This window comes from Aulostomus chinensis, chromosome 1 (genome assembly GCF_037954235.1).
Source record: "Aulostomus chinensis isolate RoL2024-O1b breed Wild chromosome 1, RoL_Achi_v1.0, whole genome shotgun sequence".
Lineage (NCBI taxonomy): Eukaryota > Metazoa > Chordata > Actinopteri > Syngnathiformes > Aulostomidae > Aulostomus > Aulostomus chinensis.
Window position 1 is genome coordinate 57,709,597 of NC_141320.1, and position 109,195 is coordinate 57,818,791.

At 46.0% G+C, this 109,195-nt stretch overlaps 9 protein-coding genes across 14 annotated transcripts; 5 read left to right on the plus strand and 4 right to left on the minus strand.

Annotated features, from left to right (window-relative positions):
• Nucleotides 1-17,775: 17,775 nt before the first annotated feature.
• Nucleotides 17,776-30,870, plus strand: LOC147272404 (1-phosphatidylinositol 4,5-bisphosphate phosphodiesterase delta-4-like). 2 transcript variants are annotated; one of them, XM_086212157.1, is made up of 16 exons: nucleotides 17,776-18,596; nucleotides 20,627-20,674; nucleotides 21,158-21,316; nucleotides 21,454-21,682; nucleotides 21,988-22,117; nucleotides 22,232-22,463; nucleotides 22,586-22,787; nucleotides 23,913-24,036; nucleotides 24,122-24,301; nucleotides 24,454-24,621; nucleotides 27,305-27,461; nucleotides 27,610-27,726; nucleotides 27,821-27,999; nucleotides 28,081-28,213; nucleotides 28,298-28,447; nucleotides 29,452-30,870. In XM_086212157.1, the coding sequence occupies exons 2-16, from the start codon at nucleotides 20,650-20,652 to the stop codon at nucleotides 29,541-29,543; spliced, it is 2,277 nt and encodes a 758-aa protein (XP_086068283.1). In that variant the 5' UTR covers nucleotides 17,776-18,596; nucleotides 20,627-20,649; the 3' UTR covers nucleotides 29,544-30,870. The 2 variants fall into 2 exon arrangements, with proteins under 2 accessions (XP_086068283.1, XP_086068365.1); XM_086212239.1 differs by having other exon boundaries at nucleotides 17,783-18,596; nucleotides 23,913-24,057; nucleotides 24,149-24,301.
• Nucleotides 30,871-32,474: 1,604 nt separating this feature from the next.
• slx9 (SLX9 ribosome biogenesis factor) lies at nucleotides 32,475-37,906 on the plus strand. The gene is made up of 6 exons (XM_086204138.1): nucleotides 32,475-32,765; nucleotides 32,969-33,083; nucleotides 34,683-34,751; nucleotides 35,254-35,428; nucleotides 37,184-37,249; nucleotides 37,352-37,906. The coding sequence occupies exons 1-6, from the start codon at nucleotides 32,580-32,582 to the stop codon at nucleotides 37,476-37,478; spliced, it is 738 nt and encodes a 245-aa protein (XP_086060264.1). The 5' UTR covers nucleotides 32,475-32,579; the 3' UTR covers nucleotides 37,479-37,906.
• Nucleotides 37,907-44,789: 6,883 nt separating this feature from the next.
• Nucleotides 44,790-59,530, plus strand: LOC147272406 (double-stranded RNA-specific editase 1-like). Of its 2 annotated transcripts, none has more exons than XM_086212352.1 (10): nucleotides 44,790-45,801; nucleotides 53,297-53,340; nucleotides 55,578-56,455; nucleotides 56,611-56,725; nucleotides 57,002-57,170; nucleotides 57,406-57,560; nucleotides 57,664-57,832; nucleotides 57,987-58,168; nucleotides 58,354-58,532; nucleotides 58,643-59,530. In XM_086212352.1, the coding sequence occupies exons 2-10, from the start codon at nucleotides 53,337-53,339 to the stop codon at nucleotides 58,811-58,813; spliced, it is 2,022 nt and encodes a 673-aa protein (XP_086068478.1). In that variant the 5' UTR covers nucleotides 44,790-45,801; nucleotides 53,297-53,336; the 3' UTR covers nucleotides 58,814-59,530. The 2 variants fall into 2 exon arrangements, with proteins under 2 accessions (XP_086068478.1, XP_086068558.1); XM_086212432.1 differs by having other exon boundaries at nucleotides 58,053-58,168.
• Nucleotides 59,531-63,455: 3,925 nt separating this feature from the next.
• arhgap1 (Rho GTPase activating protein 1) lies at nucleotides 63,456-75,097 on the minus strand. 2 transcript variants are annotated; one of them, XM_086212514.1, is made up of 13 exons: nucleotides 74,995-75,097; nucleotides 70,473-70,714; nucleotides 70,224-70,322; nucleotides 69,905-69,992; nucleotides 69,544-69,675; nucleotides 69,328-69,414; nucleotides 68,784-68,882; nucleotides 68,565-68,672; nucleotides 68,325-68,401; nucleotides 68,161-68,238; nucleotides 67,944-68,072; nucleotides 67,702-67,805; nucleotides 63,456-67,576 (listed from the first exon to the last, which is right to left on the minus strand). In XM_086212514.1, exons 2-13 carry the CDS (start codon nucleotides 70,594-70,596, stop codon nucleotides 67,409-67,411), a joined length of 1,293 nt encoding a protein of 430 aa, XP_086068640.1. In that variant the 5' UTR covers nucleotides 70,597-70,714; nucleotides 74,995-75,097; the 3' UTR covers nucleotides 63,456-67,408. The 2 variants fall into 2 exon arrangements, with proteins under 2 accessions (XP_086068640.1, XP_086068708.1); XM_086212582.1 differs by lacking the exon at nucleotides 74,995-75,097 and adding an exon at nucleotides 72,246-72,422.
• A 2,443-nt stretch (nucleotides 75,098-77,540) lies between these two features.
• On the plus strand, nucleotides 77,541-78,819 carry arl6ip6 (ADP-ribosylation factor-like 6 interacting protein 6). Its single transcript, XM_086213246.1, has 4 exons — nucleotides 77,541-77,934; nucleotides 78,261-78,314; nucleotides 78,392-78,515; nucleotides 78,654-78,819. Exons 1-4 carry the CDS (start codon nucleotides 77,748-77,750, stop codon nucleotides 78,739-78,741), a joined length of 453 nt encoding a protein of 150 aa, XP_086069372.1. The 5' UTR covers nucleotides 77,541-77,747; the 3' UTR covers nucleotides 78,742-78,819.
• Nucleotides 78,820-80,102: 1,283 nt separating this feature from the next.
• slc19a2 (solute carrier family 19 member 2) lies at nucleotides 80,103-86,493 on the minus strand. Of its 2 annotated transcripts, none has more exons than XM_086212833.1 (6): nucleotides 86,280-86,493; nucleotides 83,518-84,078; nucleotides 83,042-83,288; nucleotides 82,599-82,791; nucleotides 81,125-81,266; nucleotides 80,103-81,019 (listed from the first exon to the last, which is right to left on the minus strand). In XM_086212833.1, exons 1-6 carry the CDS (start codon nucleotides 86,418-86,420, stop codon nucleotides 80,846-80,848), a joined length of 1,458 nt encoding a protein of 485 aa, XP_086068959.1. In that variant the 5' UTR covers nucleotides 86,421-86,493; the 3' UTR covers nucleotides 80,103-80,845. The 2 variants fall into 2 exon arrangements, with proteins under 2 accessions (XP_086068959.1, XP_086069033.1); XM_086212907.1 differs by lacking the exon at nucleotides 86,280-86,493 and adding an exon at nucleotides 85,778-85,940.
• Nucleotides 86,494-89,155: 2,662 nt separating this feature from the next.
• atg3 (autophagy related 3) lies at nucleotides 89,156-99,545 on the minus strand. Its single transcript, XM_086213023.1, has 12 exons — nucleotides 99,061-99,545; nucleotides 98,728-98,769; nucleotides 98,580-98,629; nucleotides 97,063-97,133; nucleotides 95,666-95,773; nucleotides 95,401-95,453; nucleotides 94,515-94,602; nucleotides 94,379-94,413; nucleotides 94,119-94,271; nucleotides 93,412-93,539; nucleotides 92,008-92,076; nucleotides 89,156-89,364 (listed from the first exon to the last, which is right to left on the minus strand). Exons 1-12 carry the CDS (start codon nucleotides 99,130-99,132, stop codon nucleotides 89,283-89,285), a joined length of 951 nt encoding a protein of 316 aa, XP_086069149.1. The 5' UTR covers nucleotides 99,133-99,545; the 3' UTR covers nucleotides 89,156-89,282.
• cars2 (cysteinyl-tRNA synthetase 2, mitochondrial) lies at nucleotides 99,273-105,185 on the plus strand. 2 transcript variants are annotated; one of them, XM_086212748.1, is made up of 15 exons: nucleotides 99,273-99,663; nucleotides 99,757-99,807; nucleotides 99,907-100,024; nucleotides 100,096-100,167; nucleotides 100,530-100,635; nucleotides 100,723-100,803; nucleotides 102,375-102,504; nucleotides 102,653-102,786; nucleotides 102,921-102,988; nucleotides 103,100-103,166; nucleotides 103,576-103,714; nucleotides 103,833-103,956; nucleotides 104,142-104,243; nucleotides 104,462-104,671; nucleotides 104,749-105,185. In XM_086212748.1, exons 1-15 carry the CDS (start codon nucleotides 99,464-99,466, stop codon nucleotides 104,842-104,844), a joined length of 1,698 nt encoding a protein of 565 aa, XP_086068874.1. In that variant the 5' UTR covers nucleotides 99,273-99,463; the 3' UTR covers nucleotides 104,845-105,185. The 2 variants fall into 2 exon arrangements, with proteins under 2 accessions (XP_086068874.1, XP_086068808.1); XM_086212682.1 differs by having other exon boundaries at nucleotides 99,274-99,663; nucleotides 104,459-104,671.
• Nucleotides 105,186-105,380: 195 nt separating this feature from the next.
• Nucleotides 105,381-108,620, minus strand: ddrgk1 (DDRGK domain containing 1). The gene is made up of 8 exons (XM_086213133.1): nucleotides 108,381-108,620; nucleotides 107,371-107,520; nucleotides 107,131-107,267; nucleotides 106,950-107,051; nucleotides 106,734-106,856; nucleotides 106,618-106,656; nucleotides 106,433-106,538; nucleotides 105,381-105,764 (listed from the first exon to the last, which is right to left on the minus strand). The coding sequence occupies exons 1-8, from the start codon at nucleotides 108,466-108,468 to the stop codon at nucleotides 105,604-105,606; spliced, it is 906 nt and encodes a 301-aa protein (XP_086069259.1). The 5' UTR covers nucleotides 108,469-108,620; the 3' UTR covers nucleotides 105,381-105,603.
• Between the last annotated feature and the right edge of the window lie 575 nt (nucleotides 108,621-109,195).

Below are 109,195 nucleotides of genomic sequence, written 5' to 3' on the forward strand. Positions count from 1 at the left end.
TACTTGTTTTATCAACACGATGATTATAATCGTACAACTCTACACTGGGCTGTTTGCCGTGGGTAGCCAGTCTGTCATGGCTGCCGACAAGTGCTGAGCATGTCAGTTAGCGTAGCTCACATATCGGACAACAAACCGTGTTTAACCACTACTCATATGTTCAAGTGCAGATTTCAACCCGCTTGAGCCATGTAAGGCGTAGCTCGCCACCACACCACCAGCAACGACCAGGTTGCACATGGCCAGGGGAGACCCAGCTAGCGAGGTGAGTTGGTCAGTGCTGCCGTCAAAAACAGCTCCACATCGGTAAACCACAGCTCATGTCTGTAATGCTATCCCATGTTTACCATGAGAAAAGAATAGAGTGCTTTGCTGTGGTTGGAGGTGAGGCAATTTGGCCCAAACCAAGTGGGAGTGCCCTAAGAAATGTGAAGAGTGAGGAGAGTCTTGTCATCTCAGTCTGCTGTCATCTCAGTCTGCTGATGTCATCTCAGTCAGCTGATGTCATCTCAGTCATCTTATGTCATCTCAGTCAGTTTATGTCATCTCAGTCTGCTGATGTCATCTCAGTCAGTTTATGTCATCTCAGTCTGCTGATGTCATCTCAGTCAGCTGATGTCATCTCAGTCTGCTGATGTCATCTCAGTCAGTTTATGTCATCTCAGTCTGCTGATGTCATCTCAGTCTGCTGATGTCATCTCAGTCAGTTTATGTCATCTCAGTCATCTTATGTCATCTCAGTCAGTTTATGTCATCTCAGTCTGCTGATGTCATCTCAGTCAGTTTATGTCATCTCAGTCTGCTGATGTCATCTCAGTCAGCTGATGTCATCTCAGTCAGTTTATGTCATCTCAGTCAGTTTATGTCATCTCAGTCTGCTGATGTCATCTCAGTCTGCTGATGTCATCTCAGTCAGTTTATGTCATCTCAGTCTGCTGATGTCATCTCAGTCTGCTGATGTCATCTCAGTCAGTTTATGTCATCTCAGTCTGCTGATGTCACCTCAGTCATCTTATGTCATCTCAGTCAGTTTATGTCATCTCAGTCTGCTGATGTCATCTCAGTCTGCTGATGTCATCTCAGTCAGTTTATGTCATCTCAGTCTGCTGATGTCATCTCAGTCAGTTTATGTCATCTCAGTCTGCTGATGTCATCTCTGTCAGTTTATGTCATCTCAGTCTGCTGATGTCATCTCAGTCAGTTTATGTCATCTCAGTCTGCTGATGTCATCTCTGTCAGTTTATGTCATCTCAGTCTGCTGATGTCATCTCAGTCTGCTGTCATCTCAGTCTGCTGATGTCATCTCAGTCTGCTGATGTCATCTCAGTCATCTTATGTCATCTCAGTCCGCTAATGTCATCTCAGTCTGCTGATGTCATGTCAGTCAGTTTATGTCATCTCAGTCTGCTGATGTCATCTCAGTCAGCTGATGTCATCTCAGTCAGTTTATGTCATCTCAGTCTGCTGATGTCATCTCAGTCAGTTTATGTCATCTCAGTCTGCTGATGTCATCTCAGTCAGCTTATGTCATCTCAGTCAGTTTATGTCATCTCAGTCTGCTGATGTCATCTCAGTCAGCTGATGTCATCTCAGTCAGTTTATGTCATCTCAGTCTGCTGATGTCATCTCAGTCAGTTTATGTCATCTCAGTCTGCTGATGTCATCTCAGTCAGCTGATGTCATCTCAGTCAGTTTATGTCATCTCAGTCTGATGATGTCATCTCAGTCAGCTGATGTCATCTCAGTCAGTTTATGTCATCTCAGTCAGTTTATGTCATCTCAGTCAGTTTACGTCATCTCAGTCTGCTGATGTCATCTCAGTCTGCTGATGTCATCTCAGTCAGTTTATGTCATCTCAGTCATCTTATGTCATCTCAGTCAGTTTACATCATCTCAGTCTGCTGATGTCATCTCAGTCAGCTTATGTCATCTCAGTCATCTTATGTCATCTCAGTCAGTTTACGTCATCTCAGTCTGCTGATGTCATCTCAGTCATCTTATGTCTTCTCAGTCCGTTAATGTCATCTCAGTCTGCTGATGTCATCTCAGTCTGCTGATGTCAGGTTTCTAAAGCTGTAGCCTAGAGTCCCCAAACACCTACCTTGTCAAATCTCCAAATGTAGTTCTAGAAACAATAATGTGGATTCTTATAGACCTTGGTCCTACCTCAAGGATTTGTTGTTTAAATGAAGGCAGAAGTGGTTTTGCTTTTAGTTTGAGTTGGGGTTTAGTTTTCCTGAGTGGGAGGGACAATTGTATGTTACTGTTGTAATACCACACAGTCACTTTGTTACTGTTAGCTTACATGTAACTGAAAAGCTGCCGTTGCCTACCATGAACGGTAAGCTAGATATCATGCCTGGGGTGGGTCTGAGTATAAATACATTAACACGCCACTTTAAGCCCAAAACTGTATTTCACCTGTCAAGTACTCACTAAGAGGAGACTTGAGCTCACAAGGATGTTTTTCCCACCTGTATTACTTTTTTGTGACTTCAGAATGCAGGAAGAGCCAGCCATGTATATTTAGCTTGAAGCTAATGCCGACTGAAAGCTAACAACAGGTAAACATCTGCTTATAAACTCTTCAGGTCGTTGTCCGGTATAATCTAGACATATGATCAGCTTACCCATAAACATTTTTCCAAATGCAAAGTTCACATTGTCAACATGGAGGTCTTATTGTTACCATGACAACCTGGATCCATTGTTCTTTCCTCTGGTTGACCGAGTGTCTATGGTGTCCAGGTAATCATTTGAGATTTTGTTTACTCATACATTTATCTCAACCTTGCTGTCAGTGCTGCTAGACCATCAATGGTTCTCTTGTATTTGGCAGGAACAGAAACTGTTGTGGAACAATGGAACCCTCCTTCAGAGGAAAAAAATTTGTGCTGATGAATCTGTAATGTTGAACACACAGGTGGAACTTTTTTCCAGAAGGGTGGGTGTTTCCTCCTCAGTGGAGCCAATTTCAGGGGGGCCCAGGGAATCCCAGCTGTAATCTGGACTGGTAGCTGTACAATAACAACAACAACACTTTTATGGACTCCTAAACATAACCACAAACATCGCTCTCAGGAGCGGGCGGGCCAGTGCTGGTTTCCTTGCCCAGAGAAAGGAGAAAACATGACGAGTGGAAACTGTGAAGAAATCCTCTACAGGTTGTTGCTTGAGCCTCCTGCGGAGTTAACGAGATTCCTCTTTTAGCCAGTGGTCCTCTCGCACAGCGTTAACTCTGTCTTTGGCCCGATGAGCCCTCGGTTGAGGTTTTACCTCGGTGATTCACAGATAGTCACCAGACTGACTGACTGAGTCCTTCTTCTGACTGAGTCCTGGTGGTTCACCCTCAACAGGAAGTAGGACAATCTTCGGCTGATCCCTGCTGAGTGCTACAAATAAAAACACACCATGATTAAATAATTGGCTCGGCGTAGTTTTTCGTCTACTTTATCCACCGCAGTGTCTCATGCACCACAGCTACATGACTCCTAATAGAGCAGCTCCAAGCTAGCTGGAGGTTAACAAGGTCCTGCTTTCAGGCACCAGACCAGGTTGCTGGGCAGTAGTCAAGACCTGGGAATGTACACCAGTTTGTCCGTCCATCCATCCAACCATTTCCTACCGGTTTTCCTGTTGAGGGGTGTGGGGGAGGAGCCGGAGTAACCCGAGAGAACCCACGCAGGCATAGGAAGAACATGCAGACTCCACACAGAATAACCTGGTGTTTGAGCCAGGGTCGAACCCAGAACCTTCTTGCTGTGAGGCGACAGTACCGACTGCTGCACCACCGTGGCGCCCAACCAGTTTTCATATCAGTCAAAAAGCGAGCACTCATTCCGATGCTGGAGATGCTATGACTCAACTCAGCTACCATATTATGAATATGAGCGGACCAGGATGTTGTTTCATCATGAGTGACGCCCAACAATTTGGCCTCTTAACCCTGATTAGCAGCTGCACCACACACGACCTGATCATCATCATCTTCATCATCAACCTTTATTTAAATCTCCGGGAATCATTGAAGGCTACCCCTTATTGTTAATGATGTCGAAAGCACAAAAATCACAAAGAAAAAAGCAAACAACAGACGGAACACCTTAAAAAAAGTGACATCAGCACTCATGGTTTTGAAGTGGCCGTAGTAACCGTAGTAACCACTGTGTTAAGTTTGAGTATGCGTGGTTAGATGTTCCAGGAACATGCAGCAGAAAAAAACTGTAAGCAGTTTTTCCACAATTAATGTTGTCCGGGGAAGATCAAGCATTAAGCCATGACTTGAAGGTGTAGAATAAGTATCACAAGAACAGATAGTAAAGTATTAAGATATAATGGTATGTTGAAGAGGGACCAGTGCAGGTCTGGTCTCACAGATGAAGGTGTCCTTCCCACAGTCCAGTGAAGAGAGAGGAGACTGAAGCATGTCAGTGGATAACATCACCAAAGTCTAGAACTGATAAAAAAAGATGTTTCTTTTAGAACAAAGGGATGTTTGTTGATCTGATCAAGTACCATACTTAAGTCTGGTTTATGCTTCTGCATCGCGGCGACGCTGTACCTACGCCGTTGCCGCAGACCCCTACATGGACCCTATGCCATAGCCTGACGTGCACCTCCAAAAAATCCTGACTATGCGTCGCTTTGACGCGTCGTGACGTGAACGTCAAGGACTGGGATTGGTCCACTCAGAGGACGTTGCCGAATGCATGACGAGGTGGAAGAACCTCCGCGACAATTATGTGGGCCTCCGGACGAAAATGGCTACAAGAAGTCATGTTTGTCATGTTCAAAGTTTACAGTTTGATTCATGAAAGCAAACAGTCGTTCAAAGAAAAGCACAGGACTTTATGTTGTAAATAGTTTAGTTTTGGAATCCGACAAGAGCCCCCCGAAACCATACAAAGATACAGCCACACCCCCATAGTGGCTTGGCGGTGAATTGCAGAGCAACGTCTTCCCTCGACACAGAACTTGGAATGCTCAATGACGGCGTAGGGTCTACGCTGTCGCCGCGACACTGAAGCATAAACCCAGCTTTATGGTTTTAGAGATGTTCAACTTTAGTTTCTCTGTTATGATCTGTTCAAAAACCAGCATGAATTCTTGCTGAGGTATTTCATCAGCCTGGTCAGTGCTCATATCAGATACATTAATTTTTGTATCATCTGCATAGACCATCACTGTGTGTTCACACAGGAAGAATTTGCGCATTCACGCAAACAGTTTCCATTCAAAGTCTATGCAAATGTGCGAATGACGCGAATTTTCAGTCTGGCGGCGCGAATGGCGCGAATGACACGAATTCGCGAGGCGAAATATTCGCCATTCGCTCAAGTTGAACATATTGAACTTTGCCGAAAAACTTGCGTCAAGACAGCCAATCAGCGTTGGGATGTCCCGACGTCACGGCTGACTGACTGACTGACTGTGACTGACAAGATGGCGGACAAGTTGATTGTGGTTATGTGTGGAAACCCCGTTCTACATGACACTATGTGTCAAAATTACAAGAACCAGTTGAATAAATTGGTGTCCATTCGTTACATTCTGTCACCGATCCTAGCTAGCAGGTCGTTAAACTGGCCAGTCGTCATCCGCAAATACCACTTGAAGCGGCGGTTATCCAGACGGAGCCCCTGGAGGAGCTCGGTTTACCGAGCGGTTTAATTCACTGAGCTGAGCTCGCCTCTAGATGGTGTTGATAACCCAGATATGACGGCGTTTAGTTTTCCAACATATTTCTGCCTTCCACGGCAGGTACAACGCAACAGTTCTGTGAATATTCATGGTGAAATGGCGGAAGGAAACGTTGCCGGAAAAACTCGCTACTCGGGCAGTTGAGCGAATTTGCGTATTCACGCGAATGACACAAATGGACACTAAAATGATCCAGCATCAAATTCGCGCGAATGACGTGACGCGAAATTTGTGTTCGCGTCCGGTGTGAACACACAGTTTTACCTGCATTTTTTAACACATATGGCATATAATTTACAAAAGCAGAAACGTGGAGAGGACCTAGGCTGCTACCCTGTAGAACACCACACTCAAGTGTTTCAACGTCTGAAAAAAAAAACCACCATTAAACATCAGAAGTCATGTAACTCTTCTTCATTAGGAGCAGTTTTTGGGATTAGAACTTAACGAGTAGCACCTCATGATCTAGTTTGTTGAAGGCTGCTGGGAAGTCCTGAACCACAAAGCCTTCAACTGACTCATGTCGATCCCTCCTCGTCCGTCAGTGGCAAACGATGCCAGAGCGATGCTTGTAGAATACCCTGTTTTAGATGCATGCTGGAGATCCCTTCCAACCTTTAAAACAAGTTCCTCCATTAGTGTACTGAACAATATACTTATACCACTCATCTGTTAAGGGTCAGGTGGGGGTGGAGAGTATCCCAGCTGATTTTGGGCAAAAGGGGTTCACCCTGTGCAGGTCGCCAGTCCTTCGCAAGGCTATCAGGAGCTATTAGGGGCTCAGTATCCTGCTCAAGGACATGTCGACATGGTCACCGGGGGAAGTGAGGATAGAACCAACAACCCTTCTATTGCTAGAGGGCCACTCTACCTCTGAGCCATGCCAAAGTATTTATTAAAACAGTCAGCAATATTGTAAGTTTTGGTGATAAATGCCCAATTCTGTTCTATAAAAGAAGGAGTTTTACCCATTTTACATCCACCCATAGCTTCACTTAGCGTTTTCCATAGTTTTTTACTGTCACCATTACTCAAATCTGAATCCATAAAATTGTTTTCTTTCCTGAAAGTAGTCATGTGTAGGTTTGATCAGGACCAGTGACATAGCAGGGTCTTGCTATCGCATTGTTGCGCTTGTTTTAAGTTTTCAGACAAAAGTCTTTGAATGTTCTTTTGAAGTTTCTGTCTCATGGAGAGACATGTTAGTCAAGTTTACTCACAGTACAGTACATCTGAGTGTTTTCCAAGCGGAAAAAACATTATAACGCTGCCGTGGTTCTATGGAAGTCGCCCATGACCACAGTGGACTCCGGTAAAATGGAGGCATGGGATCACATGTGTGCTTCCGCGTGTCACACCCACCCGTGCACAGTGACATTCCCTCAGCCTCGCTGAGCTCTCCAAAGAGCACGAGAGGACGAGAAGCGAGGTCAGTGACAGCAACTTCTCTAAACATTTGTTATCCTCCCTGACAGAGAAAATTGAATTCATCATTCAGTCGTAACACAGTTAGCAGTTGTTTCATCCATTGAAAACACACACAAATGAGTGTTTGGCGTGGAATTCCCAACACGTGTTTTCCATCATGTCAGTCCATACGTGTGTGTGTGTGTGTGTGTGTGTGTGTGTGTGTGTGTGTGTACGTGCGCTGATGGAATCCCAGTGTTATTGGTGTGGGGTCCTTCAGGCTCCGCATGGACAGCTGAATGGCATTTCCACACTGCTGCAAGGCTCTTGTTAGAGAGGGGAAGCCCCTGTAAACAGATTACACCTCGTAAAACTGGAGGTTTTACTGAGTGTGTGGTGGTGTAGTGGTAGGGGGGCTTTCCGTGTAATCACTCCAAAGCCCCCTCCACATGAAGACACAGCTTCAGGCAACAACTGCATTTGTTATATGTTTTATTGTAGGATGAAGTTTTGCACCAACATCATTTGATTTAACCTTTAAATTTCAGGAGGTGGATGGAACAATGCAACCCTGCCCGAACACTCCAAACAGACTCCATATTCAAATGAATTCTTCTAACTAGCAGTTAGTTAGTTAGTTAGTTAGTTTGTTTGTTTGTTAGCATTCATACTCACTGCAAACAGACAAAAACATAAGATGAAAATGACACCGGAGAATCCGGCTGTATTCAAACGCAGTCGAAGAGCAGCAGAGTGCTCAGAAACGCCCCCCACCCCACCCAATGCTACGTCACGTAAACAACAAGATGGCTGAACTTCTGATGAATGTACTGTTATATGTAAATATGTAGAGAGATGTTAAGAAATAAGGAGAGAAGAAAGGAAAGACATTAACCTCTGAATTGTATAGTTTAGAGCATATCTTGCGGCTCTTAAAAGTAAGTGCTTCTTTAGCCCTTTTTAAACACAGAATGCACCAAATTTGGCCTGGTAGAAGTGGGAATTTGCCACCTTGCCTGTGTGTGATGGAGGCGTAATATTCCTCTTTTCAAAAAAGCCGCCACTTGCGTGGGCGTAAACATGTGACGTGACGCGCAGCACGAAGTTGCGCGTGAACAGTGATGTAAAACATGCGTCGGAAGAATATTTAGCCCCTGACAGTCCGTAAGTTTCAAAAGAATTCGCCGCTCTGACTGCCAGCAGCGTCGGTTTCGACATTCTTGGAAGGTGTTTGATGCGGGAGAACCAGCAAGCAAGTTTGCGTCATCTTCGACACCTTCGCCCACCTCACACTGAGCCGGCACATTGACAGCTTGGATTTACTCTCAGAGGAGGAATATTGCCAGACCAAAATTGAGCCCCAATATGCCGCACCTTGTCTAAAACCTCGGACCGAGCCACAAAAAGTACGGGCAAACTAGTGGATTAGTGGCCAAACCAAACAGCCCAACTTGAACTTAAACCCAGTTTTATGGAAGTGGAGGTTCAAGTAAATGTGTTTTCAACCTGGCCCGACAGCAAAGATCCTCAAATACCGACACACAACAGTATCTCTTTCCCAGTGCACACACCAGCACGTACCTGGGCTTTTCAGACCCAGCAAAACCTGCGATTAAGGGACAATTGATCCAGTTCCCATTGGTCGGACACTGAGAGTTGCCTTCCTCTTTTACTTCCTGGTGCGTCACGCTGAACATCACAAACAAATTCATCGCACTAGTTGTGCACCAGAAAAGTCCCTCCTATCTCCTGATGCTACCCACTTCGGAACGCGACTATAAACATTCCAATCACCTGCTTGTGATTGACATCGACGGAGCCTCAACTTGGGCCTTACAGTAAAGGCCTGGAAGCAAAGACGACTCACCTGTGAGCATTTTAGGCAAATATTGTTGCTGAGGGACACAATTTCACAATGAAACCATTGTGTCATACACCCGTGCGCCACAAGATGCTCACTTTGTATGAGTTTGGAAATCCAGAACAAGAAACGGACAAAGAACAAGGCACATCTCCTAATATGCAGCCATTTCAGATGAAAGTAGAGAGCTGACCCAGGACCCAGAGACCCAAGACCCAAGACGCAGAGACCCAAAGAAAAACCCAAAGCCACATGAGTTGACATCATCAAGGGGGTCGCTTCTTTTAATTCAGGCAAGTAAAATCAGCTGACAACCTCAAAACTGATCAATGTAACCTTTGCAACAACAAAAAAAAATATTCCAAAATATTCCAGTTCCATCCATCGTCATCTTCCGCTTATTCCTACAAATTAAGGGTCGCGGGGGGGCTGGAGCCTATCCCAGCGTCAACGGGCGAGAGGGGGGGTTCACCCTGGACAGGTCACCAGTCCATCACAGGACCAACACATAGAGACAGACAACCATTCACACTCACAGTCATACCTACGGTCAATTTAGAGTATCAATCAGCCTCGTCCCCTCTTGATGTCTTTGGACTGTGGGAGGAAGCCGGAGTACCAGAGAGAACCCACGCAGGAACAGGGAGAACATGGAGACTCCACACAGAAAGATCCCGTGCCCGAGCCGGGACTCGAACCTGGAACCTTCTTGCTGTGAGGCCACAGTGCTGACCACTGCACCACCGTGCAGCCCTATTCCAATTCCAAGTATACAAAATTTCCGAGAGAATCATCCCCATGAACTGGAAATCAAAGGAAAAAATATCAATATCAAATTCAGGAAAAATCTAATGATTATAATGTATCGATGGAAAAATGAACAGCTTTATTGAAAATGAATAGGTTGATTATGACAGTCGTAGAAACCCTAACGTTCGCCCACCACTGCGTACGATTCTGGGGAAAAAACACACTTTTTTTGCAATATTTGCTTGAATCCTTAGAATATTGGCGATTTTGAACCTTTCTGTATAAATGTATATCTCCAGATGGGTTTGTAACATTGTACAATAAAATAAGAACTGTGAATTTGAGATAAATATCTTAATAACTGGTATTTATGACATTTTTTTAAAGTAACGTGTTTTTGGGGTTTTTTTCGAAATGTGCGGCATGAAGAGAATATATGAGATTATTTTATGAACGAGCTATAAATCATAGAGAAATTCAGAGTAATAAATAAAACACACGGACCGACTATTGCTTGGTTGCTGTTAGTGAGGAAAGTATCAAATAGGACATGTCTGAATGATGTTGAAGTAAATGTATGTGGACAATGGATTTCATAGTTTTAAAGTATAAGGGGAACTGCTTAATTATCCAGGTAAAACCTACAGTTACAGTAAAGAGAAGATTTGAAGTGAAAATAGCATAGAAGTCATAGAACTGGAATCTCCTCCAGGTAACTGGGACCAGCACTCTCAGGCTTTAAACTGGTTTCTTGATCCGCTTCTACTGAGTCTACACTGAGTTTAGACTTGTTAACTGTTAATGAACCAAAGGAATCGGACTGGAGAACAGTTAAGCTGAACTTTAACATCATTTAAACTTAGTTTTCACTTTATTCGTGTGCCGCCGTGTGTGCTGCACTTCTCCACCAGCAGGTGGAAGTAAAAGCTTGCATCAACACCAGCCTGCAGCACCCGGCCAGGCACTGGTGTCACTGCAGCCATGGCCGGTGATGTTTGAGTCCATACCACATTTTAGAACATGAACTCAACGTTTATCACAAACTAAAGCACTTATATAATCACAGAGAGCTTTAATGTGTGTTTCTGTGTACGCTTCCAGATGGTTAACTTGTGTGTGTGTGTGTGTGTGTTTGTGTGTGTGTGTGTGTTTGTGTGCGTGTGTGTGTGTAGCTGTTTACTTGTAAATGAAAACTAGTTATTTTGTGTTTTACATGTTACATTTTTGTTCCATTCATCCATTTGCACCCACCCTTCCATCCATCCACTCATCCATCATCATTCCACCCTCCCACCCATCATCCATCTATCCATCCATCAATCATTCCTGCCCACATCTATCATCTGTTTGTCTCTCCATCCATCCATCCACCCCATCTACCATCCATCCACCCACCCCTCCATCATCTGTCTGTCCATCTATCCATCCACTCATCCACCATTCATCCATCCACCCCACCCATCATTCATCATCATCCATCCACCCCCACCCATCATCCATCCAACCACCCATCCATCCATCCACCCTCACCCATCATCCATCCATCCATCCATCCAACCACCCATCCATCAACCCATCCAACCACCCATCCGTCCATCTATTCGTCCACCCATCATCCATCCATCCATCATCCATCCATTCATCCATCCAACCACCCATCCACCCATCCATCCATCCATCCATCTATCTGAATGAAATCGAAATGAAATCTGTCTATATGAAACCTGAATGACTATTAAAACAATAACATTATGAAGTAATTCCCGAGAAGCTTTCTCATGTCATGTCAGAATAAACCAGTCCAATCCAGGATTTCAAAGTTAAAGCCCTTATACATAAATCAGTTATATTCTGTCATAACTCAAGTGCAGCACAACCTAAAAATCCGATATCTGTCAAAATGTGTGGCTTCATCCGCACCACTGAACCCAGGTAAAAAAGTAATACACTTTAATATACTAAAAATGTACTAAATTTTCCAAAAGTACATTTCTAGCACATTTTGACTTTATGTGTTGAAATGAAGTAAACCAAAAATATAGTTTAACAGCACTGTCTTTGTGTGTGCTTGTCTTGTCTTGAAAATTAGCATGTGATGGACAGCAGCCTTGTCCTCTCTTGATGTCTTTGGACTGTGGGAGGAAGCTGGAGTACCAGAGAGAACCCACACAGGAACAGGGAGAACATGGAGACTCCACACAGAAAGATCCCGTGCTGGAGCCGGGACTCGAACCCGGAACCTTCTGGCTGTGAGGCGACAGGGCTGACCACTGCACCACCGTACCGCCCATGACACACTGTATGATAAGAAAAGATAAAAGTAATTAAATTGAACTTTCCATCTATCTATCTATCTAATAAGCTGTTCCGTAGGTGATGGATTCTACAAACATCTACAAAGATTGATATTTACCCGTCTCTTTGCCTTTGCAGTTTCAACATTTTACTTTTTCTGCCCTTTGTTTAAGAAGCCGAAGATGGCAAAGGCTGCAAGAGACAGAATCCTTTCCCAACTGAAATCCTCACTGCTGAGAAGAAATCCAACAACCTCCACCCCCTTGACAAGTGAAGACGATGTTACAGACATAGACACCAATGTGGACTTACTTGACCCACCTCAGGCTTCAGGATCAACTGTAAGTATTGGAAACTGCACATTTACTGGTTTGCGGATGCAAACACCTCCATGATGGTAATTCCTGTTTTGCTTCCAGGTGAGTCCGACTAACATAGCATCGATGACATTTTTATTTCTGCAGGACCTCTGCCAGGGGGCAAGTGAAGAAGAGGAGAGTGTCCTGATGGATCAGTCTAGACCAGGGGTGGGCAACCATGAGCCATGGAGGGCCGTGTGTATGCAGGTTTTCCCTCCAACCAAACACTTCAACAGGTGATTCCACTGATTAACACTCCTCTGTGGCTGAAGGTGTGTTCATCAGTGGAATCACCTGTTGAAGTGTTTGGTTGTAGGGAAAACCTGCATACACACGGCCCTCCATGGCTCATGGTTGCCCACCCCTGGTCTAGATCCAGTGTTAAGATACAACAGGAAGTGATGGATGCTCTGAAAGGTGACACATGGATCAGACTCGATAGGAGTCTTATCTCTCATATCTGTGACTGTTGTGTTTTTTTTCCCTTTAATGCAGAAACACCAGCCTTAGTCACGTGTGTCACAGATCTTATTACAACCATGAAGAGAATGCCACCTCTCATGGACACTGACAGCAAAAGTTCTGGTTCTTCCCCGTCCTACCCCAGAAATGGTATGTTTTTCATTTGTACACGTTTTGTAAATGCTAAAATATGCCTTTTATTACAGGAAACATTTCATCCAAAATTGTTGTAAATTACTTGACTGTTGGCAGTTTTGTCTCTGTAGTCTTGACCCACATCTCGCAGGTACTTTATTTGATAGAAACCATTCCAGCGTGCAGTTGTTCAGAAATGACACTTTAATTCATTGAAGACCACTTGCAGAAATAACAACTTAACCAACATTTGGCGTGCAGTTCGGCTTTGTCTTTTAAGAAATGCATTCCAGCAACGTATTCCTAATGCCATTTCTAAGAATTGACAAACTTTATTTCTTGGACACAGATTTCCCTGGGCAACACAGGGGTGCAGGTGAGCAAAAGCTCTTTCCGAAGACTAAACCGAACAAGAATGTCCCTGTCCACACAGGAAGTAGCTGTGCTCATCTTTGGGCGAGATGTGTTGGCATCCTCGACTCTAACAGGGAAATCAGGGCCTTCTGGAACAGCGAAAGAGCAACTACATCCGGAAAAGCTGAGTGCCCTCATCCGTAAGTACGGTTACGTCTATTTTTCCTTATTGTCATTTTGTTTTTATGCCTCCACCCTTGCCTTGGCCATAGCCGGAAACAACATTTTTCAGGTTGTCCTCATGTATCAGGTCGATTAGCCGATAAACTGGTTTTTCATTTTTTTAGCGAACTTGTTCAGGAGTATTACTAAAAAGAATTCTCTGGGGTCAAATGATCCAAATTTGAATAAAAATGTTACGATGAAGAGAAACTGTTGTTTAGATGTACCAACACGAAACTGTACATTTTTAACTTGTACTTAAGTGGACTTTATTTATGCACATTTTTCCTGTAATGCCATGCATGTTAAAAATAAACTTTTTTTTCCAATTTTTTTTTCTACTTTAAGTATGTTCTAATTTTTTAACGTTTACTTAAAAGTCATTTGAAGTTCAAATTAATCACGAAAAAAATCTATACTTTCTGTGTACTACTGAAGCATATTTTATTGAAGTACCTCTAGTGTACTTCCTGCCCACATAATCAGTGTACTAACAGTGTGCTATTTTCGATGTGCTAACAATATACTTAGTATACTAATGATGTCTCATTAGCGCTACTTAAAATATACTTCAGTACAACTTAGTGTACTTATCTGTACGATTTTGAGACACCATTAAGATGAACTATAATATACTTTAGTACAACTTTTGAACTTTTACTTAATTTTTGTAAATATATTTAAAATGCAATGGCAACACATTCTGATTAAATTAGAAATACATTTCCAGTATATTCTAAATGTATTAACGGTCATCTGATAAGTGGATTAAAGTATACTTTAAGTTGAATTGAAGAACATTTTAAATAAGTACAGTATTAGTAGAGAAAATTGTACTTAAGTATATTTACGTTGATCTTAATGGTGTCTCAAAATATAAAGTCAAGTACACTAAGTTGCATTTTAGTATGTCTTAAAGTAGTATAAATCATTAGCATACTAAGGACGTTGTTAGTACTCGAAAAATAACACACTTTGAGCACAATCATTTTGTGCTTAAGTACACGAAGTGTGCTAAAATTTATGATGCTAAAGTATACTTTTTTCTTGCCTGGGAAGGGTAAATGGTAAAGATCAATGTAAATTATTTGAACGTTCAAATGTTATGTGAAAGGGTTGAACCATTATTCTGTCTTTAATGTCAGAATTCTGTCTTTGATCCCAGAGTTTCTTTAATCTCTGACTCTTAATGCACGCTGATGTCAAAATGTCACATGACAATAAAGCCACATTTAACAATATATGAGCCCATTAAGCTCCATCGATAAAGACATTTCAACCTTATTAGTGCATTAGAGACAGCGATGAAGACAACTTTGTGTCTTTTTTCTAGTCTGCTGAATCAAATGAGGTTTGAAACTGAGAACTGGACTATTTAGAGAATCCATCCATCAATTTTGTACCGCTTATACAGTAAAGGGTCATGGGGGGGGGGGGGGGTTATCCCAGCTGCTTTCAGGCGTGAGGCAGCCTTCACCCTGGACAGGTCGCCAGTCCATCACAGGACCAACACATAGAGACAGACAACCATTCACACTCACAGTCACACCTACAGACAATTTAGAGTATCAATCAGCCTCGTCCCCTCTTGATGTCTTTGGACTGTGGAGGAAGCTGGAGTACCAGAGAGAACCCACACAGGAACAGGGAGAACATGGAGACTCACACATAAAGATCCTGTGCTGGAGCCGGGACTGGAACCTGGAACCTTCTTGCTGTGAGGTGACAGTGCTAACCACTGCACCACTGTGCCGCCCCCTTAGAGAATACATATCAGTAAAATAAAAAGAACAGAAAAAAAGTAAAAACATTTATTGAAGATATATTGTGTCATCTCGCATGCTGGCCCTGGCTTTAATGTTGCTCCTTAATCATGTGCTGGTTTCCTTTTCGTGTCATGTACAACACCAACAGTCTCAGATCAGTGGAAGTCTGGGGAGCAACACAGCTCACTACCTGAAAAGGAAGGTTCCACTGTTCTAACCCTAACACCTCATCAAAAACTCAATGGAGTTCCGGAAAACAACTCAAAACCAACTGAACAAGTTACCATCAGGTGTGTTACATACTCAGGTGATGTACCATCCCTGCTTCTGTTCTGCATTGACCTGACCCCCCTCTGCCAGATCACCACTAAGAGGCCATCTTCCTGATGTAGTCTTGGATTTTGGTTGTCCATTTCTCAGCCTCCCTTGCTCCTCTTAGTGTCCACTCACAGGGTGCTGGACTTGGGGTGGAACCCTCCCTGCGGGGTGAGGAGCTTCCCGATCTTGGTATCATTTGCCTTTATTTCCTCCTTTGGCAGCTGATTAAACCAGCAGGGGGAAGACGCAGGTAAGAAGAGCCTCCATGAAGAACCAGAACCTAGTGGCTGCACAGTGAACAGGAACATCTGCTCTGAGTCTGGGCTTGAGGTCCCAAGGTCAGGATTGAAGACCCTCCTAAAGTGGTGGAGAACAACTCGATCCTGAGGGACTTCCAAATCCAGATTGACCAACTGGTGCTGGCTAACAAAGCAGACCTGGTGCTGATGGACCACCAATAGAAGAAGGTGGTGGCAGCAGCACCCAGAAGAAGGAGCACCAGGACCTGGATAGATACCAGGGACCGGAAAAGGAGCTGGATGAGAAGTGTGGGGGTGAAGGCAGCAGTGGTGTCACTGGGGGCTGGGACCCCCAAACTGGAAAAGTGACCCCAGCAGGTATGAGGTCCATACTTGAGGTCTCAGTCGAGAAGAGCTCAGTCTCAGGACCAGCTGAGATACTGCAGGACCATTAAACTCCCAGGAGCCCAGCTGGAGGAGATGTGGGTTTGAAGGCAACACTGGGGCCACTGGGGGCTGGGACCCCCAAGCTGGATTGCTGTTGAATGTTCAAGTGTTGCTGTGAAAACCTTTGGTCTCTGTGAGCATTTCACCGAACGGAAACACTGTTTGAAAAGGATTTAACACCCTAAAGAGTTCTCTGACGATCACACATCTCCCACGAAACAGACAGAAACCTGAGATGATGCGCATCGTATCCTCTGGGATTCCTGGCTGGTTGAAAACGAGAGAAAGTGCCCCTTAGGCTTCTGCCTCTTGACTTTTGTTATAGTTTTTGCTTCCTTACTCTCACCGCACAACAACACATCATAGGACAAGAGTCCACCTTATTTGCATGCTAACGCCATTTAAAAATAGATTTGCTTTTCTCCCCTTTCTGTATTGTTGTGGACTTCTACCGCAATTATCAGGGAAGCACTGGTGTAAATGACTTGACAGCGGGTCATCTTTTGTAGAGGGAGCCCCTCCATTTGAGTTTTGGCTCAGTCTGTGTAATTTGATCGAGAAAGCTGAGCCGAAGCTGTGGATTATTAATGCTCCAGAACCTGAGTAGGAATGTGAGATGAAGACTACAGAAACAATATTAATACCCAAATTTACAACAGTATGTCTGTGAGCTCTCGGTAATAAGAGATGTGAGTAATGACTCCAAAGGTGAGCCGGGACCAGTTCGTTAATTTGATGGTGAATCTCACCCTGATGTCTTGTCCTCTTAGCCTGCAGCTAAACTGGCCTGATGAATGTTTGATGAGGCCTGATCTTAGTAACATTAGATGAGGAGGAACACTGCTCTGCTGGTCCTCCACCTGGCGCGCTGGAACAGAGGTGGTCCTGGGCCAAATCTGGGGGCCACAAGTCGATTCTGATCTGCTGTCTGTGAGACTCGGGTGACAAATACCAGCCTGTCTGACACGCCTGCTGCTGGACGACCGAACCGCTACTACGACCGAAGCGCTGAAACAGTTCTGAATTGAAACATTTGCGCTTCAAGCTAACGCTCTTCTTCTAATTCTTCTTGTGTTTTGTTGGAGTTGACCTCGGATCTCTCATTCAAGTTGAGATGACAAACGAGACTCAACGACGGATCATCTTACAGCCTCTTGCGGGTTTAATGCACAGATCAACCACCTCACATCTTACATACAGACAGAACCCTCCTTACAACTTGCATTCACATTTTATACCTTTTGTTGACGTCATTACTCATGCGTGTGTACGTGCTTCTCTTCAGCAAGGTGCATCCTGTTTGGCAAGATACTGGGGTACAGTTTTACTGGAACTTTCAGTCCACCCGTCCTCATATGACCTGAACTTAAGACCTTGTACTAACAATACCCTGTTTACTTGGAGACCAGTATATCTTACATAAACTCACGCCCCTACAGTTTCCGGTAAGATTCAAGGACTCACAACAAGTAGATTAAATTAAGAAGTAGCCAAAATCAAAACCCCCCAAAAAAGCTGCAATGTCCTCATGCTTGGGTCCCCCCCAAAAAAAAACACATTTCCCATGATGCAACACTGGCCTTTTGTTAGTCCTCCTTCTTTGTAACTCCTCAGTTATGAAGATGGTTGTAGAAGGACCTAGTAGGGCTAGTCAAATACTGATGACATCACGATTGTTGTCTCAGATATATCGAAACTCCATCAGCCACATGGAAAAATATACCCGTTTCATCGGTTTAGCGCTGAAACTTTACCAAGTTTAGCTATTTTACCAGCCGTCGACCATGAAAATGTTACCGTGTGAGTTCCCAAGTCTTCGATGCTGTAGGAAACCGTCCTCACGACACCTTTACCCTCTGAAGACTTATGTCTTTGTTTCTTTCTTTGTTAATGGACCATTTTGTGGTCATGATGATGTAACACAGAACTTCCTGCTGTGAAATATTGTTCAAATAGTGCTTCATGGAGGGGTACATGATACATCCTCAGCAAAATGTAAGAATCTCTAAAGGTCAATCGTTGTCCTCCTATAGTTTCCAACCCTTTGGGCAGTTTGAGGAATACTAGACGGAGTCAAACAGTTATTAAAGCCACGCAACAAAGAGCATCCCGAGAGAGGAGGAGACGGGGAGGAGGGGCGAGTGAGCTGCAGTCATTGCCGGCTTTCATTCCGCTAGCATGGCACACTGAGGCTCAGCAGCAGCTCTCAGCCCTGATGAGCTCTTCTACTTCTACAACCGCCTGCAACATCGTCAGGGACTCTGGGATGATCCTGCAACAGGTACAGTGGAACTTTTACAGTTCGACAATAGGGCTTTTCTTTTTTTATCTTAATTAAATGCCTGATTAGGTGACATGAGTGTATTTGTTGGTCAACTTTATTGTTCCGTTTGCTTAGACGATGGACTTTATCTCGTGTGACAGATGGACGAACCAGCTGATGTATACTTTCATGTAAAATTCCCTTGGCAGGTGTGTGTGTGTGTGTGTGTGTGTGTGTGTGTGTTGGGGGGGGGGCGGGATTAAGTCATTTCTGGTAATGATGCACTAAAATGTCAGAGTTTTGAATCCAGAAATCCGGACAGGAGTGAAAGGAGACCACCAGGGGGGTGGGGGTGGGGTGGGGGGGATTTGAGGGAGATTAGTTGGCTTAGTGGGCTCAACACAGTGACGGAACAAAAAGTGCAGGACGGGACGGAATGCGGTTACACACGTAACAAAGCAGCCAAAGAGCAACGGATCAGCTTAGCGAGCGGTCTGCCACACCGTCAACAACCAGCTGTGATGGCCAAGTTAAAGAATTCACTCCTGTCTGAGGATATGACACATTTGCAGATGTTTGAAAAATGAAAATGTCTGAACATTTTCCGTAAACCTTTAAGGTGCCATAATGCAACACAGCGAGTTCTGCTTGGTTAGTTCCCACAAAGCCTGATCGGGTTATCATAATCAGATGTTCTATTCAACCACTGGATGGAATGATGGAACTTAAGTTGCTTATCATGCATGTTCTATTTATTATTGTATGATAGAAGAGTATCAGGGAGGTGGTGTAGAGGAGGAACCCAACAAGGGGAGGAGGAGAGAAGGCAGGACTTGATGCGGTGGAGGTTTAACGGCAACAAAAAACTAGAACTTACAAAATAAAACTCCGCAACGGAACAGTGGAAATTCTAGAGGAGAACAAAAAGAGATACCAGGAGGAGCAACAACGAGCCGACCAAGACGCATGTGAGACAATGAACTTAAAAACAAAGTCTACCAATGACGCAACAAGAACCAGGCGGAGAACACTGATAGGTTGAGAAACACAAGGAGCAGGACCGATTACAAAACACGGGCAAGAAACTGACAGACAGGAAGTGAAAAGCACGTAAAGACAGGAGGGAAGAGCTTTCAAAATCAAACAGAAACTGACGGGGAAAACATAAGAAACAAAACTACAAACACTGAGGAAAACTAAGAAACACGTGAGAACTATCAACCTAAAGAGTCCAAAATAAGCCCATAACTTAAAGTCTCTTGACAAGTTGATACCAAACCAGAGCAGTTTGGAAAAAAAAAACCCACCTGAAATGAAGTTCGGGGTTTGGGTCGGTTGTGTCTGCTGGCTAGCTGGTACGTGAGGTGGTACATTCAAGAACTTTTGATGAAAATATAGCAGAGACAAATAAAAAAAAAACAGTCCTGAGAGTTTCACGTCCACAGCTCGTAAGGTTTGGGCTGCAGTGTCACATTTAGCAACTGAAAAAAGAAACAAACGGCCATTTCATTAGGGTTCCCAGCACCAGTGGTACTGGGAACGACGTTGCTTTGCATAGGTTGTTCCCAGTTCCTTCGGGCTTGGAACCTTAATGATGGCTCTGCTGGAATTCCAGCCCATAAAAGCATCCCAAGTCGCTTTTCTCCATTCATTTGTCAGTGAATAACATGAAGAAAAGCAAACAAACTTCTTCCATTGCTTCCAGAATTTACTTTAAGAATCTAACTCATCCCACTGTGGAATTCATTTCCCTCTGTTTTCCCACAACCCTTGCGTGTAGTAACATGAGTCGCCAAAGGCACAATTTGCATTTCTGCACTCCCGTAACACGCACGATGTGGTTGAGGTCACATGTCCATGCGTCAGATGAAAGAAATTAAAGATAGACAAATAAATTCATGAGCGAAACTCAAAGTAACCGCAGAGACTTTTGCAGCGAGCGGCCTCAGTCATTCCGACACGGATAATTCGACAAGAGGTTTTCAGACATGTCTTGAAACTACTTGTTTTGTCCTTGATGGAATTCTGATGTTGATTCTGTTCCGTAGATGCGAGTGTGAAGAGACGAGGAATGGCTTCCATTGGGAGAGGCTTCCGTAAGTGTCCCGTGGTGGCATTAGGGTTTACTTTTGGGTTTACTTTAAGAAATGAAGGAAAATTTTACAGACCTTCACTTGTTCACTTGCATTCTGTCTTTTTCTCTTCTGTGTCTTATTATTTGGGATTTATTCTCAGGGTAAACAAATCTATTCACACTGGGCAAAATAAATGATGGTTTTCCTCTATTCCGCAGTTGTATAATTGTACATTATTTAAGATAAAATAGTTTCAATTCCAATCAGAGACGCTCAGGGCCTAAAAACTCCATAAATATCATAAGTAATAATTCAGATTAAAAGACTACAGACTGCTTCTCTAAAACAGCCAGAAACACTGCCAAAATATTTCCAAAATTCAATATAAAATGAACTTTTCCATGTACAAAATCGCATTGTGGAAGCTAAATTGTAAAATTAACTCTTAACATTTACATTTTCATTGGCGAATCTTAATCTCCACCAACTCCTTGAACTCTGAAGGCATTCAGGGGGACGACAACCTCCAGTCCATGCTGGTGGGGACGGTGATGAGGAAAATCAAGTCTCGTACCTGGAAGAAGCAGCGCTACTTTAAGCTGCAGGATGACTGCATGACGATCTGGTACAAGTCCAAGAAGGCTGGGAACGCCCACTCCACATGTAAGGACGCATGAAATACTGGTCCCACATCTTTGGCCTCATATCCTTTTCTAATTCTACAATTTGAAAACAGCATTTTTGATAATCGTCTTCGACGTTATAATGAGGAACCCTTTCTCTGGTCTTGTGCCGTCCAGTTTCTGTGAGTGACGTGGAGGCTGTGCGCGAGGGCCACCAGTCCGAGGTGCTTCTCAGCATAGCGGACGAGTTCCCAGCCGATCGTTGTTTCACGCTGGTCTTCCGCGGACGCAGGGGGAACCTGGACCTCGTGGCTGAGTCGGCGGACGAGGCGCAGTCGTGGATCAGAGGCATGAGGAAGCTGATTGAGAACCTAGAGAACATGGGCGAGCGAGAGAGGCTCGACCAGTACCCTTTTCTCAGGCATTTGAATCATCATGAACCAAGACAGGATTGATGTGCCATATTTATTCACTGATTACTGAGAACGTAGAACTCAAGATTTCAGCAGTTCATTTAGAATAATCCCTGAACCATGAACATCCACATAGAATTCTTTCTCTGCCTGGAAAACTAGAACCGCAGCACACCGCATGGTTGGCGGTTGGTTCTTAAAACAACATGGTTCCTGTTGTAGTTTTTCACAAAACCTTTAGCTAATAATGCTAATACATTTTTTTGAATGTGAAACTTCCCTTAACCAGCGTAACCAGGTGGATTGGCGACTGGTTTAAGAAGGCGGACAAGAACAATGATGGCAGGATGAACTTCAAGGAAGTGCAAGATTTACTGAAGATGATGAACGTCGATATGAACGAGCACCACGCTCATCGTCTCTTCACCGTGCGAGCATTAGCACCGACCGTTTACCGATAAACTGAGTTTTCTCGTTTTGGTTTAAACAACTTTATAGCCTCCTTATTTATGCAGGACCTGTCGATCCAATTTTCCCCTCAGATGGCCGATAAATCCCAGTCAAGTACGCTGGAGGATGAGGAGTTTGTGCTTTTCTACAAAATGCTAACCCAAAGGGAGGACATGCTGAGGGTTTTCCAGGAGTACTCAGCTGACGGCCAGAAGCTTTCCCAGAGTGTCCTGGAGGACTTCCTGAAAGAAGAGCAGCTGGATGGCAACGATGTCCGGCAGCACGCCAAGCAGCTCATTGAGCGCTATGAGCCGTCAGACGCAGGTGCGCGGACTTCAACAGTATTAGAGGATTTGATCAGATCAGAGACGGTTAGAAAACTTACTCTGTGTCTTGCTGCGTAACATTTTGTCAAAGCTCTATGCCATCTTGCATTTCTTTTCCAGCCAAGCTGTTGAATGCCATGACTTTTGACGGCTTCTTGATGTACCTGGGCTCGGACGAGGGCTCCATCTTCAACCCACAGTGTCGGGGTGTCTACCAGGACATGAGCCAGCCGCTGTGCCATTACTTCATCTCCTCATCCCACAACACTTATCTGATGGAGGACCAGCTCAGGGGACAGAGCAGCATTGAGGGGTACATCAGGTACTTCAGGCCCGCAACACTCATGGATTTGTGCGTAACACATTAAGGAACCTTGCAAGTTTTTAAGTGGTTCCAGTTGCTCTGCTTCTGCTGCCACACAAACGGAGCCATTTCAGTGGAGAGTATCTCAGTTTAAATGCCTGGAGGACCGTGTGGTGACGAGCATGTTCCACACAGCTAGCGTGTACATCGCTACTCTGACGGATTGCATTGATTACTTACTGTTGCTTCGTTCACGCCAAGCCCAGCAGACGGACCCGGTGTTATTGAGGTGTGAGGTGTGAAGACGGATACGGCCTGTTTGGACTAACAACTCCACTACAACTACACAGTGTTCATTCTGTCTGGGTATCGGGTATACAAACCTCACGATGCAGGCTGCTGGAGACTCATGTAGCATCGGAGAGACTAAATAGTCCTCTACATAGTTTAAATTTTTCATTTTTAAGAAGCGGCATTGGAAGCTAGACTGTGACACTCTCTTGATATCTGAAATAAACAGATACTGGTGGAGATCGCCAAGACGATAAATCCAGGGAACAAAACAATCCCCCCCACACACACACACACAACAGGAAGTGAAGTGAAAGTGAAACCTTAACAGAAAATGTCTGCACGGATCCTTTCAGTTTTCATCAGGCGGACTCATGCTAGTGGACAGACTGCTCTTCATGATGATACAATTTTTTTTTTTTTAAATAGGACACAAGGTACAAAACAAACCCATTTCCTATTAATAACTACAATTTTCCCTAAGTGAAACATTTCTTTGTGATTATTCACTGTGTTTCTATCTTCCTTCTGAAGAGGAAAACATTTCTATCTCCATGCTTTTTCCACCACTAAACCTCTCAGGGCGAATAGGATGATATCTACCGTTTATAATCCTCCGACATTCACAATTTAATAATTCAGTAATCAAATGAAAGTCACCTTTGTTAATGAAATGGAAGTTGTGACGTCCAATCACCGATTTGTTTCCATTAGATTGCGTTTATTAATCTGTCAGGTGGATAAAATGTCTCAGTGTGGCCACTTACATTAACAGAAGCCATTAGCTTAGCGTGAACAAAAATAGATGCCGGTGGTGAATCTCCGGAATGAGTGGTTGTGTTTTCTGTGCAGGGCTCTGAACCGCGGCTGCCGCTGTGTGGAGGTGGACTGCTGGGACGGTACCGGTGGAGAACCCATCGTCTACCACGGACACACTTTCACCTCCAAGATACTCTTTAAAGACGTGGTCAACGCGGTGGGCAACTACGCCTTCAAGGTGGCATTGGTTCCTCGTTGGTTTACTTTTGACTGACTAGACTTATTAATCGATATTCTCCCAGGTTTACTCACTCACTCCGCCTCTTCAGGTCTCTGACTACCCAGTCATCCTGTCCATCGAGAACCACTGCAGTGTAGAGCAGCAGAAAGTCATGGCCCAGCACCTCAACCACATCCTCGGGGACAAGCTGCTGAAAGGCACATTGGATGGCAAAGCCCCCATTGGGTTGCCGTCTCCCGAGGTGAGCAGTCATTCAAAACATTGTTGCACTGAGAAACTTCTGCCTGTTCACAGGCAAAGACCGCAAGAAAACAAGGCAAGCGAGTCGCTCAAAGGGAAAATTTGGTTGTTCCGTATGGTGAATTTCACATTTAATTTTTTTGGACTCTTTAGGATCTCAGGGGAAAGATTCTGATAAAAGCTAAGAAGATTGGTGGTCTGGAGGAGAGTTTTAACGGGATTGTGGACGATGCCGTGACCGGGGAGGTCAGCGATGAAGACGAGGCGGCTGAAATGGACGAAGACAACCTTCACCGCGAGAGCCTCCGGCGCAGGATCAAGGTGGGCCGGCTCAGGGTAATTTTAACTCGGTGACGCAAGACTGAGTCAAATCAGGAAGGAAGTGGTTTGGCGAATGGAGCAATCAAGAGATTAAGCTGATTATCTGAATTATCATTATGAAATAATGACACTCCCTTTAATCACACACGACTTCTCAATGACCGTTGGTAGTTACAGATGTTCTTTTCCTTGCCGGTCTCGGAAATGAACTGGAACAGCTGAATAAATGCTGTTTGTGCAAAAGATTCATGCAAATAAACTGTAAAATAGTAATCATAATTCAAAATGTCCTACGTGTTTGTATTTTTCATTATTTTACGTTGATTACAGTGAAAGATGTCAGCGTTATTTTCCTGCAAATTTTCAGCATAACGTGATATATTTGATCCATCGTGTACATTTTGCACCAGGATGACCTCCAGACACAGGAATATTGCAATACTCTTGTAGTTTCTTTGCTTCTGCCATAGCAATGAAATACAGGGCAGCTCCCCTCGGTTATTATCTTTTCCGTCATACTTTATTTCATACGCACAGAGATGCATTGCAACCAGATGATTTTGTAAAGGCAAATATGAACATTTTGGAGACTAAAATAATTGTTTGAATGCCATTTAAGGTAGCCAAGTCTCTAGACAACTATTAGCGGAAATTCAGCTATGAACTTGTTTTTTTTATTTTTTTTTTATGAATTAATCTAAACTGAAAAAAGGAGCAATGAAATACTGAATTGCTCACATTTTCTGTTTTGCATATTTCTAATAGATCGTGAATGCTTTCTGTTGTTCACCACGAATGTGTCATCACTTCAGCGTCTGCACCGCTGCGATTGGTCAATGGTTGGTGTTTTTGCAGTCTGCACTCATCCACACGCAATTCAGAGCCTACCTCTTGCCTGCTGCAGCGCTTGGATTGTCCACGTGCGCGCTCATTTCCACGTCTTTCAGTGTCTAATAATGTGCTTGAGTAGCATCCGTAACCGCTCATAGACAGATGCTTTACTTGCGCCTCATGTCAAAGCTTTGCAACTCGAATCGTCGTTGCTACAAAACCACAACGAAGAATTCGGGCTCATCTTTTCTTTCTCCAAAGCGTGCCTGCGTTGTTCCAGTTGGACTGATTGTCTTGTACGTTGTAACTCAGACATGCAGTCGTCCTTTTATTCAGCGGAAAAGGATTGCATAAACTTCTGTCACCCCTCATGAAAAATACAAAGGACTGAAGGGCAAGGTGAGGACACTGGGTGTTAGATAAGGTGATCTGTTTACAGTGTGATGGCACGTCGAGCCCCAGAGGCGGTCGGGATTGAATGAAAGAGAGACCGAAGCTTCACACGTCCTTCACCCCAGCTGTCATTACTGCAACCAGCATCCCAACACTGAGACTGTGCAACGTGAAGGAACCCAGTTAGCGGCGACATCCGCGAGACATGCTGCAACCTTCATAGAATATCAGTTTCCAGAAACAAAATATGATGGCCTCATCAGTGTAAAGGAACTAAACACCAGTTCTGTTACGTGTAAAGAGTGTAGTGGCGGCTAAAGAGGGTGAAAGAGAGATACAAGGACTACTGAATGGACAGATCTCATAGTTTTTTTTCCGAAGACAATCAGATCTTGTATTCATTTTTAACAGGAGTGTAGGAATTGTAGGGGTCTCTCATCGTCTACTTTGTAAAACGGAACCGTCTCCTTCACTAAATGTCTTGAACACTCGACCATCTACGCTCCCATGTTTGTAGTTTCCACCTCCTGTCAACGCTGCCATTGACGAGGACTGGTGAGGAGCATTAGCGGTGCTAGCTTGAGGTGGTTTGACATCTTGTCCCATTCTGTCTTTTCTTCTTTTGTCACGAACTCAACTTCTCTGTCCACCATGCTTGCTGCCCGTCTGTGACGTAACTCCTCCCACCCTTTGTGCAATTGGAATTTTTTTTTTTAAAAAAAGTAAATTTCTCTCGCCCAATCTCATGTCGCTACTGGCAACATGAGAATCTTCCTTTGGAGATGAAGCTGGTGATTCTGGAAACCAGGAACCAGCTGGACACTGCAAATATGGAGAGGAACTGGGGTACTCAGGGAGATTGGAGCCCTTGGAGATCTTAGCTGGTCTCGAAAACTTCCTGTGAGAAAAAGATTAAGAACCTGAAAACAAACCTGGCAGAAACTGAAGAGAAGATCGCTGATGTTCCAAAAGAACAGCTGAAGCAAATTTAGATTTAACGGTGACAGAAACATGAGGAGAGACTCGAGGTTCCAGGTAGAGTTCCAAAATGGTTTGGCACAGCACCAATATGAATTCCTGAATGAAAAACATCAGTACATTTTTACCATCTCGAGCTCAGAAAAGAACGCCGATTAATGATGGTGCAGCTCTAAAAGTTGAGTCAGCTGGTGATAGAAGATGGGATCATGGAGGGTTTCATTCAGGGTGCCTTCTGACCAAGACGCAGTCCCAAAAACAATCGATAGCATGGGCTTAGGTTGGTAATCTGGCACAAGGCAGAGGAACCTGAGTCTGGCGGGGATTTGAGCTCCACGGCGCCCCCGCTGATGGCTTAAGTTACAACTTGGGAGAGTTGTCAGTGCCACCGCCACGGAAGCTACCCTGGCACTTACCTCTACAACTGTTTCTGAATTGATCTTTTCACAACCGAGTCCTCATTGTCTTCTCATTTCCACAGAGGTCGAAGCAAAGTCTGTCCAAGGAGTTGTCAGACTGTGTAGTTTACTGCAAAAGTGTCCACTTCAACAGCTTCAAACATTCCCGCATCCACTCCAAGTTCTACGAAGTGGCCTCTTTCACTGAGTCCAAAGCGCGCAAACACCTGAAGGAGGCCGGTGAGTCTCTCTTTCAAACAGGGAAGAAGTGACATGGGTTTTTAATGGTGTTCCATTCCAGTTTTCAGTCGCTGTACCAATGTAGGAATCTCGCACAATCAGAGCTTTAGTGTACATCATCAGTTAAATGTCCCTGCGTCTGTTCCAGCCGCTGAGTTTGTTCACCATAACTCGCGGCAGCTGACCAGGGTTTATCCCAGCGGCTTCCGGACCGACTCTTCTAACTTCAGTCCTCAGGAAATGTGGAATGTTGGGTGCCAAATCGGTGACTGATCCATTTATAGTTCAGCAGATGTTTTTTGTTTTTTTTTTCATTTTAGTTGTTTCTCAAAAATGACCTTTTGTTTTCTTTCATTCAGTTGCATTGAATTTCCAGACGGCCGGGGAAGGTATGGATCTCAATGACGGGCTGTTCATGCAGAACGGCCGCTGTGGCTACGTTCTGAAGCCCGGTTTCATGAGGGGAAAGGAGAAAATGTTTGACCCGGAGAGTCCACAAAAATGGGATGGGTACCAGCCCCTCATCCTCACCATACAGGTACAAGAGGCCGGGACTCTGCTTCTGTGGTTATTTTTATTATATTCACCATTATTTCCTAATTGTGCTGGTGTGTTTAAGGTGATCAGCGGCCAGCAGCTGCCTAAGGTCAACATCAAGGAGGACTCTATTGTGGATCCTCTGGTTCGCGTAGAGATCCACGGAGTTCCGATGGACCAGGCCAAGCAAGAGACCCGATACATCGAGAACAATGGTGCTGAGATCTGGCTTGTACCTCTGCAATATAATCTCACCTATGTATCTAATAATGTAGAAATGAGACTTCTTCTTCCCGCAGGTTTCAACCCTGTGTGGTACGACACGCTACGCTTCACCATCCACGCTCCGGAGCTGGCCATGGTGCGCTTCGTAGTGGAGGACTACGACAAGACGTCTAAAAACGACTTTGTGGGGCAGTACACGCTGCCTCTCCGCTGCATGCAGCAAGGTCGGTATGGAGCAGTTCAGGTGCACATCAGCTACATAACAGATCACGTCTAGGTTCATATCCGTCAAATTCTTTTCCATATTTTTAAGTTCTTTGTTCATTCACCATCCATCTATCTTCAATCGCTTCTTCGAAAGCGGGTCACAGGGGGAGAAGCTCCAGCAGGGAACCCCAAACTTCCCTCTCCCCCATCCACCGTGACCACCTCCGACCGGGGGACGTAGTCCGTCTGCCCGGTCCATGTGTTCATTCACATAACAAGATTGCCGTCGTTGTACTACTGAGGTCACAGGATCGATATCCAGACACTGTAGAACGTGAAACGCTGGCGGTTGTTTGAAAAATTAGTCGACGGTCTCAGGGAACACATTTTGGGACATTTTTTGATCCAAATGTCCGAGAATATGGAAATATTAAGGTCCCGCTATGGAAATCTGTCAAGAATTACCATGGATCAAAGAAGAAGGGGGAAGAGGAGGGAAGGATCACTCCCAGACTTGCTGCTGATCCATGTTCGAAGTAGCCCTCGCAAAATCCGCAAGACAGACCCAAATAATACTGTTTGCTTCACAAGTTCGACAATTATGAAGGAAAAAAAAGTGATTTTTTTAAGAAAACGTCTTTTGTTACAGCTCGTCCACCTGGGCCTTAGAAAGGGTCTGTTTCCTTTTTCTTGGCTGCGCTGTGAGCAGTCGCCATTTCCTGAACGAACGAACGAAATAGAAATACTGAAATGCAGTCAGAGGACCGAAGCTCTGCAGACCGTCACACGTGATGACCGAGCCAGATCCGATCCGCTTTAAAGTCTAGATTTTGAGATTCTACGTTTAAAGTAAAGATGCACATAAGATTTGAGATGTTTTAACTCGGAGGAAACTCCTGGTACTGCAGTGAAGAACATTAAAAATGAACCTGCAGATGGAAAACCAGAAATGTGTGCTGGGCAGTAACGGAAGTGTTTGGACTGAGCGAAAGAAATAAATTGATTCCTTTTCTGTTTTCAGGTTATCGTCACATTCACCTTTTGTCCAAAGACGGAACCAGTATTCCTCCTTCCTCCTTATTTGTCCACGTCAGGGTCACAGAAGTGGAATAATCCCAGATTCTTTACTTTCCTAACACTACAAAGGAAGTCATCCTAGAGCATGTAATCAGTTTGATGTAGAAAATACCGATAGTTCCTGAAGTACTCATTAATACGGTTCTCAGCGGAGGTGAAGAAACGCTACGCCAAATATTTAGTGGCTGTTGAGCAACACGCATCTCTTACACGCGCATTTACGTATTTTATCGGCGTTGCAATAACGTGTGAACCTGTTTATTTATGTGACCTGAACTTTGCTGCTCATGTTTGGTGTATGTATGTTTGCTGAGGAACGTGCCACCAGTGTGTGTGTGTGTGTGTGTGTGTGTGTGTGTGTGTGTGTGTGTATTTAGATCAGGATGTATGTGATCGTGACCTATTTACTTGTAAAGCCTGGTTTATGCTTCTGCGTAGACCTTACGCCGTCATTGAGGGAAAGCGTTGCTCTGCAATTCACCTCCAAGCCGCTAGGGGGTGTGGTTGTGTCTTTGTGTGGTTTCGGGGGGCTCTTGTCAGATTCCTTGGTGGTCGTACTTGCGGACCTCCTCGATAACCCTTTTTGCGTGTCGCAAAAACTGCACAGAGACTTTAAAAACGGCGGTGTCGTTGTGCCGAACCAGAAATGACGTTCTGAGCGGACCAATCGCAGTCCTTGACGTTCACGGATTTTTTTGGAGGTGCACGTCAGGCTACAGCGTAGGGTCCGCGTAGGGGTCCTACGCCATCGACGCGACGCGGAAGCATAAACCAGGCTCAACTGTCAGCACTTAACGGACTCAAACGGCTGCAGTCCTGAGAACACAAAGCCTCCTGTTCCACGTACAGTATTTAAAGTTCACTTTTAAACACAGCAAACAATTTGACTTCTTCTTTTTGAATAATTTGAAAACCTCGTGACTGTGTGGGTTAAACTGGAGTCTCCGGATTGTCGGTAGGTGCGTTTCCGACCGTCTCAAACGTGTTTGACTGGTGTCTCAACCAACGACGACTGGGATTTACACCCCCGAGACCCAGTATAGGTAAGCGGCGTACAGTCGATGATGAACGACTGAGGTTACAAGGCACCTTTAAAGACAAAAAAAAAAAAAAAGAAAGTTCAAACTGTAACGATGCCAAATGTTTTCAATGCAGTTCCACAAACCCAGATTTTAATTCCAGGTGTTGAGAAACAAAGAGGTTCAAGCAGCTGAAGCTCCTCCGTCAGTACCAGGAGGTAAATCCCTCTCCTGACAGCCGATATTAACTCATATCCTCATCATTGATTCATACTGGGAGGGGTTTTTTGTTTTGTTTTTCAATGTGTAAGAAATAACCGTGCCAATAAAAAGTTCAAAGGTTGTGAGAATTGTCCGATTTTGTGAGAACCAAAGCTGGCGATACTCAACGAACCCGCCCGGGATTAAGTTAACGATCTAGATTACAACAAAACATGTAAATGAGATCAACTCAGAAGCCGGATTGTACTTTTATTTTGACGTATATCATGACAAAGCACTAGAGTTGTAGTATTTCTGTGTATAAATACTAGATATTCTTATTTTCAGATTTAATATTTTCATCTTTTACCTCTTCGATTTAGTATTTTGCTTCTTTTTTAGAATTATGTTTCATATAAAAAAAAAACACGAAAGTACTATCGTTTAACAAAGTCATAACTGGCAGTAAAATATCCAACTTCACACACCTACACCTACGATATAGTTGTAGTTTATAGTGTCATTTCATAGTAGTAGTACTACAAGGTGGTATGGGGACAGGTACGAATGAAGTTAGTCGAAAATGTGCATGTCTTATGCCGTAAAATGTCTCAATTGTTTTTTTAGGATTGACTTTGAAATGTCATGTATAATTACATTTTTTTTTAAATTTTATTACCAAATGGAATTATTAAAACATACACATATTTATAAAATACGAATAAAGGTCCATCAAAGACAGGAGCTTCAGTCGAACAGCTGGGGGGGGGGGGGGTCAAAGGTCAAACCTTCACGTTCAGATATCCCACCGAGTACTTTTCTGTTCTCCATCAACATTCATTTTTTTCCCACCCGTTTTTACCTCTGACAAAAGTTAAACGTGACTCTCGTCCAGATGTATTGATTTGTTTAGGATCCCAGGCGACGAGCGCGTGTAGTACTTTTATAATCTTGTGTAATCGCGTTTTTGTGGTAAAAGTACGTAACACCCGTTTGCGCAAATGTGTTTTAATATGTTTACACTGAAACGATCGTGTATTCACTGTACAATATGGAACATTATCATGTTTTTGATTGTGTGAGGCCTCGTATTCGTTTGACACGTCGAGCTGCAATAAATCTGATTTGATCATCAAGATTTAATGGATGTGAACTTTTGTATATTTTAAAAAAGTATCAGCTTGCTGCCTACAACTGTTTAGTTGCTGCTTGGAACTATGAGACTACAGAAGACACTGAGATATTTAGAACCAGAAACCAGCAATAAAATCAGTTCACTCACAGTGAACTTGAGCATACCTGAGAAAGTGAAACATATCTTGTGACTAAATGTAGCATAAAAGTCGTGAAAAGTCTCCAGTTTTCTTTTTAATTCCTTCTCTGAGCGTTACCCATGGGTGTCCGCGGGTGCTTTCATTTTACCGACACTGCCAATGTAAAGAAGGGGAGGGGTGTTGGAACACACCTTCTGCCTAGTTTCCACCGAACCACTTTTCTGGGGCACCAGGCACGTTCCTCATATCAACAATCAAGTTGCCCGGAGTGAAACAACCACTTCCTACAGGTACCTTCAAAATAAAACATCCGTGTGCTTTATTCATCACTAATCACAAATAAAACTCGTGAAGTTGTAGAAAATGTCGTGTTCATTGGTTCTAGTTGATGTAATAAGTGCTGCCTCCCCATAATAGTGCTCTAAAAACATAATTAACCATTATTTTTTTACTTTGAAAGACTGAACCGACTCACTTCCTGTGTAAGTGTAACTGCCTTGACCCTCGTCTGCCGCCGTCCACGGAGAGGAGCAGTAACCCGAGACGTAAATACTGTAAGTTTTCCCGGCTACGTTAATATGGTTGGAAAGATTAAACACGTCCGGCAGAAACTCCACCAGGAGGCGGTGAAGCTCAACAGTCCGAGCGGAGTCCCGCAGCCCCCCGCCGCGTCCCCGAGTTTAGAGACGCTTCCTGTCCCTGGACCACTCAAAACAAACCCTCCTCCTCCGCAGAGAGACGACCAAGCCACGAAAGATGCGACGGTACGACGAATGTTCGAGAACATGTGGAGTGTGTTTGTGTGCTGACTAGCTAGCTAGTGACGTGTTAGCGAGCTTCGAACGGCTGGTGGGAGTCAGTTGAATTAAAGTTCTCCTGTTCTGGTGGGGAAAGTGTAGGAGGACACAGACCCGGGGGGTGGGGGGGGGGTGTCTATTGATTCTGAATATGTACGTTCCTTCCACAGACCCGTGCAGCGATCTCCTTCCCCACTGGGATCTTTGCAGGAACCAAAATCACCCCGGAGGCTCTTGTGCAAACGCTGAAACTTGTGGAACCAACAGAAGCACCCACACAGAAAGGTAGAGTTTAGAGATCCCGGTGCGGGCGGACCGGATCACACAGATCCAGTAGACACAGATTTGAGGATCTGTTTGTGTGCTTGGATCGATTCGTTCATCCCTAACTATTTATATTCTCTAGGCAAAAGTGTCTGACATTTTCTGGCCTCTTCTCCGTCAAGACTCACTCGGTGTTCATGTCATCCAACTGAGCTCTCAGGCACATCAGTGTAACAGTTTCTGTTTTTTTGAAATGAATGTAGGCCTTCAGTCTGAATATTCTTGCAGTCTTGGTCAAACATGGTGGCCCTCGTAACCGCAGCTGGGGCCCCTGCAGTTGTTGGCCACCAGGTGGCCTAGTAGACCCATAATTGTCCCCTTAATGTCACAGAGGCACCACATTAAAGTAATTAAGCTCAGTTAATTGAAGTACGGTAGCGACTAGCTTAGCTGACGCAGAGAAAGCAGGAGCTTGTAGTTCATTCTTCTCGCCTCCATCTTGACTGTCTAGACGAAGGCTAACCAGGTGTTTTGCGTCACTTGGCACGCGCCGACTCACTTCCAATCAAAGGTGCCGTTGTTTAAATGTCGCCCGCAACCGGGACAGCGGACGAACGTCTCAAGGTTACGACTGTTTGTGGTGGTGTTTTCGTCCATACAGGCCTCGGAAAGTGTCTCTCTCAATGAAAAGAAAGATTTGTTTGCTCAGACAAGAACCACCAACTTTATCTGAAAAATTGGGGGAAAAAAAACAGTGAAAATACAGAGTTGTTTTTTGTTTTTGTTTTTTTGTGGATGTGCTTAGTTTATTCTGCTCACGGTGTCGCCAAAGACCCAGAAAGTCACGCTAAAATCTGACGCTCTGCCTGGGCCACCTTCATCAAGCACTAATCACCACTATCAATTTCATTGGACGGAGGGAAGACAATCCTCCCAGTGGGCTGAGAGTGGTAACACACCCCCCCCCCCCCCCCCCAATTGATGAGAGATTGTATTTCCCCACGTCTCCCTGCGTGTGTAGTCAGCAGCAGATGCCTATCTTTGCTTGTTCTCTTCCTGCAAACAGCTGCAGAAGCACTTGTGTTGTTTTGCGCTGCGGCGGCAGATAAAGGCCCGCCAGGACCGGGTGTGTCCGGGCAGAACCAACCCCCCCCCCCACACACACACACACACACACACACACACACACACACATATATATATACATACAGTACCCCTGCTGTTAGTCAGATGACGATGAGAACTGCATGTGGCAGTCAACCCAACTGGAAATGCTTTTATTTTGACAATCCAGTAGTTGGATCTGGGTTTTTTTTTGTGTCCCATACTCAGTTGGAGACGGATAACCGTGGTGGAACTGGTATAATGAAAGATGTTAAATCGGGCGAAATGGTCCCAGCCCGCCGGCGGGTGACACGTCACCCTGCTGAGCTGCTCACCGTAGTGTCTGTCGTTTCTGACCTTTGAACTCTCAAGAGCTGACCGGCCAATAGAGAGGAACCAGGGCACTGAAATCAGGCATTTAGTTTACATGGCCTTCACTGATGCTGACAAATCTGTTTTCTGTGTGTGTGCGTGTGTGTGTGTGTGTGTGTGTGTGTGTGTGTGATTGTTTCACAGGCTCAGAAGAAAAGAAAGTCAAGTCAAAGAAAGAAAAGATGAAGGAAAGGAGGGAGAGGTGGCTCAACAGTGAGTATACAAGTGAGATCGGTGGTTTAACATCACCGCGACTGCACAAAACACCTTTGACGAAGCCACCGGGAGGGTTTCTATCGCGCCTCTTTCGGGGTCTACAGTCAGAGCTCCTCACCTCGCCACCATAATTGTAATCAGGCCTGTAACTTTACCCGTGTGCTGAGCCAATCAATTGCTGGGTAACACAACACATTTCCTCTTCAGGAGTATAATTAGGTGCTAATGGCCGGTCCTGAAACCAGAGACCAGCTTGATGGGTCGTAGCTTTGGGAATGCGGTTCTTTTTTGTGTGTCTTTCCACAACTGATAAAGAAGAAGTGGTGCAGTACGTGTGCCTGAGTATGAAAGGCTGAGACGTATGTCGTTTCACTAACGCAGTTTTTTTTGTTAACTTCAACAAACACGCCATTGTTAAGTTTTCTGTGTTATAACAGTTCCATTAATCGCTCACAGCCCGCAAAAGCGACATTTATCGGAAGTTTCCCCTCCTCCTCAGAGATCAGCTCCATCAAGCAGGCCAAGGAGCAGCAAGCGGCGAAAGCCCAGCGGCAGGCCACGCCCGTGGTGGGAGACATGAGGGTTCTGGCCGACGCCCTGCCCGAGCTGTCTGAGCTCATCGCCCCCGCCACCACAGCCCCCACCGCCCGCCGCAAGAGCAGGAAAAGCAAAGCGTGAGTATAAAGCTCGATCCATAAAGGCATTCCTTTCTTTTTTTAAAATCAGTAGCCAGATACATCCTCATGTCATAGCTGATGTCATCACGCTGGCATGGCTACAAGGTGGGAGACGTTGAGAGGCATGATGCCGTGACGTAGCTTCTCCGTCAGCTTCTACTCACGTTCTCTAAAAGTCTTCAAACTATTTTCCAGGTGTCAGTTCTCGTACTCTCATCCAATGTTGAATCCACTCAAATAATTCCAGGACGTTTCGGCCTTTCTGACCCAAAAACATGAAATTACAGCAAAAGAAAATGCAGTTCTTGTAGAGGAAAATATCGGGGACAGACTCCAGTTTGTCTTTAGCTAAATAAATATGGGTTGTTGTCACTTGCAGTTTATCAGTAGATAAACTGCAAGTGACAACAGACAGGAGCAAACCGGCCGCAGCCAGAGAGATGATGAGATCGCACAGATGTGATTAATTATTAATGTTTTTAATGGCAGGGCAACAGCAGCACTAATGAACTCTAAGTGCCCTGTTTAAGTGATTTGTGGCACCAGGCAGTTGGCGTCGGCGCCATGTGTGCTGCATGTGTCAGGGGCGTGCTCGGGTTCGTTTTTGGTACTTTAGGATTTGTTTCCTGATCATTGGTAGGTGTTTCAGCTGTGACATCGCTCAAACCAATCAGAGAGCTTTGTGTCATTGGCCCAAGTTGCCCAGGACCTGGCGGTTGCTAGTTCAGTGACAGAAACGTTTGAGCTCAGGAGAAGAGAGCACTCCTCACCTGGAGACCAAGACCTCCCTCCTCCTGCTCCAGATGAAGAGCGAAATATCTAATGTTTATATACAGGAGCAGCAGGAATCCACTGAAGTGATGGGAGGAGGTGGTGCAGGTCTGGGAGGAGACTGGGCAGGTCTGGAGGAGATGGTGCAGGTCTGGGAGGAGACTGGGCAGGTCTGGAGGAGGTGGTGCAGGTCTGGGAGGAGACTGGGCAGGTCTGGAGGAGGTGGTGCAGGTCTGGGAGGAGACTGGGCAGGTCTGGAGGAGGTGGTGCAGGTCTGGGAGGAGACTGGGCAGGTCTGGAGGAGGTGGTGCAGGTCTGGGAGGAGACTGGGCAGGTCTGGAGGAGGTGGTGCAGGTCTGGGAGGAGATTGGGTAGGTCTGGAGGAGGTGGTGCAGGTCTGGGAGGAGATTGGGTAGGTCTGGAGAAGGTGGTGCAGGTTTGGGAGGAGATTGGGTAGGTCTGGAGGAGGTGGTGCAGGTTTGGGAGGAGATTGGGTAGGTCTGGAGGAGGTGGTGCAGGTTTGGGAGGAGATTGGGCGGGTCTGGAGGAGGTGGTGCAGGTTTGGGAGGAGATTGGGCAGGTCTGGAGGAGGTGGTGCAGGTTTGGGAGGAGATTGGCAGTTCCGGAGGAGGTAGTTTGGGAGGAGATTGGGTAGGTCTGGAGGAGGTGGTGCAGGTTTGGGAGGAGATTGGCAGTTCTGGAGGAGGTAGTTTGGGAGGAGATTGGGCAGGTCTGGAGGAGGTGGTGCAGGTTTGGGAGGAGATTGGCAGTTCTGGAGGAGATTGGGTAGGTCTGGAGGAGGTGGTGCAGGTTTGGGAGGAGATTGGGCGGGTCTGGAGGAGGTGGTGCAGGTTTGGGAGGAGATTGGGCGGGTCTGGAGGAGGTGGCAACAGCCATTCCGGGTCATCACTCTCCAGTGTATCAGCTGCCTGCATCTCATGCTCTGTCCTGATACCAGTGTGTCCTCTGTCGCCCCCCCAGGCCAGTGAAGAGGCCGGAGCCCACAGACTTCAGTCAGATGAAACGGTCACAGAAACGTAAACTCCTGTAAGCAACTCGTCCTCTTGTGTCGCGTCTCCATCATCAACAGCTCAGCAGCGTTGAGCAGCAAGGTCACTCCATCCCTGTCTTCTGCTCTGACTATTTCAGGGAATCGGAGACAAGTCGCTTCAGCGAAGCCGTAAAGACTCTCACAGCCAAAATGAACCCGCTGGCTGATGTGGGGGAGCACCTGAGGAAGAGGATGAGGCAAGAGGAAGAGCAAGGCCCTTGCTAACAGCGGCACTTGTGTGAAACTCAAACAAACCTGTAATCCCAGCCTGCACTCAGCGCTCTCAGGCACCAGGCCTTGGTTGAAGGAGGAGGAGGAGCTGGGGAGGCCACGAGGGACAGAGGACCTGCATATGTAGCTGAAGAGTCAGTGAATCATACCCTTGTTTCAGTGCCCTTGGCAGTAATAAATCAATGTCCCAGTGTTGTGTGTATTTTTGTATATTTTAGAAGTGGATTTGTAATAATTTTCACTTTTGTAGTGACTCTGAATTCAGATATGTTAGGGGGGGGGGCAAGACAAGTAAACAGTGGTACTAGTATGTATGAGGATATATGTACTTGTACTCAACTCTTGTACGGTTACTCTTCTTCGTGTGTGTAGCGCCGCACCTCTAAGCACAGTGCTTGTGTTCACAATTATTTGGTGATGTAGGTTAAATGAATTAAAGCTCATTTCTTCCACCAAAAAAAAAATAAATAAATCCATTTTTAAAAAAATACTTGTTTTTTTTTTTAATTTTCAATTAATATGGACTTGATGCTGAATCGTCACAATTCTGTTTGGACTGTTTTATTTGTTATTTGTATCTTTTCTAACGGGCGGCGTGGCTCAGGGGTAGAGTGGCCGTCCAGCAACCAAAGGGTCGCTGGTTCGATCCTCGACCCCGGTGACCATGTCGAAGTGTCCTTGAGCAAGATACTGAACCCATAATTGCTCCTGAAGAGTAGGTTGGCTGCCTTGCATGGCAGCCTCCACCATCAGTGTGTGAGTGTGTGTGTGAACGGGTGAATGAGACGACACTGTAAAGCGCTTTGAGCGCCGCGAAGGTAGAAAAGCGCTGGATGAAGTTGAGTCCATTTAACGGGCCTGATGTGCCGCGTGTTATTTATCTACCATCCAGCTCTGTCCGCACTGGTGCCTCTTGTCTCCTCACCCAGTGAGCTCCTTTTGCCGCCATCCTGCACCCATCCTTCATGTAATTAGTTCAGTTGCTGTTAAGTTAACCATTCTGATGCTGGCAATCTTTTATTTAGAAAAAGTAGTTGTTCAGTAATTTATCACCAGAATTACATTTTGCCACATATAACCTGCTTGTTCAGGGAAAGCGCACAGTTGTCAGTGTTGACAGGGACACGAAGAACCTGTAAATTAAGAGAAATGAACTAACTGATTCTTTTGGAAGAGTCATGCATGGAAACTTGCCTCACAAAGCTTGACGAAGAAAATTCTATTGATTAACACATCTCTGTCGTATCAAACCACACACTTTGTGTAGTTAATTTCAGCTAAATGTACCATAGTACACTTGGACGTGTTTCTCTGCGTCTTTTTTTTTTATGGGTTAACGGAAAATTTGGTCATTTTCATCAAAAATCATGTAAAATCCATGGAAATTTTTCAGTAAGATGAGTATGAACCCTTCGATGAGATATTTGATAAAATAGTAAAATGGCTAAAATTACAAGAAGTACATCGATATGATTCAGCCTTAAGCGTACAACTAATGCAGTGAAAACTAGAAATTTAAAAAAAAGGCTTGTTTGAAAAGTGTTTGATGTGTGAGTTGTGATAATGCCATAGGCAGAGAAATCATCTTGAATCCTTGGAAGAAAAAAAAAAAAAAAGCCTTGAATTTTATGAGCTCATCAGCACCATGTATGTAACAGTATATGTGTGACAATCTAAAGTCTGAGAAACTTTTGCTATGATTAGATTGGAGGTAAGAAAAACCTAATCAATACAAGGTCCAGCGCCACAGTCGCGAGCCATTAGGGTGCATTAATAATGAATAGTATGGGAAGAGCACAGTGTCAAATTAAAAGTAATCTGAGCTGCTTGTTAGCGGCCCTCAACATATATACAGAGCAGTCAGTTTTTGTTTGCTGTCAGAAAAGAGAATGACCCAAAGTAAACGCATGGCACGTAGGGAGGGAGACCAGGCTAGGACATGAATCGTCCATCTGCTCGTAGGGATCAAAAACGTGGAAGCCAGTGATGAAATAATCAAACCACGTTTCCGCTCAGTCCTGATGGAAATGATGCTGTAAGGTTAATGTGAAGAATGTGAAACTGCAAAAGCAAACCAGCAAATATTAAAAAGCAAACTATAAGTAGTAGAGTACACTTCCATCAACATCTGAACATTTTAGCATCATAAACACAATTATTTACCTCAAATCTATTTGCAATATTACGTTATTAAATGGGGCGGCACGGTGGTGCAGTGGTCGGCACTGTCGCCTCACAGCAAGAAGGTTCCGGGTTCGAGTCCCGGCTCGAGCACGGGGTCTTTCTGTGTGGAGTCTGCATGTTCTCCCCGTGCCTGCGTGGGTTCTCCAACTTCCTGAAGGCTGCTGGGATGGGCTCCACGCTGATGCCACTTAAAGGGATAGTTCACCCAAAAATGAAAATCCAGTTATCATCTCCTCACCCTCGTGCAAATGCAAAGTCACTGGTGGAGTTCCATGTGAAAATGGTGTTGCTGATATCATATATGGCATTCGTCAAAATGTTCTCGCACGTGGTGCGTGTGGTGTTCAATAAACGACACAAGTTAATACTTGAGAGGAACAAGTAAAGGCCATCATTTAGAAGGTGTCAGAAGTGAAAGGGAGGAAGGAGATTAACAATGGCAAAGTTCAATCCCCCCGACGACCTTCTCCTCTGATGAGCACGGCGAGTGGCTAGATTGGACGCCACCAAACCTGACAAGGAAGAGATCCCTGTGGATGGGGGGTAAGGGGGACGATGTCTACGGGTCGTTTGCTTTCACTGGCAATGACATTGAGACGGACAGGCAGTCTGAGGAGCTTTGCAAGTCAGCGTGCAAGGAGAGGGAGCATGGTACATTAAGTATCATGTACCTCTTACCTCTTGAAATTAAAATTGACACAGGGGCAGATGTGGGTATCATTCAGGAGGAGGACTTCCACTAACTCGTCCCCAAAAGCCCTCTGGAGTCTGCTGATATTCCACTGGCCCCAGGAGGAGAGCTGCAATCCATGGGTAAGATCCACAGTACGATCTGTGACATGTAAAGAAAAGACCAAACCACTCAAGGCCTTCATCGTCCAAGGGAAATACCCCTACTAAGCAGGCCGCTATCAGCAAAAATGATGTCATTGCAAGAGTGACACAGCCAGAGGACTGGTGTGCACCCACTGTCCCAGTTTTGAGGAAGAGCACAGGTGAACCCCGCATATGTGTCAACCTTAAGAGGCCGAACATGGCTGAGAGAACAGTACACCCTGTCCACCACTGAGAAAATCACAGCAAAGCTATGTGGGGCCACCATCTTCTTCACTGGACGCTGCCAGTGGCTTCTCTCAAATACCTCTGCAGCCTGACAGCTGTAAAGCTCAACACCATTATGACACCATTTGGCCATTTTCTCTTCAAGGAGCTACCATTCGGTATAACAGGTGCACCACAGATCTTCTGATGGAAGGTGACAGAGACTATCCAGGGGCTGGAAGGTGTCGAGGTCTTCATGGATGACATCCTTGTGTATGGTGCAACTGAGAGGGCCAGATAAGGTTCTTAGGACACCTTATCAACAAATCCAGGAACCAACCTGACCCAGAAAAGTGGAAACTAATTTACATTTAAAATCTGCAGCAGCTGTGCAGGAGCTTATGATAATTCTGGAATCTGGGATTGTGAACCGCCTTAGAAGATTCATCCCCAGTCTATCAATAGTAGGACAGCCCCTGTATGAGTTCCATCCATCCATTGTCTTCCGCTTATTCCTGTTAAGGGTTGCGGGGGGTGGGGTGGAGCCTATCCCAGCAGCCTTTGGTTGAAAGGCGGGGTTCACCCTGGACAGGTCACCAGTCCATCACAGGACCAACACATAGAGACGAACAACCATTCACACTCACAGTCACACCTACAGTCAATTTAGAGTATCAATCAGCCTCGTCCCCTCTTGATGTCTTTGGACTGTGGAGGAAGCTGGAGTACCAGAGAGAACCCACACAGGAACAGGGAGAACATGCAGACTCACCCAGAAAGATCCTGTGATGGAGCCAGGACTCAAACTTGGAACCTTCTTGCTGTGAGGTGACAGTGCTGACCACTGCACCACCGTGCAGCCTGTATGAGTTCCTGAGAAAAACAAAACAAAAAAACAACAACATATGGACATGAAGTCGGGTACAGGCAGCCTTTGAACACGTTAAGGAGCTGTTAACAACCGGGCCAGTACTAGTCTCCTATGACATGAACGAACCAACTGCTGTATCAGCTGACACAAGCAGTCATGGACTGGGGGCTACTTCAACTCCATGGGGAGCAGTGGAAACCTGTCACACATCTCAAACACAGAAAGAAGCTCTGGTGTTCGTATTAGAAAATGACAGATACCTTAATGGACTGGAGCAGCTCAAGTTAGTCAGCGACCACAAGCCTCATGCCCCTCAACAGTTACAGCCTGGACAACATTACTCTATGGTACCAGAGGCTCCTTGTGAGGCTCAAAGTTTCAACCCAGTAGAAGAATATGCTCCTAGATGCCTTGTCATACATGTATGTTCAAGTGAAATCTGAGCTGTCAAACACAAAGGCCTTATCCTAAGAGTAAGCAGGATTGTCATGCCAAGGTCAATGAGAGGGGAAAGCCTGAATAAAAAACATGATGTGCTCCGGGGCCAGAGAGTATGCACAGAGCAAGCGCGTGAGCCTCACTGTAGTGGGCTGGACTCGGTGGAAACATACAAACTCGTGACATCATGTCAGGTGTGCTGTCGATTTAGGAGAACTCAACAAAAGGAACCTCTCATTTCCACACTATTTACAGAATGGCCCTGAAAAATAATCGCAATGGACCTATGTGAGCACAAATGGCAAAATCATCTCAGATTCATATTCCGGATTCATAAAACCATGCTCCTGCCTTCAACAGTAGGTGGACAATTATCTAAAAGCTGAAAGCAGTCCAGAATTCCTGCATAATACACAATTGTATACAACACTGCTGACACTTCTCTTACCTTCTCAATACATAAACCACTTGATCTCCAAGCTCCCCCAGTTATATGCCTCCCCTGATGCTTAACTGAGGCATGGTGGTATTGACTGACCCATGGTGGAAACCCTCTGGAGGCCGACGGCGAAGCAGGAACCCCTCTGGAGGCCGAAAGCGGGGGCAATGTGATGATGAGCTGCAGCGGCGTCGTCCACCCAATAGGAACAGGACTCTTATGAAGTGTTGGCCACAGCGGCTTGGTGTGCCCAGTGGGAACGGGACCAGTCCGAGGAGTTGGCTTTGGCCCGGCCAGAACAGGTACATTGCGTGGGAAGGCTGCACTGGTTTCGTCCACCCAGCCAAAACAGGAACTAGGGTAGGCTACAGCAGTTTCATCTGCCCAGCCAAAGTGGGTACAGTCTCTAGGGAAAACTGCAGCAATTGTGTCTGCTCAGCCAGAACAGGCAGAGTGTCTGGGGAAGGCTGCGGCAGGTTCATTCCGGAACAGGACCAGTCAGTGGTGTTGGCTGCAGCCCAGCCTGTTCCAGCACGGATCAGCTCCTTAGACTAAGCACAAATAGGAACAGATATAAATTCTCTTCTGTTCTATATGTAATCAGCACAATTAACGCCCACAATTCTTGAGGTTCTTTTTTGGCACTGTGAATTCTGAATGACTGCTTTAATGGATGACCATTTCTCACTGACAGACATTTTTTAGAATCAACCTTGAATGGTATTTCCGCTTTTAATCTTCATAAGGATTCCTTCAATCAAGTTCAGTTGTGTTGAGGAAGTCCTTTGTCCCTGGTTTATTGTGGGTTATTGTTTTTTTTTTTAATATACAGCCAACTGCAAATCAAAATTCCCCGAGAGGGACGATGAAAGCCCTGAACTGAACTGCCTCTCTGGGTCAGGTGTTCCGTAATTGTCTTCCACATTTGTCAGAGATGTGTTGGAGCTGGAGGGGAGTGGGTATGGAGAGAAAGGTCACCTTTGTGTGTTTGGCCCTCTGCTGCGAACAGCTCTCGTGACGCGTCTCAAGTATTTTTGTTCTTTCTCTGTGCGTCTATCTGATCTACTCTGCTCCTCTTGAAATCGTCAACACTTTGCTGTGTTGCACTATTTCAGCCGATCTTAACCCGTTTTCCACTGTATATATTTTCCACATCAAGCTTGGTGATTAATTGTTTCATGCAGGTTGACTTCATTGCATCGTGACAGCAGGCGAGTATTTAGATAGAAATTGTAGCTGTAATGATGCTGTTGGCGGTCGGACATCATCATGTGCCTCTTAGCGCAGAGCGCTTGGCAATTGAGCAGTAAATTGGTTGCAAGGCATCGTCTCACTGCTGCCTTCCAACCCCGGCACAAAGTTAGACACCGTGGATCTGACGGTCTAATGAAGAAACTGCCTCATCTTTTCAGATTCACAGATCTTAATGAGATTTTAATATGTAATCTGTATTCTCCTGGATCATTTTCCGCGTTAGATGAACCGATTGTCCATACACATTTCCCAGCCACTGCCATTCGTTGTGCTAAGCTAACGGTCTGTAGCTCCCTATTGCAGCACAGAAGAGGGAAGGGTATCTATCGTCCTGTCCGGCTCGAGGGAGGACAGACGATATACGCGTTTCTTTAAAAGTTGGTAAAACATAAAATATATGATTTTGTAAATTATGAATGAACTAGTGTTACAAAGTGGCATTAATCACAGGAAGAATTTCATTACAGATTACAGATTTGGTAGTGTCTGTCACAGTGCCTGACATCTAGCACACGTCCCTCAGGACTTTGTTTTCCCTACTATCAGGAATTTTCCAGTAATTGTTTGATTTACGGATCCGTCAGTGTATCATAACCTTCTGAATATAACTAATCTCACACTCAACTCTTTTGATTTTGTTGGAGATGATGAACCTAAATCCCTTTTCCAAACTCATTTTTTGAACTGCAGCAGGGTTTAATCCCTCCATAACCCATCTAAAGATCTGATTCATGTTCATTCTTTTTTCCATTGCCCCTTCATAGCTGAACAACCAGTCAGTGAGGTGGAAAGTGAAAATAGAAGGGGATAAAAAGCTTTGGTAGATAATCATGCAATTATCCCATACAGAGAGAAATTAAATCTAATAAAAGAAATTTACTGCAGATTGTTAAAATGTGATTTCCAGGCACAATTACAACTCTTTTGGTGTGAAATGTCTTCTAACTGAGCTCATGAAGATTTATTATTCCGATGATCAATCTTGGGTTTTCATCTCCATGCTAATAGCGGACTCACAGATATTCAAAGGTCAAAGGAGATTAGTGCAGCTCTGATTCGAACGTCCGCCACAGCACAACTGGATCCCTTTGTGTTCCCAAACCATGCTTACATGGAAAGTTTAAGCTATGAATTTGTAATAAGTTTCAAAAATAGGAAGGAATGTTAATAGATGGTAGTGGTTCCGAACGTTAAAGAGAGCTGCTGCTGTTTTGGCTCATATATTTTTAAATGCTCTGAATAGTAATACAGAAACATTAAAATATAAAACATAAAAAAGAAGGAAACATCGGCAAATAATGTTGGGATATGTGCCCGTTACTGCTGGGAGATAAAAAAACAAAAAAAACAAAGTAAAATGAAGAAATAAAGAATATTCACTGTAACTGTCCACAACATGGGGAGGGGAAAGGAGGAATTTAAAGTCCCAGATGTGTGAAACCACAACAGACTTTTTACCAGAAGAAAGACACGCACTCCAAAACCATTATGACCAAAATTTTCAAAAACACAGTAGCATTTTCTCATGGAGAAAACACACACAAGTCATGCAAGAGAATCATCAATCAGGTCATAGAGTTTTTATACTGTTCAGCTAATATGTTTAACAATACAGGACTGCTAACGTGGTTTGTTTGCTTCCATTTTTATGATTTATGTTGGAAAAATTACGATTTTTGAATGAGACGTTTTAATAAATGATAAGGTTCTGATTCGTTTTGGAGAAAGTTTAGGTAAAAAAAAAAAAAAAAAGAGTCAAAACTCATCATTATCATTTGGAAGGAAATATACAGGTACATTATAAAGAATATAGCTAACATAATACTTATGTAATAGAGTATTTCTACTCACACTACTGATTATATCCTGTGTCTGGGAGATTGTTGGGGTCACTCAGGCCTCTGGAGGACTGACTCGGATGGACCCTCCTCCTAGAGGATGATGATGAGTTTAGGTGTCCGGGGTTTTTCCGGCCAGTGATGCCGCGCCGCCTGCACCTCCGGAGCTGAGTGCAAGCTGAGCCCGCCTCACACCTGCTGACCGGACCGGTCTTCAGCGGGGGACGCCGGCACCTCTCCCCGGAGCTCACCGTAAGTCAGCAGCCCATTATTACATATCGTATATAGAAATTCCATTTTCCAGTAATGTTGTCAGATATAACTTTGGTCCTTATTACTGTAAACGCACAATACTAGAACCACAAATATATGAGTACAGCAAAGTGCAGTACCTTTAAAAATAAACTCAAGAAAAGAACCAAACACTGAAACTAATAGACTTTCTGCTGCAGTGTGTCGACAAATTGATGTGTCGGCTCAAATGAGTCAGTGTTTGAATCAATGTATTATTTGTGTGTGTTGCCGGTAATTAAACGTCATTTATGTTTATTCGACGAAGTGTGGCGTCATTGTCTGTTACAAGGACGTTTATACGGTTGAATATAGTTAAACTCACACATTTGTAACATGTATTTGTCACGTAGATGTCTGAATATTAACCTGAAGACAAATACTTTATCTTAAAAACTTGTTTTAATCAAAGCAAACGCTGTTTATGATAGTTTAAATGAAAAGGGTGTAAATTTACAGGGAAAAGTTGAGATTTGCTGTAGAAGAAAGACTGTTTTAATCTGATTTTTTTTTTTTTAAAACAACCTTTTGGAACGTTTTAGCAATAGAAAATTTTAGTTCAATGTAACATCTCCATTAAATAATAAATAAATATAATGCATCAGAAAAACACTTTAATAAAAAGCTACTCATTAAATATGACTGTAAAAGGTAGAAGGATGTAGTTCGAGAAAAACTGTTTTTCTTGTACTTTTTTCAAAAATCCGATTGTATTTTTTAAATTTTTTATTTTTCAAACATCACATTTGACAATTTGCAGACAATCTCACAGCCCCAGTTGGGGTGCGACCGTTAGCTCGTTAGCTGTAACGTTTCGTTCATTTTATCCAAATTCCTTTTTAACCCCATCACGTTGTTGCGCAGAGGTCAAGTTGTGCTGTTTAATTTGATACGACTCACGTCGCAGTGATGAATATTTCAAGAGCACCCGAGTTAGTATTTATTTATTGAGTCGATTATTTCGATGTAGCAGATGGAGCCACAGGTAAATACAGAGACGTGTCCCTGAGCCCACATTGGGCCAAGTTTCCCCCCCCCAAAGGGTAAAGTAAACAATAAAAAGTAGAACTGCAAGTCTTTGTGTAACATCATCAAAAATGTGTTTTCTTAATCTAAACTAGGTCTCATTTCAGGATTTCATGTGTTAAGACGTAGTAATTTTGTTGTTGTCTGTTTGGTTCCTGAACACTGTTCTCAATTAAATATGTAATGAAAAAGCCTGAGACAGCTGCAAAATAAAAATAAGCCATGAGCAGATTTTTAAAATATTTTGTCAAGTTTTTAAAATTCTTGATTTGCTACTAAGCAACACTGTAATGATGGTAGAACTCGTAGCTCTGGTTTCTCCATTTGTGGACGCTAAGTAAGTGTCTGCTAAAGGAGTTTGAACCAATTCCCATCTTTCTCTGCTCCCAGATATCAGACCTCCGCGGAGGAGAGAATTAGCAGCTCAGGCTAATTCCAGTTTTTAGACCAGTTGCTTTTTTCAAATCATTTTCTCTGTTGTGCAGACGGATTCACGAAGACGGGGAGTAAAATAGGGAGGGGATGGATAAATCGTTGCAGATGCTTTACAATACAAAAACTCAATTTGTGCTCTTCTCTTGCTTTGCTTCAGTATTTTAAGGTTGAAAACGTAATCCTGTAATCTCTGCAATTAAATATCGGCCGTCGCCGCTTTAGCAAGCATGCTAGAATCTAGTGTCCCAATTTTATTTAAAAGCAGTTCCACTTTTCTATATTCTTAGCGATGACCTTATTGCAATGTAAGCTTTTTCTGAGCTTTGAGGGAACTGGGACGTTCCACGCAGCTGTCGGTTGCTCCATATAGAGGATGACAACTCCGACTGCTTTTACACCTCAAAACCGGGAAAAATAACCCACAAATACACAGTGGAATCCCAAATGTATCAGGAAGAACAATCCACTTGAGGGAAAAATGAACGTGACGGTCAAAAAAAATATACTGAAATGAACAATAAAGTTAGATTTCTACAACGTGTACGGCAATTTGTACATCATGCTGGGGACTCACAAATGTGTCTTCTAACACTGAAGTATTTGAATACCTGTGAACCTGTAAAAGTACACACATCACAACCTGAATTATTGTTTTATTTTTGTTTTTTTGTTTTTAGTTTTGAGATCTTCTTGGATCTCTGGATTTTCTGGGATTTGTCCTCATGTCTTGTCTGTTAGAACATACACAGTACATTTATCAATGATAGATCATTGAAGGCAAGTAAATATACAGTTTACCCCAAATCACAAAATCCCAGTTGAAAATTATTAATGAAAATTTAAAAAACAAACAAACACGCTCAATGAAGCATTTTAAATGTTGAAAAGGTGAGAAAAGGTTCCAAATGCCATTCAAACTAGAGGGCTACGTCACAAGTTTTGCATTCCCAGAGTTCCATCCAAACCTTGCATAAATGGTACAATTTAGATTAAATATTCAAGTGTTCACAACTATATACTATAAAAAGTAGGTGTGGTGGGTGTTTTCCCTTTTTGTTATGCAGCTCCATTTATGCTGAAAGAGTTTCTGTCCACAATGAGATGGAGAACCACATAACAACTCTTGTATTTTCAGGGAGATAAGTGCGCAGTTATGCAAAGAGATATTCCATGCTGAATATGAGCATTGGGACTCGGCGAGAGCAGTCGCACTCCTCCTCACTCCTCCTCTTCTTTTCTGTCTGACTGTCATTCTTTGTGTCAACTTCTATCCAACGCAGCTGTGAGCTCTCCACCTAAAACTAAACATGGAATTGATCAGCTGGTCTCTCAACGCTAGTGACACCATATTTTCGACAAGGAAATCAGGATCGGAGGAACCTGCCTGTCTGCTTGGAACCGACGCTGCGGGCTACGTCCTCGATTCCTGGGGGAGTTGGCGTGCCGCGTGCTTGACGCCACTCTCCGTGGAGGACGTGGAGGACCTCTACGTATTTGGATTCATGGTTGTGGGGCTTCTCCTCCTCGGACTTGGAGGTGCCCTCACATACCGCAAAATTGGCAAGACAACGGCTGCCACCAGACCTGGATCTCCACAATTGACCGTCATTTACAACGCAATTACTGAGGTTGGCAGAGCGGGGCAACAACAGACTCTTGAACTGAAACGCAAGATGGAAACCATCTCGGAGCAGTTGGCCGCTTTGCGAAGAGGAGAGTGATGTTGAAGACCAGGAAAATTTAACTTTACATTTTGGATTGGACTGAAGAGAGAGAGAGTGTCATGGGAGCAGAACGGGGTCGTGTCTCCAAACACAACTTGACCATCACTGCAGGTTGTCACAGGGTCGTGGCAGCTATACTGTGTTGTGCTTTGAGGAGCGATTTGGTCAAAAATAATAATAATCAGTCATTATGAATATAATTATTGATTATTAAATAAAATTACTAATTAATATTAGATATTGATAAATCGGGGCACCAACCTGATTAGTTCAGGGAAACTAAAATGTTGACCAAATTTGGAAAAATGTAAGTCTCAAACAGAGTTTAGCCACTAAACAGTCAATATTCAGTAATATCAACTTAATAGGGACAACTCTGATCTTGGTAGGGTGAGGTCCAAGCGCTGGCCATTACTTGGACACGTGACCACAGTTTTGTACACAAAGGACAGTGCGACTTCTCTCTTATAATAAAAAGGGTTTATTAAACACAATGCATCAATCAATCAGCAACACGTTGATATAATGGTTCAGTCTAACCAAAGGATACAAAGCGATAACGTGTGTGTGTTAGTGTACCAAAGAGAGAAGGGGGGGAACCTGGTTGCCCAGCAACCAGTCAGCGTTAGCAGCGGAGGCTAACAGCTGAGGCTGGCTAGTTAGCAGCGTAGGGTGTGGAACCAAAACGAAAGTAACAAGATCACAGACAATCAGTGATGCTAATGCCGTGGCGGAAATGCAGATAGTTATTGTCTGGTGTAGCACCAGGAGGAGGGCGTTAGCACAAAGTGAGGCTACAGGCCAATACAATGTACAGTTCTGTAGTCTTAGCACGTGTGCTAGCGGGCGGCGTCTGGGCTAAAACAGAGGGTAATAATGCCCGGGGGTGGTTACTCCCGAGATATAACGCGTGGAGTGGAGTTTCAGTAGTTACAGCATAATGCCGTAGCGTAGCATAGCATCTGCTGTTCATAGGACTTCCGTCTCAAAACAGTACATTTGTAGACACTATATGAACACAAAATAAGCTGTTTCTCTGCCCAGAAAATGCTTAGTTAGGGGAATCCTTACTTGGTCCGGTGGGGCGGTAAGGGATTCAACCTCCGCTGGTCCGGTGTGCGGGTCCAGCTTGGGTCGGAGGGGAGCAGAAACAGCGGCGGGCAGCCTGCATGGATCTGCTGCAGTCGACTGGTGGAGGGGTGAACAAGCTTGGCTGAGCTTTCGTTCACCCAGCATCCAATTCACGCGGGTAGCGTGGCTCAACGGCGTCTTGTCTGGATATGTGTGTGTGTGGGGGGGGGGGGGGGTGTCCGACTGCGGAGTTCTCGCCGTCCAGTACACTGCCAGGCCAAGATGAGAAGACAGCAAGCCTTTCTTGGTCCTGTACCTTTATTTGGTCAGATTGGTGATGTCACTTCCCGTGGGCCGTGCTGGCTCTCAGCCAATGGTGGTGCAGCATGCGAACTTCCGGTCAAGCGGGGCGCGGATTTTGGGCGGTGGGGTCAATGGCCAGAGATGATCCCCCTTTTTACGACCCTTTGTTTGAGATCGTGTGGTGACTCTTACTGCAGGCTTCTGAAAGGCGTGTTGGGCCTCAAAGGCCGAAAGTCCTTTCTTCAGATGCATTAATCGTCAAATCTCTGAATTAATCTCTCCTCCTGGTTGTGTTGGCCCAACAACTGGATGCACGGGAATGGTATTTCACGCCTGCTAAGAAGGAGATTTATCAGGGCTACGTTTTTGGCTGTGGCAAACGGGGAAGGTGTAGCAATGGACTCTTTAGTGACTCAAGACAAGAGACAAGAAGAGGCTGTGGCCCAGAGCAAAGGGTAGAGCCAAGCAGTGCAGATCCGAGACTGTACTCAAGCAAAGGTCTCCCATTCCTTGGGCGCTTCATGATGCAATGCTTGGTACGGACATCAGATACAAACAGACTTTAATTTCACCATTCCACCAAAGTTCTGAGTGAGTCCACTCAGTGAATAACAGCCTCCAAATGCCCTTCATCATGAGCTCAGTGATCAGAACTTGTCAGGATGTTTTTACTGGCCTGTTGGAAATTCTCCCTAATTTTGGCATTGAAGCGCCTACACTACACAATACTGACGCTTTATAAGCTGCTAAAAACCAAGGTTTTCATGCCAGTTGATGTGGGAGATGCCTTCCTTCAGTGCAAATTGTATTAGGAGGAGCCTCATGACAATCTTGGATACCCGTGGCCTGAAAAGATGGTTAAAACTCAATTTTTTCAATGTCAGCTGCCCAGAGTTCTATCAACAGAAAACAACATGAGCTGCTGGAGGGACTTGAGTAGGTGGAGTCTTGAGAAAACAATATTCTGGTCATTGGCTGCGGTGATGCTAAGCTGCTAGCTCTGCTCAATGTCAGGAACCTCTAGTTGAAAGTTATAGCGGTGTGCTTTCATGGCCATGTTCATTTAGCAGGTCTCAAAGGGTGACCCAGAGATGGTTACTGCTGTGTGGGATGTGCCCATGCCTTCAAACACAAGGGTGTTAAGAGGTTCATTGGATTCATTGTGTATCTGGCAACATTTCTGCCACGTTTCTCAGAAGTATGTGACCTCTGGGGAGACTGACCGACAGAGATGCAGTGTGGCACTGGTTGCTGAGGCATGATGTGGCTATTAAAGAGATAAAAGGAGTTACTCACATGTCACCAGTGTTGCGATCTTGTGAAGTGTCAAAGCCCATCAGTGTACAGACTTGACCAGTATGGTATGGGTTCAAATCTGATGCAGGAGGGACAGCCGGTTGCTAAATGGGAATTAACCTCTCCTCTCTTAATGCTAACAGGGGGGGTGGAGTCTTCCATTGGCTTTCAATAGTCTTGCTGCCACGTTTTTAATTAGTTGACTTAAGTTAATGTTACATCTTTTCATAGTAGGGTAACTGGTGTAAGGAAAGCTTGGTCTTCAGGTTAATGCTGGTACAATGTGTGATTCATTTTGTAGAGGTTCTCTGATTTTGGATTCATTTCTATATTTTATTCTGTATCATTTTGGTGGGCAAGTAGGGAATGAGTAATCTCAAGCATGTGTTGCATCACCTTCACTTTATCTTAAATATGATAAGAAAAGGAATTTGGAATTATCACATAGGGGTCTTCAGGAATGGACTGGACCCTTGACTGTAGGTGGACAGGGTCACCTTCTTACTGGACAGGTGCCCCTTGCACCATTTTTCCGCCCCCATAGTCATTGACAGTCTACAATGAAATGACTATCACAATTATGTTCCATCGTCACTCACTCTGAGTGAGATTTGAATAGAAATTGTGTTGTATGGACATACAGAATATGAAATCATGATGATGCTACCTACACTGGTTGCACTGGGAATTTGGAGAGTAGAGGGGAAAGTTCATGTGTGAAAGCATGTGTCTTCCTGTGCAGGATTTAATGTGTGTGTAAAGCTGCCTCCATGAAGACAGACATTTTCCAATACAGTAAGAGACAGCCGGTCAAATGGCCTCAAAATTCAACAACACTCTGGGGACTTGTTCTTTGGACTGACTGTACAGATTAAAGCTCCAAGAATGAAGAAACCAGTAAAGAATGAACCAGAGGAACAGATAATGAGACCTTTATTCTGAAGGACATCAGCTCAACACAGTTAAAGCTTTAACTGTACAATGAACACTATTCAAATATTCATCCATCCATCCATCCATTTTCTTCTGCTTACCCTGTTAAGGGTCGCGGGGGGGACTGAAGCCTATCCCAGGGGCTTTCGGGCAAGAGGGTTCACCCTGGACAAGTCGCCAGTCCAACGCAGGGCCACTGTTCAATTTATTAATATAAAAATAACATGCAATACAAACAATGTTTTTCTGAGTGTGCCAGCAATGTCTAAGTCACAATTAAAATTATGCAATTTCTATAGCAATTTTTAAATGATGGAACGATTCATGATAATTATTATTACAATAATGAGTCCATTTACTTCAAAATGTAAATTTTAGTTTAGACTAGCCCATCAGCAGCACTTGCGGGACATACACTTATGTTCAGATACACGCCACCCCTAAATTTGTTCTTCTCCTACAAAAACTACAAAATGGTCTTTACAGTTTTCCAGCTTTACAATCTATTAATGAATTGCAATACTTGTGATTTGAGTCACTAATGGAAATTCAGACTATAAGTCATAACAAAGATTCAAAAATGAACACAGTTGGCAAGGGAACTTAATGATAATGATCGTGTAAAACTTACCGGCAGTTATGATGTCATATTTGGGTGTTTCCTCCAGGTCCAGTGGGAACTGGGAGCCTTCTGACGGATCTTCAAGCATGAGTAAGTCCATTTATATATTACAGGTTGCTTATTGGTCCAATCAGGTTGAAGTCAGCATGGGATTGACTGCAGTCCAGTGGGAATTTATTTTTAAAAGAGCTCTTTGTTTGTAATTGTAGCCAGAGAAAAGACAAAAATTATATAGAAAATAAAAATAAAGAATTATTTTAAAATAATCACACTTTACCATATTGAATCATGTTTCCTTTGGAAATTCCATAAAATCTGAAACTGCTGAATAATAAGTTGTTCATAGTTTATCCCTCCACTGAGACGTTAATTCCAACTCTCTCAGTTTCTGTATCAACCATATTGACGCTGGACCAACATCATAGCTGGACCTTCAACTGATTTGCCCCAAAGCCAAATTATATGAAGTTACATCAGCTTTGTTAACAGGACCTGTTGATTTGTGTTCCCAAAAGACAGAAGTTCCTCCTGGAGACATATTTAACAGACGATCTGTCTCGTGTTATACACTGGTATCGATCTAATTATAACTGACGCTCAAAAAATGATCAAACTAGGCAACTGGGCTCAACCTCTTGCAAGTGAAGATATTTTGCCTCTCATCCAAGAAGCTTCTTCAGTTCTAAAATTCTGGTGGGAAGTATCAGGTATATAACCACCCAAGGGGGTGGTGGCAAAGAAAAAAACAAGTGGACGTCAGGCCAGAACAACAGGCTCATTAGGTGGTGATGTGAGTCGTTGGCCTCAGTTTCTTGCGCCATGCGTTTGTGCAGTTGTGGTTTTGTCTCCCCTGTACAGGTTCGAGCACTCCTCGTTACACTGGACTGCATAAACAACATTACTCTGTTTATGCCTTGGACCCTTGTCTTTAGGATGGACAAGTTCTTGCCTCAGGGCATTGCTGGGCTTAAAGTGCACGGGGATCTGATGTGTGTTAAAGATCCTTCTGAGTTTCTCTGAAACTCCTGCCACATATGGGATGACAATGCTCCTCTTCTTCTGGGCTTCATCTTTCTTATCCTTCCTGGGCTTCTTGGCAGTTTTAATGAAAGTCCAGTTCAGATAACCACAATTTTGGAGAGCTGAGTGGATGTGGTTGTGTTCCCTTCATCTGTTTTGGAAGGGATTTTTGTGCTCTGTGTTTGAGAGTTCGGATGACCCCTAATTTGATACTGATCCGTTTGGGTGGGTTTCCTGTAGACCCCAATGTTAAGTTCCCCATTGTTTTCAACGTGTACCGCACAGTCTAGAAAACCCAAACAGTTGTCTTTGACATTGTCCCTCGTGAATGTGATGTTCTTGTCCACTGAGTTAAGGTGTTCAGTGAAAGGCTCCACTTCACTTTTCCTGATAGTGACCCAGGTGTCGTCTGTTAAACCCAGCAACACCCTGAGCCAAGAACTTGTCCATCCTAAAGACAAGGGTCCAAGGCATAAACAGAGTAATGTTGTTTATGCAGTCCAGTGTAATGAGAAGTCCTCGGACCTGTACATAGGGGAGACAAAACAACAACTGCACAAACGCATGGCGCAACACAGGAGGGCCACAACCACAGGCCAACACTCAGCAGTCCACCTCCACCTCAAGGAGAAGGGGCACTCCTTTGAAGACCACAAGGTACGCGTTCTAGCCAGAGAGGACAGATAACCATCATCTCTGAAAGAGGGGTGAAAGAAGCCATTCATGTCAAACTAGAACGTCCATCTTTGAACAGAGGAGAGGGCCTCAGACACCACTTGTCACCCACCTACAATGCCGTCCTTAGATCCCTCCCCAGGAGGTGCAGCCAGCTTTCACGCCTTCATTCAGGTGACCTGAATGACCCTCCTAAGAGGGCTGGGAGGGGTAACGACCCGAAATTCAGGCCAAGGACTCACATCACCACCTAATGAGCCTGTTGTTCTGGCCTGACGACCACTTGTTTTTTTCTCTGCCACCACCCCCTTGGGTGGTTATATACCTGATACTTCCCACCAGAATTTTAGAACTGAAGAAGCTTCTTGGATGAGAGGCAAAACATCTTCACTTAAAAGAGGTTGAGCCCAGTTGCCTAGTTTGATCATTTTTTGAGGATTACGATGACCTGGAAAACTGAGAATATTCACAAATACATTATAACTGACTGCCACTGTTCTAATTCCAGTCTCACCTTATAAGAGAATGATTAAGAAACACACATCAGTTGCAAAGACATAAAGAGTCTACATGTTACATTTACCAGATCCTGCAGCGAACACATTGCAAGTTACTCTTTCTGGGCACTGCAGGTTCTTCCAGCACAGATGTCAAGGAAAATCGGAACTGGTACAACCTTGTCTCCAAAAAGAGGAGTGCAACTGAGGATGCTCCACTACCAAAGAGGGTTGCTGGGGGTCGGAGGAAACGTACCTTAGAGGAGGGCCATAAACATTCTGTTTACAGGCCTAAAAAGCATAAGAAAGAGTCTGGACCTAAGAATGCCCTGATGCAGCTGAACGAGATCAAGCCGGGACTGCAGTACACACTGCTCTCTCAAACCGGGCCGGTCCATGCACCTGTCTTTGAGATGACTGTGGAGGTCAACGGGCAGCTCTTCAAGGGCTCAGGTCCGACCAAGAAGAAGGCCAAGCTGGACACAGCAGAGAAAGCTCTACATGCCTTCCTCCAGTTCCCCAACACATCTGAAGCCCACATGTCCACGGGTCGCACTCTGTCCATTCACACTGATTTCACCTCAGATCTGATGGATTTGCCCAACATGCTGTTTGCCTTTGAGACTCCTCCCCCGGGAGGGATTGCTCCTAACAGTAATTGTTCCTTCAGCCCACTTGGAACAGAACATCCATTTCTACCCTCCCCAGTCCCACACCTCTTCCAGGCCCCTTTACCTCCAGCAAGTGGAAAGAACCCTGTCATGATCCTCAATGAATTGCGTATGGGTCTCAAGTATGACTTTGTGTCCGAGAGTGGCGAGAACCATGCTAAGAACTTTGTAGTATCAGTGACTGTGGATGGTCAGAATTTCCAGGGTTCTGGACGGAATAAGAGGTTGGCCAAAGCCCGGGCAGCCCAAGCTGCTCTATGCTCTCTTTATAACATGCAGCTGGAACAGGCACCGTCCCAACAGCCTATACCCAGAGAGGGTCTGCAGCTGCACCTGCCACAGGTAAGGAAGATACTTACCTTACTTTGTCCTTTACTTTAAACCTATTTCTTTTAATTGTTGATGCAGCTGTTTAAATTGCTCCCACAGGTGAATAGAAGACATGTCCCAGCTCCGGAAAATGCTTCTGTCTCATTGCGATTCTTTTGCCTCATCAGCTCCTGGCCGATACTGTCGCTCGTCTGATAGTTGACAAGTTCGGACAACTGACAGAAAACTTCACGTCCCCACACGCTCGAAGGAAAGTTTTGGCAGGTGTTGTCATGACAACGGGTATTGCTGCCTTTTTTTGTCATCACAATTAACAATGAATAGCTGAGCTTCTTCTTATTATCTTGATTGTGAGCACTAAGCTGGTCTAGTCTAGTATACCGTATGGATGAGGCTGAGGCATAAGGCCCTGGCTAATTAAATGAGATACTCCAGTAGTACATTTATTTTCTTTGCATGTGTATGGAGAGGGAACAGATTTAAGAAATAAAGCCTGACCCTATTTTTCAGTTAGCTTGGAAACAGGAGGACAATCTCCATCACTGTCATATGTTTCAGGAGAAGAGGTGAAAGAGGCTCAGGTCATCTGCGTGTCCACCGGGACCAAGTGCATCAATGGTGAATACATGAGTGACAGGGGTCTGGCCCTCAATGACTGCCATGCTGAGATTGTGGCTCGGCGGTCCCTCATCAGGTACCTGTACTCCCAGCTGGAGCATTTGCTCAGGTGAGTCACTGCAGCAGCCGTGAAAATACATCTTGTGTCTTTTACCTGAAGAACCTGATTATGGCAACATTTGTTAGCTCCAGGAATTAGGCACCAGTCACTCTACACATTTGTAACATATTTCTTATTTGAGGAACATATCGCGCACATTTGTGAGTCTTAGTCTGTTGTCCAGAGTGGAGACTAAATGTGCTTACTGACTTAGATTGATGATGTCTTGCCACTTGTCCTCTAGTAACAACGACGAGGAGCACCAACAATCCATCTTCAGCAGGTGTGATGACCAACAAGGCTTCAGGCTGAAGGAAAAGATCCAGTTTCACTTGTACATAAGCACCTCTCCCTGTGGGGACGCTCGCATCTTTTCACCTCATGAGGCTGGCGTTGAGGGTGAGCCTACGGCGCCGTAGGTCTGACTACTACATTGAAAAGTATTTAAACATGAATCTTTAGTACGTTTGTGTGTAGGTCCTTAAGAATATTTTCTCATCAGATCAGGGGGACAGACATCCAAACAGAAAGGCCCGCGGGCAACTCCGGACTAAAATCGAGTCTGGGGAAGGAACCATCCCAGTGAACTCCAGTGAAGCTGTTCAGACCTGGGACGGGGTTCTCCAGGGTGAGAGGCTGCTCACCATGTCCTGCAGTGACAAGATCGCCAGGTTTGGGTTCCTTTCTCTGGCTGCAGAACGCAGAACAGAATTCCTAAAGTTCTAATCCCACCCATTCATGTAAGCGCTGACAGTACGAGTTCATGAACTGACATTACCCAGAATCTGGTTTGAGTACATGGCTCAGAGTCTGTGTTCTGTGCAGGTGGAACGTGGTGGGATTTCAGGGTTCTTTAATGAGCTACTTCACCCAGCCCATCTACTTCTCTAGCATCATCCTGGGCAGCCTCTACCATGCTGACCACCTCTCCAGAGCCATGTACCAGAGGATTACTGACATGGAGAACCTGCCTCCCTCTTTCACCTTGAACCGACCCCTGCTCAGCGGTGAGTACACCATGATGCAGAGTGGTGCTCAGCTTCAGCGTAGACTTGATTCGATTATAAAAACACTTACTTGAAGTCTCGTATGTGATGCTGCTTGAACCCCTGCTGATCATTATTCTCTATATTAGCAGTATATGATGTATATATACAAGCATCTCAATCGCAGGTTTATCTGCGAACTGCAGGAATAAGTAATGCTGAAGCTCGTCAGCCAGGAAAAGCTCCCAACTTCAGCGTGAACTGGATGGTGGGAGACCAAAGCCTGGAGGTGATCAATGCCACCACAGGGAAGGATGATATGGGTAGGCCATCCCGTCTCTGCAAACACGCACTCTACAGCCGCTGGATACGCCTGCACAGCCAGGTAACATGCTGCCACGCTGAGAAAAATAGAACCGCTGCCCCAAATAAAATGAAAATATTGACTATTTTCCTTAATGTTTGTGAACAAGCCTTCCTCTCCATGTCCCGTAGCTCTCGTCCAGTTTGCGGATCAGAACCATCAGACCCATCAGTTACCAAGCAGCCAAGCAGGGTGCGGGGGAGTATCACAGCGCTAAGCAGGCCCTGCTGAGAGCCTTCTACAGAGCAGGGTTGGGCGCTTGGGTGAAGAAACCTGCTGAACACGACCAGTTCACTTTATAGCTCGCGCATGCAACTCCCTCCCATTTCAAATTATAAACACCAGTTTATTAAGTCAGTAATGGAAGATTATGAAAAAGACAAATGAAACAGAGAAACTTTGGGAAAAGAAAATTGTCATTTAATTTTCTAGCTGAATTTTACAACTGTGATTGTTGTTGTCTCTGTTCCCAAAGCTTCATTTATATGCATTTATAAATTTATTATTTTGTCTTCATCCATACTAGCGATGAGTTTTGTCCCTGATCCGTTGCAGGTGTGCCCCGTGCATATTCTCACAAAATATTTTCTAGTTTTAAGGTCATAAAACATCTTTGAATTTATTTATTTTTTTAATACAGCTGAGTGGAACTGAATTGTGTTTGGGAGTAAGTGAGCAATTTTATTTGTATCGCCCGTTTTCACAAACAGTTTGTCTCAAAGGGCTTAAGTAAAGGATGTACAGTAACACCAACAACCTCAACATTGCTAAGAAGTGCAATCCTTGAGCTTCAAAACAAACATTTCCGTTAACCACAGACAGAAGTGTAAAATTATTATTCTAAAATTCACAGAAAGAGAAAAAAGTTAGCTGCTTATAAACCAGCAACCTGTTTCCTGTCGCTGTCCATGTTGACGCTTCACTGTTCAAAGGTGTTTGTGGAGTACGTTTTTGTCTCATCTTTATCTTCTTCTGCAGCACATAAATCACCCTAAACTGACTTGTATCCATCATTTGAATATCCCTTATGTAAAATTGTAATTTCTGTAAATTCTACCTTTCAAATACATTTTTAGTTGTCTTGATTCTTTTGCAAATTTGTCTGGATTTAACCAGTCTCCGGGGGAGAAGTTGCCGAGGTAGTGAAAACAACTTTGCGGTGGCAGAGCTCCAGGGGTGGATGAGATCTGCTCTGGGTGTCTCAAGGCTCTGGATGTTGTGGGGCTGTCTTGATAGATATATCTCTGCAACATTACGTGGACATCAGGGGCAGTGCCTTTGGAGTGGCAGACCGGGGTGGTGGTCCCCATCTTTAAGAAAAGGGACCACCCACCACTCCTCAGCCTCCCTGGAAAGGTCTACTCCAGGGTACTGGAGAGGGGGGGGGGGTCAGGATGATAGTCAAACCTCAGATCGAGGAGGAGCAATGTGGTTTTTCATTCCGGCCGTGGATCGGCTCTTCACCCTCGCAAGGGTGCTGGAGGGGGCAGGGGAGTTTGCCCAACCAGTCCACATGTGTTTGTGGATTTGGAGAAAGCTTATGACCGTGTTCCCAGGAGCACCCTGTGGGGGGCACTCCAGGAGTATGGGGTGGATGGCCCCTTACAAAGGGCCGTTAAGTCTTTCTACTCAAGGAGTGAGAGTCTGGTCTGTGTTGCTGGTAGTAAGTCGGACTTGTTCCCAGTGAGGGTTGGACTCAGCCAAGGCTGCCCTTTGTCACCCGTTCTGTTCATAACCTTTATGGACAGAATTTCTAGGTGCAGCCAGGTGGTGGAGGGGGTCGAGTTTGATGGTGGGAGGGTGTCATCTCTGCTTTTTTCGGATGATGGGGTCCTCTTAGTTCCATCTAGGCACGACCTCCGACACTTGCTGGGACAGTTCACAGCTGAATGTGAAGTGGCTGGGATGAGAATCAGCACCTCCAAGTCTGAGGCTGTGGTCCTCAGCTGGAAAAGGGTGGCCTGCCCACTCCAGGTCAGGGGGGAGGTCCTGCCTCAGGTAAAGGAGTTTAAGTATCGCGGGATCTCATTCACAAGTGAGGGTAGGATGGAGCGGGAGATTGACAGGTGGATTGGGGCAGCATACATAGTGATACGGGTGCTAAACCGGTCCGTTGTGGTAAAGAGGGAGCTTAGCCAAAAGGCGAGGCTCTCAATTTACCAATCAATCTAGGTCTCAACCCTCACCTGTGGTCATGAGCTCTGGGTAATGACCAAAAGAACAAGATTGCGAATACAAGCGGCCGAAATGAGTTTCCTCCACAGGGTGGCTGGGCTCTCCCTCAGAGACAGGGTGAGAAGCTCAGTCCTTCAGGAGAGACTCAGAGTAGAGCCGCTGCTCCTCCATGTAGAGGAGTCAGTTGAGGTGGTTTGGGCATCTGGTGAGGACGCCTCCCTCAGGAGGTGTTCCAGGCATGCCCAACTGGGAGGAGGCCGACCCAGGCTAGCTGGAGGGATTATATCTCTCAGCTGGCCTGGGAATGTCTCGGGATTCCCCCAGAAGAGCTGGCGGAAGTGTCTGGGGAGAGGGCAGCCCTTGCACAGTCCTTGCTGAGGCTGCTGCCCCGACCCGGACCAACCGGATTAGCGGAAGATGACGATGACGACGACTCATAGTTGCTTTTAAATGCGCCATGTTTTATCATTTGTTCTCTGACTTTTTTTTTTTTTTTTTAGGGGTTTCAAGCCCCTGAACCTGAAGGGACGGGGGAAAAAAAGGGAATTTTTCAAGTAAAATATTCACATAAAGTACAAGATGCAGTACAAAGAGGAGTTTCCTATATTTCCAGTCTGGTACTAATATCTGATAATGATCCTATAAAATATAGAAGACAGTATGACAAGAAATTTCCAACTGTTTGGGTAGATTAAGGCTCCTGAGGTCACATAACTTTAATATTACTAAGAAAAAGTACAAAATGTTTTTCCTGTGTATGACAAAAACAATGAATTTTTCTTTAAAATATTTATGTAGAATAAAGCGGCGTGTCCTACATTTCCAGTCTGATATTTATACCTGCTCCTTGTTTGGAGTTCCTGGTTATGTTACTTGGAAGTGATAAAACAAAGAAACCGAATTTTTGCTTGACCTAAAAGAAAAGAATTTTGAACCAGAATATTGACATAAATTTTTAGACGCACCAAACCGAAAATATACATTTCTTATATTTCTTGTCTAATAAAAATAACTGATACTTCCCTGGAGTCTCTGCCATGCAACGAGGAAGCTCTTGAAAAAAGAAAAATGTTATTTTTGCTCTTTACTTTTGCATGAACACGTTTATGTACAACTTCGGACACGCTAAATGAACAGTGACAGTTCTAAGAGGTGGAGTCAGTGTTTTTGGTACGAAGGTAAATCTATGGGAATGAAAACACCTTTTTGTCTTCACGGTGAATCTTTCATCAGTGCTCCTTTTCCTTGAAGGACTGAAGACACTCAGGTTTGTACCGGTGTGTCTAATGCTTCTGTTATTGCTTTTGTTGCACAGTAGAACACAATATAATTTTTTAGAGGCGCAACCCTTTACAGGTGACATCAGATGACCTTCATCCCCCAAAGAAGGCAGTTCTGGAGATTTGCCTTATATTGGAGTTAAAGGACAAATCCTGGTCAAAGAGAACTTCCAGGGTCCTTACGGTAGTGCTGGAGGCCAGGGTCATGCTGGAGGTCAAGGTCATGCCATCGAGGGTACCTTTTTCATTTGGATGTGTTTTGGGACCAGCACAATAACTTAAATTTTGTCAGAATTCAATGTCTGTACATGGAGCCTCACTGAATTGAGGAACAGACCAGCAGAAAGGCTTCATTGCCCTCTTGTGGTGACATCTGTCATTGCAGTCAGAAATGGCTGCTCTGTGTGTGATGTACCAGCAGCTGCTTGTGAGCCCGTTACAGGGAGGATGACAAGGATGAGGATGGAAATGTGCTGTGATCGTTTGACCCACCTGATGAAGTGAGGTGCTGTGCTGCCTGCTGAGGGCTCCGAGACGTTCAGAAGGTAGAACTCTGAGCCAGCATGCGGGTCACTGACCTTCTGTTTTGAGTCTCATATCAAATGTCATAGATTATTACAATGGGCAAGGACTTGTTTAAAAGTGCGTGTCCAATCTCTGACAACAGATTCCTGATTGGATCACCAAGAGATCTGGTGCAGTAGGATCTTCTGTACAGGCCCCTGGTGGAGGGTGGGCCTGACAGATTCCAGCAAAGATCAGAAGACTATCTCTATTATTGAGATTTGAATTATTAAGTGTAATAAAGAGCTTGAGGTATAAAATTCAGAATAAACATCCAGGAACCCAAACAACAATCCAGATAAGAGTCAAACCCAAATCCAGCCAATCAAGTTGCACTCTTCAGAAGGAGAGCAAGTTTCTTTTCTTTACTTTTGTTTTGAATCAAACACCCCTAAATTTCCTAACTTTTAACTGCTCACCCGCTGCCGCCTCTCAGACCCGTTTCAGAAAGCAGATTTAGTGAAAACCCTGAAATGGGTTTTCTGGCTCGGAAGGGGGAGTTTACACAAACCAGGAAGAGGAGCGGCTCCAGCGCATTTCAGAGGAAAGTTAAGCTTTTGAGTATGTCGCTATGGTAACTGAGTCCGACCAGAAAAAAAAAAAAAATGTAATCATTCTTTTGATTTTAAGGAAAAATTAAAATTATTAAAATTCAACCAAATTTCTCGTTTTTCGTTCTCACCGCCAAAACTAATTTTCCAACGTTTCTACCACTTTCCTCTCAGAGATAAATTGCGCCGAATACATGCCAAATGAAGAAAGGGGTTTAGAAACACAGCTTTTGCTCATATAATTTTAAATTGACATTCAAACAAAGACAATTGCTTATAGCAATGATTTTTTTTTTTTTTTACAGTGGGCTCAATTTTTATTAAAATTTGACGCAGCCCGTGTGGCGACGTTCACGAGCGACGAAACCCAAGAATTCATTCTCCATTTGTTTATTTTCACACACCGATGTTACATTACATTACCATGATATCATACGCATCAGACGAAGATCCACAACATGTCAAAAGTAACAGATGGGGAAAAAAAAAACAAAACAAGTTAAGAAAATAAGATCACTAAGTATCAATAAATCAGCCTTGAAACTACAGAATTTCTCCTACAGAGAAACATAGATCACTGTCACCATGACAACAGTTACAGTACGAAGATCCATAGATTACACAGGGCTGTGATTGATCAGCAGAGTTGAGGGTGGAAAAAAAATACTGTAAAAGTGAAAGGGTTATTAAGAGTGTGAGGTGACAAATGCTGTATGTTGAAATGGAAAACAAATCCTGCTAAATGTAAATGAGCCACGTGTGTACGAGCATGGAGGGTATAAGGACCTTCTGATGTCGCAAAATAAAATATACATAGGAGGAAAAAGGCTACATTGAAATAATTAAAAAAAAAATTATAAAAGAAAAAAGATAGGGTAATTTTGACTTCAACCACGGAGGTTAAACGTCTCAAGCCTGCGATCATCCGTTACAGCTGAGCTGGGTTCAACCAGCTGAGGAGTCAGACGGGGCGGGGCGGTGGGGGGCGGGGCGGGGGCGGTGGGGGGCGGGGCGTCCCTTTAGTCTCCCGTCTGACACAGCGGTAGCTGGGTTGAATGCGCCTCCTTGTGTTTTAATTTATGGCAGAAACGGGCACACTGGCACTTTGATGGCTAATCACATGACCACTTGGGGTAAACAAATAAGGCACGAGCATGCATGCACGCATACAAAAACACACACGCACACACACACACATATTGCTGTTGTCGAACCCAGTACCTGCATCTCAAAGGTGTCCTTTTTTATTTTTTTTGGGGGGGGGGGGGGGGGGGGGGCCGAAGGGCATTGATGTATCGAAGCATCTTATTTTCGCATTTTTCCCGGTGGGGTTTTGAATGGGTTTTGGAGGTTCCTCAAACTTGAGCGATCATCTCGTCAGGTTGTACAAAAAAAAAAAACAACAACACAAAAACAAAAAATCAAAATAAATCACCGAAACGAATCACCTCACAACAACAACAACAACAACAACAACAACAACAGCAACAACAGCAACAGCGACAACACTTCTTAAAACACACACCTCAAATGACAGGACTATTTTTAAATGTCCGACCTATGTTATCTACATGTTTAGACCCACATATACACTGGATATCTAGAACCATGGCAGTGACGTGACTGGGAGTTACAACAGGCTCTTTGTCTTTTTTTCTTTTTTTCGACGTTTCAATCTTGGTTTTTTTTTTTCCTCCAGTCCTCTTTAGTCAACCCGAGACGTTTTGGTGCTTTTCGTCATGTTAGTAGAAGTGCCATTCCACGGTTATCGACCTACTGCGAAACATTTTTGGCCATCGACACGATAAGCGGCGCCCGATTGGCCGGGAAACGCGGCGCACGCGGCCGTTCCCGGCCAATCGGCCGTCTGGAGTCCGACAGATATTTAAGGTCACAAACACACCGAGCTGCTCACTAAAAATAATTAGCTGACGTGACGCAAAGCTTCGCGCAAGTTGAGTTTGTGTGGAGGTTTGGCAAAAATATTTCTTTCCTTCTTCTTCTTCTTCTTTTTTTATATATTAAGGCTTCGGAAACTGAATGTTAACGTAAAGCTTCGCCACAAATGAGAGGGGTGTTGTTTGGGGGGGTGGGTGGGGGTGGTGATGGGTGGTGCTGCTGCTCCACCGGGTGTGACAGCGCCAACTCCGAACGCTAAATCCACTGTGATGTTCAATAACTTAGCGACAGAGGTCAGGGAGGCCCGATCGGATCACGTGTGAAGGATCCACAGGTTTGAAGTGACAGGCATCGAAGTCTAGCTGGACTTTGGAGTCTTTCCTAGATCTGAAGTCCAGTCTAAGTCGGCGGGGGGGGGGGGATTGATCTCTGCTGTCATTAACGGCAGACCGAACCCACCGAGTCTGATCCTGCATCTACACGCGACTCTCCTAGAACAGCGGCTGGTGACCAGCATGCCGCCGGTTCAGGGCCTGTTGGCGGAGTTTATTGTTCTGTAACCACAGGGTTCATCTAAGACCCCCCCCCTTCCCTCAGAGGCTTCCCGGGAACCCTTGGAGCTTCAGATTCGGATCGACTCCGCTAGTGGCACACAAACAAAACGAAGATATAGATACAACGAACACGAGGCGAGCGAGGAAACCACGGAATAACAAGCTGAGACTCCGCCCTTGAAAGAAGACTCGAACATCAGTTCCCTGAAATCGTGAAGAAGCCGCGCCGCCACTTCACCACCCTTCTCTTTCCAATCGTCGGATCTGGGATCAGATCGGTGGGGACAAATGAAAAGCTAGATCACCCTGAAAGTGCTCATGCTTGCTCCTGTCAATCATTGTAGCTGTAACCCTGAACGCCGTCGTCTACCTGAGTGACAACAATGTTTTAGATGAATCATTTTTGACGTGGTCCCCCCCCCGCTGACGATCAGAGAGCCTTTCAGCTGGGCTTCCTTCACTCGGCGTCTGAGGGGTCCAATTGGAGAATTTGTACAGGCACTTTTAAGGCACCTAAATCAAAATGGTCACGTTGCCTTTACCGTCACATCTAGAGTGCTCCTGTAGGTTACCCCCCCTTTTTTTTTTTTTTTTTTGGAATATAGAATTGCCAATTTGTTAGTAGCTGCTCACGTTAAGTTTTGATTGTACGTTTGATTCCAAGAGACACGCACACGCACACGCACTTACGCGAGGGACCGTTGAGGTTCTAATAATCTGATCAGGAGAGACTTCTCTGTTTTAGGCGTCCAAACGCCAGGCTTTCTGGAGAAGAGAACCTAAATAAGGAGGTGTCCACCATCGCGGGTGTGTAGACACCCTGATCACCTGGTTGTGTGTGTGTGTGTGTGTGTGTCATCTGTTGGTGTCCGAGTCCTTCCTGTGACCAGCTGCTTTGATTCCAGCATTTCTGGGATTGTCACAAACGTTTGGTACCAAGTTCTACATTTAAATTAACCTGAGACGTTCACAGAGACACAAACATGCCACCATCTTCTTCTCTTTCCTACATGGGGGGGGGGGGGTGGTAACTGGAGTGCTTCACCTCTGACAGGGAGATGGAGGCCAGTTCTTATTTTTTTTGGCACTACATTAAAAACAGTAGCAGCACAGCACAGACGTACAGAGAAGCATTAACACGCCAGCTGAGAGAGGAGGAGCCAGACTGGGTGACACGCATGCAAGGGGGGGGGGGGGGGGGTCTCAACACATTAGTCCAGGTAGGGGGAGGAGCCTGGGGTCAGAGGTGTGCTCTGCTACAAGCCAGCACCCAGCGATTGTGTGAGACGAGCCCTGAGGACACACTGGGACGGGCGCCTCCAGGAGTGTCCTACGAGTCCATTTCTGTCCTATGACGTGAAACTCCCTGGCGACGTGTCAGCGGGTTCTGTGTTCTAGACGGGTTCTACCTCTGATCCATGCTGTAACAACAGAGCGTCAGCTCGGAGGAAAACTCTGGTTCTTACTTTCACTGAATATGGTCTTGTGTTTTTTAGGGTTCTGCTACATGAGGCAACACCCAAGCAGCATTAAGAATGTGTTGATGGGGGGGGGGTCCAGATCGTGGGCAGATTTGTGGTCAAATTACAGGGCAGCGGTGTGGTGGCCTGCGTCCATCTCCAGCTCCTGGTGTTGCAGCAGGAGCTGGGAGTGGGAGGACCACGCCATCTGGTACTGGTGGAACTGGACTGCTGACAGGCTCAGTCCAGCTGGTCAGAACTTCTAGGTGGACGGCGTTTTGGCGGGGAGGCCGTTGGCTGAGGTACCGTGACCATGAGTACCGTGACGGAGACGGGTTTACCTAAATGCTAAATGGAGCGGGGTCTCAGCCGTAGTTCCGACTGGACCGGAATGTGGGGCGGTGGTACGGGGATTTAGGGGAAAACCAGATGCTGCTGATCCAGCAGGGTTCTGGTGAAGTTGTTGATTGGTCCGATGGCGCTGAGGGACATGGCGTTGTCCCGCCCCCACAGCAGGTTAGGACCGAACACCACAGCCAGGTTACTGTTGGTCATCTTATTTACTTCACTGTTGGCCGACACCTACACACACACACACACACACACACACACACACACACACACACACACACACACACACACACACACACACACTAAGACTCACTGACACCAGAAGGTGGCAGTCATGTGTGATGGACGAGCGTTACCTGCGCCAGGAACGTGATGAGGTATCTCAGTGATGCGTAGTTCTCCTCTGGCAGTGACTCCACCAGCGTCTTCATGAATGTCACCTGCCTGTCACTGGACACGGCTACAAACACACACACGCACACGCCACCAGAGAGAATCAGAGCTCATTGCTATGACGATGTGGGGGGCTGGAATGGTGCTAGCTAGCAGGCAGCGGCTGCGTCAATCCTGGCGAGAACCAGGCTGGTGAGAACCTTACAGGTGAAGTTGACGATGTCGTTGTAGAGCTGGTAGGTCAGCAGGGGCTCGGGCAGCTCCCTCAGGAAGGTCTTCAGGATCACGGCGGCCAGGTGGACGTCCTCCATCTCTCGGAAGTTCACCGCCGTGCCTGCCAACAGGTCAGCACGTTGAGATGGAGAAGCGGAACACACACACACACACACACGTACGCACGAACACACACACAACCCTGCTACCTGAATTGTATCTGAGCTGGACCTCCTTCACCAGAGTCACGTTGGCGGACCGTCTGAAGATCCCTTCAATCTCCAAACCTGACAACACAAGTCAGCAGGATGTTCATGGAGGCGGTGCTCCCGCAGCTTGCTGAGGAGCGTCTGTGTTGCTAGGTAACGCTCACCTTGCTCTGACAGGAAACTAATGGTGTCTCTCATCACCAGCGGAACGGGATCGTTGTCTGGACTCCTCTGTCTTAGCCTGACGCCCACGAAAACACACACACACACACACACACACACACACGTAAATTTCAACATGTTTTTTTTCCAGCTGGGACTGGTCCTAGCGGTGGTGAAAGAGAGGCCGCTGCGTGTTAGTCAGGAGTCACGTCTCTGAACAAACCATCGAGCAGGTGACTCACAATGCAAGCGTCACGCCGAACACCTGGTCGGGGAGGGGGGGGCTGCGAGGAGGGGACATGGGAGGCTGGGTGGTGGGTTTCAGAGATGCCCTCAGCTTGTTGTCGTACCTGGACACAGATGTTTCAGAGTTAGACAAAGTGCGACGCACACGGCCGCAGGAGGAATCAGATGCGTCACGTCGCGGTTCAGGAAATCTGGAATGAGGCTTCAGTTCTTACTCTTTGACCCGCGCCGGGATCAGCAGCTGCTCGCACTTGACCACGTCCTCCAGCTCGCTCAGGTAACTCACGTAGTTGATCTTCCTGCCAAATTTGAAACTGGACAGGAAACGCCAACGTCGGGTTATTGGGGAATTCACACCTTGTGGAGATGAGGTTGTAGTCTACAACATCGCCACCAGAGGGCACAAGACACCCAACATGACGGTAGATGGAATAATAACCTGAAATTGCTTTGACAGATGTGTGTGTGTGTGTGTGTGTGTGTGTGTGTGTTTTGAATCAAAATTTGGTCTGACCCTTTAATCTGGGTCAGATTTCATGAACTCAACTGTGATAGACTGACCAGACGCCTCACGTGTCGCTCAGAACCCAGAAGCAGGTTGGAAAGGTCGTGTTCCAAACCTGCCACCAGGCGTCACTGTTTCTGTCTGACAGGAAAAGCTTCCCTCCAGCCTGGCCAGCCTCTCCCAGGCCAGTCAACTGATAAACTCCCCCAGAATGACTGAGGCCACTGATAACGAAGGAGAGGAATCAAAAGAACCTGATGATGGGTTTGAAGAGGATCAGCAGCGTCTTGATGAACATGGTGGGATGGACGATGTACAGGGCTTTGATGTTCTTCTTGTACCTGAAAACACATGGGTGGGGAAGCATTTGTACGTGTAGCAACTGCACAGGTGTGGCGCTCCTTGATAAACACCGACGGCTGAGCTTCAACAGCCATCCCTCTTAAATCCGGACATATTTGGGGTCTCACTTTCTGTCGAACTCTCGGTACGCGTCTCGCAGCCAGCTGAGAGAGGGTTTGTTCTCACTGGTCAGCCCGTGGTGGAAATAAATCAGCGTGTAGTCACTCTCTACGTACTGGTCCAGCGTTCCCTTCAGGTACCTGCGACAAAGACGGCCAACTTAACGCAGCAGAGGTGCACAGCCATCATAGAAACAGCGACATTTGAAAGGGTTTATGTGATAAACTCAGGCCAGCGGGGCGCTGTAGGGTCTGCGCTAGAGTTTGGATCCTCCGGGGAACAATCAACAGACTCCATGAAGCCACTTCTGGTCACATGGTTAGAAACCCAAAGGTTTGGGAGTGGTGGCCGGGTCGCGTGAGGGCTTACATCAGCAGCTTCCGGTGGTCTAGCTGGTGCTGCGGGGGCATCCTGCAGGCGTTGAACACGATCACCTTCCTGCCGAAGTTATCGTCGCCTGCACAGAGAGACACACCAGGACTGGAGAGTTACGCTCAGTCAATACGACTTCAACACGCCTGAGGGTCGCTACGCTGGCTGACATTTTTGCCGCTGTTAGCGGTCTGCATCCATTAGCTTCAAGCTAATCGTCTGTGGCTGGCTCTTGCGGCATTCTTGAGTCAGACAGAAGTGCTGCATCTTTGCGAGGTCAAAAGCGCTGGAGGAAGTAGAGCGCAAGAGGACTCACCTGCCACCTCGATGATCTGATGCCTGGCAATGTCATAGAAGGGGTGGTCCCAGGGCAGGTGGGGAGAGCCAGCGTCAAACTGCTGGGAGAGGTCCGTCTCTGAAGGACAGGTACACAGACACATGAACACGCTGACGCAGAAGTGACACAAGCTCACAAACCCCTGCTGTACCCGCGACGTAGCCTGAGCTTGACCATCGAGTGTTTTAAATGACTGACACGTCAGGTGCGCGTGTTCGAGTCCCTCACCCGACTTGCTGAGCGTAGATTCATCGGTGGGCCACTGCTGGTCCTCTATTGTGGCCAGCTTCAGGTGTCCTAGCTGAGCCGTTGCAGGGTCCTCCCCCAGATCAACCAGCAGCTCCGAAGACATCACACACACACACGCTGTGGAACGGTGCTACGCGCGCACACACACACACACACACACACACGCGCGCGCGCACGCACAACACACAGCTGTGGCCGTGCAGAGAGGAGCGTCCGGAGTCCTGGAGGAGACAGGGAGGTTTGAACTTTATCCAACTGTTGTGCCATCAGGTTGTGATGTAAGAACATGCACGCGGGAACAATTCTCAAATTTGTGAGTCTCGCTTTTGGGCAACGTGACGTTTGAAATTCAAACCTTGGCATTTCTGTGCCGCCGTTGCTCGTAACTCAATAAAACAGCAGAAACGCACGCCACAGGACGTGCCGCTTTCACTCAGACGCACTCCCCGTCCTGATACGGTGGAGTATATCAAACCAAATCTAATAAAAGAAGCAATGGCGCTCAAATAAAAAGGAAGAAGGTGATGCGTTGTTTGCAGCGACACTCATGTGACCACGACCTCCATCACAGGATATCTGAGGGGGGTTTTCCGCTTAGTATTCCAGTTTGACAATATTCTAATAAGCTGTCTAAGGAAAGAAATGTGCCTCTAATAATCCCGTGTTTCCGCAGCCGTGGAACTCCTGTTCGGTTGATGCGTTACACACCTGGACCCTTCGCCACGTGAGAGAAGTTAGATTCTAATCTTCATGTTTCATGATTAATGAGACCTTGTGTGTATTTCAGGAAGTCAGACGAGTTGTATTGTTTGTTCGCACTGTCCACGGCCGCATCGTGCAAAAAGGTGTGAGCCACAAGATGGCGGACCGCTGTGAAACCCCCGACTCCAGCGGCACGTGCCACATACGCTGTACACGCGTCCTAGGAACGCTCTTCGGTCTTGATCGTCATTGTATTACACGGGAAAAAAATCAAGTCATCAACTCGTGTGCGGGTGTGTGAGGATATGTTGGAAATCGCACACACAAAAAATAACAAAAGGATTCCAGTAACAGACGCCGACTAAAGCGGCCGCGCGCCTCCGTGACGCGTGCTTGTCGCGGTGACCTTGACCTTTTGGGTTCATCCTCCAGAATTTGCGGCAAATTTCAAGAAACCTCCCAGGAGTGGCTCCTGGGGTGTTAGCGGGAACAGGCTGTACGATCTGGCCAGCTAATGTCTCTAGCCCCTGGCCGCCGCAGCCACTGAGGCATGATCGAGTCAACACGGACTCACTAATTGCTGATAGCTGATATATCTGTCCGGTCGCACAACCCTAGAGTGCAGCAGCGCGTGCTGGGATGATGCACCGTCCTGCTCTGCGGCGTTGACTTCAGAGAGAAGCGGTTTGCATTTGAATGAAGCCTCCGGCAGCAGAAGTCAGGATGGAATTGCTTTGAGTTAATAACTGCGGCTCTTTCCCCTCCACTCACACCTCCTCTTTCATCGCTCAGCCCCCACTTAATTACCCTGCTCTCTCTCTCTCTCTCTCTCTCTCTCACACACACACAGACGCACGCCCTCTGCGCTCTTCCTGCTGTGTGATGTTATCCTGGCTGACAGAATGTTGCTTTAAATAAATATCGCCAGTAACCAACGGACACAGTCAGCTTGCTGCTGCTGACCCGACGCGCGCACACACACACACCCCCCCCGGAGTCAACCGTACACACACGGTCATTCCAGAGCCAAAGGCCAAGCTGGACCCACACCTGAGGACCTGGCTTTCGTCTGTCCGGGAGGTTCCACAGGTGATCAGGAAGAGCTGGAGCTCGTTATTGCAAACCCAACCCAGGAGGTTCCCCCTCCTTCACTTACTTCAATAAAACCCTCCCACATCCTATTTTTTTAATCAAATCAATCAATCGCTGCTTGTTTTTGTTCCATCACCATCAGAAATTCTGTCCGCTAACGGCAAACGAGGAACGTGGCGTCTTCGAAGCTGCTTAACTTGTCGTCTGTGGTCTGGATCTCCGCTTCCTCTCTGAGCAAAGCTTGAATCCTTGGTCACTTTATAGCTGCTCGCCATGATTGATTCACAAGGCTTTACAGCCTTAACAGTATGGTTGTTGTCCGGGTAACGGCACAATAACGGCTGCAGTATCTGCCCCACCGTGGACGTTTCTTGTTCTCAAGCTTGATGAAGTCAGGCTCGTCTCTCTCTGTTCCTGAAGATTCCATTTTGAGGACATGAGACTGCTGGCGGGGTTCTGGGCTGAGACGTTCACACAGCGCCGCTCAAACGCCCATTCGCCTCTGATTCACAGCTTTTATCAGCGAGTCCCATCGAGAAAACACTGGCAAGCAGAACATCCGGCTAGAACCACGTTGTGTCTGTGTGTGTGTGTGTCTGTGAACCAGGCTTACTGCAATCAGTGTGTTTGCTGAGTGACACAGCAGCAGTGGAAACAAGCATCACATGAGACAATCGCCCCTCCATCTTGTGACTCCTTTCTCCGACTGTCCTCGCTTGTACAGCATTTTTAATAAGACACATTGAAGAATCAATGTTTTTCAGCCAATCAGCATAAAGCTGCTGCTGCTGAGGGAAATCAAGGACTGAACCAGGTTCTGGACATATTCGACTATCGGCCCCTGTCACCTCCAGGTGTCGGCTGGTAGAACAGCACGGTAGCTCCCACCAGGATCAGCAGCAGCGACGCGGAGCAACATCCGGTGCTACGCCCAGCCCCACCCAGCCACATCACCTGGACGTGGATCGGTGATGCAACACACCCCTGCCCGCGCACGCACGCACACACACACACACACACAGTCTCTTCTTACGACCAGGGATGGGATCCTCATAGCACCCCCCCCCCCCCCATTCCTCCTCCCTATCACAGCACTGCAGCAGAGGAAAGCAGCTTAGTCAAAGAGCTCCAGGGAACGGGGAATTTCATTCTCTGCTCACGGGAGGGAAGCTTTACTGCAGGAGGGACGGCTCAGACCCATTCTGTCCCCGAGAGCCAGCAACCTGACGCAGCCGATACCATCCATCGGTTCTGAGTCTTTACCTCACCACAAATGTCTTTCTGGCACCGCAGCACCAGGTTCAGATGGAGCGCAGTGAGCACAGCGGACACGCAGTAATACCATGTTTTATCTGGCACACACTTTTCCAACGAAAGCAACCTTCTGTACGAAACCACTGCCACCGGGCCAATAACTCCACTCCGATGTTTTATGTGGCTTCCGCACCGTCAAGGACAGTTCTGTCATGATTTAGGACTCAAGGGTGAACTGCAAACATTTCGTTGGGCAAAGGTCAAATGCAGATGCACATTGTGGATTAAGACAAGTCCTATTTCTAGTTCTAGTTCAAATACTGCATAATACGAGCAATAACTCATGTACTCAGGGAGGTCGCGTCACATCCAGATACACGAGTACGCTACAAAATATACGCTGGCTCCGTTTGCTTTCTGATGGAACGTTGCTGAACGTCACGAGTAGAATGTCGCTGAATGAACAAGCCAGCGAACACCAGGAGGTTCTTCCTACATCGCGAGGAACAGAGATTATTTGACAATCTTAATTTTAATCCCTTGAGACCCCTTTGCTGCGCTACTTTACCAGGATACCAGGTTATGACAACTGATAGTTAGCATACCACGCACAGTATGTACAGGGCTAATGGTACTTATAACAACTAGCATTTCAGGTTTGTCCGGGACAAAAGATACTGAACTGAGAAGTTACGCTGACATGTACAATTCTTTTAATCTTCTTATTCATGAAAAACCACTCCAGCTTGATACTGTGGGGAAAAAAAATGTGATATTTTCTGAGCGCAGAATGATTTGTTCAAGACTAAAAATGTCCTCTAATAAATGCTGCACTGTAATATGTTCTGAAGAGTCAATCGTAACCTTCAGATGAGAATAATTCGATTAAAGACGGTTGATGTAACCTGCAAGGCCAAGAAAGCAAGGACACATAAAACAGAGATTTTTCAACGCAGTTTGACACATAGAGGCTAACGCTCAAGGCTAACTATTGACATCGTCACCCATAGAAGCAACAAGTGAGAACACGCGTGTCTGACTTCCTGTTCGTTTAACCACAAAATTGTTGTTGTTTTTTTTAAAATCACAAACCGAGCATTTAAATGGGGCTGACTATTACTAATACTACCACAGCTAATAGCAGCTAGCGTTAACTTAGCTAACGTCACCTTTGCTGCTAAATGCTAAACACATCGGCGACTTCTGACGAGCTGCCGCGGGTCGTTAGTGACTTCAAACACGCATATATATGTCCGGACGTTCCCTCTGTTGGGAGAAAGACGGTAGTTTCCCAGCCGTATGACGGCGGCAGAACAAACGAATGCTGCCAAAACAAATTAGCATCATGCTAATGCACCAAAGTGCACACCGACGCGAACGCCACGCGCCCCAGACCGCTGACTTACTCCTCGTACGTCATCAAAACCAAACGACAGTCAATTACTGGATTTACCGTAATTGAGCAGCTGCTTGTCGATAACCCGACGAGCTCAGAGATATCGCCGTCCAATCGGTCGGTGTTGACAACAACAATCCTTGTTCACGCCTGTTCCGGTTTGGTATTTTCAAAATAAAACTTCACCGTTCCTGTTCCTTCAAATAAAATCGCCTTGCCTTTCCCATTATTTACTGTTACCTGTGACAGAGAGGACGCGGGGCGTGCTGAAAAACAAATAAATGTATTCATCTATGAGGAGAAAAACGGACAGAAAAGGCTACGATGTAAAAAAAATAGCTCAAACTACAGCAAACATGTAGTTACAAGTATCGTGAGAATGGAATTATTACAGGTGTTTTAATTGATTGAATTTATTACAATACTTGTCATTAACTGAATTAATGACAAGTATTAATTACATTAAAAGTGACTGATCGACAGCCTTCATTTCTGACACCGCTGTATGTAACGCACTACAGATTCTGAATTAATTATAAGAACTGTCATTAATTAACAGACTACAAATCATCTAAATGGCAAATTTTGACAGTGAAAAGCATTTCGAAGATTACAATTGAAGTCGATTGTTTGCAAACGTGTGATGAATTAATGAATAAAGACATGGTTTTTTTTTTACGTTTTTGTTCTCATGTACGCACGCGTGGAGCACTTTAGAAGAAGTTGGTGGGGGGTAAAATGCCATGTTGAATAATTGTTTTGATTGGAAACGATCATTTTAATGAGGAGAAGTATTCAGGTGCGATAGTTCTGGGTGATTATGTCAAAAAGGGATCAGTTTGAAGTCATAAAACTTTGAAATCTTCCAAAAATTGGTGCAGGACAGCGTAAAGTTGGTGGATCAAAACTAAGGTTAATGGGGCAGCCGTCTGAACTCTGAAGGATGAACAATACCTGCATGCGCCAATTCATGACCTGGGGTTAGGGTTTGTACCCATTTTTATATTGCAGGTGAATGAGGTGGCTTCGACCAGAGGATCGTGCAGAAATAAGCCTGACGTGTTCCGCTCCATATGTGGAGTTCGCCTCCGTACCAATCGCTCACTCGGCTACGCTGAAGGAGAAGTATGAAGCGGCGAAGTCCGTGCTGGAGAATATTGGTTATGATCAGCATAAGTGGTTTATTTGTGTTGACCTGAAGATGGTGAACTTTTTGTTGGGACAACAGTCTGGCTTCACCAAGCACCCATGTTTTCTGTGCATGTGCGATAGTAGGGACCGTGCGCAGCATTACACGAAGACAAAGACTGGCCTGTGCGGGAGGAAATGGTGCCTTGCAAAGAAAGGAACGTCATCAACGACCCTCTGGTGGACAGAGACAGCATGCTCTTCCCACCGCTGCACATCAAGCAGTTCACCAAGGCTCTGGACAAGGACGGCGACTGCTTCACTTACTTGTGCCAGGCTTTTCCAGGATTGACCATGGAGAAAAAGAAAGCTGGCATCTTTGACGGTCCTCAGATCCGTCAGCTCATCAGAGATCCGGAGTTGGAAAACTCAATGAACGAAGTGGAACCGGAAGCGTGGAAGGCATTTGTTCTGGTAGTGAAGAACTTTCTTGGCAATGATAAAGCCAGAAACTACGCAGAACTTGTCAACAACATGCTGACTGCTTTCAGAAACCTGGGCTGCAACATGAGCATCAAGATGCACTACCTTTTTTCACATATGGACCGGTTTCCTGAGAAGCTGGGTTCAGTGAGTGACGAGCGGGGGGGGGGAGATTCCATCAGGACATGAAAGAGATGGAGACCAGGTATCAGGGTCGCTGGGACGCAGTCATGATGGCTGACTACTGTCGGACTCTGAAGAGAGACCTCCCTGCCGCTGAGCATTCCAGGAGTTCGAAGAAACGGAAGTTCAAGCCCTGAAGTTCTAACAATGGCGAAGCAACATGCAATTTACGTGTAGTAACCTTGATCAATGCCCACCACTCAGTTTACAGTAATCGATGTTTCTATCAGGTAATCAATTATGTTGTTGGAAAGACATTTTTTTTCTCTTAAGAACATATTCAGGATGATATGTGTTGACAAAAATCAGCCGATAATGCCACAAAAATGGAATCGAATTTGTCACAAGATCTGATATTTTTTTCTTCAAATCAACTTGGCACAAAAACCTGACCTGATGGAGAGAAACGGACGCCACTTCCTGATTCAGCAGTGCAACAATACCCTAAATCAGTTGTAGAAATCTAGAAAGCATTACAAAAGTAAAAAAAAAATGGTTGCCCACTGTTATTTTCAAACGCGTTATTTTTCATTTTGTCTAAATGATGATTTATTTCGAGGAAATGACTTGTTTTAACAGTTGTTTCTAACCAATCAGGGTTTAAAAACAATGATTTACTGTTACAGGAGTTTTTTTAAAAGACAAAAACACGACGCATTTGCAAAATATCTACATTTATTGCTAATTTACCCGAAATATAGTTGCTCAACACACACACACACACAATCTGATTCGTTGCTTTACACAAAGCTGTCAAAGTTAACCGCCTTTTTGTTTTGCAGCAGAGGAACTACACTTACGGGACCTCGTGAGGGACAAATCAGTTTGCGGAAGTGCGACAGGATAAAAAGAAAAAAAGCGAAAAGAAATCAGTTCCTGACAGACCGAACGGAGCTAAACCGGGTTCAACAGTTGGTTCGCGCGGCTCCTCCTCTAGCATGTAAGCCGCCAGGCTCACGTTCGGAGGCGGACACCGTCGTGTTAAAGCCACCCTCGGTATCTGATTCGCGTCAGAAATGGAGCGTGAACCTCACCCGGCGGGCACCGTGTCAGGACAAGCCTTCGGGGAGAATGGAGTACGGTCGCCGGACTACCGGAACGGCCCCAAACCGTGGCCGGGGGTGGTCCTCTCGGTGCTGGTCTCATTGGCGGCTGCTGCCGCGGTCGGCTGCCTGTGCGCCCTCCTCTACCCGGTACTCACAGGTGAGCGCGCGCGCACGAGCTCGTTAATTCGGTAGTTGTTGCTACTGGCAACGACAGATCCCACGAGATGACGGCGAAGGACTGCGCGCGGTTAGTCGGGAATAATAAAAGCAGCCCTGTTTAGTTCTGTAGTTGTTTTTCTTCGTTTTTATTAAAGGGGTGGTCAGATTGGTTTGGATTCCAGGGAAACGGCTATTTTGAAGTCTAACCCTTTATCACGTGACCTTTGAGGACAAATCTGAACCTAAATATTTGTGAAATCTAATGTCAATCATTTTTGCACGGAAGAGGAGGAGAGAGGTTTTAACTGGCCGCTGCTGTTTCAGAACTGAGGGAGGAGACGGTCAGGGGAGTCGATGGGACCGAGGAGAGGATGTTGGGTGAGTGTGGCACGGTTTGACCTCTGACCTTAACCTCTGTGCACCGACCATGAATCAGTGTGTGTGTGTGTGTGCAGGTTTCTGGAGTGTATTTGTGCTGTCCGTCTTTGCTGGATCCATCTGCTGTGTCTTCTCCTGGACTCTCACCAACCTCAACTTGTACCACCAAAGCGTCCCCACGTTGCTGATGCTGTCCCACAGGTAACTCACCTCTCACCCTCGCGTGGGACGCCACCCAGTCAGCCAGCGTGGTCCGGCAGAGGCGACCGTCGCCATCTCTTAAAACGCCATGCGGCAATGACATCAGCATGTTGACCGCGTCTGTCTGTTTTGCCCTAGAGACGTGTCAGGATTCCACCTGGACTACAGTGTTGCTGTCCTCAACGGCATCATGGCTATGCTCACTGTCATCTGGAACCTGACCTGACCCCCACACACACACACACACACACACACACACACACTGTTCTGTCTACATGAGTCACAATAAATGCTGCGTGACATTTGCTGGTTTTTGTTTTTGGCATCAATTTGATGATTGAGTTGAATTTTTAGAAGAAGCTACAGAGCCATAAATATGTTACAATATTTTTAAAAAGGCCTCAGGGTTGGTTTGCAAGAACGCCTGTGTGAGACTTCCTGACTCTTAAGTCTGAGTATTGGTAGAGAATCAAAGGGCTCCCTCAAGTGGCTCGTTTGAGTGCTGCGGATATAAAAACCTTTCAAAACGTCACCATTTCTCCTTGTTGTGTGGTGGTGGGGTGTAGTTGTCGAAGACGAAGAAACACACGGGACAAAGGGGAGTATCAGAGAAGGGTTTTCTTTGTCATGGTCGTTTCATTCAAGTTGTCATTTTTAAGTGCCACACGTTAGTCAAGGGTTTACCGACGGCGCCGTCGGGATGGATTTAAAACCACAGGACTTTTTTTTTCCCTCCCCCAAACTCTGGTTTTGATGTAGAAACGACAAATTATTCGCTAGAAATGTATATAAAAACAACACAGCAAACCATTCACATCAACCGTACAAAACACAAGGCTCTCGCACAACACGCAGCCACCCAAGGACCCCGCCTTCGTCGCACTATCCTCCTGAACGTGGGCGAGCACCGTCCCACGCAGTGAAGGCAATAGTTTCTACTGTTAGTGTGTGTTTGATGATCGACCCCGCCGCCCTGCAGGTAACTGTCGTTTTGTGATGAGGAGGGTGTGGGGAGGGGTCGAGGCGCAAACGCGCGCATCCACACACCAGAGCGTGTAAATGCTCAGAAAACAACATTTGAAAACACAAACATTTGAGGTGCAATGACGTCTAATTTGGAATACTGACATCTCTTGCGGTATGGAGCCAAGTTGTGAAACGGGTTCAGGGTTTTCCTTCGTTTTTTTTTTTTTTTTTTTGGTAGACGGAAGCAGCCGCGTGCAGCTCTGCGTCCACGTCGCGCCGCGAGGCTCCGACACGCTGATCGATTGTCTGTGCCGACATGAGCGCAGCATTTCTACGACTGAAAAACAAAACAAACCAATAAATACATGGAGAGGCTCCACCTGCCTGAGCTAATTCCACACCTACTCACCTGGCGACTGGTCAAAGTAGTAACATTTGACAGTGCAAATGCTGTTCAGTACACGACCACGTGGAAGGGCGGGTACGCCATTCACATGGACGCGTTCCTGTCTGGCCACGCTGTGGCCCATTCGAAATTGTCTGTCGGTGCTAATCGTGATGTAATGACCACGATGCCATGGCTGTGAACGCATCTGCTGATTTTGGGGTGTCGTTTGGTGAGTTGCTCCCAGTTGAGTCGTCCTCCTTGCAACGTGTCCGTGAGGATCGCTGACTTTTCCATACGTTCTAAGTGCTGTATAAGGCTATATATATATATATATATATAGCTCACGGTGATAGTGTTGTTGTGGGTTTCATCGATCGATCCACTCCTAACACACACACACACAGATATATATATATAAAAGTTGCCATTGCTAATAGAGGGTTCGTTCCTTCTGTTTAGCGTCGTGTCTAAGGCACCAACTGGGAGTAACTAGGATGTGAAGAAGACACTCTGTCTGGAGGCTTTTCATGCTGCGTTCATTTGTAGTGTTGGGTGTCCTTCCTGGGCCCCGGCACCCGTGGGCGCGCCTCAGGGAGCGGCGGCCGGGATGTGGAGCCCTCTGGGGAACAGAGTCTGAAACGAGTTCCTAGCTGCTCTGACTGAATCCAGTGATTGCAGGCCAATTCTGATGCTTCAGCACGATTAACGTGCGCGCGTCGCCAATCCGTCACGTCAACTTTTTCAAATGCTGTGTCGCTTGAAACGATATCAGCTGTGTGTTTCTAGTTTTCTACAGCTCTACTGCCCACTAGTGGCCAGTGCTGACCGATGCAGTTTTAAGTTGCTATAAAAGGCAAAAGGTCAAGACACAAAAGGGGGTCTCAAATTCTGATACACCCAGCGGCTCGCGCGGTGGTTCAACCTCACTTGGTGAGGTAGCGGCGCTTGGGTGTGACTTGGAGGCTCATGCTTGCCGTTAGGTTCCATTTGCCAGGCCTTGCGGCGCGTTGGAAGGGGAGCGGGGCTCGCTCTCCGCCCGGGCGCCGGGCTGGCCGTCCTCCTCAGGGCGCTTCGTGGTGAGTCGTCGGACGAGCCAGGCGACCAGGAAGACCACAGAGATGATGGAGAAGTAGCTTCCATAGATGAGGAACTGGAGGAAGAGGGACAGCGGCCATCAGTCATGCGCTCTACAGGGGGAGGCTTGACCCAGGAAGGTCCTGAGGAGCGAACCCCTCTATGAACGGCACTCTTTCACCTGAATGTAGATGCTCAGCCCGAGTCCCACCGAGTCCACCACCACCAGGGTGATGAGAGACTGGAGCAGCAGGGCGATGAAGGTGTTCACTCCGAACACTAAGGCGTAGCGCTGCATGTTGAGACTGGCTGCGATTTGGTACCTGCCAACAACAACAAGGGTTCGAAAGGTGAAGAACGTCACAGACAAGAGGAGCGTTTTTTTTTTATATATATATATATATATATATATATATATATATATATATATATATATATATATATATAAATATATAAATATATATAAATATATATATATATTTATATATATATAAATATATATATATATATATATATATATATAAATATATAAATATATATAAATATATATATATATTTATATATATATAAATATATATATATATATATATATATTTATATATATATATATAAATATATATATATATATATATAAAAATATATATATATTTATATATATATATAAATATATATATATATTTATATATATATATATAAATATATATATATATATATATAAATATATATATAAAAAAATATATATATAAATATTTATATATATATATAAATATATATATATATATATAAAAATATATATATAAATATATATATATATAAAAATATATATATATTTCTATATATATATATTTATATATATAAATATATATATATATAAATATATATATATATAAAAATATATATATATATATATATTTATTTATATATATAAATATATATATATAAAAATATATATATATAAAAATATATATATATATATATATCTTTTATTGTGACGCTACCATCAACACAAAAACACCACAAGAGCGGCGTGCGTGGACTATGAGAGCAGGGAGTGCTGCCCGTAGAGTCTCTGTGACCCCCTGCTGTACTGGCACGCAGCGAGAGGAAGGAATCTAATCCCTCGTGATGCAACAGCCCTGCTGTTTGGTGAAACTCTGGTGTGATTACAGTTGAGACAGTGGCACAGTCGGATGAACCCCTCTCAAAAGGTTTGTTACCAGGACACAGTCTGGAGGAGGCGCCATCACTCTGCCTGCTCTTGTTTTGAGACAGTCGGGGAGGTCTACGCTCAGCCAGCCCCCGCTGTTTAGACATTTCTAAGCGCTGATGCATCAAGTCGCACAGGCTTCTACTTTCCCCCCCTGTGCTCTGTAAGGCTGTTCCAGAGGAAATCAAACCGAAAGTTCATAGCGCAGTTCACAAAATTTGTCTGCTGAAGGAATGAGGGTGAATGAGGTGGGCAGTGAGGCGGAGAATGGCGAGGGAATGTGTCAACATCCTCCAGGATTGTTCTGCTGTCCTGTTACTCCCTTTGTTCCGTGACAACATTCCCTTGTAGCCTGTTTGATGGTTCGTCTCTATTGTGTTGAGGCAACAGAAAGATGAAGTTTGGCGCTGCTGCTTCAGAGAAATGCAGAGACCCTCCCGGTACTTACGTTGCCACGGTGATGAGAAGCATGTATATCGTTCTGAACAGAACGTACGAGCTGTAACAGATCCAGATGTTCCTCAGAGTGTCCATGACGAACACGCACGCCGCCATCAGCATGGACAGGAGACACAAAGCCAACTCGCCCCAGAGATCCCAGGACACGGGCATGTAGCCCACCAGCAGAGCAGCCACGGCGCCTGCACACACGCGCCAGGCCTTTAATGCACTTTGGACAAATTAATTATCATAATAAGACAAATGTTATTGTTGTCATTTTGCACTGAACTTTATTTACGTCCCGATTTAGTCAATATGAGACGAATAAAAACTGGTCAACAACAGAAAGGGTTCCTCTCCTGGTAAACTTCACTTACCTGTCAGTCATTTAAAAATGACAGTGCTCTGACGCGACTGCCGCTTTTCATACATGGTTCAGTGAATCCTCACCCAGCAACGTGGACAGGGTCTCCACGTAGCCGTTGTAGATGTCGTACTCCTGGGACGGCCGCACGTTCTCCCACAGCGCTTGGGCGTAGTTGATGACCTGAAAGTAGCCGCACGTGGACAGCGCCCACCACAGCGACCAGGCCAGCAGGGGCCGCGACCTGTAGCACTGCAGGAAGTCGGCGAACAACATCCGCAGAACCTCCAGGAGACCACTCCTCCCTCCGCCCCCCTCGAGGGGCTGGGACACCTGGATGGGGGAGACGGGGCTCGATGACAAAGAGTTCCCCAACCTTGGAGTTTGTGTGTGAATTTTCGTTAGGAAAGAATTTAATTCAATGCGTAGACGAGGTTCATCACAACAAGAACAATATCACCTTACTGTATACACGTTGATGTATTTTCAGCCAGCTGTACTGCTGCAGCGCTGTACAACCACCCTGGTGACAAACTGGTGTGCGTCTTGTGTGCGTGCTCACCGATGATGGCTCCTCGTGGTTCAGAGGCACAGTGACCTCCACGTCCCCAGAGTTGACTGCCGGGGTTGTGCTGCTGCCCTCTGGCTTGTCCTCCGACGGCACTTCACTCATGTGGAAAAACAAGCTCCTCTTGGGCATGGGCAGGAACCAGGGGGCGAAGAAGGCTACAACGGAGGCCGAGAGCGTGATGATGGCCAGGTGCATCAGCTGGCCACTGGCCACGGACAGGAGGAGCTGACCCAACAGAGAGCCAGTTGCTGACCCGAACAGAGTAACGCTGCGGCAGTAGCCTGTCACCTTCTTGTAGTGTGACGATGGCACCACGCTGTAGATGTAGGAGTAGTAGGCCACCTCCGAGGCTGTCGCCAGGCCGAAGAAGAACTCTAGGAGCTGCATGGCCAGCAGCCCCTGGGCCTTCAGAAGCATCACATAGGTCACGACTAAACTGGTTGCCTGCAAGATCAGTACAGGCTTATAGCACAGGTAATCCGTGGCCAGGAAGACGGGGAACAGCAGCACCAGGTAGGAATACGTCCATATCGGGTAGATTTCACTGACAACCTGGAGACAAAGATGACGCACACTTAAAACCCACAGAATCTGATTCATTTCACCAGGACGATCCGGTCAGGATCAAAAACACAGGTGCCGCAGTGGTCTTGGACTTTTTGCTGGAGAGGGATTCCAGTGAGCTCCTTTCTTTAGAAGCCAACAGTCAAGGAAGACGTCTTACTGACACATACCAGCGGGGGCAACTTGAGGGCGCCCTCCTGGCTTCGTTGCCCTCGGTCAAACGCTACCAACGCTTCCTGATTTGCGAGTGATGTCAAAAATCTTAAAGTAGTCCGAGCATTCGTTGCTTCCCGGCTGGATTAGAGTAATTCCTGATTACAGGCTGATCCACTAACTCTGTAAAACCTCCATCCATATCACATTCCTGAAGTTCGGCTTACTTGTGCTTCCTTAAGGCTCCAAAAGCAGACTTCCGTTAGACCGACGCATTCATGCCCTATTGGTGCTCGCCGTTCGATAATTAACGGTGTGAATACGCGCTGAGGTCCCTCCCGCTTCGTAAATCAAACTCGCTTGACTTTCCCCTCAACTTTGGACCGCGAGGGATTTCACACAGTCAGCAGATACGTCGGTGGGAGGTCATTATTTTGGGATTAAAAAGCACAAATTCCAAAAGGATCTGGCCATTCTTCAGGAGGGATTATCGCATCCAAACCAAGATTCGGAGCCAACTAGAACCCTAAAAAAGACCGACCGGATGGACTACGGCAACCCAGAAAAAAAAAGAAAAAGGCCTTAAATTTCACTAGGGAGAGATCCTCGACACATCAGGAGCGTTTCCAGTGGTGGGAGAAAAAAAAAAGTTCAACAGGGGTCAGACTCGGGGCCTCTGACCTTTCAGGGACATTCCAATCTGTAGCACAAACCCTCAAACACAGACAGATCCTCCTGTCTGGGGGAGACAGCACTTTCAACTACAACGGCGAGCTACCGGTACTTAAGTCTTTGTATTTCAAGGTACTTTTACCGCACTAGAAAAGGGAATACTGCGCTTTTTACTAGGGATTTGTTCGCGGTTTTTTTCCAGGGCAGATATTGATTATTGATAAGTGAGGAGGTTGAGAAGCGATACTGCAGTCAATATTCAGTAAATGTTCAAATTTACAGCAACACGTAAAACTCCCTTGAAATGGAAAACTACATGATGAACAATTATACCAAGATACGAAAAATGGATTGTAATTCAGTTTTTTTTGTTCGCGCCAAATAAAACGAACCGGATTAACACGAAGAACGAGAACCTCCACGCATTTGTGAGCTTATTTGACTTTGCTGATTCTGATCTGGTGACATTTATGACTCATCCCGGGAGGTCGAGGAAAAAAAAAAAGAAAAAGATGTTGTTACGAGATTAAAAACTGCAATACGCACACAAAAAAAAACCACAACTTAGATTATTGTGAGTTTTTTTTTTTTTTGGGGGGGGTGGTTAATACAAATAAAGGACGATCCATTCTTAAAATGAAATAAAAATTGAAAAATAAATTAAAAGATTTGTCCTCTTGCCTTGTGTCATTTTTGAGGGTTACTAGGATCTTGGTGAGGGTGGTTTGCGGGTGATGGTGTGTGTGTGTGTGTGTGTGTGAGAAGAACCAGAGCAGATAACCACTGATAAGAACCCATACCATCAGGAAAACTAACTTCCTTCTGTGCGTTACCAGTGCCAACCGGAGACACCAGTCCTTACCTGTTTGTACAGGTGAGCTGCGAGGAGAAAGCGCTAACGGCCCGGTTCAGTTGTCACGGGGACCAAAGAGAAACTCGTGGAGCGCGGACACGTGGTGACGGGATGGGGGAATCGTCCACCAGGTCAACTTTTCCTCAGCCGCTCGACCCTAGTGGGAGGTTAACACGGAACTGAGGACAGCGCAGCTTCTCTTTCCACACATGCTAACGCTGTTGCATCCTGCAGCTAGCAGCGGCTAGCAATAAGGGGTTTGAGCCTTTATGACAGAGACTGGGGGGGATGTATTATTCTAATATTAACCAGTGGACACTAGCTAACGGTTACATGCGGGCGGTGGTAACGGGGGGGGGGGGGGGGGGACCGACCGGGGAGGGTTCTGCTTTTCAGCGGCTCGAACTGTACGCAGAAACTAAAAGCAGACGCGATGGTTAGTAGGTTAAATGACGGTGACGCACTGGCTGGCGACGACGCGCGTGCCGCGGTAGTTAGCAAGCTAACTCACCTGAGCCTCCGTCAGGTTCTTGTCCGGACCCATGAGGAAGGCGGTGAGGAACGGCTCCAGCGGCCGGAGGTTGGTGAAGAAGCCATACACGCAGAGCAACAGCGTCGGGAAGAGCACCGACTTATTCTGCACACACTTCATCTTGACCTCCACGCTGCAGAATGACACTTCTCTGTCGAGTCTCTGGAGATAGGAACGTCCACCGCCCCCTCCTGGACAGAACGCGAAGAGCAGCGCCGTCTGGAGGCGAGTGAGCGGATCCAATCAGGGAGGCAGAACTCTGCCCGCGCCAAGGTCAATACCAAGGTCTTATACCGTCCATTTTTAATGCTTGGAAATACGTTTATAAATACTGCAAGTATCAAAAAAGATTCTTTTACCTCGGTGTAATACTTCCTGAGAAATGTGAAAGAAACGTCAAAGCACAAATGGAACAATCGTGAATGTAGTACTAGAAACACTTGTTTACTTTTTAATCTTATTACAATAAAATACTCCACCAGAGACACACTCACGTATACGTTTACAACATTTGGGAATATCTTTATTGATGAATGTACATCGATTTAAAATGCTTCAAGTGTTACAACTGGAGACTGGACCAATAGGCAGCACAGGAAAATAAGAATAGTAATAAAATTGCACACGTACACCACATGTAAAGAAGCGGGACTGAATGAAAAGAGAGAGAGAGAGAGAGAGAGAGAGAAGATCTGGTCTGAGGCTGAAGCTGCAGGAGAGAAGATGACATCAAGAGTCCGAAAGATGAACCAAAACCACACCGAGCAGAGCAGGAACGGGCCTGACCCTCAGCACATTCAGAGAAGTATTAAGACAAACCGGCGGTGGAGTTATGACTCAGCCATGAGTGCCACAGCACGGGAACAGCAGCGCAGAGAATCATGGGGAAGACGCTATGGATATCGCTGCTGATGGAACATTTCCTTTAGTTGGAATTAACGGCTTTGACGGCAACTAAAATCATCTGGGGGATTTTTGGAGATAGAAGTGAAAAATGAAAATATGGAGCTTTTTTTTTTTTTTTTAAATAGTGCAAAACTTTTCCTCCTTAGAAACATGGCCTTTAGCTGACATCCCACACCCTCTGGACTGTGGCGAGTCCCGGATGTGTGACTAACATCCTTGTCCTCCGGAGTTCCACCCTGATTTTCCAACCCGACTCGTGTCTTCCTTGTTCTTTTAAAGATTTTGGTTAATGCCAACACTCTGCGTCCCGGGCAGTTCGAGCTAGCGCTTCATACCTGCGGCCGACAGGTCTACATTCGGTCTTTTTGGGTTTTTTTTAAATGACTTGGCTTGTAGGTTGGATGTTGATGAACGGAACAACCCCAGGTAGGGTGTGTGAAGAAGGTTTTTCTGGGGGTTCTACGGATCTCGGCGCTGTTGTTTTGCTCCAACTCCGGAGCCAAAAAGCTCTTCTGCCCCCTGCGTACGGGAGAATCGAGCACTTTAAGTGCCGCACGTACTTCCTCGGGGTGAACGCTGGTACTTTCAAACTCGTGCCAATTTCCCCCCCTTTTTGGTTGCAAGTCATGGGAGAAATGTGACTGGATCAAGTCCAGACTAAGCAGCCTTGGAATGGCTGCAGAGGGGCATTTTGCCGTGGAAGTAAACATTGCTTGGTTTAGCGATTCACAAGCTCCGATTATAACCCCAAGTGTCTGATGACATTATCGAGAGGATCCCTGCGGAGCTTGGCGTGTGTCTAGAACGTAAGGAGAACCGTCCTCTGAGATCTTGTCGGTGGCGAATTGTAAGAAGACAAAGGCTGGGGGGGGGGGGAGGGTTTCCAGGGAGTGTGTGAGTACAGGCAGAGCAGTGTAGTGTTATCTAAAAGTTAAACAATGGTTTGTCTTTGTGTGCCAAAAGACGCTGCGTGACCTTGGGCGGGCGGGTTCACCGTGAAGTTTTGGCTAATCGAGCTCCGTGTGGGTGAAAACACTTCACCTCGCACGCCATGTTGGTTAGATAAGAGGGCGGGGGGTGGGGCACTGAAGCATAAACAGCAGAAACAGTTGCTCCATAAGCCAGAGCGAAGAGGCCAAACACCTTCCCCGTGATGGAGTCACATCTGTCGGTGGCAAAAACCAGCAGACTGCTCAGATGCCGGCATGTGCCGGTCCGCGGCCACCTGGTTCCAAGTAATTCCACCCAAACCTGTGTAGAAGTTTCCGGGACTTTCCTGTTGAATCGGAGGGAATGTGGACTTACATTCATCGGGTCGAACAAGCTTCACCCGCTCGGAGCGAATGACTCGCTCTTCCGTCCACAAGAGGAAGTGTTTGCCAAACTGTTGTGAAACGTTTTAAATTCCAGTTGATGATTTGCTAACTATTTGTTCTGCTTTGAAAGTGGATACCTCACTGATAGTGAAGGCTGAGCACATACAGTCAGGGAGTGTTTTTTTTTTGGGGGGGGGGGGGGGGGGCGGGGACGGACAGTCAGATGTTGGAAATGTGGCTGTGTGCTGTCTCGCCATGACTCAGCAATGCAAAGTGAGACTTGGATTGAGTGTGGATGGCACCAGACGGGGAGAGGGCAAACTGATCAGTGTCATTTCTTACATGTCTACATCCACGTACGTATTTAAAAAAACAAAAACAAAGGATATACATGGAAATAAGACAGCTCCGGATAACACGATCTTAGCTAGAATTAGCAGCAATTAGTCAAAACACATCCATGCCTGTACTGTGAGAACAGAGCGATTTTTTTTTTTAATTTTTTTTTTTTTTTTTTATCTCGACTCATGGAAAACAAGCCTGGTTCCCAAAGTCAGGCTGTTCCTTGAAAGTTTCATCACGCATCTCAAACATTCTTGACGTCCTACGCCCATTTATTTAAAAAAAAAAGAAAAAGAAAAAAAAAAGTGTCTCAGAGTAACACAAACACTCCACCAACTGGAACCAGATCGAACCGGACAACAGAGGCGAAAGGACCTTTCCTCGCCGTGCTCGGGCGCGCCGGTAGAGACGGATGAAGCTACATGGTGAAGTGTCGCGTGTAGTCATATTCTATCGTGGGGATGACGGCCTGGACGAACTTGAGGAAAATCAGAAGATACCTGGAAGGCAGAGTTAAGGACGACGCAAAATCCCGGTGAACGGACTGAAGCGCTGAAATAATCCTGGTAGCAGCGGCTGGTCTTTCTAGCTGTTGGTTTTGTTGCTCGGAGTTTCGACACGTTGCGGCAAGTCGCCACGCTCAGGCGGAAAAGTAGTCCGGCAGTTCTCTGATTCTTCAATTACAATAATGCGTTCTGAGACGGCGAAACATGAAGCAACTGATCTACACAACCTCAGTTTTATTTTGAAAAAAAAACAACAGTTAAGGCAGTTTTGAAGAAATGTGTTTTTGGTAGCGTTTGATGGAGGTGTGCTAACACTTCCCATTAACTACCATTCACTATGCTAAGCTAACTTAGCAGAGGAGCTCCACTGGGCTAGTTCTGGGGATGATTCACTATTAGCTGGCCGTGTTATGTGTGTGAATGGAAATTTGGAATACATTCGTTTTAATGTTTGCCCATTAAATTATCAATATGATAATACAAGATCAATATCATTTATCGTTTTTGGAATACTCAGTAAATTTTGTAGCCCATCGGACTATCAGATTTTGTATCGTACTGCGATGTATGGCGGGGGGAAAACAATATGGTGATGTCCTTGCCAATTTTTATTCGATATCTAAAAAAATACACACACGCAGTGAATGATACTATCAGCTGATATTACAATTACTACAAAAGTCAGCAGCGCGCGAGCTGACGAGGACCAGGAGGAGGTCCAATTATACCAATCCAAAGAAAATCCAAGAAAAAAGCTCTTGATGGTGTCGATTCTAAATATTCAGCAGCATGAAGAACCCGGTAGAACCCTCAGGTCTTCTAGGTCCTCACTGCCATCTGCCAGTTTTTAAAACTATTTGTTTGTTTGTTTGTTTGTTTTTTTAGTTTAACTGAACTTTACCTTCTCATTTCTGGACTGTTTATAAATGCCAGAGGGTTTTATTACTGCTCTATCAGTTTATGATCGTTATCATGTCCATTTATCACTTACTTTATTATGATATGCTGCTGTTATCCCTTCATATCTGCTGGGGAAGTTTTTAAGTTGATTGACTGATAGGTTTTATTCAGCCTCTGGTGTTTCCTCAGTTACGGGTTTGTTGATTACTTTTATGTTGGTGCTTTATGAGTTACAGAGTCATTGCTTTTGATATGTGTGTGTGTGTATTGATTGATTGATAGTCTTGCTGAAGGCAACCATTTGTGGCTCGTGGGTCCGGACAAGAACCTGACGGAGGCTCAGGTGCGTTAGCTTGCTAACCGCCCTGGCACGCGCGTCACCCTCATTCAACCTCATAACAATCGCGTCTGCTTTTAAGCATACAGTTCCCACCACTAAACAGCAGCACTCTCCCTGTCCTCTGGTTAGAATGAAACATTTCCCCTAGCCTCAAACCCCATTCTTGGCTAGCTGCTGCGAGCTGGATGATGCAACAGTGCGACACTGGTTGCAACTTTATCCAGTCAAGGAAGACTGTTACAGTCCTGAACATGAGGTCAAAGCTCCCTTAATAATTTCAGCCCTTTTTTTTTATTTCACTGTTGTGTGAAGTCCAAACCTGTCACAAGCTGGGCCTATTAATAGGAGCATGTATTGTGAAACACCAGCGATATGATCGGTCCTGAGAGACCAAGACTCGGGCTAAAAACAACATCAAATGGAGAGAGTGGATTGGGTCATCGAAATGCAACCCCCCTCAAAATCACAAATTATTAACTTGAGAGCATGAAGTTAAAACTCCCTTTTGATTTGGGCTTAACAGCCCCCACCACCTCCAATCACAAAAAACTCAAGCCACCTTGAATCCACTTCTAATATCCCTGCCACCATCCCCCACCCTTGTCAAGGACACGCGGCAGTTTATCAGCACCAATAACGGCAGCTCCTCTGCTGCTCCCCTCTCCTAAGGTGTTCCCCAGGGCTCAGATCTTGGCCCCCCGCCTCTTCATCCTGTATGTCCTACCCCTTGGTCACATAATGCACCGTCATGGGCTTCAGTTCCAGTGCTTTCGCGGAGGAGATCCAGCTCTACGTCTGCGCCGAAGAAACGCTGTTCTACATCCCTCTCAGCTGCTGAAGCCCCCATCATGCGGTTTACTGCAAATGCGCATCATCCAAAATGCAAAAAAAAACCAACTCAAGATACATCCAGAACACTGCTGCGCGACTGCTCACTCACTCACGGACCAGGACCCTGTCCCCCAAGCCATCAGAAACTCCACTGGTTCCGTCCGCCCTCCTCGTCAACATCATCAGCGATGACGCCACGTTCTAGAAATCCCTCGTAACACAGCTCTTCAAAACCGCCAACTTTTAACCACTTCATTATTACTGTATCATCTACTTTTTTTGGTTCTTGTCTTCAAGCTGCTTGTATTATTACCATCAACGTGGTACACCAGCATGTGCATGAAGCAGATGTGGAGTTACTCGAGGGTGGCAGAGGCAAATACAAGCGGCGTTTCGGTACTGATATGACTCAGCGTTTCCAGGTGTCTCTCCACGGGTGTTTTTTGAAGCCGAGAGGTGTGAAATGGCCAGTTGCAGAATGATAACCATCGCAAGTTGCAAGGTCATCCTTCCTGTGAAGCGCTGCCGTCAAAAGCCCATGTGAGGTTATTGAGGTGAAAGGATACATGTGCACTCCGAGCTCCCCTCCTCCTTCTGCCACCGTCTCGATGATCTTTTTCATCACTTCGGCGTGCCTGAAAATGCAAGAGTCAGAGTTTGGTTCCTTCGTACGTTTCTGGAAATACGAAAATCCCAGTCGTTGTACTCGGTTGTTTGGTCTGACGGTGCATTTCACGGGAATCGCCACCAGTGTTGGGCGCGTCACATTGAAAAAGTAATTAGTGACAGTTACGTGCAACTTCTCTTACTTCTTAGTAACTTGAGTTACTCTCCTATGAAAGTAGTTACCAGGGAAAGTAACTTTCTTTCAAGTTTAACAGTGTTTAAGAATTGTATCTTATTTAATTGCACGCGTCTCTGCAGGGCAGAGCTGCTCCTCCTCTCCCGTGAAGGCTCTGGAGGAGTCTGAATCACCTGCTAGCAACGGCAGCCTGTTATCAGCAACATAACGGCCTATCCGTTCGTTAAGTTCCGTCTGTGGCACGGGTTTTTGGGGAAATCCAGCTTTGGCTGCTTGGACGGCGTGAGCTCCGTGTCCTTCTTTGTGAGCGGAGCTCACGTTAGCAGCGCTGGCTTGCTATCACCGTTAGCGGTGTCAAGGGTGTTTCTGGCCACGAGTTTAGTAGAAGCGCGGGGCCGTCAAGGCGCTTCATTAAACTGGGAGTTGCTAACACTGAACGTTGACGGCCTCTTTGCTCCGGGACGACTTAACGTCCACTCAGCATTCACATGATGAGTGGACGACTCCGGACTCGCCATTTCTGATAGTTTGTGTGTGTCTTCTGCTACGTGCTGGGTTTGAGTGTAAACACCCGCCCGCCTGATGTCTCTGGTTGGCTGAACATGAACTCTTACTCTATCCTAGCCAATCATCACTACTTAGGCGGTTATATTTAACTGAATGTGGCTGATTGGGCTTTGAGGGCCGGTTGCGTCGAACTTCATTATGATCCTGCATCTGAATGCGCATCCATCTTCCATCCCACCAGACTGGGAACATCCCAGCTAAAGTCTGGACACCATTCCGAACGCATCATTCAGCGGAAAGCGTGCACGTTGAGGACTGCAGCATTTAAGTCAGCACGAGCACCGAGTTGTTAACTGTTCACATCTCTGTGACAGGGCAGGAAATTCATGTTGGTTTGACAGAAAAAACTACCAGCACTTCATTTCCAGGAAACTGAAGGGGGCGGAACTTTTTTTTTTGACAGTAGGGGTTCTGTTTTTGTAGGGAAGCAGCTTGCTGAGCAGAGACTGCTGTTTTCTGTACAAATTCAGAAGATTGAGACTTCAAAGTTTTGGGGGCTTGAATCATAATTAATGCATCCGACAGCACTGGACCGGTGCTCAGGAAGTGCTGAAATTTGTCGTCTGAGCTCAGCAGTCTTCCCTCTCGCTCCCGCTCTCACCTGCAGGGGTGAACGGAACACATGGCAGGGGGAGGAAGGTGGGGGTGGTTCTCTATGGTAACCGTCTTCTTCACGTGGTCCTGGCTGATGTCCTCATACATCTGTTCTACGGTCAACGGCTGCCTTTCCTGGAAGACACCACAGCGTGGACAGGCGTCGCTATGTCAGAGCGGGGGGGGGGAGCGAGTCCCTCCACAAAATCCACACCATTTGTCATAGCCAGAGGCTGGAAAAACATCCGTTTTTAAATGTCCTAACTCCCACTGGGATTCAACCATGGAAAACCAAAAAGACTGCTCTGAGTTTAAGTGTGAAAACTCATATAATCATTTCGAGTTTTCCCAAGATTAAACGTTTGTAGGAACATGAATAGGCAACTCTGTGGTCCTCGGAGCAGCTGGGAAGCCGGCTCAACTGGAGGCTGGTTTTACCGCTTTACAGCGGCAATAAAAGAATGACACGACTTCAGTGGGAGTCTATTGGTATTTCTGTTTCCCCAACGCTGGAAACACTTAGCAGCCTTAAAAATGTTAAAAAACAATTTTCTTCCCGCTTTCAGAAACTCTGTTTGGGGAATTTGACGCGTGGGATTATAACCGCGCTGAAAAAAGAAAGAAAGGGGGGAATAAGAAAATTCTGTTGAGCGCCGCAGAGTCAGAACGTGATTTTCTAACGTTGGCGAGGTTCCGCGGCACCCTGGTACCTACTTCGTCGTATCCAAAGAGCCAGAGTCGAGGGGTCTGGTAGTATTTATCGTACGTGATGTACAGATCATATGTTCTAGTCTGGAGGATGGCATCTTCGCTCCCGGGCTCTGCTCGGACTTTAGCTTCCACCATTTTGCTGGTGTCCAGGGTAGCCTGACCAGAGAACACACACACACACACACACACACACACACACACACACCGCACGTTAGATGGAGGTTCCGGGAGCAGCAGATGGGACGACGTTCCCTGAACCGTACCTCGTCCGTTTCCAGTAATCCGCTTTCCTCGTATTCTGAAAGAGGATGAAAGAAGAGCCAGATATTTAGGAAATGTTTCAACTGGGGCTGACATCCGGAATTTAGCGCCGACCAAGTCTTGTCAGCATAGGAGTACCTTCCATATCTGCCGCCTCTCCGTCTTCGTCGTCGTCTTCGTTGCCGTCGTCGCAGCACGCCGCCGATGTGGCATTCATATTCTTGTCCTGGATGCATCAGACACAGGTGTTACGCTCCAACTTGTTATCATGGCAGATGGTGCACGAGGGGAACTGACGCGCAAAAAAAAAAAAAAGGCAGTTTACAACATCCCCATGATTCCTCTCTCAGTGTTCGTCAGTGACAACTCTCCTGAGTTCTTTTTCGGCAAAGTTGACTTCTGCGGCCGAAAAGTCATGTCAGGTGTCAAACTGACTGCTGAAGCTGAACAAATAAAAAAAAGGCTGATAACACTTCGATCCTCTAAACCGCGGTGTCAAAGCGTGTGCGCCGACAAAATATTTGACACACGTCCAGAAATAATATCCCGGCGCGAATGGATTTATAAAGCAGGGGGGGTTTTTTATCACCGGATGACAACTGCGTCCTCCCTCTGCCAGACCAGAGTGATGTTTAAACTGTTGGACCAAAAGAGCTGGAAATGAGCAGATGAACAGCTCGACATCCTGGTCACTTGTTTCTCTAGAGTCTTCTGCCATCTAGTGGTCATCCCTCCACGGCAGCGTTCACCTTCCACAACACGGGGTCCCCGATGTCTGTGATGTCTGGCAGATGCAAGATAAAGGGAGGTGTTTTTAGGGCGGCTGACATGGTCGGAGCGGGGGGGAGGATCAGATCCCGTGGTTCTGGATCGAGGCCCCCAAAGAGTGTCCTCTGTCCTTCAAACTACACCCGTTTCACCGGAGGAGATCAAGGCTCTCATTTTAAACAGACCCCTGCTCACCAACTTTTAAACCGTCACACGCCGTTTACTCGTGAACCAAAAACTTGAAAATACAACCGACCTTGTTGTTGTCCAGTGAAATTTCTCGTACAGCGTCCGTGACTCCTAACACACCTGTTGAAATCCAACAAACACAGATCAGTTTCTACCGTGAATGCATTTGTGCGTGTGTGTTCCGGGCTTTTCACATCATGGTGAATGCATCCGAGGGACAGAATTGGGATTCCACACGGATTCTCGGGATTAAGAACCAAGTCTTTTTGGCTACTTGTTCACCTTACAAACGGAACGTTCACGAACTGGCAAATAGGACCCCAAATCTCGACCTGAGTTATGGTAGGTGTCCACCCAGCCCCCGTCTCCGTCGTCCTCCTCGATGATGGCCTCCAGCTCGTCTGAGTACTCCATCTGTTTACAGCGCTTGTAGCAGGGGACTGCGGAACCACAAACAGCCGCATTGACGTTACTTGCAGTCAAACAGTTCAACCTTTGAGGTCCTTTGGTGATTTGGCTCACAGGCTCTTTATCAGCACCAGAAATATGGCATGTAAAAGTGTGTGTGTGTGTGTGTGTGTGTGTGTGTGTGTGTGGGGGGGGGGGGGTTGTGGTTTCTTCAAATGAATTAAAAAATAATAATAAAATGAAAAACTGAACATGAATAACTGGAATACATTTCATTCGTTATTGACAGATGGCAAAGGTGCTCTTAAAAAAATGGCCACTGGGGAAGCAAATACCCTGCCGCTCCTGGGGGGGGCTTGAAAGCCACCCTGATGTGGAGGGTTTCCTGCGTGAACAGGAGATCCGTTCCCCCGTCTTCTCAAGCAAGCACGCCTGCGAAGACGATCTCCTCTCCCTTCGGCGTCATACGGATGCTACGCTGTTGGAACTTGAGCGCCTGCAGGACCTTCAAGCCCGCCACCCCACACCTTGCTCTCCCGCTGGCTGGCCGAATCGTAAAGCCCCATTTCCACCTTTTGAAAAAGCATCATGCTCTGACTTCCTGCGGCTCGTCTGCCAAGGAGGCGTTGAGGAAACGTCCACCTGCTGGCTGTGCGACGCCACAGCCAGCAGGTGGACGTTTCCTCAGTGTCTCCATTGTCCCCAGAGACCTGAAGGCCCACTTCCGCGATACCCAGAGCGCCCCAAAAGAAGGCTGCAGAGCGGATCAGCGCGCTGCGGAAAGCTTTTGTCAGGGCTCTCCAGGGACTGGACAGCGCCAACACGGTCAGGGGCAACATCCAGAAGAACAGCCTGGCCGACCTGTCCAAACTGAATGTCTTGGCACAGGGCCAGGAACTTGTTCGTCGGCGTTCTCGCAAATTTTCCATTTTGAGCTTCGTTTTTTTTTTTTCTTCTACATTTTGGCCTCGATTCATCGAAATGCCTGAATTTATGAGGTGTTTTAAATCGCTGGATGAGCCGCTTGCTGCCCTGTCATCAGGGGAATCGTTGGCGAGGAACCATAATCCTAATTCTACCTCGCAACCACAGCCTTCCATTCCTGGAGAATCTGGCGTTCCAGCGGCCATGTTTCCGTGAAGGGATTCTCGTGAGCCTTTTAAAGTATCACAGTAGAAACGGAAAAAGTGAAAGTCCAAAACATTCCTCAATTAGATTGGTGGGTTTGAAATGCTATAACGGGGGAGGGGAGGAATACGGCATGTGTCAGATCTACCTGGTTGGAGGGTAAACCCCACAGGCTGGATTAAAAGTCTCTTACCATTGCGTGTCAGGAGGAACTGTTTATCCTGGGGTAAATATGGCTTCACTTTAACTTCTTCCCCAGTAGCCCTGAGGGAGGAGGGAAGCACAAGCACCAGTTACTCACTACTGGTGCGTACCTGGGGAGACGTGCAGTAACCGAACGCAGAGCTGAGGAATTTCTGAAAGAAGTAAAGCCTGGTTTATGCTTCTGCTTCTACCCCTACGCCGTAGCCTGACGTGCACCTCGCGCCGACGCGTCGTAAACGTGAACGTCAAGGACTGTGATTGGGCCGCTCAGAGCGTCATTTGCGGTTCAGCAGAACAACGCCGCCATTTTTAAAGTTTCGGTGGTGAGAGCGACACGCAAAAATGGACCGAGCCGAAGAAAGGGTTATTGAGGAGGTCTGCAAGTATGACCGCCGTTACAACTCCTCTTCAAGGCACGATAAAGACTGCCAAATGGCAAAGAATTCGTGGAGGGAGATATGGCGAAACACCCGAAACCATACAAAGACAAAGCCACACCCCCTAGCGGCTTGGCGGTGAATTGCAGAGCAACGCGTTCCCTTGACGCAGAACTTCGAATGCTCAATGACGCCTTAGGGTCTACGCCATCGCCGCGACGCCGAAGCATAAACCATGCTTGAAAGTACCGAGTGATGCAACAGGGCAAGTACTCGAGGATACGGCGTGCGCGGCTCAATGTGGGACTTCTGTGGCGTCGGGGTCGTAGACAACATATTGAAAACCGCTGTGGAAAAATGCTGACACCCCTTCTACGCAAATCAATTCCCCTTTGACCTCAACGACCTTTGCAATGGCAGAGTTGTGCTGTTTTGTTCAGAAACTCAGAAAAAGAAGATGGCCGACCAAAGCCTCGTTCGGGATAAAAGCACTCCATAAAAGGAAACAAGTCGTTCTGGGCGAGGACGATGAGCGGAGACGGACCGACATTTCGTCATTTTATCGCAGGGTTATATTTCGAGGTTGCTGTTTTGATCCAAAAAAACAAAGCGAATGAAACACATTCACTTTTTTAGGTGAACGGGAACTTACTGCGTTGCTGAGATGTAACAATTTCCTCATTTTTCCGGGTTAAAAAAAAAAAAAGAAAGAAGTAGAAGTCTGAGAAATCTCCAGAACGCTGTCACTGCCTTCTGCCGCGGTTTCACTGCCTCAAAAGAGAGCTTTCCAACAAAAATCAAACCAAATGCGGTATTAAAAATTATATCAACTGTGTGGAATTGCGCTGTTCCGTCACAAATTATAACCTGGTGTTCCTACATCATCATTACACTTGGAAAAATAGGAGGAATCAAGTATTTAACCTGATAATTCTTTGCTCTATTCCTCTTCTTATCCTAATAAATGAGTAACGCTCACCTGGGTGGTGGCGTATAAAATAAAAGCGTCCTTAAAAAACTCCGTATCAGTAACGTGGTTGATATAAAAGTTAATTAATAAACTCCCGCCTCATTCAAAACGGTTATCAGGGTTTGAGGAAGTTTTAAGAGGCTTGTAACAAACACTTACCACTTCCATGTGGGGCAATGGTGGACCAAGTGATCTCCAGCTGCTACAAACTGAAACACAGACATAAAGTACTTGCTGTAATTCTGAACGTGGGTCTAATGATCCAAACACCTCATCCGAAATGAATCTTTATCAGGTTTGTTCTCACCTCTTCCGGTGTGATGACTCCAGTTTCTTTGAATTTTGATTCCTGTGTTTTAAGAAGGAAACCAAAAACAGAACCTGAGAAGCAAATATGGCTTGAGCTCGGTGGTACCACAAAGCTTCGTGTAGCTGCGCAGCAACTACAGCAACATTATAGGCGACGTTCCACGGATTTAACACTGGCTGCTACAAACTGCTAGCAACAGCTAACATTAACTAGCTTAATACTGGACGGGACTGGGCAGCATTTATCAACAGTCCAATTTAAGTTTCCGTTCTGACACTAGCCACCCATCGACAAGCTAGCTAACGTCCCATGTACTGGGACTAAGTTTACCTTCAGCACCGGGGTGAAGAACTCCGCCACCCCGTGGGCCGTCCCTTTCACCGTGTTTATCACGTTCTGCATCTTGTGAGGAATAATAGAAGACTTCTCCGACAAGCCGTCACTTCAAAATTAGTATTATTGGGTCATAGCTACAACTCAGAGCGTAAGCAACAGCGAATCACATGATACGTCGGAGTATTTCCGGGAATTAGACTCTCGCGAGATCTTTGAGGAGGTGACGCGACAAAGCGCGACGTCCTCCCGGTCGGGGAAAGAGAAAGCGATTCTCGCTCGCGTGTTTATTAGATGTTGCTGGTCTCCTGCTTCGTTTCTAGCTACCTCGCTGGGTCAATGTCAATATGCTAGTCCTGAAGCTAAGCTAGGCGAAGCTAACGGCGCGCGAGACCTCGCTATGCGGACAAACACTGGCCTGTTATCGAAGCTAAAGCGCTCAGTCAATGTAATCAAATTCAGATGGAACGGATCTTGCAGCAGCGTGTCCGGGAAGAAATGGATCACCCCCAGCGGCTTCGACACCGGTTTGAAAGCTTTCAACAGCCTGACTAAGAAGAAAGAACCTCTGGTTCTGGCCAGAGAGGGCGTAGCAACCTGGTATGGAATCACCAAAGATGTGACGTCATGAATAGAGTCAGGTGTAGTAGCGGGATAAGCGCTCACCTGGTGCTGTCGTGTGTTGTGCGTTAGGTACAGCTGCGGACCGACCGTCTACGACCACGCCCACCTGGGTCATGCGTGGTAATACATTGCAACTTCTAAAGCAAAGCTAAGAAATAAATGTGATTTTTATTTTTTTATTTTTTGAAAAAAAGGTCGCCCTCTGCTCTCTGCTCGCAGTTCGTACGTCAGGTTCGACATCCTGCAGAGGATTCTGTCCCGGATGTTCGGGATCACGGTCATCCACGCCATGGTCATCACCGATATCGATGACAAAATAATCAACAGAGGTTTAGAGGTAAGACGCAAAGAGTCACAAATTCTGTTTCTCATTTGACGTCGAAAACGTCATTTTAATTTGTTTTGCAGGAAAATGTTTCCCCTACCGTCATCGCCAGAATGTACGAGGAAGAATTTAAGAAGGATATGATGTCATTAAAGGTGTGTGATCAGGTTGTAACGAATATATATATATATATATATTATGTCAAAAGTAGAAATACCAGTACCAAATAAAATCTGCCTGGAAACAAGAGAAAATTGTTTAAAAGAAGATGTTTAAGTGGGTTTAACGTCGGCTTTTAGAGTCCAGCTTATTTTCTAGATACTCTGATTGTCATTTGTTCATTCAAAATTACAAGTATTTGGTTTTTGACTCTCAAAATTGATAATTTCCTGACGGATGTTTTAACAAATCATATTTTTTGGACGTTTTGATCAGTTTTTTTTTTTTTTTTTTTTTTTTTAAAGGAGGATGTTTCAATAAAAACGTCTTCATATTTTTCCTTTTTTCTTTTTTGGAGGTGATTCCCCCTGCAGTGTATCTACGAGTCACCGAGAATGTACCTCAGATCATCGCCTTCATCCAGAAGATCATCGACAACGGACGCGCTTACGTCACGAATGACGGTGAGTATGTCGGGGGGGTCAGTGCTGCAGTGACGGCGTGATATCCCGCCCCGCTTACTCAACATCCGTGAACTGATTCGGCTGCAGGTGACGTGTATTTTGACATCCAGTCCATCGGTGATCGTTACGGCAAGTTCTTGGGAGCTGTGGAACCTCAGGAAGGAGCTGGTAAGGGTTTTCTGCCTTCTGTCCATTTTCTACTGCTTATCCGTTAAGGTTCGCAGGGGGGGTGGAGCCTATCTCAGCTGATTTTGGGCGAGAGGCAGGGCTCACCCTGTGCAGGTCGCCTGTCTGTCGCAGACCATCAGGAGCTATTAGAGCAGGGGTGTCCAAACTGGTCCAGTAAGGGCCGGAGTATTAGGGGCTTAGTATCTTGCTCAAGGTCTGGATTGAACCCGCGACCGTTCAGTTGCTAGATGGCCACTCTACCTCTGAACCATGCCGCCCCCTGCCTTCGCGTGAGTGTCAGTTCCAGGCCTTGTTCAGACTGCAGTGCAGATCTCGACAGCCGACGAGCACGTGAAAATGGTATTTTTGCAAATCTGATCCAAACTGGCGACGCTTGGGATGCTCCGATAGGATTTAAAAGCACCGTTTGCGTCACGGGCCATCTGTCAATTGCCGCCCTGTCTTGGAAGTAGTCGTCTGAACGAGGCATTCGAGGCCGCATTATGAAAGAAGAAAAACAATACACGCGGACCACAATATGCAGCAGTTTTTCTATGAAATGGGATTCGACAAAGATGAGAATATTCAGTTTCACAGTGACTGACACCGAATTATTTAAAGGAACGTGTTAACGTTTGAAGAAGCGGTGAGGTCGGTTGAATAAGGGCGTGAACGAGCCGCTGCACACAGCTGATGCTTCCCGCGGTTAAAGGCCACCGACCACGTTCTAGAGCAGGGGTCCCCAAACTTTTTTTCTGTGAGGGCCACATAACTTTCCCCTTCTCCGATGGGGGGTCAGTTTGTAACAGAAAAAGTGTGCCGATCATGCGGTTGCCTAAACGTAAAAATGTATTGTTTTCCAGAAAGCCACACTACCAAATAACCCTCTCTGGGTTTTCACAGAAAAAAAAAGTCAGGAAATAAATGTTCCTGCATCACCGCCATGACACCAAGGTCTGCTTAGCAACCTTTCCAAGTAGTCTTTCTATCCGCCGTAACCAGGCTAAAATGGTCTAAATGGTCTCTGGTGTTGTTCAGGGGGCGGGGCCAAATGTGGAGGCAGGCCGTAGTTTGGGGACCACTGTTCTAGAGGAATCCAAATTTCTCAAAAAAAAACCTTGCTACAGTGCCCCGGGATGATTCAGGATACATTCTGGGTTTTCGATTAAAGGGGTCATATGTAAGCACCTGAACTAGCTTGTAGCATCCCTTCTTGTCTCGTAATGCCTCTTTGTTACTCAAGGGGCGATAGCGAGTCACTGTAGGATGAAGGAAAGTAGGAAACAGACTCTGAAACCCAAAGCTCGAAGGTGAGGGTTTGGATGTAAAACTGGTATAATATGAATACCTTTGGCCTTCGGCTCGTACGGTGGAAGTGAGAATAGCCTTGTTTCTTACTCCAGGGGAGGAAACCCCAACTTTCTGATGACGTGTTGCCCCCGACTGGTTTGGAGTGTAGAATATGAAGCGCTAGCTTCTTCCGGTCCACACTTTGTTTACTGCCACCATTTAGCTCGTATTAGCTAAAATGGAGAACAACCATTGTAATGTGTGCGTTGGTGACTTTCCAGGCAACACAAATAAAAAAGACTTGAGGGATTTTGCGCTGTGGAAGCCGTCCAAACCTCAGGAACCATACTGGGAGTCTCCTTGGGGCAGAGGGAGGCCCGGGTGGCATATTGAATGCTCCACCGTTGCAAGGTTTGAATTTCCAACTCCACGTCTTTCAGAACAGTTCGTATTACCTGCACCGAAACCGTCTACCCGCCAGTGATGCGGTTGTTTGTCGTTGCTAGTTTATCTGTGCGCACCAGCCAAAAATTCCAGCGACGTGTCGTTGTTGTTCCAGCTCCGTGTTCGGGAGCCAGCTGGACATCCACTCCGGAGGCATTGACCTGGCCTTCCCTCACCATGAGAACGAGGTGGCCCAGAGTGAAGCCTACCATCAGTGTGGGCAATGGGGGAACTACTTCCTGCACTCAGGTAGTAACGTGCCGGATAGGTGCCTCCACAAGGTGGCGCTAGTACCCCTGTGACCTCTGAAGGACTGGCGCTCTTCCCTCAAACACCCCACCGCTGTTGTCCACTCTCTTTTTTTATCACCTTGTATGTTTTAGGGCATTTACACCTCAAAGGCAGCGCGGAGAAAATGTCCAAATCTCTAAAGAACTACATCACCATCAAGGTAAAGTCACGAGGAATTCTTGTCCCGCCTTCCAGTCGTAAGATTCATTGCTCGTGCCATCATTTGTCTCCCCCCCCCCCACCCCCACCCCCACCCCCACCCCAACATCAGGACTTCCTGCAGTCTTACTCCGCCAATGAATTCAGGATGTTTTGCCTTCTGACCAAGTACAGATCAGGTGGGATCCTCCTCTTAACAGTAAACAGTGCCAAATACAAGTATCACAAATATTCACTGTTGAATCACTGCAGCAAAAAAAATAAACAACAGGTATTCATTTTAAAAGACTTACAAATATTGCAGTGTTTTTTTTTCTCTTTTTAAGTTATTTCTCAGTAGAAAAAAACTAAATAGTCAGAAAATGTGTACGTTTGATTTGTTGGTGTTTCTTCTCAAACCGACCTGCAAATTTAGCTGATGATCGAGGCCTTCTCTGCATTTTTGTCTTCGTTTTCCAGTTGAATCACTCACGTGGAGCCGTTTTAGCTGATTTTTATTGCTTGAATCAGACTCTAAATGAGAAGTTTGTTGTGTGTGACATCGTTGGGGTCTAAAGGTGGGGTCGGGGGTCTCTGGTGCGTCCACAGCTATAGACTACAGCAGCGGGAGCATGCAGGAGGCCAGGTGCTCCCTGGGAACCTTGAGAACCTTCTGTCATGAAGCCCAGGCCTACATGAAGGGCCAGCTGCCGTGTTCAGCCGTGCAGGAGGCTTTTCTGTGGGAGAGGTACCGAGAACCCCATCCTGGCTGGAATTCATTGTTCATTATTTCACGTTGCTTCTGTTTTGTATGAAGTATTGATAAGAGAAGCTGTGTTTCAGCTGAAACGCGTTGTTTCCTCCAGGTTAGCTGAGACGAAAGCCAGCGTGAGAGCAGCTCTGGCAGATGACTTTGACACGTATGGGGCCATTGACGCCATAATGAACCTGGTTTATCATGGAAACTGCCAGCTGCACCCCGTTTCTAAGGTAACTCGCTGTCTTTAACCCCTCAAGAAACATTGGACTGTACAATCACTTAGGACCCTCGTAAAACTTAGAAAAAATGAGCCCAAGTTGGGACAAGAAGGCTTAAATCTGCACCGTCAGGCCCATGTGGACGGCATAAGCCCCTCCCACCTTTGAGTGATTGGTAGTGTGGTATTTGTGCTCAGGCTGGAGGAGGAGGAGCTCAGAGCCCAGCGGTTTTCGGAGCCATCACGAGCTACATCAGAGAAGTCCTGGACGCGTTTGGGATCGATCTGCTGCACAGCAAGGTCAGCACACACATTCCGACTTTAAGGCCTGGCTCAGAACGAGTAAACCAGACCTAACTCTAAGCTTTACGAAGAACCTAAGCGGTAAACCAACTTTTGAATTCCATATGGAAATCTGCTGCTTCTTGAAATAACAGAGGACGTGGAAGACACGCGTCCCGCGTCAACTAGCGTTTATAGGTCGAAGGGTTATAGTTCCGCCCCGGTGTGTGCAGGAGGCCGACGACGTGATGGGCAGCTCCGGGAACTTGGAGGCCATCGTGGAGCAGCTCACTCATTTCAGAAGCGAAGTTCGAGTGTTTGCACTCGCCCAGAAGACCAATCCCAAAACCTCCAACAAACCAGGACTGTACCCAGAGAGAATCCCGCTCCTCAAAGCCTGCGATGACCTCAGAAAGGACCTGGTACCCCTTGGCATACAGATAAAGGTGCGCTCTCGGTGTCTGACAAGGTTCGAACGCGGCAAGATTTGGCCGTTAGCACTGATGTTTCTCTGTGGTTTCAGGATAGAGAAGCCACGTCAACGTGGGAGATAACGAAAAGAAAACAGAGCCCAGGAGGAGAGAGCGACAAGGGGGGAGACGAGGAAACGTCCCGCTGAACGACGCCGATTCCATCACCGGAAGGTCTCTGCCGGTCAGAATCAGAGTCTCTCGTTCCCTTAAAAAGTCAGGCTGGTTTTTTTGTTTTTTCTCGGATCAGTGCCCCTGGCACCTGCTGGATTTCCGCACTGAACCCGACCAAAGAGGGTTTTAATTCTCTACGTCTTTAATGAGAACATGGAGTTGCTCTTCCCAGTGCAGGCTGGACGCTGAGGGGAACCTCGGAGTTAATGGTTTCTCCGAAGGCTAATTGTAAAAATGTTTGTTATAATTAAGACTGAACGTGCCGTTGATTGTACAGGTATCTAAAAATAAAAAGAATGAGTAAGGACGGACTTGACACGCCTGCTCTTTTCTAGAACTACTGATTAGTGAGAACCGTGCTTTGACCCACAGAACTTTTAAGACGTCACGAAGGTGGAACGAGCTACAAAAGATCCCCAAAGAACAAGAACGAGGTGTTAGCAGGTCCTTCCCCGGTAATCTTGGAATAGGTGAAAACGTTCTACAAAACTCAAAAAAGACCGGCAAACTTAACACTTCAAACTATACTTTAGCTCATTTTTACAGTTTATTAAAAGGCTGAAAGATCTTTCGTTCGATCACGAGCTCAGTGTGATGGTGGGAGGTGGTGACGTCGCCTGCTGTCAGTCGCTGACCGATAGCACGCGGGGCTTTTCACCAGCTTCCTCGTCCAGATAGGAGTCCATACTTTCAGAGTTCTCAGTCCGAGGCGTCCTGCACCGGCACGGCGCCCATCAGGCAGCGCTGCCCGCCTCAGGCGTCAGGTTGATGAGGGAGTTACTGGCCTGGGCCAGCTCCGTGATGGAGACTCTGCCTCTCTGTCTGATGAACTGAGCAACGGAGTCCAGCTCCTCTGGAGTGATGAAGATGAACTTCCCCCTGTCATCAATCACTCCTATGGGAGCAAAGACAGACAGTTTGTGAGGTGCCTTTGGGGTTCTGCACAGTGCTTTGATGTTCACAGTGCTTTGATGTTCAGTGCTTTGATGTTCAAAGTGCTACGATGTTCACAGTGCAGGAGACACAGAAGCAGCGCTGTCTGTACTGTAAGGCAACTTCGAACATGGACGTCGCGGCACTGTGGACATCAAAGTACATCAGAGAGCTGTGATGTTCACAGTGCTGCCTCCGTGTCTCCTCTGCTCTGCACCGGTCCTACGACTCACAATAGTGCATCAATCATCAAAGAAATATCTGAACTTCAGCCGACCAGGTGACCATATAGCAGCGATTCCGATCTTATCCACTTGTTCCGACCTCTCTTTATTCCCCCTTTCATGTTTTCACAAAACCAGCCGGTTGATTTAGAAAGAAACTTGTTCTTCCGAGTATTTCGATTCTCTGCTCCAGTACATGAGGTACGTGTGTGACGAGTTTTTATGAATTTTTGACAAATTTACAGTGTCACGTTAGCTGTAATTTGGCTCCAACAATACGGTGATGCACCAAATTAATAATAAATCTAGGTTTCTAAAATCCGTGCAGCCGGTATATTGATGGAGTTTTTCACGCCCCGATTTTGAAACGGGCATCAGACGCAGACCTGGTGTCGATCCCACCGACCTGTGAGGGAGCCGTCAGCCAACAGGTTCTGCAGTCGAGCGATGGCATCCTGGGTTCTCATCCCAAAATGAGAAGCCAAGTCCTCCAGTAGAACCACTTTGGAGTTCTGCGGGACAGAGGGGACCGGGTCTCATCTCCTGGACTCAGATGCTTCGGGGACAGTTTGTGCTGAGTGTCAGTCTCACCTGTATGTACTGGATGAATTCTTGCAGGAGGTTGCGGGACTACGGGTAAAGGACAGACGCTTTTGTTAGAGGAACTGCAATCAAAGCATGGTCAGATAATGCGTTGTTTTTCTGACCTGGTCCTCCGTGAGCTGCTCCTCCTCTCCCTGGTCTTCTACCACGAAGGAAGCTTTGAGCCTCATGTACTCCTCCTCCTCCCGTCTCTCCTGCTCCTCTTTAGCCCGCCGCTCGTCCTCCTCCTGAACAAACACACAGTCGTCAGGGAGTCATCTCGTCTCCTCGTGCGAGGAAAAGACAGGTGGCAAAACCCGAGCGGAGGACCGAGGTGCGACCTGCTTCTGCTCCAGCAGTCGTTCTTTCTCCTCCTCCTGCCGTCTCTCCTTCTCTCTCAGCTCCTGCATCCTCTTCCTTTCCTCACGCTCCTCCATCTCTGCCTGGAAGCGCGAAACAACGCAGGGAAAGTCAGAATTGAGGAAATCATGAGTCTGAGCATATTTGACAAGTGCTGCTCACCTCTCTCTGGGCTTTCTTGGCCTGTTTCTCCTCCAGCTTCTTCTGCTTTTTGGCTCCAACTTTTGCTGTTGGCTGGAAGCTCTTCTGCTCCGTCTCCTCCTCCCTCTGCTCTTCCCCCTCCTCCTCATGCTCCTCTCCTGACACCAACAACGAACTCAGTGGTCACCCAGCATCACATACCACAGCCGCTCTCACAACCCGCGTTGGATCGTGTTCTTCTATCATTCTGCTCATGTTTACCCTGGTCCACTGGTTCTCTTTGAGGCCGTCTGTTCGCCATCATCGCTGCAAGGTTCCTCCTCCTCCGAGGCATGCCCGCTCCCCGCTCCTCTGGAACCCGCTGAGGGGGCCCTGCTGCCCGGACAACATCCTGCCGGTGCTCCACATCAGCTGTGAGAACACACAACGGACCACTCAGATGACTGCTGCGCGTCTTTACCCTTAGAATGTGCACTGGTGTAAGGCTATATGGTCTACCTGGTTTGAACTGCAGATATTTTATTTATATGTATATATATCAAATATATACATAAACAGGCACAACCAAGTGGCAGGGATATGGAACAGAAACACAGTATGGACTTGAAGTACCCAAATCCCAATGGGACGTACCACCAAAAGTGGTTGAGAATGACAGGGCAAAGGTGATGTGGGCCTTCAGCTTCCAGACTGATAAACAGCTACTGGTGAACCAACCGGACATAGTAGTGGTGGACAAAGAGCAGGAGAGAGCAGTGGTGATGGATGTGGCCATACCAGCTGATGCCAACTTCAGGAAGAAGGAACGCGAGAAATTTGAGAAGTACCAGGGGTTAAAAGAACAGCTAGAAAGCATCTTTCTATGTCTGTCTATTTCTCTCTCTCTCTCTCTCTATAGAGAGAGAAATATAAATTATATATATAAATATAAATTAAGAGTAATATATGTGAAACACCAAGATATAAACGTCACTGAGACACCTCCATCTATAATTGAATCGATTATTCGTCCTATTTTGGTCGTCAGGTTTTTGACACACTGCCGCCACCGTAGCGTGTAGCAGCTGTGAGCTGTTACTGGCCTGATTTAGCTTGAGCAAGCTAACCTGGCTTTCCAGCAAAGTCTGTAAATATAAATAAAGGGGAAACGACGTCACTGCATTCACGAGTATGACGTGTAAAGATGTCATTAATCATACGTGTTGGCAGCAGCTTGGCCAACTCGACGCTAGGAGCGGTTGAGTGACGTGTTAGCTCGCGGGGCTCCTTACCTTCCTGGGTTTTCCTCCGCACCTTCACGGCGAACAGCAGCAGGACAACCAGGATGGCGGCGGCTATCAGGTACAGCGCGACGTCCATGGCTGCACCGAGAGGTCTTCTCGAAACCCTCGAGAGTTCGGCAGGAAGTTAGTTTCGCCTCCAAGTCAGCACCGAACACGGTTCGAGGGACCTGCTCGATCAGGAGGTGCGCCGCCGGTTCAAGCGTTTTTGTCGCATGCTGGTGAAACAGCGGTACTGCAAGTATGGCGTCCGTCACGTGACTCACCGAAAGAGCGAGAAAAAACTTCTGTAAATCAGAAAGATGACGTTTTAGGGGACCTACCAACATTAAAAACATAAAGATTTCCCACAATTTATGAATTTATCTGAGTTTGTTGCCCACCAAAAGTAGTTCTACTAACAAAGATTGTGAAGAAGGATGAAATTGTCCACTCAAGAAATGGCAAAAGGTGTTATAATATGTAGTATTTAATATAATACGGTAATATAATAGTTTTAGGTCTCGTGATAGTAGTTAAAAATGCTAGCTGATTCTTTTCATTCCTCCATCCGTTGATCAGTGAAGAGAAAACTTCAAAACTATAAAGACTGGTACTTTCCTCGATTGTTATGTAGTTTTGTTTTTTGTTTTTTTGCTATGGGGGGGGCAGTTAAATTACTGCAAACTTAATTTAAATGAACAGTAAAATAATCAGCTGAGTTTATTTTGAAATGCAGCCAAACTATCATTATGATTTACATCGGTGGGCGAAAGCACAAAGACGGAGCTTTATTTCATATTTAATTCCACTTCGTGGATTATAAT

Bases quoted from the DNA above. Each gene is read 5' to 3' on its own strand.
- LOC147272404 (XM_086212157.1), top strand. From the start codon at position 20,650: ATGGCTTCCATTGGGAGAGGCTTCC. The intron at 21,683-21,987 runs GTACCCTTTTCT...CAGCGTAACCAG, and splicing joins GAGCGAGAGAGGCTCGACCA to GTGGATTGGCGACTGGTTTA. The intron at 22,464-22,585 runs GTGCGCGGACTT...TTTCTTTTCCAG, and splicing joins CTATGAGCCGTCAGACGCAG to CCAAGCTGTTGAATGCCATG.
- slx9 (XM_086204138.1), top strand. From the start codon at position 32,580: ATGGTTGGAAAGATTAAACACGTCCGGCAGAAACTCCACCAGGAGGCG. The intron at 33,084-34,682 runs GTAGAGTTTAGA...ATTGTTTCACAG, and splicing joins AGAAGCACCCACACAGAAAG to GCTCAGAAGAAAAGAAAGTC. The intron at 35,429-37,183 runs GTGAGTATAAAG...TCGCCCCCCCAG, and splicing joins AAGAGCAGGAAAAGCAAAGC to GCCAGTGAAGAGGCCGGAGC.
- LOC147272406 (XM_086212352.1), top strand. The intron at 57,561-57,663 runs GTGAGCCTACGG...TTTTCTCATCAG, and splicing joins TCATGAGGCTGGCGTTGAGG to ATCAGGGGGACAGACATCCA. The intron at 58,169-58,353 runs GTGAGTACACCA...TGCGAACTGCAG, and splicing joins GAACCGACCCCTGCTCAGCG to GAATAAGTAATGCTGAAGCT.
- arhgap1 (XM_086212514.1), bottom strand. From the start codon at position 70,596: ATGTCTTCGGAGCTGCTGGTTGATCTGGGGGAGGACCCTGCAACGGCT. The intron at 69,993-70,223 runs GTGAGTCCTCTT...CTCTCTGTGCAG, and splicing joins TCAGATCATCGAGGTGGCAG to GCGACGATAACTTCGGCAGG. The intron at 69,676-69,904 runs GTAAGCCCTCAC...TCTTTGTCGCAG, and splicing joins GACCACCGGAAGCTGCTGAT to GTACCTGAAGGGAACGCTGG.
- arl6ip6 (XM_086213246.1), top strand. From the start codon at position 77,748: ATGGAGCGTGAACCTCACCCGGCGGGCACCGTGTCAGGACAAGCCTTC. The intron at 77,935-78,260 runs GTGAGCGCGCGC...CTGCTGTTTCAG, and splicing joins CCTCTACCCGGTACTCACAG to AACTGAGGGAGGAGACGGTC. The intron at 78,516-78,653 runs GTAACTCACCTC...GTTTTGCCCTAG, and splicing joins TTGCTGATGCTGTCCCACAG to AGACGTGTCAGGATTCCACC.
- slc19a2 (XM_086212833.1), bottom strand. From the start codon at position 86,420: ATGAAGTGTGTGCAGAATAAGTCGGTGCTCTTCCCGACGCTGTTGCTC. The intron at 84,079-86,279 runs GTGAGTTAGCTT...CTTTGTCTCCAG, and splicing joins AGAACCTGACGGAGGCTCAG to GTTGTCAGTGAAATCTACCC. The intron at 81,267-82,598 runs GTAAGTACCGGG...TGTTGTTGGCAG, and splicing joins CTTCTCATCACCGTGGCAAC to GTACCAAATCGCAGCCAGTC.
- atg3 (XM_086213023.1), bottom strand. From the start codon at position 99,132: ATGCAGAACGTGATAAACACGGTGAAAGGGACGGCCCACGGGGTGGCG. The intron at 98,630-98,727 runs GTGAGAACAAAC...TCTGTGTTTCAG, and splicing joins GAGTCATCACACCGGAAGAG to TTTGTAGCAGCTGGAGATCA. The intron at 94,272-94,378 runs GTACGGTTCAGG...TTCTCTGGTCAG, and splicing joins GATTACTGGAAACGGACGAG to GCTACCCTGGACACCAGCAA.
- cars2 (XM_086212682.1), top strand. From the start codon at position 99,464: ATGCGGACAAACACTGGCCTGTTATCGAAGCTAAAGCGCTCAGTCAAT. The intron at 99,808-99,906 runs GTAATACATTGC...CTCTGCTCGCAG, and splicing joins GCCCACCTGGGTCATGCGTG to TTCGTACGTCAGGTTCGACA. The intron at 103,167-103,575 runs GTGGGATCCTCC...GTGCGTCCACAG, and splicing joins TCTGACCAAGTACAGATCAG to CTATAGACTACAGCAGCGGG.
- ddrgk1 (XM_086213133.1), bottom strand. From the start codon at position 108,468: ATGGACGTCGCGCTGTACCTGATAGCCGCCGCCATCCTGGTTGTCCTG. The intron at 107,521-108,380 runs GTAAGGAGCCCC...GTGTTCTCACAG, and splicing joins GCGGAGGAAAACCCAGGAAG to CTGATGTGGAGCACCGGCAG. The intron at 106,539-106,617 runs GTGAGACTGACA...TCTGTCCCGCAG, and splicing joins AATTCATCCAGTACATACAG to AACTCCAAAGTGGTTCTACT.